This window comes from Callorhinus ursinus, unplaced genomic scaffold (assembly GCF_003265705.2).
Source record: "Callorhinus ursinus isolate GAN/ISIS: 27379988/994484 unplaced genomic scaffold, GSC_fseal_2.0 scaffold1, whole genome shotgun sequence".
Lineage (NCBI taxonomy): Eukaryota > Metazoa > Chordata > Mammalia > Carnivora > Otariidae > Callorhinus > Callorhinus ursinus.
The window spans coordinates 14,317,466-14,461,644 of record NW_027397063.1 but is presented as its reverse complement, the minus strand read 5'-3'; positions in this window follow the sequence as shown (position 1 = coordinate 14,461,644).

The window sequence follows — 144,179 nt, the reverse complement described above, 5'->3', positions numbered from 1 at the left end:
TTGCATTGAAGTATCTGCATTTAATCAGTGATGTTTTCCAATTGTCTTTCTTTCTCAAAAGACTGAGAGTGGTCTACACATTTTAAGAACTTCCTGATGTATTCCACAAAGTTCAACTAAAATAGAAAGTGGGCACTAGAAACAAGTGAAATGTGGAGAAAGTGAAATTTGACCCACTGCCCAAAGCTTGTTAATTACTTCTTTTATTTCAATTTTGATCATGAGAACTCAAGCAACTTACCCATCTCAATCAGCTCTTTACAACTGATATTTATATATGCCCTGGTCTTTCTCATCTTCTTTATCCCCTCATTTTTTTTTAAGTTTGCAGAAGATACTATTAATTGTTAGCAAATGTTGGAGATAGGGTTCCATGTTTGAGCCTCCCTAAGTCCTCCTTTTTTCCTTGTCTTTTATGACAACATCTCTCTTCTGGTTTTCCTCTCACGTCTCCATCTTATTTACCCAGTTTTATACATCTTCTACCTGGACTTTACAACTCGGTCCTTTAATATGTTAATTCTGCACATTTTCAAAGCAATTTTTCCATATTAACAGCTTTTTTTCCCCTTGTTCTACCTTCCAGCACTGCCTTCTCCTCAAATACCCATACTCCTATGTTCAGACACTTGCTTCATATCTCCATGTTATTTCCAGACACCTTTAATTCAATCCATTCAAAAGTGAACCCATGAACTCCCATCTGTAATTTTTTGTAGCCCAGATTTAAAGTGTCCTCATTGGCCTTCCCATGATCAAATTCAGAAGAGCTAGATTTTTCTAGCTGTCTTCTTTCTTACTCTCTTTATCTAATTGATGATCAAGTTCTATTTATTTTACTCAATAAATATCTTTATAATCTACTGTTTTCTAAATGTTTCACACCTTTTGGGGTTCAAGTTATTATCACTTCTTACCTAGATTATAACAGTAACCCAATAACTGGTTTCCTTCCTCCAAATTAATTTTTTTTGTCTGCATATGTAATTAATATTATACAACATGGTGCCAAAAGCAACGGACAGTCAGTAAAAGATGTAAGGTTATAGGGGGTGGGGGGATGGGTCAGCCTGGTGATGGGTATTAAAGAGGGCACGTTCTGCATGGAGCACTGGGTGTTATGCACAAACAATGAATCATGGAAACAATACATCAAAAACTAATGATGTGGGGTGCCTGGATGGCTCAGTCGTTAAGCATCTGCCTTCGGCTCGGGTCGTGAACCCAGGGTCCTGGGATCGAGCCCCGCATTGGGCTCCCTGCTCAGCGGGAAGCCTGCTTCTCCTTCTCCCACTCTCCCTGCTTGTGTTCCCTCTCTCTCTGTCAAATAAATAAAATCTTTAAAAAAAAAAAAACAAATGATGTAATGTATGGTGATTAACATAACAATAAAAAATAATAAAAAATATGTTAAATAATCATTTTAGAAAAAAAAAGATGTAAGGTTGAATGCTGTTATATCTCAGCTGGAAAACTATCTGGCACTAGTGAAGCATCTGGGTGAAGGAAGACTCTGGTTTGAGGGGTGATGAGCTAGTGTTAAGGGCCTGAAGCTAGTAAATAGTAATCAAAATGAAAAAGGGAGTTAGATAAGTAAATATTTTTCAGTGTGGTGTTTGTGGTTAATAGGATATGGTGGTGAGGAAGAGGCCTGGCAGTCTGAGCAAGTCAAAAGAACAGCTGTCCTTTGCTAAAAAACAAAACAAAACAAAATAAAACCTGATTGGATTTAATGCAATGTTCTTTAGCAGTGTCTAAGAAAATTACAGTATCCTCTTTGTCATCAAATACCACTGTTTGTGTGTTTAAGTATATGGGTGTATGATGGTACATGTGTATATATACATATGTACATGCATATTTATGCGCACACACATGTATGCAAACATGCATGTATGCATAGACATATACCCATGTATGCAAACGTACATGTACGCATAGACACATACCCATGTGTGCAAATGCACATGTATGCATAGACACACATAAATGTGTGCAAATGCACATGTATGCATAGACACACACCCATGTGTGCAAATGTACATGTATGCATATACATATACCCGTGTATGCAAATGTGCATGCATGCATAGACATATACCCATGTATGCAAATGTACATGTATGCATATACACATACCCATGCATGCAAACATATGTGCACATACACACATGCACACAATACGTATCTACATATGCCTAATATATATAGATTGTGACAAGAACATTTGTTTCTCTTGGTCTTCCTCAGTGATCTAGTGCTTTCTAAGATATACTAAATGTAAGGAATATGAATCAGAGACAAATTGGTCAATAATTTCTGAACAGATCAAATAGCATTAAACTAGAAATCATTTTCTTTCACAGGCTATGTGAAGTGCTAAACTTAACCGAGATTTATTAATTTCTTCATACCTTTTGTATTTGATGATAGCTGAAGTTACAGATGGTAAGTCAAAAATTGTGTTTATTTTCTAGGCTCAAAAATTACCAAATCATCTTTAGTAAGTTCTTTGGCCCAAATTAGATCTCTGAACATCCACATTTATATATATAAAAAAAATCTGGGTATCTAGCTCTAATGAAGCAAATTAAAACAAACCAGATCTATAATAGAGTAATTGTTAAGCTAAAGACGGAAAATTGTACAGACTTTGATGCTTCTGTTACCTTTCTTTTTATATTGTTACTGTCTTAGTCAGTTCCTGCTGCTCTAAAGAACTACCATGGCCTGGGTGGCTTTTAAATAATAGAAATTTAGTTTTTCATAGTTCTGAATACTGAAAGTTCAAGCTCAGTGTGCATGGTCAGGTACAGGGGAAGGTCCTTTTCCAGATTGCAGATTGCCATCTTCTTGAATCCTCGTATGGTGAAAAGAGGGTGAAAGAGCTCTCTGGGGAGTCCTTATTATAAAGGCAATAATCCCATTCATAAGGGCTCCACCCTCATGACCTAATCACCTCTGCAGTGTCCTACCTCCTAATATAATCACCAAGGATGTTAGGATTTCAACATATGAATTTGGTGGGGGAGAGACACATTCAGTCTTTTGCAGTTAGAATTTGTAATATTCCAAACTCAGTCTACGTGAATTCCTTTCAAATTTTCATCATTCATCAACAGGGTGAGTGATAAATTTAAACAATTAAATTTACATATCTCATTATATTGACATTTGTCTTCATAAAGCAATTTTGTGAAAAATAAGATCTTTGCAATATAATAAATATTTCATAGGAAGTGATAAAATTTCTCAGTTCCAATAATTATTTTGAATATTCTTTGAATAGTCTTAATATTCTGAATATCTTGAATATTTTGAATATTCCTAAATTTCAGTGAAAAATAGAACAGATTTCTTATTTATTTACTTATTTTATTTATTTATTTTTAAAGATTTTATTTATTTATTTGACAGAGACAGAGACAGCGAGAGCAGGAACACAAGCAGGGGGAGTGGGAGAGGGAGAAGCAGGCTTCCCGCCGAGGAGGGAGCCCGATGTGGGACTCGATCCCAGGACCTTGGGATCATGACCTAAGCTGAAAGCAGACGCTTTAAACAACTTAAACAACTTTAATTTGAAAATCAATTCCCTTAAACAACTTATCACTCAGGCGCCCTAGATTTCTTATTTAATATGTATAGTTTCACTAGTTTTTTACTCTAAATCTTTTCTTTATATAGTTCCTACTTGCTAGAGATACATGTAATTTATAGTCACATATAGAAACATATTAATATTATTTTTATTTAGAAAATAATTATTTTACAACATACCAAGGTACAAAGTAATTGAGCATAATAATCAATGAGACCATAGTTTTTCTTAAATGTATGGGAAAGTTATTGTAACATAGTGGAAGTGTGGCCAAATCTGGCTTTTAGTTGTATAACTATTCTATTATATATCACTGGTAAATAGAAATCAGATCAAATAAGATGGGCAGATTTTTTTTTTTCTATTTCATTATCTCAAAATTGAGAAATGCCAAGACATTAAAGACCAAAGGATAAGAATCCATGTATACTCCATGGTCGGAGTCCTTTGGTTTGAATTTCAACCCTTCCACTTGTAAGTACATGATCATGGAAAATTCCCTTCCTCATTCTAAATGTAATGTCTCTACCTCTAAACCAGAGATGAGTATAATGCTGTCACAGGCCTATTGAAAGTTTACATGAAATAATTCTTGGAAAATACTTGTTACTCAGTAATTTTTTAAAAGGTAGCATACTATAACAATCTATAAAATTTGTAACTTCTTTAAAGATTGCTGAAAGACAGTGTAAATAAGGATATTGAACCAATGAAATTCTACTTCATAATGGACAAATGGGTGTTTTCAGTTTTGACCTCTTCCTAGTGCTCATATTTCCAGAAGCATGTCTAAGCCACCCCAATCAATATTTAATCTGACTTCAGTTTACATAAGAATTTATATAAATGAAATACACTGGATATATTTTTAAGCAGACAGCTATGCTTTATATATTAGTTTTTAATAATTACAAAGAGTTTAATATCCAGCATAAGCAGAATATTGGCATTTTAAAATAAAGCAGGTACATCACTCCTTTAAACACTTCCAATGGAATCAAAATAATGATTTAATATCCACTATTATCTATTTTTGGGAATATATCTACATTGTTTTGTTTAACCATCAGAAATTTTACATTTTTTTTCTTCTAAAACCAGTATCATTCAACTCCCCACACTTAACTTTTATCATAAGGTGATATATTATATGCTAGGAAGAGTTTTATTGATTTAATTTATTTTTGTGGCCATAAGCTTCTCTAAATATTGAAAAATTCATTTAGGAGTATTATTATTGTAGTAATTATTATTGCTTATAGGTTATGATGATAATTATTAGTACATAATTGATATAGACAATATAAATGCATTCATATTTTCATAAATAACTTTTGCACATTAAAGTGATTTTTATGTAAAACATATCACTTTATGAAATATGTTGGACTTTTTTATTATATTAAACCTAATATCTATGAATGAATCACTTATTGTTGGAATGAGACAGAGTTTACCGTAAATTCCGTTCTCCTTATTTTTGGTTCATTTTTATACATGTAGGTATTGAAATACTTATTCACATAAATAGAGAGGATTAAGAGCACACCTACCATGATGAGCACTGAGTAATACAGAATTGTTGAATGACTATATTGTACACCTGAAACAAATATGACACTGTACTGGAATTAAAATAAAAAATAAAAAAAGAGAAAGAAAGAAAAGAAAAATTGCTATAAAAGAGTATCATTCTAGCAATCTCATTAAATTATTTGAACTCCTCTTAGATTGTATGAAAAAGTCTTGTTCTAATTCTTCAACAAATATCCTTTTTAAATGAGCTATCAGCTTACAATTCATGTAAATATTCCTTCAATTTGGTTTAAAAGAGTTAGTTGAAAACCATTGGCCTTCGAAATTTATTTATTTATTTATTTTTAAATATTTTATTTATTTATTTGTCAGAGAGAGAGAGAGAGGGAGAACGCACAAGCAGGGGGAGAGGCAGGCTCCCCACTAAGCAAGGAGCCCTATGTGGGACTGGATCCCAGGACCTGGGATCATGACCTGAGCTGAAGGCAGATGTTTAACCAACTGAGCCCCCAGGCATCCCAGCCAATTTTATTTTTATCTTGTCATTAGAATCCTTTATTTTCTCAAAATCAATAATAAATTCTAATATTCTGAACAATTATCATTATAAGTTTAGTGTTGGGAAGGAGGTATTTGATTTTTAAAGTTGGAGAATTTTAGTATAGTGTGGTGGAAAATTGGACCTAAAGTTCCATTGAAGACTCTTAGGAAAGATTTAATATAAAAGATGTAATTCTCTAATTTGAAAATCAATTCCCTTAAACTGTCTGTAGCCACATACCCTTCAGAGGCACCCCATAGCCAAGTGGTAGTCCATTTATCTGAGGAACACCGCCACACTGGTTAGCCAAACAACTTCACAAAGGATTTTCTGGCTGCTTCTTTTGGATTTCCATTCTTAGGCTCCCTTCTAAGTAGAAATTCTGGAGACTCACAAGGAAACTTAAAAAAAAAAAAAGTCTTTAAAAGCAGATGTATAACTTTTTTTTTTTTTTTTATCAAGGCTGGATATTCTCTTGGGGCATAGTCTCTTTTGTGTACAGAACAGTTTCTTATTTTAATTTCCTACATAATTTAAAACTTGATGAATTGATTTCATTAGCACATTAAATCTGCACAGCACTTACATTGCCCATTTCTCTTAACACAAACTAAAGTAAAAAAATAACCTCTGTTGTTGTTTGAGATTTCATTTGGGTAGATTGGGTTCTGACTGATTGCCTCATCACAAGTTGCATTGATTAAGATGAAAGTAGCTACACATCTTACATCTTCTCAACATCTTATTTAAAGCTTATTTCAAACTTTTATTCATTTTAGAAATTGTGTGTTATACATACTTGGAAATAGTTTCCAAAAATTCTTTAAGCCTTTAATGTATTCACAAGCTCTTGATTTTCACCTTGCCCACACTAACGCCTTTCATCTAGGGCAATTTTTAAACATCAGCTGCATTCTTTATCAAGTGAAAGTTGCATACAGCTGATAAAAGCAAAAATTCATGGTCCATTTCTAAAAGAAAGAGGTAGTTCCCTTGTCCCAAGACCTGTACTGTATTTGTGGACAGATTAGTTTTCATTCAATTGGATATCCATCAAAAGGGATAGGTAGTAGGTGAAATTCCACAGTCCAAGATCTCCTCTAAAAATAAAACTTAAAGTAGGGGCGCCTGGGTGGCTCAGTTGGTTGAGCGACTGCCTTCAGCTCGGTCATGATCCTGGAGTCCTGGGATCGAGTCCCATATCGGGCTCCCTTCTCGGCAGGGAGTCTGCTTCTCCCTCTGACCCTCTTCCCTCTCGTGCTTTCCATCTCTCATTCTCTCTCTCTCTCAAATAAATAAATAAAATCGTTAAAAAAATAAAATAAAAAAATAAAAATAAAACAAAGAGAACCTCACTGGTTTGAGGGACTAGATTCTGATACTTTGCACAAACATTATCTTTTAAATGTCTAAGGGGGTTGGAATTTTTATTATTGTTACTGAAAAGGGAAAATTTTAAGCAATCATATGTAGATTAAAATCCTGATATATTTAGGGGTGCCTGGGTGGCTCAGTTGTTTAAGTGTCTGACTCTTGGTTTCAGCTCAGGTCATGGTCTCAGGGCACTCAGCGGGGAGTCTGTTTGAGATTCTCTCTCTCCCTCTCCCCTTGCTCGTATTCTCTCTTTCTCTCTCTCAAAATACATAACATCTTAAAAAAAAAATCTTCAAGGGCTTTCTATTAAAAAAAAAATCCTGATTATATATCATGAAAAGATCGAAGTCATAATATCAGATCATAAAGAAAATAGCCATAACCGTGGCAATCTGAATAACTGCACTTTCGATTTTCTTTCTTTTTTTTTTAAGATTTTATTTATTTATTTGACACAGAAAGAGATAGCGACAGCAGGAACACAAGCAGGGGGAGTGGGAGAGGGAGAAGCAGGCTTCCTGCGGAGCAGGGAGCCTGATGCGGGGCTTGATCTCAGGACCCTGAGATCATGACCTGAGCCAAACGACTGAGCCACCCAGGCGCCCCTGCACTTTCGATTTTCAAGTGTATTGTGGAATAATGCTGAACAATATTTAGGATTAACCAAGCATTTATTATATTTTGGGCTCTAGACTAAGAATTTTAACTATGTTATACCATTTAATCATAGCAACTCCATGAAGCATGCATTTTTTAATTGGCACTTGACAAAGGTGTAAACTGAGGTTGACAAATGTAGATAAATCCAGTTTTAGACCTGCAACCTACATGACTCTGAGATCTGTACTCAAAAGCCTTTGGTATCTCTCTGAAAAGAAGACAAACTTTATTCTCTTTAGATGGCCTAATATTCAAAGAGAAGATAAATAGGATGAAATAGATAAAGGGGATTAAGCCATACAAACTTTCAGTTATAAAATAAATTATGTCACAGAGATGAAAATTACAGCATAGGGAATAAAGTCAATAATATTGTGATAATGATGTTTGGTGACACATGGTAACTGTACTTATCACGGTGAGCACTGAGTAAAGTACAGAATTGTTGAATCAATGTGGTGTATACCTGAATCTAATACAACATTGTATGTTAATTATATTTCCATTAAAAAGAGAAAAAGGAATTTAAATAAAAAGGAGAAGAGGTAAATAGTACAATTAAAATGAGTATGCTTATTTTTTTTCTTCCCATGTTTTATTGGTGGGGACAATAGCTCCTTCCTGAGCTGCTAACTTGATTTCAGTAGCAGAGCATAAGAGGTCTGGGTAACATTTGCTTCATCACAAATTCAGTGTTCTGGTGATTCAATAAGATGTTGCACTTCTGAAAGTTTGTATCAACCCTGATGAAAGAGAAAAACGAAAATACATTATCTTTGAAAGCAAAACTAACAATAGAGAGTAAATGTTGACTATATCTTTTCCTTGAGAACTCTACCCCCCATCATGATTTGTTGATTTACAGCAGTGACAATTCTTTTATTTTTTTATTTTTATTTTTTTTAAAGATTTTATTTATTTATTTGACAGAGAGAGACACAGCAAGAGAGGGAACACAAGCAGGGGGAGAGGGAGAGGGAGAAGCAGGCTTCTTTCAGAGCAGGGAGCCCGATGTGGGGCTCGATCCCAGGACTCTGGGATCATGACCTGAGCCGAAGGCAGACGCCCAATGACTGAGCCACCCAGGCGCCCCAGTGACAATTCTTTTAGATATTTTTCTTGAAGGTCAGTCAAATTTATCCACTCAGTTGGGTTAGGATTTGGGGCAGTTTCTTTTCTATTCATGAAGCTGTAATCTTACCTCGTTGGGATAAAGTTGATGAGTTTACAAGAAGAGTTTACAAGACTTTAACATGGGTATTATTTCTGTAATGAACAAGACTAACAGAGACAGACACTGTGGAAATTCATTAGTACTAAAAACACAATCAGTAAAGCACTGCGCCAGAACCCATTCCTCATCAAAAACATCTAACTCCATTTTAGTTCTTGACTTGGGACGGTCAATCACAAAACACTCACTAAGTATCACGCAAGGCAAAACTATAAGCAAAGCCTCTGCCCTCCTAAATGTGTAAACTACTTATCTTTTTACAAAGAAAGCTTTTACACACAGCTATTTTATTGTCCTTCAAAATATTTAAGACAACATTTTCTGCATAAAAATACTTAACACAAATGGTGGATTAGTGTTTCTAGTGAAAATATATCCAATGTTTCTTTCCCCAAACACCTTACTTTTTGTTTGTTACCCCATTTCAGAGATGATCTGATAAGAAAATACTAACAGCTGTTTCATTGTGAGCTTTGGTGCCAAAGATCAAGTCAAGTTCATATTTAATTCAAGACCAGACACAGTAGGGACTGTTGGTACCCAAATCAGACCATAATCATATATAGTTTAAAACCAGACTCAGTAAGACTCTGCCACTGGTTTTGAATGAATTAGCCAAGTTGCTTGAAGGGTAACTGACAGTTGTTATTCAGCAAATGAGGGTTTAGCAAGAAAGAAACATAAATTACACTGAAAACCTACCCTTCTGTCCACAATATAGGCAAATTATGATTTAACTCCACCCTAAACAGTTTAGTTCAAAGACCCTTAAGAAGTTATATAAAAGGCTAGCATTGATGGATCCCGTGATCATACACAAGTTTGACTTCAGAACCCTTTCTCTTCCATTGACCTATAATTTACTGCCTTATTAATTTATCTCTTGTAGAGAAATATGGGATAGTGGAAATATTGTTATGCAAGAATTCTCTCTGTATACAGACAACCAACAACATACATTTATGTAGGTTTGCTCCTACCTGGCTCCTATGCCCAATAGTTTCACCATGCAACCATTATATAAAATCTACATTCATTCATTTATCCCATCCTACAATTTTTTAAAAATGACCATGAATATATCAAGATATTATTGAAAAGGAAAAGAAAGACAAGTTATTTTAATTCAGATGCTGCATTAATGCCACGTGTTTTTATGTCCCCTATAATCCTTTTTTGTGCACACATATATCTTTTTTAAACTTTGAGAATTCCTTGAAGTTAAAGGGTGTTTCATGCAAGATGAGATAGATGGGTCTGTGGAGAAGTTAAAAATTAGGGTGATTATTAATTTTGGCCCAGAGTCTCACACTATATTTCTAGGAGAAACCTAAGCCAAGACCATAATTCTCATAAGGTTGAAGTTCAACCAGAGCAAGAAATTGATCATATACATGTTCAATCACTAAGCCTACGTCTTGACAGAATAATGATATAGATTTCACATTTCAAAAACGGTATTGCATACCAAGTATAAATTCTAAATTTATTCCAGAAACCTTGAGCTCAACAATTTAATAGTGGTGTTACCTAGTAATTGGAACTAAAAAGATTTAACATGCTGTCTTTTAGTTTTACTTATGCAGGGCAAATTATTTACATCACTTGTCTCCAATTATGTAGGCTGACTTTTAAGGGCAGGGTAGTTTTTCAGAGCTGCCTTTGGGGAAAGAGAATAAACTAAAAGATAAATTTGTTATGGAAACTCTATCAAAACTGATTTTAATAAATATTTTATGTTATTCTGAAAAACAAGGATTTTATAATATCAACACTTTTATTAAGACCTAAAACCCTTGTTTCATACTCCATTGTCATCTTGAACTTGTAGGAATCTGAAGATTAAGCATGTCTTACAGAGCTGTAAAACAAACAGAATACTTCAGGCTTGTTCTTCTACCCTTGAAGTCAGAGGCTGATTTTTCAAACAGTGGTGTGAAGAAATTAAACAAGACCTGAAGCAGGAGAGAACAATACTGTAGAGATAAACAAAATCCCTTCTGCTGTACCAATTTTGCTATGAGTGATTCAAAGGAGAAAAGTTATAGAGCAGAACATGGTTGCTATGAAATTGCAGATCTCTCCAGCAAGAGAGAAATGCTGTGGGTTTATAATCGTATTTGAAGAGACTTAACTTGATTTTTTTCCAGAATTTTTTTAACTGATGTCATTAAAACTTTACATAATTTAGATTAATGATAGTGTGATTTTTCCTTGAAAAAAATCCAGACATATTTGAGTTATTAAGCATTTACTAATTGTTTAAGAAATTTAGCTATTTAGTGATGATTTATTAAAGTATTTTTTTGCAGTTTTTATATGTTTATATAATTACCATTTTAGCCCGATTGGTATAGTTACTGATACAGTAAGCACAACTGGATCAAAAAAGAAATGAGAGGAAACAAATGTATTGGCATACTCAGATAAATGCTTTTTGGTTGAGATCATAAAAATAAAATGTGAAAAAAATTAAAAAAAATAAAATGTGATTATATGGAATTTGTGAAAAAATAATCCTTTTCAAACAGGTAACAAGTAGTTCTAAAATATCAGCTTTCCGGGCGATTGGGTGGCTCAGTTGGTTTAGCGTCTCACTCTTGGTTTCTACTCAGGTCATGATCTCAGGATCCTAGGATGGAGCCAGACATGCTCAGCACAGAGTCTGCTTGAGATTCTCTCCCTCTGCTCCTCCCCTACTCAAATGCATGTGCATGCATGGTCGCTCCCCCCCCTCTCTAAAATAAATAAAATCTTTAAAAAATATATCAGCTTTGTACAATGCATTTATTTTGCTCTAGATGTCCAATAAAGCTGAAATTAAAATCTCCCTAATAATTTTCTTCATCTATTGTTAGAACCATATAAAATATTTCATATAAAGATTCTTTATATAATTCTTAAATAGTTCCAAGACTTTCCTAAAGAATTTAGGATAAATTTGAAGCCACCACTCTATTCTCTTTGCTATTTCCTGTGTATATGTGTCAGGGAGAGATTTCTGATCCGGCTAAACCTTACTGGATAGTAGCAAAACTATGTTATATAAGAAAGTGGAGGTTGGAATTCCAAGACATTGACATCTAGGTAGAAATATTTTGATAGTGAATGTGTAGAATGAACAAGAATGGATAATGATGAAAACAATGTTGAAATGATGAAAGACTGGCGTAGGAAATAAGGAGACTATATAAGGCACGTAATGAATGCTCTGCTTTCATGCTCAGTTTCCCTTACTCGTTTATTTTAGTGTATGTCTGTCTTGTTTGGATTGGTTATGTGAAAATTCTCAGACCTGCCCTGTCAGTATTGGGTATGATAATAAGAATGCGAGGTCTGCATTTTCAATAATCTCTCTAGGTTTTACTGATAGGAAAATTAGGTAAACAAAGTCTATGGATGCTGGTAGATGTGATGGCTCCCTCCAGACCTAGTGATAACCAGAGCTGGGATGTAGAGTCATAAATCATATACTCACAGAACACACAGGCCAGGACAGGAGGGGGGAAAATTTGACAAAAAGGGGAGTTTATTGTACTATTAATTATGCTGGTCTTTCCATTTGTGGATATGCTTAAATATTTCTAGAATGCACAGATAACTTATAAAAGAGTATGGGAAGAATCTTAATTGAAAAAAACACAAGACAGAGGACTAAAAATATTATTCAAGTTCTATATCTCCAATTTCAATTTTATGGCCTTGTTTCAAATAAGCTAAAAAAGATGAAGGTTAGGAAATTAATGTGTAAATTTTGTTTTACATGTATTTGTCTCTAAGATAAAACATCCAACTTGGAGTAGTTGGGAATATGGAAGTGTTTTTTTGAGAAAGAGTGAAACAGATAAGGAATTGGCTGTAGGTAGCCAAAAAGTCAGAGATGAAGTCAAAATTTTGTGTTCTCTCCTGTATTGAGCATATAGAGAAATGAACAGAAGACCAAGAATTGAGCCTTAACTGAGGCCTTACCATGCATTTCTCTTACTTTATGCAAGTTTCCAAAGCCTACATTCTTCTCCACGTTTCACTAAATCAGTCTAACCTGGGCATTTAGTGATGGATTTTGACATTTGGTGAAGTAAGCCACTGAATGTAAACAGGAACCAGAACATTAAAGAAGTATACAGAAACACAAATAGAAGGGCTTTGGAGTTAAATTTTCACTTGTTCTAACAACTACAGCTTATCCAGCACCAAGTATTATGCTCGATATGAAGAGAAGCAGGCCTTGGATTTGATGCATTTGTGTTTTCAACATTTAGCTTCCATATTTTATATTATGGAATATATATATATATATATATGTATGTATGTATGTATACACTACAAAAAACACATTGAAAAATACTTCTCCTTAGGGAATCTATAATTCAGTTTGGAAGAGTAAGCATATGTGATTCTAAAAATATGAAACATACAGAAACAAGTAATTTTTACTAAGTTTAATAAGAATTATAGCATTCAGAGGATGTATTTAATTGTGTGTCAAAATAATTGAGGGAGGCTCTACAGAATAAAGTAGGCATTAAAGAATACATTCACAAAAAAATTCTGATGTAAATGAACAAATAAAGCATCAGAAACAAAGTTTCAGATTTCATGATAAGCTTGTGATTTGATCATGGAGTCAAATACTCACCTCCTGAAGTACCGAGAGAAGAAAATAAGGTCTATTCTACACTAACACCTTGTCATTGCCCATGGATCTGATCTCTCCTCTCCTTTCAGCCTCCCATTATGCTTCTCTTTCAAGTTTTGCCATTATAACTTACCATGGGTGTAGGTTTCCAGAATACTTTGCTGTTTCCAAGTTTGGAAATGATATCTATGTTGTGTTTCTAAGTGTTAAGGGGGCAGCTCATTGCTGGCTTGGTCTTTCGTAAATTTCCACTGCTATGACATTTCTACAGGCTCTTTCTCAGTCATTTTGTATCAGGTAGTTCAGTCCAAGGTTTCATGGAATATTTCTGGAATTAAAAAGCAGTTTGTAAACAGTTTTTTAATAGCAACACCAGCTAAGAAATACAAGGAAAGAGTCTATTTTAAATGAGTTCCTTTTAGCAATTATTAAAACTTGTCCTGAAAGTGATTACTGTCTCCACATAGTAACAAGTGAGAAATGCTATAGACCTTAAAATGGAAGCAAGGGAAGCAGGGTGAGAGAGATTAGCCACAGAGGTTCTTAACTGGAAGCAACGAATTGGTTTACTCTTCAACAGGTCTGTGATTATGGCATACTGGAAGGAAGGCAGCAGAAATACTAAACACCCACCTACCAGCATAGCCCTTTACATTTGGTTTGATATTAGAACTCTGAAAAGTGCCAACAGACTAAATATTAGAGAAAACAGTGGAGGTTATGATGGAATGTATTTAGATAAGATTGAACAGATAAGATAAAAACAATCTTTGCATTCAGTGATTTTTTCTTTATTTTTAAGATTTTATTTATTTATTTGAGAGGGAGAGTGAGAAAGAGAGATCATGAACAGGGGAGAAGGGTAGAGAGAGAAGCAGACTCCTCACTGAGCAGGGAGCTCGATGCAGGACTCGATCCTAGGACCCCGGATCATGACCTAAGCTGAAGGTAGACACTTAACTGACTGATCCACCCATGAGCCCATATTCCGTGATTTTCAAGTTTGAGGAATGTTATTTGAGGTTCCTGGTCAAGTCTTATCTTGTTTTGTTTTAATTCAATTCTTGCTGGAGTCCTCTTCCTGGAACTAATGGTGTGCCCTTTCTTGGAGGGCATAGTAAAAGCAAACAGGAGCTGGACATATGTGTTAAAGTTTTCCAGGCAGTTATGATATGACCTCATCTTTCACTAAGTGTCACTATAAAGTATCAAATTGTGGAATTCGGAGTCCAAATAAAGACATCAGCCATTTTTTTCATTTATTTCTAAATCCTCAGGTAGCTAAGTCAGGTGTTGATGGAAAGGATATATGGCTGGACACTCCAAAAATCTTGGGGATCAATTAAAGGCATTGTGTGTGGTATTAAGAACAGAGATATAAATTATACTCGGTGTCATCAACATTCTCCCTGGAGGCACAGGAGTTGTGACATTAAACCCAAAGTGTAATAAGTAAAATCCTTGTTCACCCTTTGCTCAGTTCTGACGAATATTGAGAGTCATAGGGAAAGGGAACGTTTTCTGTTGTATGCATTCTTTAGAACCATTTCATGGACACTGTCTGATAGACGTAACTATGGCTTTAGTACAGAGTATAAACCTTATCAATGTTAATGAGTTAGGAATGAGCATATAGCCAGCAAAGTGTGACAGCTATAACTAGGGGAAGGTCGTCACAGGGACGAATATGAACACAAATGTCTCCTTTTTAAAAAATGAGAATTCAAGAGGTACTGCCTGTGCTAGAGGGAACGAAATTGGGGTCAAAATATTGAGGGGCTAGAAATGGGGCAGTTGGGTACAGTGACATAAGCAGAGAGAAGGGTTATATACAGATGAGCAGTTGGACCACAGGGAGTGAGGGAAGGGGCCAACACCGACAATTTTTTGAGAACTTTTCTTCTCTGGGTCCAATCTTTTGGAAAGATTTCTTGGTTAAGATGCAGAGCAATGGTGTGCATAAAACATCAATCACTGTTTTACAGAAAAATAACCAAGGTTCAAGGAGATTAAGTAACCTGCCAAGTTTATGCAGCTGTAAAGAGTTATGACCTGGTTTTGAATGCATTTCTACTGCTTCCAAAGCTCCTATTCAATGCACTGTACCAAACTCCTTCTCCATAGGTCACTTCTTTAGTAAAAAGTGCTGGGGCATAAATCTAGACCTTTCAAAACTGGTTGACTTGCTGTTTCATAGTTCACACCCTGTTGTGTTTTGTGAGAGTAAAGGAAGAAAAGAATGAACAAGGATTAAAAAAAAAAAGTCCATGTTCCATGCTTTTTATCAAGACTAGGGTGTAGCCTGAAGAAATACCACTGCTGTTACAATGACAGGAAATTAAGAAAGCCAAATCCAACCATTAACTATAGTAAAAACCTGACCTATTTAATGAATTTCCCAAGCTTTAGGACAATGGAGAGATCAGATTAGTCTAGAGAAAGAAATGAGACAATATTTCCTTTTAAAAATGTATTGGCATTAATGCAGGTTTGTGAGATAAAAATTATACCTTTGTGTTTATTCGGAAAACTGTATGAAAAAACATATATTTTGTATTGACATCTGTGATTTCATGTATTTTCTCTTATTTGTGAAAATATATGGAAATGAATTTTTTTAGAGATTACTGATCTTATTGTTTTTAAGTGATCTCTTAGAAGTAAATGTTTAAAAACACTGCCTATTATTTCCATATTACAATATCAAGAAATAACTTAAAAAAACAATTGTTCATTCTGTGATACCTGGTATTACATAAATTGTGTCTAAACTCTATATGAGAACTTTCCATTAACATTTAAATGTCAGAATTTCTATTTTATTTCAACAAAGGAAATTAAGACATCCATATTTTTTTTAAAGTAAGTACCATTCAAAGGAGTTCATACGTTGGTTTGACTGTGGCTGCTGAGCTTCGAGTACTTTGAAATCTCTATATAAATCAGTTCTGGAATGCAGTTTGCTTTGTTAATAGTACTCTGTCAGTATCTCACCTGCAGGTGACAGATAAAATACAGTTTTGTAGAAATTTTTGTAGCATATCCAAATTCAGATTAAGAGTTTATGGGAGAGGGAGAAAAGCATGAGAGACTCTTAACTCTAGGAAATAAACTGAGGGTTGCTGGAGGGGAGAGGGTGAAGGGAGTGTGTGTGATGTGGGCATTAAGGAGTGTGTGTGATGTGATGAGCACTGGGTGTTATACGCAACTGATAAATTATTGAACATTACATCTGAAACTAAAGACATACTATCTATGTTGGCTAACTGAACTTAAAGAAATTTAAAAAAAAAGTTTATGGGGATAAAGAGCCAAAATACAATTAGTTTTATCATGCTAAATCATTGCAAAATAATATCTATGATGGTCATTTTAAATTTGTCATCTACTTTGCCTTTGAATATATAATAAAAATCAGTAAAAAGAGTGAATATTTTGATCACTTAATGTTTAACCTACAAAACTTCAATTTTATGTATACTCTAAATATTAAGAGACGAGGATTTTATATTAAAGTAAAGCTATGTGGAGATTTTCTTTTTCAAGCTGAAGTTTTATTTAAAATGTAAAAGAAACAATTCTTGAAAATGCTGATATATTAATAAAGCAAAAGGATAGAGTGCCCTCTTCTTCCTCCTCAGCCAGCCTATCCATGTATGGGGCGGTAGACAGTACTAATGTGCGTGCAGAATTTCACAGTAGTCCGTGTTATATTATCTGTGCCTACGTGATGATCAGATTCTCAGTGTGTAATCTGTTTGCCATTGGCCTGTGAAGTTGAACACTCTCTGGCTTGATGCCCAGCCTCTCACCCGGTCCCTGGCCATAACCGTAGCCTTTGCGCGCATACTTCTTTCCATGGCAGATCTTTTCACCATGTGTGGCTACTGTTGTGCTATCTAAATTTTTCCTGCAAACCATGCCCCAAAAGCAGCAGAGGTGGAAGCTTCTCCCATCCCACTGCACGTCTTCCGTGTGGTACACGGTTCTCCCACAGGCCCGACACTTTTTTCCACCTCCCCAGACTGGCATTTCCAGTGGGAGGCAGGATCACGCACCGCCCGCAGAGGTAGCAAGTCCAGACTGGAGGGAGCGTGCTGGATATTCTCAAATCTACATGGAGATTTTTTGGTGTTACATAAATTAGGCTGGATTTGGAGTGGACACTATGAATTTATTCTTATTACATTCTATCCAATTTTGAGCCCCAATTTGAATAAGAAGTTTTGAAACAGAAACTATTACTATGGGAAAATCAAAATGCCATTGAAGAGATTCAAAATATCACCTCTGGTTTAGCTTGCAGCTCAGAGCAGTGGACGGAGAACTATGGGAATGGCTCCTTGATAAAATATTTTTTAAAGGAGTGGAGTGATTTTGTGAGGACAGAGTTGGTTAATCAAGGGTGCTGTTTGGGACATTTGAGTTTGAAATTCCTGTGGGATCACCTTGTGGCAAAGTCTGTCTATTTCAGGCAAGGCGCTCAGGAGGAGGTACATAAAGAATCAGCTTTCCCCTGCATCTCAATGTGGTGGTAGGAAGGAACCCTGGAGGGCAATTAAGCACAAATTAGGGGAAAAGCCCTTTTCGTAAGCAATTTAGGCGGAAGAGGGAGTTCCAAGGTGAATATTTTGGATCCTATGTGTGTTCAGCTCCCTGATAATTTTCATTACCAACATCAAGCATACACATTTAAAAAACGATGAACAGAATATTTCCACTAAATAATTTAAGAATAGATTAATCACTACGTCATACAAGTACAAGTGATTAATCATTAAAAACAAAAAAAAGACAAACTCCATTTCACCCAGAAACTAAAAGGCAGAAATTATAAAAGCAAAGCTTAATAATTTGACTATATATAAATATAAAAGCTCTGTATAATGAAATTATACAGCAAAAATTCTTAAAAAATAAGTGCTGTATGGGGGCGCCTGGGTGGCTCAGTCAGTTAACGTCAGCCTTTGTGTCAGGTCATGATCCCAGGGTCCTGGGATGGAGCCCCACATCTGGCACCTTGCTCAATGGGAGCCTGCTTCTCCCTCTTCCTCTGCTTGCAGTTGCCCCTGCTTGTGATCTCTCTGTTAAATAAATAAATAAATAAATAAATAAATAAAATCTTTAAAAAAATAATTGCTGTATACATAAGATACAAAGAGCTAACAAACAAAACACTTAAAGATCTCTCATAAATCAACAAGTAATAGGCAAATTTTCTAGTGAAAAAACTGAGCCATGTTTAGGCCAGACAATACACAAAAGAAAAACTTATGAAGAGTATATCCAGTTTTTAAAAAAATCTGATTGGCGGCTCAAGAGCTACAAATAAAATAGCAATGAAATAAGACAACAAATCAAGTGTTTTGTGTGTTTAGAAAATATTCCCTTCAACTAGGGGTTCAAGTTTAAATGGGTATAAACTTTCTGATGGGCAGTTAGCTGAAAAAAGTTTATGTTGCATTGAACCAGCACATTGGAGATGTCTTAGAAAGCCTTGGCTGCCAGTTTAATAATCACAATGTTGAATACAATGACAAAAATTAGAAAGCAGTTAATGTCCAGCAGAAAGTGATTGATTAGATAATCTATTAAGTGGAATACTAATAAGTCATTAAATTAACATTTGTAACTGCTGGAATCACATCAATTTGACCTTTTTTTGGGTACTCATACTAATTAGCCTTTGTGAACTACCACCCCCTTTCCTTGCAACACACAGAATGGACATTCCTGATGAGAAATGTCAAGATGTCCTACACTCTCCTGGATCTTGAGTGGAGTGACACAGACACCCAGCACGTAGAGCTGATTAATCCTGACAGAGACACTTGGGATTGACTGTCTCTTGGTCTCTGTTAGTTATACCTTGAAGTTTATCCATTTTCTGTCCTATATATGATGTTTTTTTAGCTTCTCTGTAGATTCTATGAGCCAGTCCATATACTTGAGATTGTTGCTTGCTTAATGTACCGTAGATAGTTGCTGTTGCTTGCTACCAGATAACTTGAAATAAATTAGATATATTTACTGAGGAAATTGGTCACCAAATATTAGTGATTAGAGAAAGAAAACTCAACACAACATAGTCATGTGATTATATTTTTTTCCTTTTCAGTATATTTGCTCTCCAAATAAACAAGCATATTTTAATATTTAACTAATAAAATATAAGGAATATATTTAACTAATAAAATATAAATAATAACAATATATGCTTAATATATTTGGTTTAAAACATAATACATATTGGACATTATAGGTCCAATAATTATATTTGAATATATAATTATCTCAATAAAAGTTTCTATTAAAATACCTTATAAGTATATAAGAGATGTCCAAATTCATTTATAAATAGATAAATGCAAATTAAAATAGAAAGGGACCATATTATACGTAATAGATTGGCAAAATAATAAAGTTTGAAACCTAGAGTTGTAAGAGTGTGTTATTTTCTAGTGTGTGTGTACCAGTTTAATAGACAGGTCCTCTGCTCAGAGTTTCACAAGGCTACAACCAAAGTGTCATTAAGGCTGAATTCCTTTCTGGATCTTGGGATCTTTTTCCAAGTTCATGTGATTATTAGTAGAATTCATCTCCTTGTTACTGTATGAGTAGTATTGCTTTTCTTGCTATCTATTGGGAGCTGCTCTTAGCTCCCAGAGACCATCCAAAGTTTTCTGTCATGTGACTTTTCTCAAGGCCCTCTCATCATGGCAGTTTACTTCTTAAAGACTAGCAGATTCTGAATTTACTCTGCTAAGATGGGGTCTTATATAACATAACATAGTCACAGGAGTGACTATCCCATCATCTTTGCTATATTCTATTGGCACAATCAAGTCAGAATTTCCATCACACTCAAGGTGAGTGGATTTTCCAAGGGGGTAAACCATAGGGGGTCACTTTGTGTAAGTCCACCATGAGTTACTTTATAATTCCCTGCTTCAACATCTCACTAGTCCTGCTTTTAAAATAACCACATTGGGGGATGGGGTTAACAAAGTCCAATTTATTCATATTAGATTCAGTCTTGCAATTTGACCATGCTGATCACAATGAACAAATTAAATATTTTCAGGTCATTTGAACATGTCATTGTGGAAACATGCATGGAGAATCCAACTTAATATAAAATAATAAATTTAGAGTGTTCAAAAATGTGAACTGTCTTGATCTGAGGATATTAACTTAGCATGATCCTCTTTAAGGTGGGAAAAAAAAAACCCTCTTGATTGTTCAGAAAATCTTTGATTTGAGTGTATAATGAATAAATGTTCTTCAAAAAAAAAAGAAATTTTGAGTTATTTTTGGAAGTAGTTTGAAAAAAGACAAGATTCAATCAATCTTACTTGAAGCTAGAGAGAGATTTTGGTTAAAATAATACAGGATATTCATATCCATTCTATATTTATATTTCCCTGAGCTAAAAATCAATTTAGCCAAAAGGATCATGTTTATTTATACATGAAGAAGGATATGACATAAAGACAAATATAATTCCTAACCTCATGTTTCATTTTTTCAGAGTAAGCATAAAATATACAAATGGAACATAAATTTGAATAATAAGAAGTGTAACATAATAAGAAGTGTAACAATTTTTGAAGCAGATATTCTGCCTTAAGGACTTGTGTAAAATACAAAACTTAATAATTATTGTGATCTATCTGAGAATGTGATAAAGCAAGGATAGGATAAGGTATACTCAAAGAAAAATGGAGTTTGATATATTAATTTTAGTGCCTATAATTTCTCTAATCAAAGTTTTATTTGGTGGCTCTAGCAAAAATAACTTGACTTTCTAATTTTCTTTACTTAACTAGTGTCATTTTTAAATGGAAAAATTCTGACAGTACATCCTTTTAGAGCTTAGTTTTATATTTTTATTTTATTTAGATTTTACAACTCAAAGTCAGCAATTTGACATACTAATTATTTTTATGTATGACTTTTCCCCTGGATTTTACTTTAGTATGTAAACATGTAAACTTTTAAATCAATATATTTGTCATTTTTATGCTAAGGATGCATTTATCAAGCATCACTTGATATGCAGATATCCGGTAATTTTGCCTTAAAATATGTGTGTGTGTGAGTGTGTGTATTTTTTCCCTTGAAAAATCGACATTAAAGCCAAGTAATTTATTTGCCTCTTTGAATATGGGTTAGCAAAAAAAAGAAAAAAATTAAAGATTTTATTTATTTATTTGACAGAGAGAGCACAAGTAGGCAGAGCGGCAGACAAAGGGAGAGGGAGAAACAGGCTCCTCCTTGAGCAGAGAGCACGATGCGAGGCTCAACCCCAGGACCCTGGGATCATGACCTGAGCTGAAGGCAGACGCTTAACCGACTGAGCCACCCAGGCGCCCCTAGCCAAAAAATTTTAATATAAAATGTGAAGAATGATACTATTGGGAGTACTTATGGTATGCATAGCTGGAAATAGCTGCTTTTATAATATTGTGTTGTCCGTAATAGAAAATATTTTTTGAGGACAAATTAAATACAAATGGACAAGTATTCATATTTAAGATTAACTACAATGAGAGTTTAGTCACTAAGAATTGAAAAAGATAATACATTTATATAGTAGTATAGAGATATTCCATACATGTGTATACTAAGACCAAATATTGATTTTCTTTCAAATCATGTAAAAAGAATTCATGAAAGTATGACCCGGGATTCACTGTAATGTGAAAGATTATTGCTTCTTAACATAATTTTATGATTGAGATATTCTTTGTGGAAATGCCCAGCATGGTATAATTATAACATAGTCAAATTTCAGGAACACTTTTAACCTATAATGGCTGATAAAAAGTGTGTGAATGGCAATACTAAGCTCCCTGAAAGGACACCAATATATGGGTCAAAGTTTTAGTTCAGCTCCAGGCAGCTACACAAAAATGCTGGAAGATACAGAAGTTCAACATGCAGAGGACCATTTTCTAGGAAGACGGGGCAAGAATTCTTGAAATGGTTTTGAAAGAAATTTTTTGCACAGGAATTTGCAGGGAGTTTAAAAGTACAATTCCAAAAGCATCTTTTATATCTGCCATATGGCTGTAGCTTCATTTAGGAAGACTTCTGGGTTGACCAAATGTCTCTGTTGTCCAACACAAGGTCTTTCTCAGGACAAATGGTGGGCTCAAATCAGGAAAATCCATGGCCAGGGCGGGACTAACGGGGGTCACCCTAGTTTTGGTTCTGACTGTACAAACTATCTTGGAATTTTGCAAGAAAAATATACGCCCAAGCTCCTACTAACAGATTCTATTTAAACTTATCTGGGATGGGTCTCAAGTATTGTTTTGTTTGTTTATTACTTTTCTACTCCTGCCATAATAGACGACCATACATTTAGTGATTTAAAACAATACAAATCTATTACTTCACAGTTCTATAGGTCAGATGGGCAGGTACAGCATGACTTAGCTGGTCCCTCTGGTTAGAATTTCAAAAGACCAAAAGTAAGGTGTCAGCAGGTATGTGCTCATATCTGGAAGATTTGGGGTTGAATTCCTTGCTTGTCCAGATTGTTGGCAGAATTCAATTCCCTGCATAGGTAGGACTGAGTTCCTTGTGTCCTTGCTGGCTATAAACTGTGAACTATTATCAGATCCTAAAGTCCTCTAATGTTGCCTGGCTCATGACCCACTGAACTCCATCCTTGGATTGAGTCCTTTCATGTATCAAATCCCTCTAAGCAGCCCTCTGCCTCATCTCTCCTGCCTGTTCTTCCGCATCCATCTGACTCTTGTCATTCCTCTTCTCATCAGAAGGGCCATGTAATTATATTGAACCCACCTGGATAATTCAAGACCATCTCCTTATTTTAAGGTAAGCTAATAACCTTACTTTCCCCAGTCACATCCCTTCACAGCGGTACCTAGATTGGTGTTTGATTGAATAACCAAGGGATGAGAATTTGGTGGGAATATCTTTAGAATTCTGCCTGCTCCATTTTGTTTTAGGTTCTCTGAGTAATTCTATCGTGCAGTCAGAGTTGAAAAATATTGGTAGGGATGCATCCCTCCTACCCTCCTATCTGATCTCAAACACTTCTATCCCTCTACAAGAGCCAAGTGTACCCAGTATGGGGAGAAATTTAAAAATCTCTCTGGGACTTCTAGTTTAAGCTCTGACATATAAAGAGTTCAGAAGCTGTATTACATTCCCATTGCTGGTATAACAAGTTTTTACAAACATAGTGGCTTCCAATAGCACAAATTTATTATCTTACATTTCTGGAGGTCAGACGTCCAAAATTGGTCTCACTGAGCTAAAGGAAGTTGCATGATTTATCTATTTTGTCTACAAATTTTTTCCCATATATATAAAGCTGTAAATCAATAAACAATTTTACTTTTATTCAGGAAATTCTTACAAGCTCTTTTTTTCCAAGCAAAGAGTTAGTTCGCTTGGGCAAAGAAATTTCCCTCAGACAATCGGTTGTAACCTGGCCACACACCTTGCTTGTTACTTTCAAGACACTAACTCTCACTGTTTCCATTAGTCTTAAATTATTATGTCACAGTCTTTGCCCAAACCCAGTTAATTTTCCTCTTTGAAGAACGGAAATAATTTAAAGTAGTCTGAAATACCTACTTTATCTCAGACCCCAAAACTCTGATAATGTCCTCCTCTGACAATTCCCTCCTGAGACACTGAAGACTCTGCAATGAACAGAATATTCTGTTGCTTTTTGGATGGTATCAACAGTCGACGTTGTTTTATGGCTTGACGGCTTGCAGCCATTTTATACACCACAAATGTAGAAATGTTTTATTTTATCACTTAATGAAGAAATAGTCTCTGAGAAGGTAAGTGATTTGTACCATAATATAGAAGTCAGAGACATAAGGTCAGGTTCTAATCCCTGGTTTGACTCAAAGTTCTCCAATGTGTCCAGTCACTTCAACACTCTACTACTTTTTTCTCTATATAGTTAAGTATCTTGAGAAACCCACCCACTTCTATGCAATAGGATAATTCATCTTTATCTCTCATTTTCACCATTCTCTGAGCATCCATCCTACATTTTCAACTGCCGGCGGGACTTTTCCACTTGACTGCATTTCCATCATTTGACACCATTTAACTGACACCATTTAAACTAAACTCTTCTACACCGAAAATGTAATTCTCCAGACTTCATTATTATACAGAAATTTGACAGTGGTTTTAAAAATCTTAAGCATACATTTCTTGTCTCCCCATTAACATTGTAAATGTCCTGAGGAAAGGTTCTAAGATGATACTTCTCAATACTGTCCTCTCTGGTAAGCACAGCACAGTGTGTGAGGCATTCAGTGAAAGGGAGAGCAAAGCAGTATATCTAAATCGAACAGTGAAAAATGATTGAGCTATAAGTCATTTTAATTACTACGTTAAATTAAGTTCAGTGTGACATTTAAAATTACAATTCAGAGCGCCTGGGTGGCTCAGTTGGTTAAGCGACTGCCTTCGGCTCAGGTCATGATCCTGGAGTCCCGGGATCGAGTCCCACATCGGGCTCCCTGCTCAGCAGGGAGTCTGCTTCTCCCTCTGACCCTCCCCCCTCTCATGTGCTCTCTCTCTTAAATAAATAAATAAAATATTTAAAAAAAATAAAAAAATAAAATTACAATTCAATTTGATTCAATGGCCATGAGTTAGCATCACCAGGGGTGCTCAGAAAAATAAAGAAATAAAAACCAATAACCCAGTGGTACATAGAAAGGATAATTACAATACCTTCACCCCTAGGCAAGCTGCTCTCAGTTTTCTGGTACCACACAATGAGTTCCTGAGGTGATTCAAGGGAGGAGAGGAAAAAAGGAAACAGAAGGGTAGAAGCTTCTCTTTATTATTTTTGCTTTCTCTCAGCTGAAATTCTCTACAGAAGAGGGACATTTCAATTTTCAAGAATATTTGGAAAAAAAAGAACATTTTAAAGAGGGAAGAGAAAGTGGAATACTAGAACCGGCCGGAAAGATTAAGACCATCAGTGCAATCACAGGAAGAAGCCTCTAAAATTGCTGAGCTTTCTTCCCTAGAATCACCTCGGGTGACTTCCATGCTGATGATGTAAGCAAAGGCAGTTCTCCAATACCCTAAGCTTGCAGATCCCTCTCTAAGGATGATCAGCAACAAATACAACAAAATCATATACAAGGGAGTGCAACACTGTCAGACACCAGGGCTCTTTATCTAAGTCCCAGCATTAGTGGTGAAGGGAAATCAGGAAATCAAATGTAAAGATTTTCTCTTTGTGAAAGAATCCTAGAGAAGCTTGAGATATCATCTAATAGGTGAGGGATAAGTCTCATGATGCAGCATTCATTCGCATTCAGTTTTAGTCCACAAAATCTTAGTAAATGAAATATGCTAGATACTCTATTAATATTATGGGCATACAAAGGCAGTGAATACATGTCATATGTCCTCAGGGAAATGCATTTGTTTGTAGATATAAGCCTCTAGTGCTATATGGAAATTCTACATTTCTCTATTCTGTTCTCCGATCCATGTTCCTGGATGATTTCCTGGATACTTTGTCCCATCTTCTCAAACTTTCCAAAGCTCCTCCACCATCCTTACTCACAGAAGGTAATCTTGCTTCCTATTTCACTGAGAGAATATGAGAAAACTGAAAAGAAATTCCACATGTTGTGACACCAAATTCACCCACCTGCTCACAGGGTGAGTACACAAGGTTTAAATATCACCTGTTTACTGAGCACTCCCAAATACCTAACTCTGGCCCTAAACTTTCCCCTGAACTCCAGACTAATATATCTGGGAGCTTAGTCGCGATACCCACTTGGATGTCTAAAGAGGCATCCAAATTTTAGTGTGTCCTAAAAAGGGAGGAGTAGTTTTATTCTTCCAATTTCTTATGTTCCAAATCTTGCATTTATCCGTGGCCTCTCTTTTTATGGGAAGTCACCTATCTTTTTTTTTTTTTTTATTTGACAGAAAGAGAGCACAGGCAAGGGGGAGCAGGAGTGGGAGAAGCAGTCTCCCTGCTGAGCAGGGAGCCCAATGCGATGTGGGCCTCAATCCCAGGACCCTGGGATCACGCCCTGAGCTGGAGGCAAATGCTTAACCGACTGAGCCACCCAGGAACACCTGATGTCACCTATCTTGCCCACCAGTAAATCCTATCTAATCTACCTTCGAAACACACTCAGAATCTTACCAAGTCTCACTGTTCATCGATACAACCCAGGCCTATCACACCATCATCCCATGGGGATCATGCCGTAGATCCTAACTGGTTTCCCTATCGGGCTCTCTCTGTGTCGCTGTATTTTTGTGATAACACTAAGGAGTCCAAGAATTCTAAATGCAAATAGACTTCTCGGTTGTTTGAAAAATAAATTTGTCAATGTAGGAAGCTTCTCTGTGTTTTATTCGGAAGTTGGCTGTCTGACTTATTCATTTTATATATTGGGCATATTCTTGAGCCCCACTTGTATTCTTACTCTGGATCCCCTCGTGTCAGGTGCAAGTCTGCCCCTTCCCTTCTGACTCTTCCCCTTCCCTGCTCTGCTCTGCCTTGCTGGCCTCTCTGCTTTTTTCTCAAACATGCCAACTTTGTTCCTACTGAAGGATCTTTTTACCTGCATCTCTCTCAGCCTTGGACTAACTAGTGCGCACAGTTTTGAGACCTCCTCCAGGCTTAATTTCCACTCGATTCAAAAGGCCTCCTCTCACGCCCATATGCATCTCCATTCCCGAATTCCCTTTCCTCCTATGGTATTTTATTTTTGTTCTCTACAAAAATACCACCAGCTAACTTGTAGAGATGTAGCGTGTGTTTATTGTCTGTCTCATCCCACTTGAATGTGAGCTCTAGGCGAGCAGAGACTTGACCTAACTGATAATATTGGGCACTTGGAATTAGTGCCTGCCGCAGAGTGGAGCTGTGACTAATAAAGGTTTGTGAGTAATAAAATAAATGAAATTATATGGTAGGATGAAGCTCTCTAATGTTTTACATTAAAGACCTCTGATTTGATACTGTGTGGCTTTTTGTCTGAGAACCATGTGTAAGTGCACAAACACACCCAAACATCCAGAATATTATAAATACATCTACATATAAATACATAAATTCATTTATGTGACTTTTAAGTATGAGTGACCAATGTTTGCCACCTCACATGTTTCATTTTAATAGCCCACAATCCTGGGAGACTTACTCTTTTATTTATTTTGTTTTATTTTATTTAGACTTTATTTATATTCAAGTTAGTTCACATATATTATTAGTTTCAGAGGTAGAATTTAAAGATTCATCAGTTGCATATAATACCCAGTGCTTATTACTTCGAGTGCCCTCCTTAATGCCCATCACCCAATTACCCCATCCCCCACACCAAACTTCCCTCCAACAACCCTATTTGTTCCCTTGTTGAGAGTCTCTTATGGTTTGGCTCTCTCTCTGTTTTTACCTTACTTTATTTTTCCTTCCCTTCTCCTGTGTTCATCTGTTTTGTTTCTTAGATTCCACATATAAGTGAAGTCATATGGTATCTGTCTTTCTCTGACTGACTTATTTTGCTTAAGGTCATACACCCCAGTTCCATCCACATCACTGCAAATGGCAAGATTCCATTCTTTTTGATGACTGAGTAATATTCCAGTGTGTGTGTGTGTGTGTGTGTGTGTGTGTGTGTGTGTACCACCTCTTTTTTATCCATTCATCAGCCAATGACACATACTCTTAGCTTAAGTGTGAACATGAGCACACGGTAAAGAACCCTAAAACACAGTCCTACAAGTGTCTGTACTAACGTGACACTCATTCTGTCCCCTTCTTTTCATATGTATAACACCATGTGACTTTAAAAAAATTAAATTTATATTTAATGCATACTCTAAGTATTGATTTTCAGCCATTTTAAATGTAAACTATTATCTTTTGGTTCATATCACTGGTGGAATGAATCTATTTTAAAGTATGATAAACTAAGTCAATAAGTGCAAATCACTTCTCAAAAAACAGCATGTGTGATGAGATAGTATTTGGAGGTATTAACTAGTATTGTGTTACACATGTTGTTCCCTTTTTCCCAATCTTCATTCATTCAACAACTTTGTTAATTTCCTTGTGATTCTAAAATAGAGAATTTATCCTCATATATGCTATACATGTTTGAAGATTAAGCTTCCACTGTATAATAGGGAACAAATGTTTCTATAATATTATAATAGTGTTGTCATTTGTAGCTCTGCAAATTTGATTAACTTTTGGCATTTCTATAGTTATAGAAAACTACTTTATTCTTAGGAATGTAACAGAGTAATATTAATTTTAATTTTCCCAATGAATGCCTGATGTTCATTCCTCAGTGATGTGAATAGTGAACATATTTTCCAAGGTCCAGGGGGGTTGCAATGTTATTGACATACATACAGATTTTAATACACTTACCTTGTTTCATTTAGGTTGGCAGTTTCTTCAAATGGCAAGATATATACTTTTCAAGATACCTGATTTTTCTTCCTATTCTCACACTTAATAGGACTAAATCAGGTAATCTAGACTGTGACTTAATTGCACTGCTGAACTAAAGATCAATTTTGGTCATCCATCTAATCTTGCAGAATGCTGAATTACACCCAGTTAAGTTTAATAAACTCCTCATGTGTGTGTGTGTGTGTGTGTGTGCGTGTATCTAAACTCAATATATTTAATACAGTTTTTAGATTAAAAGGGTCATTTTGATAAAATCACTTTGTTATAATAAATATTTTTTTGCTCTGACCTGCCATGTGGAATACAAATTAAGCTTCTTTGTAAGTCTAGTATCTATAGTATCTGTAGGCTAGTATCTCTAGCATGACTGTCACATATGAAATATAGTATAATACCCTCTGTTAGTAGAGTACAGGCTTTGAATTTTTTCCCTTGGAAGTTGATGGTTGGTATGAAATCATTCATGTTATCTTGGTCTAGCTGCCAAGAAGCAACAAACACTTATTCTTAAAATGTCTGGTTGACATTAGTGTTGCAGTTGGGAGACAGGATCGAGTGATGCTAATTGACCCATATGAGAATTGGACCCAAGAACTTAGTTGCAGCAAGTGCCAAGTGTCACTTACTTGACTAACTATTCTCTTGATATTATCCAAAATCTGCATGCATTGCACATCACAACTCAAATGTTGCCTCATTCACCTTTGGCCTTCAGCAGGAACATGTCCTCAAAAGGTATTTTAGGCTGCTTTTATAATATGTACAATATAAATGTAAAATTATTAAAGTCTGTATATAAAATACTTTAAGTAAATAGCCCTAAGTATATTTTCTAAGGGTGACTTAAATGTTGAGAGCCCCAGCAGAAGCCCGATTTGTAGAATATATGATTTCACAAATGTCTGCATGGGTTTTGGTCCATTAAAATCATCAATGTGCTTGAGAGGATGATGAAACTCATGGGAAACATGTGACCAGACTTGTTGAGACTGTCAACTCTTAAGGCCTAGACTCTCAGAAAGACATGGACACTAAGGACCTTCTCTGGTACCCTGAGCAGTGTATTGAATTTGGAAGGAATCCCTTCTCTTCTTCCACCCCCAACCCCAGGATAAAGTATTAGAATGAGTAGTAGGATAGAGGCAGCTTATGAAGGCCAATGGAGGATTTTGAGTGCAACATTGAGGAATTTTGCTTGAATGATCTTTCAATCCAGCCTACCAAGATAACTTTTAACAAGTTCCTTAGGAGGGGGAATATGTAATGAACTGAACATGTAAATGAAATAAAATAAGTGCTATCTTAGTGGGTAATGTAAAAAATGACAAAGGACATAGTTTTCTGGATTTTACATCCAGAAAATTGTTTTTCATAAATAACTATCATCTTCATTGCTGACTCATTTTTATAGAAACATTGCCATAATTCTAGTTGCTCTTTCACATTAACCATCACAGAATGTAGGCAAATGAAAAAGCCTTTCTAATTATAAATGTGAATTTAAGAATGTAATGCATTTAATGTAACACTCTTTAATAACATATTGATTATAAGATATTCTTTAGTGTTGATCATGCTTAATTATATAAATGTAGTTACACACATATAGAAGTATTATTTGTAACAGACATTTAATAAATATAAATGAGCATGGATTATAAGCAAATAAATGTTATTAAAATGCATTATTAATAAAATTGATAAAGATTCCCCAGTCTAGGTAACCAGCTAGGTAAAACTGATTAAAATCAACATATTTACAATCTAGTTAATTAGTGCTATAATTTGCCTTTGCCTGTGGAAACCCAACTATAGACATTATAGCCAAATATTATTTTTTGTAAAAGATGTCATACTGAATAAAATTCAATCATATTTCTTTTTTGAATTTATGGATTAATTTAATGGTTATTTGAAATATTAATTTGTGTTAATAACTATGAACAACTTAGATTCTCCTATAAATATGTTTATTGATATGAATGTAAATTGCAGTTATAGAATCACAACATATTTTCTAAAGTGAAAGTTATGATTTATTTAACAACTAAATCTTGTCAGCTTCACTACTGTATCTATTGAATGTAGCAGTAATTCTTGTCTTTCTTCTCTCTTTTTATTTTAATTAACAGGAGATTGTTTTTGCTATATTATAATAGCTATGATATCAGTTTAGGTTTTACTTGACTCCTCTTCTGCAATGGTGTATAGTTGTCTGTATTGAATACACTGGTGCAGCCAATTTATCCCTGAAATGCTAGTTGACCTAGAAAGTGCTTCTTTCTGGTCAGCTATGGGGACCATGTTAAGTGAAGTGGATTAAGGGACCTACCAATGTTATAGATTTTTTTTTTCCTTGATGGATTACCAGTATCTATTTTTCTTTTCATGATGAAATAGTCAATGATAATCCAAACCTTTGAATTGCTCATAAACGCATCTTGATTAAAGAAGAGCTAGTTATAATCAGTAGTTAAGTAGGGGTTGGAGGCAGCTATTAAGTGTTCAAATTATTTACTGAAGTATAACAAACCATCTAGAACTTAATGGCTTAAATAACCTCCATTTACTGATGACTACTCATTTTCTACATCCTGAATTAGATCCGAAAGGGATGGCTTGTTTCTAATGGAAAGACTCCAATGACTGGGAAAAATTGAATATCTGGAGGCTCCATTACTCATATGTCTAATGCCTGAGTGGGAATGGCTCCAAGGCTGGGGTCAGCAAGGAGGAGAGACCTAAGCACCTACAGATGCCTGCCTTTGAGGCTTGAACTTCTCCCAGAATGGAGTTTGGATTATGAGAGGATACATCTCAAGAGTGACCATCCAGAGAGCAAGTGAAACAAGATAACTGGGTGGTAGTTCCATGACCTGTTATAAATGAGCCTCAGAAGTGCTATAGCACCACATCCTCCATACTTTCTTGGCTGAGGCTGGCACAAGCCACTGCAGATTTTAAGCAAAGGAGATAGAGATAATAGTCTTAATAGAATGAGTATCAAAGAATTTGGAGATATGTTTGAAAACTGTCATTGGCTCTGGTGAGAGTAGTGAGAGAATAAGCCAGAGGTATTGCCTTAAATCGAGCATGAGAGAGTCTGCAGTAGTGTCCCAGCTAGCATATTTAATCTAGATAGCCCGCATCTAGGAAAAAAGTTATCTGATAGGATTGAGATACAATAAAAGGATTTGTAAGAAAGAGGTAACAAAGGCAAATTCTTCATTTTTGGTTTTATTTAGACCCACGTAGCGTATTGGAAAAACACTAGAATTATTTATTTTACTATTTGTGAGAGCGTCATGGTGACCCTTTTTCACTCAAATATATATGTTCCTCTAGCAATTTGTTTAACGATTGTTTTTTATTCTGAAGTTTCCCAGGCAAATGCTAAGTGAAAAGGAAGTTAAAACACATTACCTATACATTTAATGTAAAAAATAAAATGATGAATGGATGAATACAGACAAACACACATACAAACATACATACATACATACAAAAGTACATAAGGTGGGTTTTTTTTTTTTCAGAAGGTAGGTCTTTCAAACTTTATTTTATGCTTTCAGAAAATATTTTTATTCTGAGTTAACTCAGGGGAAATTTTAGTTCCTTATTTCACTTGAAATAATTCATAATCATTATGAAAACATTTGAAATCAGTCATCATAGAAATACTATGAATGTAGTACTCCTGTATATACACTGGGAAAAGTGAAGATCTGTATCATAGGTATTAAGCAGTTAATATTGTAGAAAAAACAGATTCAAACATGCTGATAAATACTGAATTTTTAAAAGGAATAAGTTAATTTGCTGGTGTCACTTACAAATGGGTAGGAAATGAAAGTTATGGGCAATAAAAATCAAAGTTGATTTTTTTATCTAGTGATATGAAACACTTTTATCATTACACTTAAAGTCTGTAAGTGATAACTTTACTGCATATGAATACTTATTGGTGCAAAGAATTTCAGGAAAATTTTGAAGATGATATAGCTCACCAGTGAAATTGATTATGCTCAATTATTTTCTAAAAATGCAAAATTCAGGTTCATAAGCAAAAAAGATTAGTCCCAATGTATATAAGGGAGTGTTGTGCTTATTTGGGATGACTAAACTTTGTGAATAAAAAATACTCAGCACATAGTAGATGCTCAACAAACTTAACTGATTCATTACATGTCATTATTTAGGCTTAATGTAATTTATTTATAAGTTTCCTTAAATTTTTATTGTTCTTCCCATTTAAAAAATTTTGCTGTCAAAGCTTTAGCACTTGTAATTGACCTTAACTATCATTAATTCCGTCTTCAAGAATTTTGACTTACATTTTATGAAATTCAAATCAACATTATAATTCTTTGAAAAATTTGATTTTCTTGCTATCTTCCCTTTATGTTTACCCATAATTGATCTTTCTTTCTTGACAGCATTTTGGGGACATTGAGTGGCATGTGAAGGCAGTCATGACAGCATCTGTAGGAGATTTACAGCACTTAACCTGTCAGGGATTTGTCCTTAGAATTAAAGAGGAACAGGATATCTTTAGAGTTCAGGTCTCATGCTTAGTTACATTCAAAATATCTTGTAAAATTAGTTTCAATGTCAGCATACTAATGCCTATGTCAGCTTTTTAAAAAAGAGTGGCAATGATATACAGCCACCTAACTGACTGGAGACTATAAAATAGATGGAATGGTCAGATTTAATCCTAAGTAACCTTTTATCCAATGACAGTAATTACTTATTTGAACCTTTAATTCATTTAAATTTGCTTGAACTTTCAAGTGATTACCCCCATATTTTTCCTTTTGACAGATAAAATTAAATGACTAATTGTAGAACAACCTACCTAATGCTATGGTGTGATTGACAGTTAAAAAAATCATAAAGCACCTTTTACTTTTCCAACTTTGAACAGCTGAATCTTTAATAAGATCAATTTATATTTGTTACTTTATTACATTTGATTTCACAGAAACATTCTCTAAGCTAAAAATTCAGGATTAGAAAGGAGATTCCAAGAGATTCTGGAACGTATGAAAATTCCCTATATATATGCTCTTTGCTTGTGAAAAGTTCAAAATCTTCATCATATTTTCAAGTTTGTCTGTGACTTTGGTAAAGTATGGTCACTACTTTAAATGGCATTTAGAGCATTTGTGGAACAAATGACAAAATGACACTACCAAAAACACATTTTAAATGTATTATTCCAATGAAAGAATCCAATATAATGTTCTTCTCGTCTTCCCCCAAAGATACCATTCTCTAAATCACCTGTATCTCTTAAAATTGTTGGCTATGCTTACTGACATGAAATCCTTTGAAATAGTTTGCTTTAAGTGGGCTGCTAAGCAAAAGTACAAAAGTTTTTGTCTTAAATTTGTACTCATGTCATTTCTGCTTGAGGGAATAATAAGTCATCCCTTGATTGAACTCACTGTGGAGCATTTTGGAATATCCACATTGTCCTTAATATCTTCCCTTGAAATGTGGTGGGGCAACCATATTTCCCTTCACAGTCGATGCTAGGAAAGTTAGTGTGACTGCACTGTGTATGGAAACTTTGTATTAATTGATATGGGAGTGATTATAACATGTGACACTTCTTTTTGGTTCCACTGAAATACCTGAACACACCGCACGGCCACTGATGGGCTACTGTTGCCTAAAATCTAATTTTATATTACCCTGGAAATTTCTCATTAACTTCACTCCAGCAATATTACTGCTATATTCTTTCTTTCTTTTTTAAAGATTTTATTTATTTATTTGAGAGAGAGAATGAGAGAGAGAGAGAGCACATGAGAGGGGTAGGGTCAGAGGGAGAAGCAGACTCCCCGCTGAGCAGGGAGCCTGATGTGGGGCTCGATCCCAGGACTCCAGGATCATGACCTGAGCCGAAGGCAGTTGCTTAACCAACTGAGCCACCCAGGCGCCCTGCTATATTCTTTCTAAGGTTATCAATTCAGATTCCTATAACTTAGAGCCAGTGGTCTTCTAGATACAGAATAGAGGATTCAAGGCAGGTCCATGAAAAAACAAATTAAATCATACATGATGAAGTCTACAATTAGCCTGTTACTTTTATTTTGTCGTTATTACTGGCCACTATTTTTCCCTAATTCTAATTCTAGGTGGTTCTCTGATATCATCAGTTATAAGAGTAACTGGAGCAAGTTGTTATAAATGACAATTATTAGGATCCACCTCAAGTTTCTAATTCAATAGCTCTTTGGTGTAGCCCAGGAATTAGTATACTTAATAAGCTCCCCCTAATTACTCTGCTTCTAGTTTTTCAAAGATCTTGGTTTGAGAAAAATTAAGAATTTCAGTTGGGTCCTGTACATGAAAGATTATCTCTTTTCCCTATCCTCTATGTGAATTGCAATCAGCAGACATATTTAATAAAACTTATACAGTTATGAAGAAAAATGAAGGCATAGTTTTAAATCTGAAGATTCTTGCTTTTATATGTACACTTTAGTGAGCACAATGCCATCAGTTTATTTTGCATTTTCCCTACTCTTCATATTTTTCTCTCATGGGTATTCTGATTTAATTATTATTTAGAATCAGAGGATATTAGAACTTTATATTGGACATTATATTACTTTATACTGAAGTAAACAATTGCCCCACTTTACAAATGAAGAACCTGTTTGGAAAATATATGACTTTTACTTTAAAAGTAATGACATGTTTAAGATCATTTAAATAAAAAATTAGTTATATGTAATAATTGTTCTTGTATTAGAGCTAGTACTGACACTAATTTTTGTGTTATTTCTGACATCTTCTTAAAAGAAATTTCTTGCCAAATAAGAACTTTGCTCAATAATAATATTTAACTTTATTTTTCATTTTAAATACTATATGCTTGTTGCAGAAGTAAAAATAATACAAATATTCTCAATTAAGAACGAATAGTAAGTTAAATAATTTCTCCCATTTTCCAAATGTTAGTGCTCAGAGGTAAAAGGTATTTTCCAAGCTTATTAATGGAATATAGATTAAATATTTATGTATTCATTTTTATGTACATACATAATGTCCATATCTGTATGTATTTTGTATATATAAAATCATATGTATATATGATTGTCCTACAACTTGTTTTATGTAACAATATATCATTGATATTAAGCCAATATAAGGGTTCTAAAATTAAACTGTGTTTTTCAACAGCATCTGGCACATAAAAATCATTAATAAATATTATATTGAATATATTGAATAAATAAACCAATAGATGACTGTGTTATGTCTCTCAGTTCCTACACCCCTATAATACTTCATTTTTGCTGATGGCCATAAAATTTTTCAATCAATGTATATAAGTAGTAATATTTAAATAAAGTTGGATAGGGCAGATGGGTGGCCCAGTTGGTTAAGCATATGCCTTTGGCTCAGGTCACGATCCCAGGGTCCTGGGATTGAGCACCGCATCAGGTTCCCTGCTCAGCCAGGAGCCTGCTTCTCCCTTTCCCTCTGCTGCTTCCTCTGCTTGTGCTCTCTCACTCTTGCTCTCTCTCAAATAAATAAATAAATTTTTTAAGAAAATAAAGTTGGATAGAGAGTAACTAGAACAGATGTTCAGTGCACATTTTCCCTTAAGAAATAATACAGTCTTTTATTTTTCCTTATTAGAAAAAAGAATAGGAAATTATTTTATATCATCAGAGTATGTATCCATTATCACACTGCCTTCTAAATATCACAAGATGTAAAATAAGCTGCCATATATTTACCTCTTCTCCTTACATATGCACATATACGTAATAAATGGATACAACTAAAATAGTGAAAAGTCGTCAATGTACAAAGCTGGAGACATCATAGCATATTTATTTTCTCACCAAACATCTATTATATATATACATCAAGCATCTATTATGTGTGTGTGTGATATAATAATCTATAAGAAAACATGATTCCTACTTGAAAGCACAGATTGTTTAATAAGGTAGTCTTGAATGCTCATATAGATTTTGTCATTTTTTTTTTAAATTTTTTAAATTTTTTAGAAGATTTTACTTATTTATGTGAGAGAAAGAGGGATAGTACAAGTGGGGGGAGGGGCAGAGGGAGAGGGAGAAGCGGACTCCCCACTGAGCAGGGAGCCCGATGAGGACCTTGATCCCAGGACTCTGGGATCATTGACCAGAGCTGAAGCCAGACATTTACCAAGTGAGCCACCAAGGTGCCCAGATTTTGCCATTCTTTAATTGTATAACTTTGTATTTGTATAACCATCCAATAGTTTAGATATTCTCTGCAAAGCTCATAATGCCAGTTTACAGTCATGGCGACTAAACCACCCATTTTATTGATAAACCTAATCTTCAGAATGTACTTATCCCTAATTTATTTACCCTTAGGACATGTGCTTCTCAGAACTGGGAGTTCATTCATTTTTGCCTCATACCTATTCCCCAACAACTCAAATTCTTGCTTTTCTGTCCCTTTTCACATAACTTCCTAAATGTGTGTAATATATAAAATGTCTACTCATGGTCAGAAACTCGAAGTATTCTTATTTTCAGAATAATCTTCCTGCTAGCAGTAATTAAAACTTTCTTTTTTTTTCCTTCTCTTTTTTCCTTTGGTCTTATTCTAGAATACTGATAGAAACTTACTAAACCCTCCTAAAAGCTTAATCTTCCCTGTTTAAAAGTGTGGCGAAAACAATACTGAGAACTAATACAGCCTGCAGACACAGCATGTCTATTAGGACTAAGAATTAAAGCTGCCTACATTTTACTATTTGTTCCAGGAAACTCCTTCCCTGGAAGACGAGTCTGTAAATCAGTAAATAATTTCATTGTTTATATCTGGAACTTCTCAGAAATCAATTTATCTGAAGAATAACCTGGTCAAATAATTCCCTTTTCAGGGCAGAGCATTTGCTCTGGACCAAAAGCCCCCTTTAGAGGACAATAACTTGTTCAAACAGGCAAACCATTGAATTTTGGAACAAACCATTGTTTGTTGACACTTTTAAGACTCTCACTGAGTCCATTAATCTTAAAAAAATTATTTCATAAAACTGGCTCATTTCTTTTCTTTTTTTTTAAGATTTTATTTATTTATTTGTGAGAGAGTGAGAACTAGAGAAAGAGAGCACACATACAGAGGGAGAAGGGGAGAGAGAAGCAGACTCCCTGCAGAGCAGGGAGCCCAGTGCGGGGCTCAAATCCCAGGACCCCGGGATCATGACCTGATCCTAAGGCAGACGGTTAACGACTGAGCCACCCAAGTGCCCCAAAACTATTTCATTTCAATCAGATGTCCACATTGAAATGTACCTTAACCTCCCCACTCCCAGACACTGAACACCTATTGATATTTCCCCCATGGCCACACCGCGAAGATGCATTAATTAGATTGATGCCTTGTAGTTGCAGACAATAAACTCAACTCTTCATGATCAACTCTGGCCATCTTCTGGAGATCTATAGCCAGCAGTCATAGAAATCTGGCAAGTTAGAATTGAGTCCCTTTACCACTGCTGTTCAATTTCCTGTCATCTATTTCTCAAATTGTGAGTTTTTTTTTTTACTAGGAATAAGAAATGCCTTTCAATAATTCTTTAATTATTTAATAAGACTTGCACATTTTTATACTTGGTAAAAATATGTCCTATTAGTGATGACACTACTATTTGTCTCTATTTTCCCCTTTCTCAGGCAGTACTATTACTCTGTACAATTGATACTTTCCCTTAATACAGCAGGTTGTAAACTCAGCTTTGGTTGATAAACAAGCTATTCTGATGATCTTTGGGGGGAGTCAAAAGTCTAAGCTGTGGGTGCCTGGGTGGCTCAGTTGGTTAAGCGACTGCCTTTGGCTCAGGTCATGATCCTGGAGTCCCGGGATCGAATCCCACATCCGGCTCCCTGCTTGGCGGGGGGTCTGCTTCTCCCTCTGGCCCTCTTCCCTCTCATGCTCTCTGTCTCTCATTCTCTCTCTCAAATAAATAAATAAAATCTAAAAAAAAAAAAGTCCAAGCTGCTTGTGTCACAGTAAATGTGAAAAAAAATGTGTAAATATGAAAAAACACTAAACCTTTGTCAGTCAAATAATAAGTAGTCTTAAATTGAAATTTTCCCTAGTTGTGATCAAATCCTTCACTAGGCTATATGGTTTTCTTTTTTATTGTCTAGATTTTCTTCTTTTGGTCTCATTTTGCAATTCAATCTATTTTTAGCCAAATATTATTCACAGTAATCCACAATTGAATAAGATTTGTCTTTATCTGTGTTGAAACAGTAGTTAAAGAGAGTTTGTTCATGAATGTCATCTGGTTTCCAAATCTCACTTTACACACTGTCTTTTTCCCTCTATACAACATGGATTTAATTTTTTAAGTTTCAACTCTTAGGCTGTTAATTTCTAATTGTACAATCCACACAAATGGTTGAAGTTCAATTCCTCCCCCAAATGAATGCTGTCTTAAGGCTTTAACAAATGCAATTACTTTATCTGCCTGTCAATACCTTCCATGGCTTTTAACAAAAACTTATTTATTTTCTTTTAAAAGATTTTATTTATTTGTCAGAGAGAGCGCACAAGCAGGGGAAGCAGCAGGCAAGAGGCAGAAACAAGAGGTCTGAGGAGCAGGGAGCCCAATGAGGGACTTGATCCCAGGACCCTGGGATCATGACCAGAGCCAAAGGCAGACGCTTAACCAACTGAGCCACCCAGGCATCCGCATAAAAACTTATTTTTAAGCTATTGTTTGACTAAGCATAAGAAGGATCATCTGTAGGTTGATTAAAGTCTAATTGTGTTTAGGTAGACTTCAAGAGAGCCAAGAATCATCCTTGTTCCTGATATTCATTCCTGAGTTAAATCCTCCCCTTTAGTCATTTGTTTCCTACCAACAGTACACAGTAAAGTTGAGGGGATATCATTTCCCAGATTTTTTACAAAAGACTGTAACCTCTGTATTGTTACCACACTCTTCCAATTACCTTCTCAGTTTGTTCTTTGTTGAAGCAAACTGCCATGTGAGAGGGGCCCCACAAGGAACTTTGAGCCACCTCAGGTGAAGAGCCTGCAAGGAACTGACGCCCTCAATTCAACATCCCACAAATGACTGAAAAAGAAACACTAAGTGAACTTGTGAATGGTTTCATCCTGAATTGAGAATTCAGCTGAGACCAGGCACCCTGGTCCTGTGCCTTGAGTATCGCCTGCTGGGAGAAGCAGAGGGCTCAGCTGACCCACAGAAACTGTAATATGATAAGTGTGTGTTGTGTTCATTGCCAAATTTGGGGGTGATGTGTTATTCAGCCATTTAAAACTAATGTACATATTCTAAGATATCAATTAGAACTTTTTTATTTTGTGGTTACTTTTTGATGCCTTTCAATTTTATTCTTTGAGTGCAAGGATGATTTTAAAAATAGGCTTGTGTATCACAAAGGTTTTATGATTTAACCATTTAGAAGCCATAAAATATTTTATTTATTTATTTTTTGTAGCAGATATAACTCTTACTGCTTAAACACTAAGTAGAGAGAGAAGTTTTTATTTTTGTTTTGATAGTCTGTGGAATTGCTCAGGGAGGAGTCCAGAGAGCCAGGCTTGAAACGAAGCTTTCTTAAACACACAACAGGCTGTTGAAGAAACCACTCAAGCTCCTGCTGCCCCACTAAGCTCTAGAGAAAGGTTCCATAGTCACAGAAGCAGATGTAGGAAAGGACTCAAACTTATAATCACTAACACTTCTGAGAGTTGGACGTGTGCTTCTCTTTTCCAACTAGAGCTGACCCTGGAACCATGTAGATTTTAGGGGCACTGACGCCTATGCAATTGAAAATCCATGTATGCAACTTTTGACTCCCCCAAAATTTAATTATCAACAGCCAGCTATTGACAGAAAACCTTACCGATAAAAGTCAATTAATACATATTTTGTATCTTATGTGTATTATATACTGTATTCTTAAGATAAAGTAAGCTAGAGAAAGGGAAATGTTATTAAGAAAATCCCAAGGAAGAGAAAATACATTTATAGTACTATACTATATCTATCGAAAAATTTCACATGTAAGTGGAACCGCAGGGTTAAAATCCATGTTGTTCAAGGGTCAACTACAGTCCCTTCCAAATGAAGTCTCTCCTGAGTGTATGGGCAGTTTTCCTTCATTGCTAAGCAGTCAAAAACATAGTTGTCAAATATATATACTCGCATGCGATACAAAATATCCAAATCACATCTAGTTTTCTAACAGGTTTTAGAGAGGATTCTACCCTATATCTCCAAAGCTTGAGTAAGTGTTCCTTATCGAGTTCCAAATATCCATTTTAATTTTTATACTTAGCAAATTATATTACGAATTCCTGTGTACTTTTCTGGAATTTCATTTGAGTATAAATTACTTTAGGGCACAGAAAAGTCTCATTCATCCTTCCATCCATATTGGTTGCCCAAACCTGAAGCTAAAAATCATGGATGCTACAGAGCTTTCTGTGGGCAAAAGGGAGACTTGACATTTCACATACATTTATTTGACAGATTAAACCATGTCAATCTATGAGATAGGAATACTAAAACTTTTTTTTAAATTAGAAAGTCTAAGGGAGGAAAAATTAGTATTGAAGAAGTGATATTTTGAATGCTTTGCTTTTTAAGATGTTGATTAACATGATATTAAAATGGGAAGATGAACTTTAGTAATCAATTATTAAAATAGCTTCAAAGAAGGAAGATCAGTATTTGAAATTATTTGGTATGCATGATAAAGGGCCTATTTTTTCTTATTATGCCATAAAGAGTTTTGTCTTTTCTCTACATTTTGTCTGGAACTCTTTTTCTGTCACTTGGCAGTAAATTTTTTAGAACACTTTTTGCCTTAAAACAGTATTATTTTTACATATAAGTTATGGAACTATAATTCACATAGGACACCTCTCTCTCATAAATGCTGTCCTTAAAATGCAAAGACCCTTAATTAGCTCATTCATGGTAGTCAGTCTCTAATAAATATTGTAAAATATAGTTTAAAATATATAATGGTTATATTTATTAAAATTGTATTTCAGAGAGGATAAATATGTCCTGATCTATTCATTCACATATTTATTTAAAAACTTCAGCTGTGAGTATATGTCAATAGCCAGCTTCCAAAAGACGACACTAAAATCAAATTTGGGGCACCTGAATGGCTGAGTAGGTTAAGTGTTTGACTCTTGGTTTTGGCTGAGGTCATGATTTCAGGGTTATGAGATTAAGCCCTGCATGAGGTCCCATGCTAAATGCGGAGTCTGCTTGGGTTTCTCTCCCTCTCCTGTGCACACTCTTCCTCTCACTCTCTAAAATAAATAAATAAATAAAATATTAAAAAACATAAAATAAAATCACTCCATATGTATTGCTTACTACAGTAGGTCACACTATTACTACTATATTCTTGATAGTTTACAATGAGGAGGGGCCACGGTCATGATATTTACAAAAATTTTGGTTTAATTTAATTGGATTTTTAAAATTAGACTCCCAATTAGGATATGTGATGTAATAGTTTAAGTATAGTGCTAAGAATGAATCAAGAGTTTTGAAATATTTTTTTATTTTTTATTTATTTATTTATTTTTTTAAAGATTTTATTTATTTGAGAGAGAGAGAATGAGAGATAGAGAGCACGAGAGGGAAGAGGGTCAGAGGGAGAAGCTGACTCCCTGCTGAGCAGGGAGCCCGACGTGGGACTCAATCCTGGGACTCCAGGATCATGACCTGAGCCGAAGGCAGTCGCTCAACCAACTGAGCCACCCAGGCACCCTGAAATATTTTTTAAAATACAATAATCAATTGCTCTGAGAAAAGGACTATTACCTTGACTAGTGTTTGAATAAAGAAATATACAGGAAGCTACTTAAATAAACAATAATGTTATTTGCAACTCATTTTTCTGGTTGAGAAATGTCTTGGAATAGTAAAATTAATTTGACATAGGTTTTTTTAAAGATTTTATTAATTTGAAAGAGCAAGCATGAAGGGGGAATGGGCAAAGAGAGAGGGAGAAGCAGACTCCCCACTGAGCAGGGACCCTGATGCGGGGCTTGACCCCAGGACCTCCGGATCATGACCTGAGCCGAAGGCAGCTTCTTAACCAACTGAGCCACCCAGGTGTCCCTGACATAGGTTTTTAATTAGTAAAATCAACTTAATGTAAACAGTGAGCTTTGTGGCTGTAGATGTTTTCCTCTTGAACCTGCTATCTTAATATGTAACCTTATGGAGCCAAATGAAGTAGAAGATGAGACCTGTGACTAGATCTAAGTCACATAGAGAATACACAGGACCAGGGAAATATTTGCTGGGCCCTAACTATATATGGCCAATGTGAATTATAGTAACTCATCAATGAAGTTTTAAAATAATGAGTAGAGAAGAGGCACTGGCATATTTATTATTCAGTAAGTTCCTTTGAAGATTTGTCCAGTGTTCAAGCACATCTCTTCCTTTGTTGGTATGGGGATACCTATATGGGTGTGTGTGTGTGTGTGTGTGTGTGTGTGTGTGTGTGTGATCATCAAATGTAGAATTGTTGGTTAATATCTTGTCACCAACATTGAAAAAGGACAGCACAACATCATGGCTCTTTAGAATCTGTTTGTATTAAAATTATATAAATCTAAAAAAAACCCAAACTATATAAATCTTTCCTCACAGTTTCTTGACATAACTTATTTAATGCTATTTACATCACTGCTCATGGTGCTGCATCATCCATTGTGCCACTTGTTAGTACTGGCTTCTCATGACTCAGTGGTTATTACCATGCTTCCTTGATGATGAGGAGGAATCAAATCTTATTAACAGTATGAAAGAGGATGTACAAGGTCATTTGTTATCTACTCCGTTTTTCCTGGGACTAAGTGTGGTACTGAACCCAGTCATTTGAATACTACTATTATAGACCTTTGGAAGCTCAGTTTGAGTAAGGAATTTCTTCATCTTCATTGTCTTTGGAGCATTTTCCTTTTATTCTAGTCCACAGATTTTGTAGATATACCACTTGAAAATCAGATCAAATCAAATGTATTTTTTTTTTCGTTTCTTACATTCTTACAGGTTCCTTTAAACTGATATAAGGCTTGGGTAGAAATTGGAATCACCACCATCTTCCTGTTTAAGAGTGGAAAGAAATCTTGAAAGTACTAGTTTTGTTTCTTAATAGCTTTATGCTGTTACAGATTATGAACTTTCTTTCTTCTCTTCCTTTCTTCCTTTCTTTCTCCTCATGTGACTAATGCTATAACAAAACATGTCTACAAAATAAAAGACATTGCTTGAAGATGGCAGAATATGATTTGTGAAAAGAATACTGTGTTGAGAAAAATTACCTAAAATTTAGAAATAAAGCAAAATTGAATGTCCACTATAATGTTCTCTTTGTGTTACAATTGAGCATGTTTGGGGTTTTTTAGATTTATTTATTTATTTTTGGGGGGCAGAGGGAGAGGGACAGAAAGAATCTCTAGCAGACTCCCCAGTGAGCCAGGTGCCTGATAACATGGGGCTTGATCTCAGGACCCTGAGATTATGACCTGAGCCTAAATCAAGAGTCAGACGCTCAACCAACTGAGCCACCCAGGAACCCCTAATTGGGCATGTTTTAACAGGCCCTTCAAAGAACTATTTGGTTCTCAAAGTATGGTCTGGAGGTACTGAGGAGTCCCCAAAATCCTTTTAAACATCTATGAGACCTTAATTTTCCTACTACATAGCGGGGGAAGCTGAATTTTCTTAATAAACTTCAAGTTAAATAATATATTGCATCATATTTAATGCAAAGGCAGAAATAAAAATCCTGCAGCTTTATTTCTAATATTAAAAGATTTGCCATAAATCTCTAAACTATAAATGACTATAAAATAATGTCACATTTTCTTTTTGTTATAGAAATATATTTATTTTTCAGAATAATATGTTATTTATGTTAATGCTTATTGAATTTATTATTTTTTAAATGAAATAATAATCATTTTTAAAGATTTGCTAGGTTTAATTTCTAATATGGTAAATTTCAGTAGATCGAACTTAGAAAAACAAAACTCATTAGTGTCTTGAATTTTTCTTTTTGTACATTTTCGATAATTTTTAATATCATAAAGGATTACTGAGAAAAACATTTTAAGGACTCCAGCTGTAGGAGAATATAACTAGTATAATGTTGCTATTTGGATAGAAGCTATGGGATTACACACTAAGTTATATACTTCTCTCTGTAAGAAAAAGTAATTCAAAAGGTATGCTTTAATTGCCCACTAAGACACACATTAACCAATTTTGCATCTAAATTAGCATTATTAGCCTTTTTTTTTTGTTTATATATAATCAGTTCCTCAAGTGCTCTTAGAAGCAGCTTTACCATCTTACTGGCTCCCTCATTTATAAGTTTGTAAGTCTTTGATATGGTTAAGTCTATACCTGGATGAGAGTCACATTTCTAACTTTTTGAAAATTTACTTTGACAGCAGATTAACTGAATTTTATATTTTATGTGAGTGGGAAAGATCTTATAATACACACTCACAATACAACCTTAGTTTTGGCCCATAAAGGAAATTAAAATATGACATTTAACAAGAATGACTGGGTCTCTGGTAGCACACCAGGAAATATAGTTTCTTCTGAAATTCAGGTTTATTATAAGGTACAGTTTTTCAGGAAATGAAATAAATACTATCTTCACAAAATTCAACCCCAGAAATCTTGATTTCTATTTGAATTTACTAAATAACATCTTTGGAACAGGATTGGTTAAAAGTAGTAAAATGTATTCAAAGCTAAATGTATTTTCAAAAATTGTTAGTAGAACATGCAAATATATGAACATAGAATGGGGAAAGCTACAGATTTATTTTGTCACTCAGTAACATGCAGATAGTTTACATTTACACATAATACAACAAATGCTTTGAACATTTGAGAAATGAACACACAAAAACCCAGATTGATAAATGTGATCATCTCTAGAAATTACTATTGTAACAAGAAATCTTTAAAATTCTGATATTCTGGTAATTCTGATATTTGGTCAAATATTTTTGCCAGGTTGGGCAAAGTTTATTTATTATTGTTTATGCAACTACTACATATTATGGAAAAACCAATAAAAATAAAGAAAATCTGTGTAACAACAAAACATCATATTTTATTTAAATATACAATTAATTATGTAATGAGCATAGGCTATGAGCTAGGTACTAGAAGTACTGAATAAGATTATCAAAAAATATTCTTTAATTTCCAGAAACTAATATTATTTCCAGTACTTTTATATTCATAATTGGTCCAAGCATTAGTCTGCTTGGTTCAAATTGAATCTAGTGACATGTCTTTCTGAACATTATTCAGGTTTTGAAAATAATTAAATAGCTAAATAAACTTTAACAAACAGTGAGAAATATTTTCCTTAATTTTTGTATTATTAAATATTTAATGAGCATGGGAGGTTTTATCTTATGCAGTACACATGAACAAGGGAAAGAAGAATGGAATTTTTCTCTATTTTGAGAGATTTACTCTAGACCTGACATAGTATGATATATGAAAATTTTCAGTATGTTTTAAAACTGGAAGAAAAATTAAATATTAGTAACTCTACATTATTATTTCACAATTGAGAAAACTAAAGCCCAAAGTGTTTCAATGACTTCACCTAAAAGTAGACACAAGTTTATTCAGTGGCAGAACTGAGAGTATCACACAATTTTTATGACTCCAAGTCCAATTGGTTTACTACACAACATTGTCCTACAGAAAAAGAAAGCAATGGAAAACAGAAAAAGTGTGCTCAATATCAATGTCTTAGCAAAATGGATTATTGGCAATAACACTTAAGGAGAAATAATCTTCTGGAAGATTATTCTGAGAAATAATCTTATAATGGAAGTGATCTTCCATTATAAGTGATAGAGAGATTTATAAAAGCGATTAACAATCTTTTTAACCTCTCCTGGAAGGGGCTGCCATTCATTTGCCAATCATGGAAGCAAGAAGAGATGGCCAAGAGAATTAACATGTGGTGAACAAGAAAAGACAACTTGAAAGCAGATCAAGAAAATAATAATAACCTAAGTAAAATAGAAGAATATATACAGCATGAACCTGAGGGCGTTTTGTGTCTGAGATAAGAACACTCAGGAAATTAGAAACCAGATATACAACAGAGTGCTGGGTGGAAGGATCAGTGGGCATGGTGACCAACACAGATTTTGAAAGATTGACTGCATAAACTGGATGATGGCTGTGATGGTGATTAGTAATGATTATAATTAAAGTGAAAAATCTACAAAATGAGAGATGAAAATTGTGAGGTTACCAGAAATGCAATACGTTACTAAAACTCTTTTTTCCTCCTTGGTCTTTGTTTAAAAGAAGTAGCTGTTTTACAAACAGCCTTTGGAGTTCAAGTTGCTTTTGAAGGTGAACTATATGTGATTGAACTAGCTGAGTGAGGAATCTGGAGGATCTGGAGAGAATATCTTAGAGTAAGAGACCTCTTAATAAGCTCAATTGCTTCAGCAATATGTTCAGCTGAACAGTCATAGTTTATTTTTTTTATAATTTTGTAGCACAAGACAATTTTTTTTGACATTTTTTGGTGTAGATTTTGCAAGGAAATATTGAAGGTATTTTTTAAAGTTACTTGTAATGTACATTTTTATCATTCCGTGGAAAATATCTCTATGTCATATTTCACTTTTCCCCAAGGGTTAGCTTAGGATGGCAATGGTGAGAAGAGATTAATAATGCCTTTAACCCAAGAAACTAGCATATCGGAGATATTCAGGGTAAAGGACTATCACAGGTTTAATGGCAACATGAAACTACTGGGCACTGCAGAGAAATTAAGAAGAAGAGAAGCAAAAACTGAGAATTTACTCTTGAGACATTAGTGGGACATCTATAAAGAGACATCTGAGAGAGTTGGAAAGAAGATTAAAAACAAAACAAACAAAACAAAACAAAAACAGGTGAGAAGACAGGATTGAGGTACTGATTTCTTTATTCCATGAGTCTAAAGACCACTGTTGATATCATTGAGGGGGGAGGGTTGAAATGCGTGGGGAATGAATATAAATAGGCACGGAAAAAATGGACTAAAGTTAATCTTGAGCTGCTGAACACTAGGAGGTAAAAAGGGAATGAGAAATTAAGTGTTTATATATCTTTCAAAGCATTCACTTTTTACTAAGCCTGGATTTGGAGCTAGAGATTGTAGGTTAAATTTTTTCTTCACTCTCTCCAGCTGTTTTTTTGTTTTTGTTTTTGTTTTGAGCATGACTTACAACTCTTCTTAACTTGAGTTTCCTTATTTGTGAAGTATAAATAATAATACCCACACTTCTGTACTAAAAGTAATTTGAAAATTAGGGCTGCAGTTTATGTAAATTCTTAATTCAAGATTATACAAATATAGATTTTATGGAGTGATTTGACTACAAACTACATTTTCCACTGATCTTGCAACTTTTAAGGCAGTGTTGATAAGGTGCGTTGGGTCACCAATGAACTCCATGCATTTCCTCAATATTTTAGTAAAGACTAGAAGCTGAATCAGTGAAGACAATAGTCAATGTCTCTGTGTTCCTTGGGTGAGGCATAGTAAGGTTCCTATAAATAGGAATTTGGCCACCTACCACACATCTGGAAATAATGGCTAAGAAAGAAGGAGATGTCTCATTTAAAGATGAGGAGTAGAACATTCTGTTGACTGATAATTTTCAGCCTTAAAATAACAATCGGTCAGTTAAAAATCAAATCTCCATATCTAAAAAGTAAATTAACATGTTTTGAAAGGATCTCTAAACATCCTGAGTTTGGAAAAAATAATCTATCATCCCCCATTTATATGTAGGGCTTCCAGACAATGGAATGCAAGCCGTTAAAAGGGAAATTCAGATTAAAGTTTCATCTCTTATATACTAAATCTTTTATCCCAAAAATGAAAGTGTTGCGTTTTTCAATGAAATGTGGTTTTTTCGATATTTAGAATTCGGTACCTGGGAGAGCTGAATGAAAAGGAGCTTAATTGCTAGAAGGACAATGTGTAATAGGGAATGGAAAGGAATAAAATATTTGACTCATGCATTTTTCCTCAGTTTCAGTGGATCTCTTTTGTTATGATTATCTTTAAGCCTCAAGGTACATTTTTCCTTGTATATCATAAAATCTTTAATTAATCATTTGCTGGTGCAAATAAAAATGAAATGAATTAGATTTAGCTCTGAATTATCCATAGTAATGGAAGAGTTGCATATAATTTAACAATTATAATATGGAGGGAATTGGTAAATATTTTTTGCAATACAGTTAGATACAGACTCTGTTCAACATTCAATTGCCGACCCCATGCATACACTTTAAGCTAATCATTGCTTTGCTTTTGTATATAATAGCTTGAACTTCATTCTTTGGTTGGATTCCCAAAAATCAAAAGTTGGAAAAGCAGCTTATCTCAAAAGCAATAAGCTCATGGGATTTTGCAAAACATGATTCATCATCATCATCTATGCCATCCTTTGGTCCCTGTCTCAATAAGTTAATGCTTTGTGAAGATGGCTTACTAAATTAATTGTATATTTCTGTAACTAGATGATGTAATACTCAATAGAGGCCAATATTATCCATCAATATTATCTATCTTTAAATAGTTGCATTTCTTATGCCTTCAGTCTCTCTATCAAACATTTTACTCTCTCACACTATAGTGACCTTTGCTCACACATGCTCTTATCACAGCCAAGCAACACTCTAAACTATTGGTGAGAGTTTTCCTTTATTTTTAACTGATAAGTCCTTGTTCATATTCTTGAGCACTAAAATATAAATAAAAGAATATTCAGTTGAGAGAGAATTGATTTCCTAGGTGTTTCCTAGGTGTTTACTTTTAAAATATGTGGTCTAGTTGACAGGGTATTTGATTTTAAAACTCATATATATTATATATGTGCAAAGGATGGATCTATTTCTGACCTTTTCATAATGAGTTATAGGAATTCTAGCTCTCTCTCAGTGTGTGTAATATCATCTTGGGTTAAAGCAAACACGTTTAAAATTCCCAGATGTGCAATGTGACAATCATGATTTCTAGTAGGTTTGTTTCCAGACATTTTGGACATGTAAATTTTCTTTGGAGAAGGTAAGTCTAAACACCTGACAAAATTCTCTGATTGGAGCAAATGACACTCTACCTCAGCCATCAACACCTTTTCTCTTTTGTAAGTTTAAGAGAAGAGATGAATGGGAAAAAAATTTAAAACTAGTTCTTTGGTAATTACCCATGACTGGACCAATTCAAATTCACAACTTAATGGCAATTCTGAATTGGTTTACATTACTTAAAGCAAAATGTTCTCACTTGGATCTATCATCCATTAAATGAGACATATTAATAAATGCAATTTTAAAAAGCAAAGCTTAATTGAATACAAGATACTTATAGAAGATAGGTTCATCTTACTGAGGGCAATTTATACTGCCTGCAAGAAAAGGTGTATTCTCAAATTCAAAGGAAATGAGAGGATTTAGAAATGACACTTCAATTTCCAAGATGAAACAGATACAATGGCCATTTTTTTTTTCTCATCTCTAAATGACACGCAACTCTAACACATCTTTGTCCCCTTCTCTGAAAGATTGCTCTGGATTCAAATATATATCCCAATAAAAAATCTATAATATATAAAAACAATGTAACCTTCCCTTCATAAGGAGACAATAGTTTTTATCTTTGTGAAGTTCTTACTTCAGAAAGTATACAAAAGAAAATACAAAATATAAAAAATAGTTTCATACTCTTTCATTCTATGTGAAAATTTTTTTGGTTAAAATATTTCTAAATTTGAAAAAAGTCAAAACATTTCATGTTTATATATTATGAAGGGATTTATAGTATGGTTCAGTTCACCTAAGAAAGATGGAGTATACAAAAATATCTGCTTATAATAAGCAAAGCATGAAAAAATATAGAGTAAAATTAAAAATAAGGGTTACTACAATGAAAGAAAGAAAGTAGAGGGGACTTCTGAAAAATTAGGCTTCTTTAAATAGTCATTGTTTTGTAAATTTTATTTTGGAACTATGCAAATATTTCATATAATTATTAAACAAAATTAAATTAAAACTCCAAAATAATACAAACAATAAATACAAATAATACAAAATAAATACAAAAGTTAAAAGTAACAAATGCATATAAACATGCACAAAGTTGTTCATATCCACACAGATGGGAATTATGCCAAGTGGATTTAAAATACAGTAACTTGACTATAAATTTGTAGTAGAACCGAAATAACTATTGTGAAAGTATTAATATTTTGCAAAATGTATATTGTTTAATGTGGTGTTGATATTTCCATTCTGAGATAGTTGTATGTATCATAAAGTATATAAATTGAGTAATTATATAATTTTTTAATTCTATCACTCCTGATGTCCTAGAAAATTGACCTTCCCATCACAGGTAAAGGAGATACAATTTTTTTTTTTTTTTTTGCTTTCCCATACTTTGTTTTCTTACTTGGTACATTTATTTTATTTTTAATTTTTTTTAATAACATATAACATATTATTTGTTTCAGGGGTACAGGTCTGTGATTCATTAGTCTTACACAATTCACAGTGCTCACCATAGCACATATACCTTCCTCAGTGTCTATCATCCAGCCACCTCATCCCTCCCACCCCGGTCCACTCCAGCAACCCTCAATTTGTTTGCTGAGATTAAGAGTCCCTTATGTGTCTCCCTCTCTGGTTTCATTTTATTTCATTTTTCCCTCCCTTCCCCTATGATCCTCTGCCTTGTTTCTCAAATTCCTCATATCAGTGAGATCATATGATACTTGTCTTTCTCTGATTGACTTATTTTACTTAGCATAATACCCTCTAGTTCCATCCACGTTTTTGCAAATGGCAAGATTTCATTTTTTAATGGTTGCGTAATATTCCATTATGTATATATACACCACTTGTTCTTTATCTATACATCTGTTGTTGGACATCTAGGATCTTTCCATAGTTTGACTATCGTGGACGTTGCTGCTATAAACATAGGAGTGCATGTGCCCCTTTGGATCACTACATTTGTATCTTTGGGGTAAATACCCAGTAGGGCAATAGCTAGGTCATAGGGAAGCTCTATTTTCAACTTTTTGAGGAACCTCCATACTGTTTTCCAGAGTGGCTGCACCCAGCATACATTCCCACCCACAGTGTAGGAGGGTTTCCCTTTCTCTGCATCCTCGCCAACATCTGTCATTTCCTGACTTGTTAATTTTAGCATTCTGACTGGTGTAAGGTGGTATTTCATTGAGGTTTTGGTTTGGATTTCCCTGATGCCGAGTAATGTTCAACACTTTTTCATATGTCTGTTGGCCATTTGGATGTCTTTTTTGCAGAAATGTCTGTTTATGTCTTCTGCCTGTTTCTTCATTGGATTATTTGTTCTTGGGATGTTGATTTTGATAAGTTCTTTATAGATTTGGGATACTAGTCCTTTATTTGATATGTCATTTGCAAATATCTTCTCCCATTCTGTCGGTTGTCTTTCGGTTTTATTGACTCTTTCCTTTGCTGTGCAAAACTTTTTCATCTTGATGAAGTCCCAATAGTTCATATTTGCCCTTGCTTCCCTTGCCTTTGGTGTTGTTTCTAGGAAGAAGTTGCTGCACCTGAGGTTGAAGAGGTTGCTGCCTGTGGTCTCCTTAAGAATTTTGATGGATTCCTGTCTCACATTGAGGTCTTTCATCCATTTTGAGTCTATTTTTGTGTGTGCTGTAAGGAAATGGTCCAGTTTCATTCTTCTGCATGTGGCTGTCCAATTTTCTCAACACCATTTGTTGAAGAGACTGTCTTTTTTCCATTGGACATTCTTTCCTGCTTTGTCGAAGATTAGTTGACCATAGAGTTCAGGGTCCATTTTTGGGTTCTCTATTCCATTCCATTGATCTACATGTCTGTTTTTGTGTCAGTACCATACTGTCTCGATGATTACAACTTTGTAATAGAGCTTGAAGTCCGGAATTGTGGTGACACCGGCTTTGCTTTTCTTTTTCAACATTCCTCTGTCTATTCGGGGTCTTTTCTGGTTCCATACGAATTTTTGGATTATTTCTTCCATTTCTTTGAAAAAAGTTAATGGTATTTTGGTAGGGATTGAATTTTTAAATGTGTAGAATGCTCTAAGTAGCATAGACATTATGCTAATATTTGTTCTTCTAATCCATGAGCATGGGACATTTTTCCACATCATTGTGTCTTCTTCAATTTCTTTCATGAGTATTCTATAGTTTTCTCAGTACAGATTCATTGCCTCATTGGTATCTTGTGTTTTTGGGTGCAATTGTAAATGGGATTAACTCCTTAATTTCTCTTTCTTCTGTCTTGTTGTTGTATAGAAATGCAACTGGATTTCTGTGCATTGATTTTATATCCTGCCACTTTACAGAATTCCTGTATGAGTTCTAGCAGTTTTGGGGTGGGGTCTTTTGGGTTTTCCTCATAAAGTATCATATCATTTGCAAAAAGTGAGATTTTAAGTTCTTCTTTGCTGATTCAGAAGGCTTTTGTTTCTTTTTGTTGTCTGATTGCTGAGGCTAGGACTTTTAGTACTATGTTGAATAGTAGTGGTGATAGTGGACATCCTTCCCATGTTCCTGACCTTAGGGGGAAAGCTCTCAATTTTTCCCCATTGAGAATGATATTCACTGTGGGTTTTTCATAGATAGCTTTTATGATATTGAGGGATGTGCACTCTATCCCTACACTGTGAAGAGTTTTAATCAAGAAAGGATGCTGTACTTTGTCAAATACTTTTTCTGCATCTATTGAGAGGATCATATGGTTCTTGTTCTTTCTTTTATTAATGTATTGTATCAATTGATTGACTTGTGGATGTTGAACCAAACTTGCAGCCCAGGAATAAATCCCACCTGGTCATGGTGAATAATCCTTTTAATGTATTGTTGAATTCTATTGGCTAGTATTTTGGTGAGAATTTTTGCATCCATGTTCATCAAGGATATTGGTCTGTAATTCTACTTTTTAATGGGCTCTTTGGTTTTGGGATCAAGGTAATGCTGACCTCATAAAATCAGTTTGGAAGTTTTCCTTCCATTTCTATTTTTTTTTTTAACAGTTTCAGAGGAATAGGTATTAATTCTTCTTGAAATGTTTGGTAGAATTCCCCTGGGAAGTCATCTGGTCCTGGGCTCTTGTTTATTGGGAGATTTTTGATTACTGCTTCAATTTCCTTACTGGATATGGGTCTGTTCAGGTTTTCTATTTCTTCCTGGTTCAGTTTTGGTAGTTTATACATTTCGAGGAATGCATCCATTTCTTCCAGATTATATAATTTGCTGGCATATAGTTGCCCATAATATGTTCTTATAATTGTATTTTTTTTTTTTTGGTGTTGGTTTGTTATTCCTCCTCTTTCATTCATGATTTTATTTATTTGTGTCCTTTCTCTTGTTTTGGATATGTCTGGTCAGGCGTTTATCAATATTATTAATTCTTTCAAAGAACCAGCTCCTTGTTTTGTTGATCTGTTCTACTGTTCTTTTGGTTTCTATTTCATTGATTTTTGCTCTGATCTTTATTATATCTCTTCTCCTGCTGGGTTTAGGCTTTATTTGCTGCTCTTTCTCCAGCTCCTTTAGGTGTAGGATTAGGTTGGGGTGTATTTGAGACCTTTTTTGTTTCTTGAGAAAAGCTTGTATTGCTATATAATTTCCACTTAGGACCGCCTTTGCTGCATCCCAAAGATTTTGAACTGTTGTATTTTCATTTTCATTTGTTTCCATGAATTTTTTTAAATTTTTCTTCAATTTCTTGGTTGACCCATTCATTTGTTAGTAGGATGCTCTTTAGCCTCCATGTATTTGAGTTCTATCCAACTTTCCTCTTGTAATTGAGTTCTAGTTTCAAAGCATTGTGGTCTGAAAATATGCAGGGAATGATCCCAATCTTTTGGTACTGGTTGAGACCTCATTTGTGACCTAAGATGTGATTTATTCAGGAGAATGTTCCATGAGCACTAGAGAAGAATGTGTATTCTGTTGCTTTGGGATGGAATGTTCTCAATATATCCGTGAAGTCCATGTGGTCCAGTGTGTCATTTAAATCCTTTATTTCCTTGTTGATCTTTTGCTTATATGATTTGTCCATTTCACTGAGGGGGTGTTAAAAGTCCCCTACTATTATTGTATTGTTATCCATGTGTTTCTTTAATATTGTTATTATTTGGCTTACATATATTACAAATATTACATATTTGGCTGATCCCATGTTAGGGGCATAGATATTTACAATTGTTAGATCTTATTGTTGGATAGACCCTTTAAGTAGGATATAGTGTCCATCCTCATCTCTTATTATAATCTTTGGTTTAAAATCTAATTTGTCTGATATAAGGATTGCCACCCCAGTTTTCTTTTGATATCCTTTGGTGTGGTAAATGATTTTCCACCCCCTCACTTTCAATCTGGGGGTGACTTTGGGTCTAAAATGAGTCTCTTGCAGACAACATGTCGATGGGTCTTGTTTTTTTATCCAATCTGATACCCTGTGTCTTTTGACTGGGGCATTTAGCCCATCTACATTCAGGGTAACTATTGAAATATAACGAATTTAGTGCCATTGTATTGCCTATAAGGTGACTGTTACTGTATATTGTCTATGTTCCTTTCTGGTCTATGTTACTTTTAGGCTCTTTCTTTGCTTAGAGGACTCCTTTCAATATTTCTTGTAGGGATGGTTTGGTTGTTCGCAAATAGTCTTAGTTTTGTTTGTCCTGGAAGCTTTTTGTCTCTCCTTCTATTTTCAATGACAGCCTAGCTGGATACAGTATTCGTGGTTACATATTTTTCTCATTTAGTGCTCTGAATATATCATGCCAGTCCTTTCTGGCCTGCCACGTCTCTGTGGATAGGTTTGCTGCCAATCTAATGTTTCTACCATTGTAGGTTACAGATCTGTTATCTTGAGCTGCTTTCAGGATTTTCTCTTTGTCTGTGAGACTTGTGCGTTTTACTATTAGATGTCAGGGTGTTGGCCTATTTTTATTGATTTTGAGGGGGGTTTTCTGTGCCTCCTGGATTTTGATGCCTGCTTCCTTTCCCAAATTAGGGAAGTTCTCTGCTATAATTTGTTCCAATATACCTTCTGTCCCTCTCTCTCTTTCTTTTTCTTCTGGGGTCCCAATTATTCTAATATTGTTTCATCTTATGGTATCACTTAACTCTCGAAATCTGTCCTCATGATCCAGTAGTTGTTTATCTCTCTTTTTCTCAGCTTCTTTATTTTCCATCATTTGGTCTTCTATATCACTAATTCTCTCTTCTGCCTCATTTATCCTAGCAGTTAGAGCTTCCATTTTTGATTGTGCCTCCCTAATAGCCTTTTTTATTTTGACTTGGTTAGATTTTAGTTCTTTTATTTCTCCAGAAAGGGATTCTCTAGTATCTTCTATGCTTTTTTCAAGCCCAGCTAATATCTTTATGCTCATCATTCTGAACTCTAGTTCTGACTTCTTACTAATGTCCATATTGATTAGGTCCCTGGCAAGTGGTACTACCTCTTGTTCTTTTTTTTTGAGGTGAGCTTTTCCATCTTGTCATTTTGTCCAGAGAAGAATAGAAGAATGAGAGAACAAAATGCTAAAAGGGTAACAACGACCCCCCAAAAATATAAACATCCAGAATGTGGTCGCTTTTCTTTTCATAGAATTGCTGCTATTCTTTTCTTCATTCTACTGTTGAGTTTGTAAGTGTTCTGAATGGTGTGATAATTATCTAGCTGAATTCCTGCGACCAGACAAAATTTAGGTCTCCTACTCCTCCACAATCTTGCTCCTCCTCCAAGGAGATACAAATATAAAGAAAACCAGATTAAGTAGAATTCCTATAATTTGGCCTTTTATTTGTGTTTATTTATTCATTTTTATTTTTAATTAGGTTCCATGCCAGCATGTAGCCCAATGCAGGGCTTGAACCCAAGGACACTGAGATCAAGACATGAACTGAGATCTAAAGTTGGCCGCTTAACCACCTGAGCCACCCAGGTGCCCAAAATGGGAAATATTATCATGAACTCTTTATGTACTTTATCTTCAAAATCAGCAAACAACAACAAGAGTATTCTAGCACTTACTACGCAAAAGACCTAGGAAAAATGGGCTATCCCCTAGTAATAGCATTTGTAACTAGTGCCCAGATAGGTCTTCCACAAAAGTTGAGCCAGGATATGGAGGAGAAATATCTTACTCTAACTTTGGCTAATATCTATGGATAATATCTTTTTTTGAAGATTTTATTGATTCACTTGACAGAGAGAGAGTACAAGCAGGGATAGCAGCAGACTGAGGGAGAGGGAGAAGCAGACTCCCTGTTAAGCAGGGAGCCCTGCGTGAGACTTGATCTCAGGACCCTGGGATCATAACCTGAGCAGAAGACAGACACTTAATCGACTGAGCGAAATGGTCCCCTAACTATGAATAATATACACAAGATGAGTCTGCAACTTCCTAATATCAGATAACAAGGAAGCTCTTGAAGAATGCTAAGATCATGTCAAAAAAAAAAATGCAGGAACCTAAAAGAAGCTTCCACAGGCTAAAGGTGGCACATGCTTGACATCACCAAAAATAAATCCATCAAATGTATTTATACCCATAAGGTAATTAAGTTTTTTAAAAATTCATTTTTGAAGCTTGAGAAAGAATGTGTTGAAAGCTCTTAAAATCAAAAGAAAGAAAGAAGTATTTAGGTTTTTCTCTCAAAAATTGTACATGCTACATACTGGGTAATCAAGTAGGAAATAAAAGGAAACTACTTTTTATAGACATTTTCCAGGTAATACATAAAGAATGAACAATTGGATTAGAATTTTTATTTTTCAATCCTCAGTGAAATAATGGAACTATGCATTAATCACCAATAGCTGTTAACTCACATACACAAAAAAGACAAGCAGATCATATGTGTTGCCTGTAAAACTATGTGTCTCCTGGTGAAAAACAACAACTTAGATATAGTATTAATTTAATTTTGTTAAAAAAAATCCAACTTTAATCTAGATTCACCTACCAATGTATGGAGTATACCATGAACAGAGAAAGCAGTTTTATTACTTCTTAACAATACGGTCTGTAAGATTCAGAATGTGGAAAATGCTATAGGAAGGAAATATTTAAAAACAAAACAAAATGGAAATAACACAGAAACCAAAAACAGTCTAATCAACAAATGAATGAAAAGAAGAGAAAAAGAGGAAGGAGGAGAAAGAGAGAAAGAGAAAGAGAATGAAAGCCTGTAAAGGAAAAGAAACTTAAAAAAACAGAAATTTACATATATTTTAAAGTTCTGTTAAAAAATTGTGACACTTATAAAATGATTAGAATTTGAAAACTGACACTGAATATTAAAGTATTTGCATATATTTTAGGTGTATTAAAGATACTGTGGTTATATTTTTTAAAAGGCTTACTTTTTAAAGATACATACTTAACTCTGTGAATGAAATGTTATGATGTATTTAATTTGCTTTAAATAAAAATAGTGGTGGAAGTGGGTGGACATATGGATGACACATGAGTTGAGAAGAAATACCACCATAAGTGGATAACCCTGGCAGCAGAGTGATGCACACAAGGGATCTGTTATATTATCGAATTTCTTTTCTTTTCATTCTTCCTTTCTTTCTTTTTCTTTTTCTTTTTTTTTTTTTTGAATTTCCTTTTCAATTAGTTGGGAAGTTTTTCATTATAAAAGTTAAAAACAATGTTAACATTTAGAGAAAGTGAGAATGCTTGAACACTTAGCTTAATTAAGCAATTTTTTAATGCATTTATTTGGAGTAATTTAAGACACATTCTAAGGCACTGAGTTGGTTGAGTGGTCAACTCGATTTCAGCTCAGGTCATGATCTCAGGGTCCTAGGATTGAGCCAATCGGGCTCTGCACTCAGAGGGGAGTCTGCTTGAGATTCCCTCTCCCTCTGACACTCCTCCTGTTCATGTTCTCTCTCTGTTTCTCTCTCACTCTCAAATAAATAAGTAAATCTTAAAAAAAAAACAAAACACTTTATGCTTATGAGAACTGTCTTGTACAATATGGTAGCCACTAGTCACATGTGAATATTGAGCACTTGAAATGTGACTAATATAAATTGAGATGTAAATACACAATAAATTTCATATACAGTATAAAATGTATAATATCTCATTTATAATTTTTATATTGATTGCATGTTGAAATGATATTTTGAATATATGGGTTCGTGCAAAATCTTACTAGATAAATTTTCCTTGTTCTTTTAACTTTCTTAATGTGGCTACAAGAAAATTTAAAATTATGTATGTCACTTATGGTATGTTCCTATTGTACAGTGCTGTTCTAGATAATATAGGAAGACAAACTAAATAATGCTATTAAGGGCTCTTGAAAAATTAGCTTTAATGTAGAAATATACTTGATTTAAATATGCAGAAAAGTATAACTGGTTAAGGCATTTAAGCCATCAAGAAAAACAATAACAAACAACAAATTACTTATTCAGCAAGCAAGATGTACTATAGAAAAGTGAAAAAGTAAATAAATTCAAAGTCTAAAATAAAATACTCCCTGAGCATAATTTCCTGAATGTTATCATTTAATTGATTAAGTGTAGAACAATAAGAGATACTTTAGTTACATGTTATTTATAGAATGATTGATCATTATTGTGCATAATCACAATTTTAACTGGGAAAGTTTTATTATATCTTAGAGAAACATTAATAATTATAATATCCATGTCCTCCAGAATTATGTTTAAATATTTAGTATTGAATTATTAAAAATTTCTTTCTATGTTTAGTATTTTCTTACAAGTTTCACCTGACAGATGAAACTGCAACATTTAAGATGATTTTTTTTAAGATTATTTATTTATTTATTTGAGAGAGAGAGAGAGAGAAACAGCATGAGAGGGGAGAGTGTCAGAGGGAGAAGCAGGCTCCCTGCTGAGCTGGGAGCTCGATGCAGGACTCGATCCTGGGACTCCAGGACCATGACCTGAGCCGAAGGCAGTCACTTAACCAAATGAGCCACCCAGGCGTCCCTTAAGATGATTTTTTTAATCATTAAATTTTAGGGCGCCTGGGTGGCTCAGTTGGTTAAGCAACTGCCTTCAGCTCAGGTCATGATCCTGGAGTCCCGGGATCGAGTCCCGCATCGGGCTCCCTGCTCGGCAGGGAGTCTGCTTCTCCCTCTGACCCTCCCCGCTCTCTGTCTCTCTCATTCTCTCTCTTTCAAATAAATAAATAAATCTTTTAAAAAAATCATTAAATATTATTCTCATAAAAAACTCAAAGCTAATTTGGAAGAAGAATTAAGTAATGCAGGTTTAGATAGAGCAATGCCTTGACCATGTCAATTTATTTTATTTTTCAAAGAAAAGAACTTTTAGAACTATTACTATCGATAGTTATATAAGATAAATTTCTTGAATTGACTAAAACTTAGCACTTCATAATGAATCATGTATCATTACATATATCCACCTACATTTAAAAAAAGGTCTAACTCTTTTCTCTCAAAAATAATAAAATTCTTACTGCTTTTTATTACTCTCTTTCTCCCTGTCTACTTCTTTGTGCATGGAGGTCATATTGGATTTGGTCTTACCTGAGTATGAATCTTAATTCTATTATTATTTATCTGTTTTTTTTTTGTAAGTTTTCTTGACACTCTTACTTCTGAGTAGCTGTAAAATATTCAGATTATATTATCTATTGTGGTTTGTTGGGAATATGTGAATCTGAGAGACAGAATGTTTTACCAATGTGACATCCAACTCCACACAAAATTGAGATAATAGATATTGTAATAAAAGTTATGAGAATGTGGTTTCACTCTCTCAAAATATCTTTTTTTCTTTTAAGATTTTATTTATTTATTTGACAGGGAGAGACACAGCAAGAGAAGGAACACAAACAGGGGGAGTGGAAGAAGGAGAAGCAAGCTTCTTGCTGAACAGGGAACCCCTGGGATCATGATGTGAGCCGAAGTCAGATGCTTAATGACTGAGCCACCCAGGCACCCCATCTCAAAATATCTTATTGTACTGTACTCACCTTTCTCTCGTAATGATGTGAGATGATACATGTCCAACAGAATGAGATGAAATGAGGTGAATGGCATAGGCTTTATGACATAGCCCTGGGCTACTATTGACCTACTGAGGATACATCAGAAGAAGGATCATCTGCTTCCGGACTGTGGTCTACTGGGGATAACTGAAACCTTGGAAGGGGGACTACTGTAATCAGTATCCATTTGTTTGGGAAGTGCCTGAGTAGCTCAGTCCCTAAGCATCTGCCTTTGGCTCAGGTCATGATCCCAGGGTCCTGGGATCAAGCCCCACATCTGGCTCCCTGCTCTGCAGGAAGCTTGCTTCTCCCTCTCCTTCTGCCCCTGCTTGTGTTCCCTCTCTTGCTGTGTCTTTCTCCATCAAATAAATAAATAAAATCTTAAAAAATATATCCATTTGTTTGTCTAAAATTTTTCAAAGATAATTTACTAACGGGAAGGAGTGGTGTATTAGGCACTTCTGGTTTTACTACAACACAGATAGTATGATTCTCATGTTTTCCGTGTATTGATGAAAATCTTTACAGGTTAGAGGATGGATAGTATTATTGAAATCACATAGTAATGATGTATGGGGTCCTTGCCTTATGGAAGAATATCAGACAATAATAGATGACTGAATAAGGCATTTGTAAATGGAAAGAGAATATAAATGTGGACTTGTCTAATCCCCAATTATGTAAATAAAAGTAAATTTGAATATCTATCAGGATTGTGTTATAAAATGGAGGGGGATAAATTCTAGTGTTTAAACTACCTCAGAAGACAAATTGCCTCCCTTATATTTTATTATTTTTTGGACATGACTGCACTACTTAATAGAATGACTGAACCAGGGAATTTTGTGTAGGCTGCATGACTGAGTAGAAAAAGTGGGGTCACATTTTTTTATCCAGTGAGTACCAGCCTATTGTTCTACATAGTTCTTTGAATGGCTGTTTCAAAATTTTTCCATCAAGTATTTACCCCTGTGCATTGTTAAAGGACACAGGGAATATATTTATGGTGAATCTAATTTTTAATTCATTTTAAAAAGTCAAAATGATTACTATTATGTGATTCTTGTATTTTCTTAAGAAAATTCTTTTCCTAAGAAGTAATAAAACTAGAAAAAACATTTCAACTTCATTTATATCAGCTTCTCACATCATTCCCCTATGGCACAATCAGTGTAAACTAGTCTCAATCTATTTTGGTTTCCAGTGGCATAAAAAAAGGACTAGCAGTTCCTCTCTGGCAGCCAGCAAAAGAGGAAACACAGAAAATCAGTTCTTAAAATTTAAAGTGCTCTTTTCTTGGCAGTTTTAACTGTGACTCACAGTTCAGGAGCGTGGTGAAAATGTAGGTGTGACATTGTAAAGTTGCTTGCTTAAGAACATCAACAATTTCATGTACTCAAGCCTGCCTTAAAAAAAAAGAAAAGCAAACCTAAAGAAAGATCATTTCTTGTTCTAGATAGTTTCTCTAATTTCTTCAGGTATAATCCTAAGTAACAATACAGGATGTCTTTCCTAAAAAAAGAAAGGAGGAAGGGAGGAAGGGAGGATGGAAGGAAAGAAGGAGGAAGGAAGGAAGGAAGCATGGGAGAAAGGAAGGAGAAGGAGGAAAGAAAGAAGAAAGAAAGAAAGAAAGAAAAAGAAAGAAAGAAACAAAGAAAGAAACAAAGAAAGAAAGAAACAAAGAAAGAAACAAAGAGAAAGAGAGAAAGAGAGAAAGAAACTATATTAAATAAAATAACTTTTTTTCGGGGGAAAATGTTGCCTAGGAGTGCCTGCCTGCTATTTCAAGATTCAATACAATCTTCTGGATTTTAAATTACAAAGCATCAACTTGAGGAGGAACAAAAAGAAACTTCAGTGCCAAATCAGACCATTGAAATGAACATATCCTCCCAAGAATGATGATCTGTAATTAATGCCAATCATTGGAGAAAGATTAGAAACTATACACCAGCCCAAAGGAAAAGTATAGTGATTTCTACCCACTATTTTTATAGAGAGAAACTATGATTAGATTCAGTGGAAAAGCATATTGTGAGGTGGTAAGGATGATGATGATGTTGGTGGTGGTGGTGGTGATAGCAGTGGTAGAGAAGATGGAGACTTATAGCACTCCAGAACAGTTTAAGTAAAAATGGTAAAAACAATCAAAGACAATGAAACATTCATTTTAGTTTAAAAAATAATTTAAGGAGCACCTGGGTGGCTCAGTTGGTTAAGCATCTGCCTTCGGCTCAGGTCATGATTGCAAGGCCCTGGGATCGAGTCCCATGTCGGGATCCCTGCTCCATGGGGAGTCTGCTTCTCTCTCTGCTCCTCCCCCCCACTCATTCTCTCAATCTCTCTCTCTTTCAAATAAATAAAAATAATAAAAAATAATTTAAATAATTCTTTATTATGACCTTTTACTCTCTTGTATGACTTTCATTTTCTTGTACCTGTCCTGACTAAACACTCCTTAGATTATGAACAAGTATTTTTATTTGTGTTCAGTGCTCATACCTAGCTCATGATTATGTGTGGCTGAATTTACTCAACTGCACATAGAGTTTCCAAAATAAGTTCAGTTTCACAACTTATTTAAGCATTAAAAACACTTCTTCATAGCTCCTACTGTATTTTTCTGGTTAGCTCAGGCCAGAACTCTCCACAACAACATATTCTACATTCTTTTCCAATTAACTATTCCCATGTAACAAACACTCCCAAAACTTAGTGGTTTAAATCAATAATTTCTCATTAATATGTCTCATAGTTCTGCAAATTGCCTCTGCTCAACTGAGTAATCATTTCTTTTAGTTGCAGGCAGATAATGTCTAAGGTTAGATCAGTCTGAATTCTTAAGTGTGCTGGACATTCAAAGTGGGTACCTAACTCAGATGTTTGGTACTTTGGTGCTTCTTTCCCTATCTCTCCGTCCATCGTATTTCATTTCCTCCTCATGGCTTTGCTTTCTTAGAGCATGCTGGACTCAGGATTGTCAGCACTTCTTGTAAGAAGCTGGCTTCCAAGAACAGGAAGTAGAAGCTGAGTGCCCAATTAAAGGCTACATCAAGAACTGACACAGAATAATTTTGCCTTTATTTTATTGGTGAAAGCAGTCTGTAGGTCTGCTCAGATTCAGAAAAGTTAAGAAATAGATTTCCATTATTGATGGGAAAGTGGTAATGCCACAGTGCTGAGGAGCATATACGATGGGAAATACTGTTGTGTCTCTCTTTAGATAAGTATCTGCCATCTATTTATTATTTCTTCAAATATATGAACTTCATTCCTGCTTCTTTCCTCAACTGTACACCAAAAATTTTCTAAGTGCTCTCACTTTTACTTTACAGAGAATATTGAAAACATAAGGTGGGTGCAACCTCAAATTTCACCTTCCAGTTCTATAAGGATTTTTGTATCTGCCCTCATCTTTCTTTTTCTCTCCCATAACAACGGGGAAGGATCTGCTTGCAACAAAAACTTAACCCTCCACATCTGCTATGGATTTTATCCCTACATTCTTTCTTGGCACCTCATCATGCCACTTAATTTCTTCTCTTCGAGGTCTTCTATTTTTCTCTTTCTACTCTTTAATTCTCTGTTCATATAATATGGCTCAATGGTTCCCATTGTTACAACAAACAGGCACACATTGAAGAAAACAAAACAGAAGTTTGTGTTCAATGTTCTCATTCAATATCTATGAGGCTATCATCCTGCTTCTCTCTTGGTTTCACCACAAAATTTTTTGAAAGAGTCATTCCCTTCCTTTGTATATTCACTCTATTCTAAAGGAGCTTGTCAAATGTCAAAACAAATTCTCTAGTCTCTAAGTCCAAAGGGTCCTTTTTAGTATATCATATTAGAAATCTCAGCTGCCTTTCACAGAATAGACCATTTTTTCTGGCATAAGATATACTGAAGTTTTGCTGTTTCTGCCTCAATGTCTCACAACAATTTTAGGGAAATAGATCTTTCTGAATTTAGTTAAATTTGCCGTAGGGCCTCGAGAAGAACTTGAGGACAGAAGCAATGACCATTTCCTCCAATGGCTTAGTTAGGTCAGGGTCACTATGTCCAGCTTCCTTATCCTTTAAGATAAGTTTGTCCCAGAAGTTTCTTCACCATCTTAATAAAATTCTAGTGTCTATTCCCACCAGCCCATTGGACAATTTTGAATTGCAGTTTAAGCTAAGCTTGTACTAGTAATGTACTGGAAAAATAAAAAAAAATTTTTTCATAAAAATATTGGAAAAAGGAACAGTATAGTCATTTCTAATAAGATTTCAATTTCTTAGGAGAGAAAATAGTCCCTTTGTAACAAATGTATTTGGTCCCATAAAGGACAATACAAAATTAAATATCCAATACGTTGTCTTGAATGGGAAAATAAAAATTAAAAATCCATCAATAACTTGATCTTTTTTTCATGAGTTGTTTAAAAATTAGCTATGGGAATAAATCCACGAGCTTTTAAAGAATTCTAGAACTATGTTTATACATGGTTGATATCTTAAAGGTGGATTAAATCATTCTTTTCTTGTATAGTTAAACAAAAATTTAACTGTGGTAAGTTGAATCACTCTAACCTCTATCAACTCTTTGACTTAATGCTTTGTTACAATTTTAGCAGGTGGAAGTATAAACAAAAAATGAAATTTGGTACATTCTCTTCTCTGAAATAGACTGTGATTATAAAGGTTTTTTTTTATAGAATTTGGAATATAAGGGGGAAAAACGAGCTCAGTTGGCAGGCTATTCAGAAATATCAGAAAGATCAAATATTTAGAGTCCTGATTAAGATTCAGAATTTTGAATAAGTTCAGATCTTCACTGAATGAGCTTGGGCTGATAAAACACGTTTATGGGACCTGTGATGGTTAATTTTATGTGTCATCTTGATTGAAGCTCAGGATGCCCAGATATCTGGCTAAATAGTATTCCTGGGTTCCTCTATTGGGGTGTTTCTGGAAGAGACTAACATGTGAATGGTGAATTGACTAACACAAAGAACTCTCCCCAGTGTGAGTGGTCATCATACTATCCATTAAGGACATGAATAGAACAAAAATGTAGAGGAAGGTTGAATTCGCTCTCTGCCTGACTGAACTGGGACATTGGTTTTCTGCTGCACTCCATTCTCCTGGATCTCAGGCCTTCAGACATATACTGAAATCTGTATCATTAGCTCTCTGGCTCACGGGCCTTCAAATTACACCACCAGCTTTCCTGGGTCTCCAGTTTGTGGATGGCGATTGTGGGGCTTCTCAGGCTATATGAGCCAGTTATCTTATAATAAACCTCATTTTATTTATTGTTTATTTTTTTCACTTTTTAAAATTTTATTATGTTAATCACCATACATTACATCATTAGTTTTTGATGTAGTGTTCCATGATTCATTGTTTGCGTATAACACCCAGTACTCCATTCAATACGTGCCCTCTTTAATACCCATCACCAGGCTAACCCATCCCTGCACACCCCTCCCCTCTAGAACCCTCAGTTTGTTTCTCAGAGTCCATAGTCTCTCATGGTTCATCGCTCCCTCCAATTTTCCCACCCCTTTATTTGACATCTTGACTCTTTCCATAGTTTGGCTATTGTGGACATTGCTGCTATAAACATTGGGGTGTATGTGCTCGTTCGGATCACTACATTTGTCTTTGGGGTAAATACCCAGTAGTGCAATTGCTGGATGGTACAGTAGCTCTATTTTCAACTCTTTGAGGATCCTCCATACTGTTTTCTGGAGTGGCTGCACCAACTTGCATTTCCACCAACAGTGTAGGAGGTTTCCCCTTTCTTCGCATCCCCGCCAAAATCTGTCATTTCCTGACTTGTTAATTTTAGCCATTCTGACTGGTGTGAGGTGGTATCTCATTGAGGTTTTGATTTGGATTTCCCTGATGCCGAGTCATGTTGAACACTTTTTCATGTGTCTGTTGGCCATTTGGATGTCTTCTTTGGAAAAATATCTGTTCATGTTTTCTGCCCATTTCTTGATTGGATTATTTGTTCTTTGGGTGTTGAGTTGGATAAGTTCTTTATAGAATTTGGATACTAGCCCTTTATTTGATATGTCATTTGCAAATATCTTCTCCCATTCTGTCACTTGTCTTTTGGTTTTGTTGACTATTTCTTTTGTTGTGCAAAGGCTTTTTATCTTGATGAAGTCCCAATAGTTCATTTTTGCCCTTGCTTCCCTTGCCTTTGGCGATGTTTCTAGGAAGAAGTTGTTGCGTCTGAGGTTGAAAAGGTTGCTGCCTGTGTTCTCCTTTAGGATTTTGATGGACTCTTGTCTCACATTTAGGTCTTTCAACCATTTTGAGTAAAGACAGTCTCTTCAACAGATGGTGTTGGGAAAATTGGACAGCCACATGCAGAAGAATGAAACTGGACCATTTCCTTACACCACACACAAAAATAAACCTCATTTTATATTTATGTAAAATATGATCCCACCAGTTCCATTTCTCTGGAGAACACTAATACTAGACCTCAATGGCAAAAGATGCTACTATTTGGCTAATTATTACTTATATTCAAGGATCAGTGGTGATATTATAACATACAAATAACACTTCTAAAGTACTTTTTTTTTGTAATATATACCTCTAAGATATTGCATATACGAATCTTTAACAGGAATGAATCAAAAATTTTTAAACCCATCCAATTCTAGATCATTATTTGTGTGAACTATGCCATATCACTTACTCTATTTAAAATAGAATGCTCTGATGTATTGACAGAGTCCACATGTGCATGTGAACACAGGGTCTAAAGATAATCAAGAAATGAACAGCATAAAAACCTCATAAATGACAACAAAACTGTGACATATTTTTATGAACAGGATATTTGGGATATGAAGAAGACAATGCAAAATATGAAAAACACTAATTTATAGACAGTGTTTTGTGTTTTCACAATGCTTAAAGCTATTTCCTTTAGGAATATAATAACATCTATAAAATGTATGGCATACACTTACAATATATTCCAAAATATTACACATATGTATTTAGAGGTCTTCAAAAACTTAAATGTCTTCAAAAAGTGTGCAGACCTTGAAGATTTTTTCTAATATAAATTCCTTACTTTATATATATAATATATATAACATATATATTATATCTATATTAAGAAATTATAAATATAGAATCTTATATTATATATAATAAAACATATAATATATAATATAAATCAAGCTAAAGTTATTTTGTTTTTATGAATATCTAAATTTGTACTATGGCTAGCCTCAGGTCACATTTCTATAAGATACGATTTTAAAATCAATCATACATTGAACAGTAAATTGTTTCAACCCTCTGGTAATTTCTCTTAAGTTATATAATAAAGCATATAGAGAACAAAAAAATCAGATGGGAAATAATTGATTGGGTAGGAGAAGACAGATATAAGGCAAAATAAAGCTTTAGCTACCTAATTTATATTTAAATTTTGTATGGACCACTTATGTAGCGAGTAGGGAAGGTTAGGCTATAGGTAAGGGAAGTGACCTTCAGTTTCACCAAAGCCAATTCCTTCATCTGTGTCCTCAGTTCATTCCATGCCATCTTTGGTGATTTTGTTCCATTTTCCTTATTCTGCCCTGCTTCTCAAAACTTTCTCCATGTAATCATTTTTTTTATTATTTTTTCTTTCTCTAAATTTTTTATTGTTATGTTAATCACCATACATTACATCATTAGTTTTTGATGCAGTATTCCATGAGTCATTGTTTGTTCATAACACCCAGTGCTCCACACAGAATGTGCCCTCTTTAATACCCATCACCAGGCTAGCCTATCCCCCCAGCCCGCTCCCCTCTAGAACTCTCAGTTTGTTTTTCAGAGTCCATCGTCTCTCATGGTTCGTCTCCCCCTCTGATTTACTCCCCTTCATTCTTCCCCTCCTGCTATCTTCTTTTTAACTTCCTTTAACAAAATATCTCATGCTTTTCTAGTCTTCAAAATACTTTTCCTTTGCTACCACTACAATGTAATGTCTTCTCTTTGTCATTATTATTAATATCAAATTTCCCTACCAGTCCTTTAACTCTTTGCTGCATTTTGATCTCACTCCTCTTTTAACACTACAGCAATGACTCCATGATGGCAACTTTCATAGAATTTTCAATAATCTTTTCCTCCTCAATTACTCAGTAGCCTTTTGTAAAATGTTACACTTTTCTAGATCAATAGTCTCTTCTACATTGTGAATGCAAACTCTAGAGTCTAGATGTGCTCACCCTAGAATTCAAACATGGGTGGAGATACTTGGAGATCCAAAGAATCTAGGTCAGGACATTTGGGGAAATGCTACTGAGAGCCACTTTTCATAAGTTGCTTCCTGGGAAATAACAAACCCTGGGGAAAGAGAAAATTGAAGACCACACATTTCCAAAAAAAATGAAGATTCAGAGTTTAAACTGAAGATTATTCAAAGATATTACATGTCCCACCTGAGCCATTTGGCTCTAGGTCATGGTTCCATAGAAATCATTAAGAGATGACCAGAGCTTAAGAATAGAAAAGCAAAAAATATTTCACTGATATATTCGTGAAAAACTGAAACACAAAATTCTGTTGTTTTTTCAATAGCAAAGGAACAATGACTGACAGGAGATCTTTATACTTCACAAACATTTAGAACATTTGTTCTGTATAGAATTTATATAATTAATGTATTTGAGTCCTTCATGTTGTAGTTTAAAGTATAAGACTGTCCACACACATTTTTGGAATTTCTTCAGGGAACAATTACTCAAATAAAAAATATATGTGTCATTAAACTCAGCAATCTGACTCCTGAAATATATACAAAAGAAATAAAACTGACAGTGTATAAAGATATATGCATAAGAATATTCATCCCAGAATTATTTCTAAATAGCAAAAATTGGAAATGGAGTTCTTTTTTTTTTTTTAAAGATTTTATTTATTTATTTGACAGAGAAGAGACAGAGAGAGAGGGAACACAAGCAGAGGGAGCAGGAGAGGGAGAAGCAGGCTTCCTGCAGAGCAGGGAGCCCGATATGGGGCTCATACCTGGGACTCCGGGATCATGACCTGAGCCACCGAGTCACCCCGGAAATGGAGTTCTTATCATCATAAGAAAATAGGTAGACAAAAATGGTATATGTGTGCCATGGTAATACACATCATGGAAAATTACGTAGCCATTAAGGAGAAGAGATCTTCATCATTTCAGTTTAATTGAGAGAGCGTTCTCAAAGTTATTTTTAGATAGGAAGTCAAGGTGTAGAAAAAGTTGTATATCGTTTCAATATTTCAAAAAAGAGGAGGGATGAATACTAAGTGTGATGGTTAATTTTATGTGTCAACTAAGTCATGGATATTCAGACATTTGGTCAAACATTGTTATGGATGTGTCTGTGAGAGTGTTTCTGGAAGAGATTAACATTTGAATTGGTAGACTAAGTAAAGTAGATTGCCCCCTATCCCCACCTGTGTGAGTCAGCCTATCCAATCAGTTGAAGGCCTGAATAAAATAAAAAAAATGACTTTCTCATGAATGAGAGGGAACTCCTCTTTCCTGATTACACTGAACTGGGACATTGGTTCTTTCTTGCCTTCAGACTCAAACTGAAAACATTGGCCCTGTCTGGCGTCTTGCATTCTCACTGGAAATGCACCATCAACTCTCCTGGGTCGCTAGCTTGCTGACTACAGATCTTGAGACATTTTACCTTCCGTAATCATGTGAGACAATTCCTAAAAATAAATATATAGCCCATTAGTTCAGTTTCTCTGGAGAACCCTGAATAATACACCGTTGATGCAATAATGCAAAGCATCAGACTATGAAATCAGCTACACACAAATTAGAGTCTTTAACTAGAATTAGGTTTACTAATAGTTACCAGGATAAAAAAAAATCACAAGGCACAAACAATGCTGGGAGATGTCAGGGACAGCAACAGAGCTCACCAGGTGCTTTCTTGACATCGAATATGTTGTGGCCCTGATTAATATTTGAGGTTTCCAAGAAATGATACCAGCCACATAAATTATACCCAAAAAAGCCATTTCAATCATAAACCATCTCCATCATCCTTAGATGGTCACAAATTTACATGACATCTCCAGGGGAGCCATGTTTAGCAAATGCCATTAACTTGTTTGCCAGGAAGCTTATCATGACCAGTTTTATAAGAAGCATAGATCAATCACATCACCTGACTTTTATTTCCTGGGAATACCAATGCCTTTCCAGAATTGAGAATAGATGGCAGATCTGCTGTTTTCACCATTTACTTTCTGGATGCTGCTATGGATTATGTAGCATTTGAAGCAGAGGCGTGCAAAAGTAAATAAAGTTTCATGAAAAATAAAGATAATCTATTTAAGAAGTCTTCATTTATGTAAAATAGTTATGCATTGGATTACACATGTTTTAAGAAGTTTCTTCCCTCATAACACCTGTTATAGTGCCTTGCATACTGTAGGTACTCAATAAATATTTCTCAAAAGAATGCAGAAGTCTATTGTTCAAATAACTTATGTAATCAAAAATTTTCTTACATAATATATAATAATTTAATGTTATTTTAAAATTAAATGTTGCCCTCAATGCCCACATAAGTAATTCTGTTGAAAAATTTCAGTGGAATGTGTTAGACTGAGAAGAATAAATTTCACTAAAAGATTTTGGGCATCTGATTTGCCAGTGAAAACTGATGTGATACTAAAACAGACAAAACATTCTCAAACCTTACTTCATCAATTGCCTTGGAAATATGCTATGAATATTGAAATCATGAATGTTATCATTTTTCTCATTCTCTTAATGCACATGCAAATCCAATCTTTGATTCCCATTGTGGATAGTCATATTTTTCAACCTGATTGTCTCAAAAGGTAAATTTTAAATAAAGGTCCATGTTTATGACTAAAAGTGTTATAAGAAAATTGAAATGGGGGCACCTGGGTGGCTCAGTGAGTTAAGCATCTGCTTTCAACTCAGGTCATGATCTCAGGACCCTGGAATCGAGGCCTATGTTGGGCTTCCTGCTTGGTGGGGAGCCTGTTTCTCCCTCTCCCCTGTTTGTACTCTCTCTCTCACTCTCTCTAAAATAAATAAATAAAATCTTAAAAAAAGAAAAAGAAAAGAACTCAGCTGCCTTGATGTTGATACTTTGGCAAAGACAAAAAGCAATCTTAGCTTAACATTATCCTGACCTCCAAGATCCTGTAAGTTTTTTTTAACATATAAAAATTCCTTTGGAAACTTCCTTTATCTCTACCTCCCAAGATATATGTTAGCAATCATCCCCCAAGCATATGGCCCACTGATTTACATCTGAAGGATCTCATGACTAAGGTTTTATTAGACAGTAATAAATGACATTTTCATAAGAATAGCTAGCTCCTCAAGGTCCTGAAACCCTTGCTTCCAAAATTCCTTAGAGACTTACACTATCCCTAGCACTTTCCCAACTTGACAGTATATAATTGGCCACCTTTCACAACCCCAGTGCAGCTCTGCCCATGGGTCCTGTATCCATGCTTTAATAAAAATCATCTTTTTGCAACAAAGATGACCCAAGAATTCCTTCTTGATCACTTGCTCTGAACCCCATTTCCACATCAACATTGCCTGATATAAAAATAAGAGAAATTTATGCAAATGTTAAGTTACATGGAGCAATGTTACATAAGGCAATGCATTTCCTATAAAACAGAGTGTAGAAAGGAAGAGATAGTTTTCAAAATTAGTAGCAATACAGCGCAATGGTATTTGCTCATTTCCCCTTTACCTTCTTCTCCAATTCCCCCTCCTCTTCCTTCTCCTTCTTCTCCTCCATTTCCTACTGTTTTCCTCCTGCTTGTCATACTGCCCTTCTCTATGTTCTAGCCTTCACAATTTTCTGTGATTGGGTGAAAAAAATCCTGAGATTTGATGAAAAAGTAAAGGTAATGAAAATAAAAACTTAAAGAAATATTTTATATCAGTCAGAAAAACAGGAATACCAAATTAAGTATTTTGAAAGACATAATGTAATGTAGGGAAAATTGTTTCACAGTTGTTGGCAGGTTGGGAAGCCAAAAGGGGACTATTCAGATGCAGACAGACTAGGCTAGGGCCTGCAGTGCTCATGGAAACCTGGAAAATTGGAAAAGGGACCTCTTGAGGATGAGGCTGAGGTGTCTCAGGAAGAACCATTGCCTGGCTGTTGCTGGTACCTCTGGGAGGGAGGGTGCCTGATGCTGGCAACGGGGACTGAAGGATCTGGAACTGGAACCAATAGCTGCTGGGCTGCTGCCCGGCCAGATGTTCACGGTGGGGAGAAGCTGGTAGGAACAGCATGCAAATAAAACAGAATTAGGTCCTTTTTCCACACTCCTTTCTTTCTGCTCTCCATCTGCTTCCCCTGATGAGAAGAAATAGTAGGAAGCCAGAAAGAAAGGAAAGGGCTTGTTGAGGAACAGTCCTCATATCACAAACCAAAGCAAAAGAAAATATTCTATGTTTGGAGTTAAAAGACAGCAGATGAAAGAGCGGCACCATCTTTTGGTGGTTCAAATATTGAACCCTAAAACTCCATTACTCACATTAAAGGTAAACATATTTCTTCCAAGGGGAAGAATTCTTAAAGGCCCAGGAGAGAGTAAAGTGTGCATTGTATTTTTCTAAACATGTTTCCTTTGTCACATAAACTATGTATGAACTTAGATATGGTTTTTCCTCCCTTCACAACTATAAAGAAAAGACATTGGAAATATTTTTAAAGTGCGCTTTATCATTTGGTGTCTTTTCTAAATCTTTTAAGTTATGTTGCATGGTTGTTCATCTGGAGTAAATGTATATATTTCAATAGAAGCCATATTGATGGACCAGTTCTGATGTTCATGTTTAAGTATTCCCCATATTACTTCTGTATAAATCTTGATTCATAAGCATTGAGAAAATAAATATGAAGTTTCGAGTGATATTTTTAGCTTTAAGATGTATGTAATCTGTTGCAAAGCAAAGCTTATCTTATAGCTTATGTCCAAGTCAACAAATTTCCACCAATATAGACCATGATTGGACCAGTTTATTTTTTTTTCAAGAATTATTTATAGAAACAGAGAACTTCTAGAGAACAGTTTAGTTATGAAACTTTTGAGGACAATTTAAATGTAAAAAATTATGTTTACTTGATGAAGCAACTGAAGCATAGCAAATTACTCACCTGTGGATACCACACCTGGAGTGACAGAACCCCTCAGAATCCCAGATTTCACAGTGTCTAACTACTGTACTAAGTTCTTTGCAAAAATTATTTCTGGGCAACAGTATACTCAGGCCCTTGTATAAGGAGTCTGATTTATACCATGTCAGACTAAGGAATTAGCCTTTACAGATCATTTTTTTAACCTCACTATTAATTTAATTTTTTTCTGCTCTTATTTCATTTAATCTCTTCCAAAGTTTTCAATATATAAATTCTCCTTGCCTACCTGTCTGTTGAACAAGTATTTATCAGTTGGTGATGCCATTATTACTATCACCAGAACAATCAATATTCAAGTTTAATTCAAGGAGCCTGCATTCAATTGTCTTCAAACTATTGGCATGGGATGTGTTATATTTAAACACTTAATTTGATATACTATATGAAATAGCTAAAAATTAAATGGGACTGCAACCTATCAAATGTATTTTCATGACTTGCTCACTCACTGTACTTTATCAATGAATTCATTATCAATGAATAACACGAGATATATTAACTTTTATTTAGGAAAACAGGATTTCCCATGGCCTCACCAATCCTTGAATATTCACCAGGTTATACGTTTTGCATAATGTAAGACCAGGGAGCAGCTTCCCCATCAAAAAAAAAAAAAAATCTCTCCGACTGCAGTTTCTTATCTGTCCTGTTTCTCAATGTTTCCTCTTTGCCTGAAAAGTGCCTGACCATAGTTCTCTCTCAAACCTATATGCTGAATGAATGAAGAAATTAATGAATGAATGAACTATTGTTTTATATGAAACCTGCTCTGTGTGGAGGAATATAGGCATGCACTTGATAGTTGATCATTTGTAGAAATGGTATATTAGCACTTTATAATATATTATTGAGCATTGAGTTTACTGAGATTATGTTTCATTAACATGATTTATAAAATTAAAAAAAATATAATATTAAGCTAATCTCATGCAGGATATGCTTTTAAAACCCCGTATCCCATCACTGCTGCACCCCTTTGATTTCAGCACAGCCTTGATGACAATATCTGGTAGGCTGACTGTCCCACCTGAAAAGTCATGTTTCTCTGCTTTTCTACAAGAGGCTTTTTTCTAAAGCTGAACAGGGTCACTCAGTCTTCCTGAAGGTGCCACACAGAAGTTCAGGGACATTAAGACTACTGGGAACAAGGGCGCCTGGGTGGCTCAGTTGTTAAGTGTCTGCCTTCGGCTCAGGTCATGGTCTCAGGGTTCTGGGATTGAGTCCCACATCGGGCTCCCTGCTCCGCGGGAGGCCTGCTTCTCCCTCTCCCACTCCCCCTGCTTGTGTTCCTGCTTTCGCTGTCTCTGTCAAATAAATAAATAAAATCTTTAAGAAAAAAAAAAGACTACTGGGAACAAGCTTGTCTTCTGGGGATGGGAGTCAATGGAGAAATGTCCCAGCCTCCTGTCCTATGCAGGACAATTCTAACATTTGCTCTCTACAGTTCTTTAAGGGTCCCGGAGGGTTTCAACCCCAAATGCTCACAGCAATAACAACATCTCACCCACAATGGTGGAGGGAGGATGTGGTCAGCTCTACATGGGTCCTTTGGGTTGCTATGTATGACAGCATATGACAGACACCCAAAAAGGGCTGCCTGTTTCACACATATTTTATCCTCAGGGTGCCCATGCCTGTTTCTGAATCTCTTCCTTTGCTGCCCTTTCTAAACCTCTAAAACCCAGACATTTTGCCTCCATATATTGTTTTATTCCTTACTACTTATATCCCTTTGATATGATAAACACTTAGAATCATAGATTATGGACTTGGCTTCGCTCAAATTTTGTTTCAATTTTCCACTGCATGTTTATTGCTTCAGGCTACCTTGGATTTTTCCTCCTTCTTGATTTGACAAATTTCATAGGGCCATCTTAATCTGTTTCTGTCTGTCCCATGTGCTGCAGATTATGTTACTTCCTGGTTTACCTTGAACTTTTAGAAAATACTCAGATATAATCTATCACTCATTTGAGGCCAAAAAAATACTTTCAAAGTTCTTTCTAATTTTTCTCACTGCAACATATTGCTCATATGTGAATAGATTTAATACATTTAGGTGTATTTATCTCTAGAGATTATTTTTACTGTAGCATAATTATTAATAGCACAAAACCACTAATTCTGAGTCAAGATATTTCTGATTATAAACTTTGACAAGTCCAATTACTTTTTTAAATTATGTAACAGTATGATTAAACTAAAATTTGCCTAGCTTTCCAAGGGTGTTATGAATTTTTGGTGTGTGGAATTCAATTATTCTTCAAATTGGTAGTGAAAGTACAAATTAATCTACTACATCTTCAACTTTTTTGAAGACAGAGACTGCAACATTTTCAGAAATACAACACATGGACTAATTGTTGGCAACATTTCTTCTTACTCTACTCAGAACAAGATTGTGAAAGCTTAGGTCATCCTTTATTTCCTAAAGGCCATTATCCATTTTAACTACAGATGCATTTCTAAGACTAACAAGACTAAGAAAGAATTACCCAGGCATGGCACATTTCCATAAGTATCCTTTCTATAGTCCCACAAGGATCATTTCTCATTGTACTTAGTAGAATGTGACCCATCAATGGCTTTTATATTGGTGGTGCCCCCTTTTCAATGCTCATACCATGGAAGAGTTGGCAGTGTCTCTCCAATTTCTATTTAGTCCCAGAATTACTTTCCAAAATATACTCATAAACTTATCATTTGAATATTTAAAATGATGCACTTGAAAATTTTCATCCATCCATGTGTTTATTTATTCAAAAGCTATTTATTCAATCACTACTACATGTCGTGATTTGAAAATATTTGTACACTGACTGTTGGGCATTTTTCCTATATGTTTTATGGAAAACTATAGAACGCTCATAGAGGAAGAGGGTGGAAAATAAGAAGAAAAGAAAGTTAGAAATTAATTTATCCAATTTCCTTTTTTTCCTACTGTTGTAATAGATTATATCACCGAAGCCCATATTAGGTAACTTGTTGGAAGTTAGCAAAATTAATTACAAACCAAACAAACAAACAAAAGAAAACAGATCTCTTAATTGTTCATCCAGTGTTTTTTTTTTCTAATTATCAAACACTTTCTGAATTCAGGATGAGTTAAATTGATATCAATCCCATCATTTTAGTCGTTCATTCATATAACAAATATTTAGTGGGTGCCTATTGTATGACAAAAACTATCATATAAACTTGACGATACAGACAGAAATCCTTATGATTGTGACTATTAAATAAATAAATAATACAGTATATCAGAAGATTATACGTACTATGAAAAAGACATGCAACAGTTAAGGGGCATTTAGAGTGCAGAGAATGAATATAGAGATGGCTGAAACTTGAAAAGTCAATAACCTTCATTAAGAGGTGTCACTTTATTGGTTTTCTTTTCTTTTTTTTTTTTTTAAGAAAGGCAGACTGCCACCTGTAGCTCCTCATTTGGAAGTGTCTGGAGTCTTGGAAGCTTGACCAGCCTACCTACTCCTACAAATGGACCTTGAGAGCTTGTTTGGAAGTTCTAGCAGGGGAGCGCAGCTACTCTTATATCCTTGACTTAAGAACAGTCCTCCTCTATGGGGGTAGGTTGTCCTCTTAGATGGAGTGCGCAGCTTTGGGAAGGACACACAAGAGGTGAGGGAGGAAGGGGACACCCTCCTAGCCAGCCAGATCAGCATAATCCACGCTGGCAATCAATGCAGTGATAGATGTCACAGCCAGATTGCCTTCACAACCTAAGAGGTGACATTTCGGCCAAAAATTGAAGGGTGTGAGAAAGTTCACCAGGTGGACATTTGAGAAAACAACATGTTTAGCAGAGGAAATAGTCAGTGCAAAATTCGTAGGCTGTGTGAGAAAAATAGCTATGTAGAGGCCAATGTAGCTGGAGAGATTAAGAGAGTGTATCATAGAAAAGAAGGTTAGAGAAGCAGTGGGTGAGCCTGGACAGAAAGGGTCCTTTGGGTCATCAGAGGGAATTTGTATTTTACTCTGATGAAAATGAGAACCATGGCAAGGTTTTAATAAAACTAATGACATGACTTATACCAATAACTTTATTAAGAAAAGAATTTAAGGGCACAACCGTGGACAAAGGTTCACGAGTCTGAGGCCTCCTGAAGTAACCTTAGCTCAGGCTATGGTGGTCAGATCTGAATGCTGCATTTTATGCGGAGTTCTGACTGGGGAAGCAAGGAAATATTTTCTCCCAACAAAATTATTTCACAGTAGCTCATTTATACCACTATAGAGGAGCGGGTTCTGGTGACACCCCAGGTTCCAAATATGGATAATGAGACTGTCCAAAAAGTGAAATATTGAGTATAATGTCATCCAGATAGATGTGACCTCTAGGGAGGACTGTAGGAGATGTAGTTCCAAGGTCAGAGAGGTTTTCATAGCTCTGATCTTGCTACAGTGACCTCAGATTGGAGGAATATGAGGAAAACTTAAGACTCCTTTTATTTACTTACTCTAGAATATTATCCTTGCATCTTTTTTCCTTTTGAGGTATGATCAATGATTACAATTGTATATATTTAAGTTATACTACTTGATGATTTAATATGCATATATATTGTGAAATATCATCACAGTCAAGTTAATTAACATATTATCACTTTATATATTTACCATTTCCTCTTTTTTTAACTTTTAAATTTTTAATTTTTTAAGTAATCTCCAACATGGGGCTCAAACTTGCAACCCTGAGATCAAGAGTCATATGCTCCACCAACTGAGCCAGCCAGATGTCCATTCTCTTTCTTTCTGAGTATATAGTGAGACACTTAAGGTCTACCCTGAGCTAATTTTAAGTATACAACACAGTATTATTAACTATAATTACAATGATGATCTCTAAAACTTATTCATCTTGCAAAACTGAAATTTTGTACCCCTTGACCAACATCTCCCCATTGACCCCCACCCCAGTCTCTGGTAACTTAACATTTTACCTTCTGCTTCTCTACCTTTGACTATTTTAAATTCCACATATAAGTGAGATCATGTAATATTTGTCTTTCTGTGTCTGGCTTATCACTTAGCATACTGTCGTCCAGGTTTATCCATATTGTTACAAATGGCAGAATGTTCTTCATTTTAAAGGCTGAATAGTATGCCTCTGTGTGTATGTGTGTGTGTGTGTGTGTGCACGCATATATATGTACCACTTTTTCTGAATCAAGATGAAATTCAAAGCCTGAACAGACCAATAACAAATAATGAGGTTGAACTGATAATCAAAAACCCCCCACCGTAGCAAAGCCCAGGACCAGATGGCTCCATGGGTAAATTCCACCAAACATTAAAAATCAAAACAAAATAAAACAAAACAAAACCCGATCTTTTTTCAACTGCTCCAAAATAAGAGAAAACTCCTTTAAATTCACTTTATGAGGCCACTGATATCAAAACCCAAGACACTGAAAGAAAAGAAAATAACAGGTAAATATCCTTGGAACACAGGAACAATGATCCTCAATAAAATACTAGCAAACTGAATCCAGCAGCATATTAAAAGGACCATACATCATGACCAATTGTGATTTATCCCTGAGATACAAGGATAGTTCAACATATGCAGATCAACCAATGTCCTTAAATCTTTATACATACTATAATGTCTTTTCTGAAACCTATATCAGATATATTTTAGAACTTAGAATTTCAGAGATACTTGGGGCAGCACTATGTGCATATACTGTGTATCTAATAGTCCTGGTGGGGTCTGTCATCAAGCATAGTGTTATGTTCACAGAAAATCATATGAATATTCACACTAAGTGGGAAAGAAAAACTACAAATAACCTTGTCTTTTCACTTCCAAAGTGAATGCAGAGCAGGTCAAATGTTATTAGCCATTGAGTTATAAGAATACTTTCAGTTTTCAATGGTTTTTGGGTTTTGTAATCACAGATGAGTGATTATGCACCTGTATTTTATCATATCTTTATCTCAGTTGCTGCAAATATATAGTTATTTAATCTAAAAACAGCTCAATAAAAGAATTCAAATGTACTTTGTGGTGTATGGCCTTAAATTAATGCCCAATATTATGTGCTGTCTTGGCCATCTGATAAAACCAAGCGGCCATGTTGAATTAAAAAAAAATTAAAGATTTTTAGAATAGAAATACTTTTAGGAGCCTGGGGATTTAGAGGTCAAGTCTAAAATGAGACTATATATAAAAGCTTAAGTTGTTAAATTTTTATCTGATCTAAGTTTTAATATTGACAGAGTTGTGAAGAATATACTGACTATCCCTAAGATTCATCGGAGCACCAGTTGAATAATGAAATGTACATAAAATAGAAGATATGCTTAATCGAAACTTGTTCACATTTTTGTAGTTTACTGGAGGATGTGTTTCTGGCAGGATGAGAAACATAAAACACGTACAGACATTTTGATATATTTTTTCATTGATGTCCAGAGGATGACTTCACAACGTATTTTATGTTGCCATAATTTTATGGCATGGGAGACACTTGTTTTCCATCACTTTTCTGATGTATTATTCCAAAGCCTCTGAAACAGAGAAATTTCAGCTGCTTACACAAAAACATAATTCACTTGCCATTAGATTTACTGAGGGAAAGAAGTTGCCTATTACATGTATTCAATTTTTTACATTCTGGACTATATAGCTATTAAATTTAAATATGGGTAGGTAGACTCAAAACATGGTGTGATAAAGTATTTATTCTATTAATATTTCCACCAGTTTAATTCAGTAAATATTAAGAGTTATTTCAATTATTCTTACTTTTCAAATACAATATTTTTATTAATATTGTGAGCAGTGAAAACAGTTAACAAAAATGTTTTTCCCTTTACACATTTTTATAAAAAATACAAAAAATAGCATTTTCTTATACAACAGGAACTAATAATAGATTTATTTTCTTCCTGTTACATAAATTTATTTCCCAGAGCCCCTAGCAAGAAAAAGTTTCAGCAAGAGAAAGTCTCAATTTAATCATGTTTAAAACTCTTCCTAATATTCCTTAAGTCTCTGGGAAGAAAAAACAATGCAAAACTTTATCAAAGATATGTATTAGCATATATGTTAAGTCTATCTCTGCCTGTATTTGTCTCAAGGTCATTATATTATGCTAAATTTTCTTTATCCTTGACAGGTGTGCTCAATATTTCTCCCCACCCATTTTGGCTGCAAACATATTTACCAAGTGTTACTTATTTTTCCTCAGATTTTTCAACATTTTCTTCCATTTTTATGTAACCTTTTGCCCTCACCATTGATACTCGTCTTAGAAAACTCTGTGTGAGAATAACAAGAGCATTTTTACATGAGTTCTGCCAACTTCATTTTGTATGCTAGAAGTTACACATCTCATATTTAGAAGTGCTTGGAAACAGCTGATGCATCTTTTTTTTTTCAAGATGATGCTAAAAGTTCCATCTAATTTAATGGACAGAACAGTTCTTTACAAGTTATGTTGTAAAAATATTCATTAACATTGATGGAAAGTGCTACTCAAACAGCAAAAAATAAGTCTGTAAAAGCTTATTAAGATTCAGAGGCTCAAATAATGCAACTTAAGAGTTTGAAAAACCAGTGAAATTCAGCTACAAGGGTTCTATCAGATGCACATTTCAAAAATGGAATTTGCTACAATATGATGAGTTTCTGTGTAACCATTTGGTTGTTGTGGTTTTTAAAAAGTAAAAAAAAAAGGTTTTCACTTTGAAAATGATATTCACAAAATGGCACTTGATTTGCCTGGGCTATGTAGCTGACAGGAAATTAAATTGGTCTTGCTTTGCCCATAAGTGTAGCATAACATGCTATTTAAGATTATTTTACACTAAGATATTTTACTTGGGCTATAAAAATGAGATTTGGGTTTTATATTTTTCTAATATATTGGTAATGGAGTCTCTACGTAATCTTTCCTTTTAAAATGATATTTTGAAATATCTTTATTCTGAGACCATAATATACATTTTATTTTATTTTATTTTTTAAAGATTTTATTTATTTATTAATGAGAGATTTATTTGTAATTATTTATTTATTACTATTTATAAAAATATTAATAATAATATTATTACTATTAATAAATAAATTTATTTATTTATTTATTTACTAAGAGAGACAGAGAGAGAGAGAGGCAGAGATTTGTTTAACATCAGCAGAAGACAATATATCAAAAATAAAAACACAGAGGGAATTTAAGAACATTGTCCCTAACCTGGATTTAAGAAACCGAACAATGACAGTATGACAACAAATCTCTGTGTATTCTTTTAGCACAGGCAGAACTTGGAAATAGAAATATTAAGTTGTCAGAAACAAGTAATGTTCATAAAGAGTAGGAAGCTGTTGCCGTAAAGATGAAATGAGCCAGTTCAGCTAACGTTTTGCATCAAGGCATCTGGACTTCTTTACAAAAGCCACTCCAACTTCCTACAGCAACGCTCAGTAAGTCTGCAGATGGACCCCTTTTTGTAGAGTATAAAATTGTTAGTATGGGACATAGAAAGTATTTGGCTTCCAAGATTGAGGATGAAGAAGGGTTTTAGGTGTTGTTAAAATTTAAGAAAACAAAACTAACTTCATTGAGAATTGCTTGTGAGATGCCACACATACGTAAGTTTCTTCTGTCACCAGATTTGTACCTGAGTGCCTATGTAGATATTTTCTGTAAATAACCTACTTTTTTCTCCATTCCCTACAATTTGTTGAAAGAATAAAGTCTAAAGTCAAATCTGGTCTTGTGAACCCAGAAATTCTTCTGCCTTACTAGAAATAGTCTTAATGATTTTTTATAACAAAAGTGTTTGTCTCTAAATGCAGTTTTAAGAATTTTTCTTCAATTAGGGCTTTAACATTTTAGGAGAACACAGTTCAGTCCATTTATCATCCAGTCTAAAATCATAAAAGAACATGATCTTTACATTAATTTGTTAGCATCTTTTATCTTATCTCATTTTCCAAATATTTTCATTTATAATATTATTTCAACAAATATTTAAGTAAATACCATGTGCTTAACATTGGGGGTATTGAGGAAAAAAAAAAGGAAAAACTTGATTCTCCTTTTTTTTTTTTAGACTGATACTCTTGTATTATTAAAGCTTAAAAATATGTATTTTCATATCCAACAAACATGGATTTGGATATATACTCCAGGTACATGAGTGTGGGCAAGTCTCTTAGTCTAGTTAACTCTTTTTCTCCATTGTAAAATTGAGAATGCTGACAGTATTTATCTACAGAATCATCATCAGAATTCAATGTGACTAAGCACTGAATGTGATCAGCAGGGTTCCCAGCAGAGAAACCACCCACCAAATCACTGGTAACCTCATCATCGCCTTTTTCAAGATCACTGTGAGGTTGGCATTCATTCTACTGTGTCAAGTTTGCTTAAGGGTTAGTCACTCTCTTTCTTCACAACACTATCATTCTCTTCTCTGTATAAATATCTATACTGGAAAATATTGCTTTTTTAAAAAATCAGTCTGTCAGACCACTACTAAGAATGATAATATCAAAATGTTTATGATGGATAAGGGTGATTCAAAAAGGTATTTATTTCATCATTTTCTATTCAATGAAATTTTACTTAAATCATTCCAAGAAAATTATAATCAGTTCTAGTTTTTTTCTTTGTGGCATCTCATTCTGGTATTAAACAACAAAACAAAACACCTATTAGGGAATCATTCTCACCATCTAGTCCACTGTGTTACTGTTTGCTCTCACTGCCTTCCAAACTCTAAGGCTTGGGGGGAACTGGGCTGGACTCCATTGTTTGCAGAGCATAACTCTCAGTCACCCTCAGTATGGTCACTCTTAATTCCTTTTCCTTTTCTTTATTAATTAACCACTTAACATTATATTTCCCTCCTCTGAATCTGCTCTACGTTTTCGACAAAGCTCCTAATTCAGAGTGTTAAAAAAAAAAAAAAAAAGACAGCCCAAACACTGAAAATATAATTTGGGAATCACTGCATCATGTCTGAGTGCACTGTTTCTTTTTAGGATTCAGCACTATATTTGCTTTCCCTGGAGCTCCACCACTGATCATGGCTAGTTTGTTATCTACTATGACACTCAGCTATGTGTCTGCCACACTTGCTCATCTTACATTGTTGCATTTGGAAATATATTTTTCTCTCCAGTTATATTTCCCTCATCTTATCTTTAATGCATTTTGTTCTGTGTGTCTGTTTACTCCTAGAGGTCACTTTAAATTGTTATAATATTCTTTTAGTTTCAAGCTCTTTCATTTTCTGCTCTTGCTGTTTAATGTCATCTGAAGAGTTAATGAGCACAGTTGATATTCTATCATCTGGATTTCAGAGTTCCTTCTGTTAAATGATTCACAACTTAACACTGACCACACACATCTAGTAAGATTTTGGTTATGCAATTATCATTCTGGTTATCTTTAATTGATTAGAGTTTGGAACTTAAACTCAAGGTTTTGCTTGAATAATTCTTCCCCATTATCTAAATAATTAAATCCAATTTACCTTTCCTAATATTTGTCATTGTCAGTTATTCGATCCAAATATATATTTTCAGGTTATATTTCATTGCTTTTATAACCTGTGAAGACTGAACTGGAAAGGGGGGAAAACTGGAATAGATAGAATCAAGGATTTCTTTCATTCATGCATGCACTCATTTATCTGCTCAATATCAATATAGACGTACCATGGGCCAGACATTTTGTAGGTGCTGGAGACACAATAATGTAATGAGATTATGGTGCTTTATTTTGGATATAAATAATACAAATGCAATTTTGTTACAATGCAGAAATAGTGACCAGAAAAATCTGACTTGGGATATCAAATGGGAATAGAAGTAAATTGGAGACGAGTATAGGAGGATACAAAAAGAAGGAATGATATGGACAAAGCATTAGAGAAAAAGAGAAAATAGCCCCTTTGTATAACTCAAGGGAATTTTGAATGTATGATGAGGAATTTCATGAGTTTGTATAGGAAAGGTAGGTTCATGAATTGCTTTATGAATAAGAATTTTTTTCTGTCATGTTGAAGTCCAGAGGTTGGCAGTCCAAGAATGGAAGGTTTTGTCAGGGGTCCAGGACTCATGATACTTCTCTATTTTACTACCCATTGAACATGATGCCATTGCTTTGGACACTGTGATGCACTGTTAGACCTCCATCACTGAAGGATTTGTTTTCCCAGTTATTGATGAGCTGTCAGCACACTGTTGTCAACCACTTAAGGGGTCATTTCAGGAGCAAAGAGCTGCCTCTCCCCCAGGTCTCATGATTCCCAGGGTTACTGACAGCCGGTGACTGATCAATGCAGGAGTATAAAGCCCTAACCACTTCAAACCCACCTTGAGACTATTTCTGAAGGACAACTCTAGTTCCATAGACCTCCTGAGATTGCTGGAGGCTATTATTATGTGACCCCCATCTCAGTTCAATTTCTCCCTCTGTCCAATCCTGTTCCCTTGTCCTACGTTCTACTGTAGATGATCTAAAAGTCACTGTTAATAGTTATTTTGCATGCCAAACTCCATTTCAGTATCCACAACTCAACCTGTTAAAGACTCTATTTACAAGGATTTCTCATAGTCCATGATGGCCTCTCCAGCTGTAACCATTATGTACAAATTCCAAAGAGCACAAAGGAATAAAAAAAAAAGAGAGAGAGAGAGAAGTTTGACTCTTATTCATTTCAGTCATTGCAAAGGTTATGCATTTTTATATCCCAGTGTCCAGAACTTAGTTTGAAAACTATACCTATCTGAAACTACATTCGGAAATGTCATTTTTATTTTGGTTGGCTATGTGCCCAGATAGAATAGTCTCTGTAACATCTTCCCTCCTTCCTTCATTATGAGAAGTTATCTTAAGCCCTGGTTAGAAATCTGAGTGATCTCTATGAATTCAAGTCATGAGTCTAAAGGGTAGATGAAAAATGAGGAGGATACAGTCTTTAAATCGTGGCTGAGTGCTATTATTTTTCCACAGCAAAACGTGACAACATTTAATTTGCCTAAGAATTTCCTGATGTTGGGCACTAATTTTTTTTGCTTGTTTTGAAAATAAATTATTTGACTGGGTGTAGATTATTTTCTACAAATTACATTAATGAGTTCTATTCAATAGACTTCTACTGATTACGTTCTATGTATCAAGGGCTATGCTAGGAATTTCAATAGATGAAAAAGATTTGCTTGAGTGAATTTAGAATACAATTCACTTTGAACTCTTGGATTTGCTATTGTCAAAAGGGAAACGATATTTTTCTCAGAATATTCATTGCTATGAATGCTTATGTCTTATACCTAAGCTATGTTCTATCTCATGAGGACAAAACTTCTAGTTGAAGACACATTATATAAACACATGGAGCATTAACTATGAAAGATAACAGTACATAATAGCCCAATTAGTGGCACATAGACACTGTAACTCATGTCTTAATTAGGAACTGTGAAAAACTGAATTTGCATATTTGTCATGCCATGATAAGCCTATGCCAAAATGTGTCCAGGTTTCTGTTGGCCAAAGCCAAAACATGATTGTCTATTCTTATTTGAAATTAAAGTTAAGTTTATGCCAGCTGTCGTTACTGATTTGTGATTTGTGATTCTAACAAAATATTTTTTAAAATACATTTACATTTCTGATATTAATGTCTGACAAATAACATTAGGACAACATTAATCCAGACTGTCACAAAACACAAACTTGAAATATGATTAATTACCAATTTTGTCTATATATCTTGTCTCTATGTATGAAATATGATTAATGACCAATTTTGTCTATCTTTTTGCCAATTTCTCAGAATTTTTGATAACTTTTCCCCAACATTAATTTCATTGCATTTTGGAGCCTCTTGATTCTTGATTTTGTTTTGATCTCGTGATATTTTGCTTTCAATGTGATATTTCTATTATTTTGTTGATGGGCAAACACTAGCTATGTCATGTCCTTGACAGAAGGGCTGTGGGCTGGAGATGACCACTCAGTTATCAGTTCATAAAGATTTGTGGGAAAAGTAAGTGACAAGTCTTAGGGTGGGAGCTCAGGCTTTGTTTTTCATGGGTTTGTACAAGCATGCATTTCTGACACGATATGCTCCTTTCAGTATGCAAGTTCTCAACTATTAAACATTTTCCTCACAATTTCCTTTTAATACACCAAATAAAGAAAAAAACACATTAGATACCACAATATAGATTATGATGTGCCTTGCATGCTGTGGTAAGATGAATAATGGACCCCCAAAAGGTATCCACATCCTAATCCATGGAACCTGTGAATGTTACTTATATGGCAAAAGGAAATTTGCAAGTGAAATTAAGTTAGGATCTTGAGATAAGTAGATTAGTCTGAATTTTCTAGACGGGCCCTAAATGTCATCACATGCATCCTTATAAAGGAAACATTTGCCACAGACTATAGAAGAGGAAAGCCATGTGAAGGAATCAAGGTGAAACAGAGTCATAGAGAGAAAAAGATTTGACATTGACTTTGAAGCTGAAAGAAGTGTCCATGAGTCAAGGAATATAACTCTAGAAGCTGGAAAAGGTGAGGAAACGAATTCTCCTTTGGTGCCCCCTAAGAGAGAGTGGTCCAATGAACATCTTGGTTTCAGCCAAGTAAAACTAATTTTGGATGTTTGGCCTCCAGAACTGTAAGAGAGTAAATTTGTATGGTATCAAGCCATGAAGTTTGTGGTAATTTGTTATAGCAGGCATAAGAAACTATATAAAAACTGTATGTTTTATCTTAATTGACCACTGTGAACTTTGCTTTTGTAGGTCATAATATATTAAGATAATGAATTTTCATTTTGGTTATAAATGAAAACCAGTTTTCATTTGCTTTCTGTCTGTTTCCTTACTTTTTCACCTAAACTTTTGATAAAGAATTCTCATACATACTCGATGTTTTTTCAGTATATAGGATAATTCTACACTGAAGTAATAATGAAAATAATCATTATTGCACAAGGATATTATATATCTGTGAAATTAGGTGTCGTTCCCTTCATCTCCTCCCTTTAATTCTTGTACATAATTTGTATCTAACTGTTCTTAGAACTCCTTAGGAGATTCAATAAACATATGTTTTGCTAAAGCACTACAGTTAATCTAGATTCATTTGAGAATTTAAAAATCTCAGGCTTACATTTTCCTAGTACTTTTGTGGAATCCACAAATTATAAAGAAATTAGGTATTACAAGGAGCAAAATTCAGTTATTATTTTTTCTCTTTATTAAATGATTTTTGTATTTTTTGTTCCCACAAGAACTATGCAGCATATTTTGGACACTCAAACAGGTGGAAAGTAGCTTCACAAATTAAAAATGAAAATAGAGCTAAAATAAATAGAAAAATGAGTTTTAAGAGTTAATTTGTTACACATATAACTTTCAGTATGAGATAGAGTAACAGTGAGGTCTTTATGGACACTGCAATATTAATTGATGATAAATCATTTAGTGATTGACTTTATTGTCTTCTCTGAGCTCCAGTTTAGATTGTGGTAATTATTATTAAAAATCTCCATTATTTCCATTTAACATTTCCATTTAACATTTTATGATAACAGAAATCCTTTACTGGCCCATTTGAGAATCCATTCAGTCTTTCTTAGATTTTATGATTGGCTGCCTACTTAGCACAACTATTAAAGGAATATCTAATAATTTTATTATTTCAGTGAAATATGACCCTTAGTTTTTAATTTTAAAAGATTGAAGTGATTAAGAACTATATTCTTACTAAAAGTGCTTTAGACAGAAAGCTGACCCATACTTGCCACTATCTTTACTGAAAATGGTTTTCTTCTTGACATTGTAATACACTTCTTTACAAGTCTATGGCATTTTTTCTTCTCAATATTCTCCCCTCAGTCCTCATTCCATATTTGCAACAGATTAATTTATCAGCTATCTTTCTGAAGCCAGCCAGCTCAAAAACTTTTAGATTCCTACCCCATATTTCCTACTGAACCTTCCCTTATCTACCAGTTTGCCCATAATCTCTACTGGGAAGGGAAGATGGGGTGTTCAGATCTCATTCACTCATGTCTCAAGAAACATTTTAACATATTTTCCCCACTTATATGTTTTAATTCATCTTTCTTTATTAGTTCTTTCTCCCTGTTTCCAAATATGTTCCAGTTTGTTCTACCCGGAGTTATTATTTTCTTCAGTGCTGATCAACTCTTTAATTTCTCAATCTTTTTCTTTTCTTTCTCTGCAAACCTCTTGAAAATGTAGAGAACTTGTCCATTTCACTAGCTCATCATCCACTCATAACTCAAACCCTTGAAATCTGGTTTATATTTGGGTCATTTCTCATTTCTACAACCATTTCTTATTCCTGACTGACTGTTTCCTGAGTTGTCCTGGCATTCTTCTCTGTTCCATACACAGCTTTATTTCTGAGATTAAGTTAAATAATATATGAGGTTAAATAAGATTACATGTGACAAGAACTCTACCTGTAAACTACAAAATAAATATAAAAGGAATGAATTATTGTAGTATATATTATATTTGCAATAACAATGATTATTGTTAATAGTATTATTATTTCCATTTTCTCAGTTTAAATTCCCCACTAGTAAATGAATTACAAATGTCTAATCTGATTCCTGTGCTAAGATTTAGTCTCATATTATTTTTCTTCAGATGTTATTTTTATTTGGATAACATACATTTTGATAACTCAAACATAACATATGTAAAAACGTTTACTTACCTTCATTTCTTAGGGAGAAAATTGAGACAACATTTGTTTCTCTGCCTTCTCTATTTCTACCAATAGCTCTCCCAGTCACAAAACTGACAGTTGGAATTTCCTTGGACTTAGAAGCAAGAACTCTGGACCCAAACCACATGAGCTTACTAGTTATTAGTTTTGTGACCACGCAAAATTTATTTATTCTTTTTGTTTCTTCATTTCTTCATCTCAAAAGTGGGGTTAATAATAAAAACTTATCTCACATGGTTGTTCTGTGGATTAAACACATTGAAATATATAACACTTAGGGAAGTGCATAGCACAGAGTAGGCATTATATATAAGTTCATTATTATTATTTGCTCTCTTCCCTTATTTAACCACTCACATTCCTGGTAATTTTCATTAGTAGGCTTTATGTCTCTACAAAAATAAAACTGAATTTAATGAGAAGATTGGAAGCTAGTCCCAATCCCAATACTTTCTGGATTTTTTGGCAAGTCGCCTAACTTTAAAGAAAGTTTTATTATGTAAAAATGGCAAAACAAAAATGAGTATGCTTATCTCAACATTCTCTTTTAAGTTTCAAACATAATTTTTTGTTAAAATGTGTAGACATTTTAATATTATATCTTGCATGTGTCTCTTTTTACTAATATTGTTCTTAAGCTATTTTCAAAGCTTATTATTTCATGATTTGGGACAAGAGGTGATGGAATAACACCGTCTGGTTTAGGCAGACAGTTTTGGCTTCACCACCCAAGATTAAGCAATTACAGAGGAATTATTCAATTTACCTGAGCTTCATTTTCCCCTCTATGAAATCATGCCAGTATTGATAACTCCCTGTGCGGATGTCGGGAAGATTGATTAGGTAGTCAAACACAACAGTTTCAGGCATATAGTAGATATGCATTTTTATTCTGATTACTATCATTCACCCACTTCCATGTTCTTTTTTGTTTTAAGATTTTATTTATTTATTTACTTAACAAAAGAACACAGGTATATGAGTAGGGGGAGGGGAAGAGGGAGAGGATACATGAGAGAATACTCCATGTTGAATGCATAGCCCAACTGGAGGCTCTATCTCATGACCCTGAGATTATGAGCTAAGCCAAAATCAAGAGTGGGTTGCCCAACCAACTGAGCCACCAGGTGCCCCTCCACGTTCCTTCTAATTCATTTTCAGTATATGTTAAATAGAAGTTTATTAAATCAATAAATATGTGCCATATGGATATCAAACAGGGCTGGATCGAATTTCTACTTTTCCTCTTTTTTTCTTTAACCAATTTGAAGATCACCTATATTATCTCGTTTTATATTTTAATGTATACAACACTTTCAGTAAATTTTCTAATGAGCTCAGAGTTTTTGTAAAAAATATGAAATAAATGCATGCATTTAATTTTTAGAGTCAAAACATATGTTTGAATAACTTCAATGTTTTTAAGAGTCCTTCTTTTAAAAGGGAAGAAAAAGCTTGGAAATAATGTAGACAACTCTCATAATAAATCATTATTTTTAATATAAATGGAAAGTCAGTTGCTTCAATATAAATGAAAATTGTTTTACCATCATTTCATAGCAACCAAGTAATTTATTGCTTATATAGTATTTTTTTTCTGGGTTTAGGAAAAATATTACATGAGTTATTGATAGTTCAAGATGCTGGAAATATGTGATCTGCTTGACATAAAAGATAGAAGAGATCACATTTAAATTGAAAAATTATTTTAATGAATTGTTCAAATTTTAATTGATTTCTTTTTTTTTTTTTTTTAAAGATTTTATTTATTTATTCATGAGAGACAGAGGAGGAGAGAGAGAGAGAGAGAGAAGCAGAGGGAGAAGCAGACTCCCAAGGAGCAGGGAGCCTGATGCGGGACTCGATCCCAGGACCCCGGGATCATGACCTGAGCCGAAGGCAGACGCTTAACCATCTGAGCCACCCAGGCGCCCCCAAATTTTAATTGATTTCTAAACTTGTCTGTAAATCATGCTGTTTTTCTTTTCTTTTACAAGCCTATTAAGTGGTATATATTATTTAAATTATATCTCATTTATCATGCATCATTTAGAATACCAAAAAAAATATTGTTGACATCTTCCTGCATCATTCCCATACAGAGTAATGAAATAATTAAACTTAATTATTTTCTAATCTGTGCTAGGTGTGAGGAAGTCCTTCCTTTTTCTTTACTTATTTAGTCCAAAAATTTTCATAGCTTCCAACAAATATTGTCTCTGCCTGCAGTAGTTAAAAATTTACATAAATTATTTTCCTTATTTTCCTGCATTTTTTCTCCCATACCCAGAAATATGAAAAAAAAGGCATTGTTGTTTTTATTTACTATATTACAAAAGGGAAGTCCCTGTCAAGAAAACATCTGATTTAACATAATTTTGTCTCTTGCAAGTCTTAACTATTTTGTTTTATCAATTTAGTCCATGAAAACTCATGGGTACTTACATATGCAAAAAAAAGAACAGATACCAATATGGTTCAATAAACTAGTGACTGTTTATAAAATTGTTAAGTAATTTAGAGGTATATATGATATTGTTACTGATTATTTGGTTACTGCAGAATTTTAATGTTAAGATTACTACTGTTTTTAATACACTTTTCCTTAACAAATATTCCCAGCAAGGTAGAAAATGTTATTTCAGTTTTCTCTGCATTAAAAGCAAAATAATAATATGTTCCAGTAAAAGGCACCAATGTTCCTTGGCGAAATGGCTGGTTCCATATTTAGGTGAAGCAAGGTGGAAGATGAGCATGGACTATGTTGTTCCAAAAAGCAAGGGAGTGTTCAAATTCTAACGTGAATATGTGAAAAGGGCAAAAATCTGGTTCAAAGGTGTTTTTATGGGACAAATTTAGGACAGACTGTGTATTTTAAGAAAAAAAAAGCACAGAAAGAAAGAAGAAAATGATTGATGTTAATGGATTTTAAAAATTTGAATAACAAAAGTTTCCATGGATCCACAATGATATTTTAACAAAGAAAGGGGGAGGGTAAAGAGAAAGTTCTTGGTAACAGAACAATGAAAGCTAATATGCAGAGAAAGAATGGTAGAAGATACCTTGCCCCATCAATGTAATAATCATCAATGGAGCTAACATTGGATAAAACACTATTGAAGAACAAGATATTTATAAGATATTTAAAACATCTCAAAGTAACACCTTACAAATTGCTTATTGATTGCAAAGAGAAAAAAAATCCTTTATAATGGAGAAATCTGTTGAACTCTTATCCAAGTTTTTCAACTTGACAAATAAATATTGGGACACACAGACTTTATATACCCACCTACATAAGATATGCAACAGAAATATACATCATGGTAATGCTATCTGCAATAAGGTACAATGTAGTTGTAATCATGAGGACATATCACACATATCAAGATTGTGCGATATTCCACGTGAGAGACTGAATACATAAATGGACAATGTCTAGATCATGCATAAAAATAGAATTTTGTACCACAATCTGGAACAACATGTCCAGGAGGTTAACCCATTATCTACAGTAACCAGTCCAGGAAGTCAACCTACCTTCTCTCTACAAGACTTGTAGTATATCAGAACATTTCTTTAGCAACCAGTCTGGGAAGTAAAACAATAACCCTTGTAAAAATTGGCCCCAAATGGCCAGGACTTAATTAGTAACTGACAGCTTCCCTAAGTTTTGCTTCCACTTTTAACTCAGGGTTAACAGGAAAAAGCCAAATATGTACCTTTAATGAATCACACGTGTTACCTCACTTCTAGTTAGCCCAGCTAACAGCTTCCCCATGTAAATGCCACCAATCAAGGCATACTTGAAGCCTTCTCTTTTTTTTCCACTATAATGCTTCCCCACTCATCTGCCTGCCTTTGAATGTGCCAAAACACAAATGATGGCGATTGACTCCCTTGTACAGCAAGCTCTGAATAATAATGCTCATTCTCATTTGCGTGGTCTACTTATTTCTACATATAAGGCATCTGACCTGAACTCTTTAAATATAACTGTATCTTAAAAGAAGAAGAAAATATGGGTTTTATTTTATAGTAGATAGGTATTCAGTAATAAATTGTGTAGGTTACTTTTTAATATTTCAGCATGTGTGTTATTGTGTGTGTGTAAACATTATGTGTGTGATTGTGTATATGCATTTAGGTAGAAGGAGCTAAATATTGCAAAAAATTAAAAATTAATGGATTTAGATAGGTGAACAAATGGTATATATTCACGTTATAGGTTTTAAATATTTACAAGTAAAGCCATATGAGGGAAGGAAAATGTAATGCTTGACACATCATATATAATCTATAATTCTAACTATTAAGGGACTGAAGAAAATAAGAAATGTATGTTCATAAATGAGGTTAACTGTTTTTATTCATCCAGGCCCTTTCTTTGATTCTAGATGAGGTGTGATCCTATGTTAGCTTAAGTCAAGCCATTAGGTTTTAATAAAAATTGTTCATACACTACCAGAAGGTCAAGTGATCAATGTCACAAAAATTTTTGAAAATTAAGTGTGTTTATTTACTTGTATATAATAGTTTTAATAAGCACAGGTGACTACAAATAATTAAAACTGAACACATGACCAACAAATGTGATGTAGGAAAGATGTTAGGGTTTGAAGCTGATGGCCAGAAAGAATTCTTGAGACGTCTTTGTTGCAAAAAGGTGGTTTTACTAAAGCATGGGGACATGACCCGTGGGCAGAAAGAGCTGCACCGGGGTCATGAGGAGTGGCCTATTATAGACTTTCAAATTGGGAGAGGGTTAGGGAAAGCTTAAGTCTGTAAGGAATTTTGGAAGCAAGGTTTCCAGGACCTTGAGGGGGCTAGCTCTTGTTGGGAAAATGTCATTTATTACCATCTAATAAAACCTTAGTCATGAGACCCTTCAGATGTATATTGGTGGGCCATATGCTTGGGGTATGATTGTCAACATGTGTCTTGGGAGGTTAGAGATAAAGGAAATTTCTAGAGGAATTTTTATATGTTAAAGTAGACTTACAGGATCCTGGAGGTTGGGCTAAGGTTGCCTTTTGCCCTTAGCATAGTATCAACATTGAGACAGTTGAGTCCCTAGAGGAATGTCATGCTGCCTGTTTCAAGGAGTTGTCAATGGGCTGTAGGTAGTAAAGAAATTTAATAATTTTTCTTCTGCATTTGTTCCCCACATCATTTTATAATAGTGATTCCTTGTTTATTTACAAAATCTCAGATGATGAGATATTACCTGTCCAGTAAAATGCTTGTTGATATTTTCTTATTTGATGTAGAAATAATTTATAGGTTATGATATTTTATAATTTTTAAATTGTTTTCATACAGCACCATGTGGTCTACACTGTGCTAGGCTCTAGCCATCAGAAAAAGGAAATACCATCCTAGTTCTCGCCCAAAATATAAAATCACAACCCAATCCAAAAGACGAATCTATATCCAAAAACCATCTAAATCTCAGTCTGTCTGAGCCGAGAGCAGTCTGAGATTAAACCACCCAGTTCAGTGTGCCAATTATTGTAAAATTTAGGTGTTATTCTTTTCAGGTTTGGTGAGGACAAGTGACCAGCAGAGACTTGTCACTGAAAAGGTAATTTGTTAACCACATTTCCCAAAATGACCGGGGAGTGGGGGAGGGACATGCCTTGCCCATGGAGAAGCACCAGGATCATAAATGAGAAGGCAGAAGGAATGGAAGGAAAACCTGGACCTTTGTTGTGGTTTCCATGAGAAAGAATGGGTGAGGTAGGATCAGCAGGTTTAGGATTGGCTAGTTTGAGTAGTTGAAGTCTGTTGGGTGTATGGGCTGTACTGAGTTGTCTCATTACTGGCCTAAGGGTGATTAAGACAGGGAATATTAACCTGAAGTGTAAAAGCCAGATGGAGAATGTGAGGCTAGGGAGATTATGGGCTCTGGATTACTTTGCGTGTGAATGGCACACTCCTAGAAAGTTATTTGTCATTTCTAGGGAATGACTAACCCAGAGATGGACAGTCCCTCTCTTGGTCAGTGCCAGGCCCAGATTCCAGAGCATCAGGAATATACAAAATGAAAAATATAGTCAGTAGATGAGACCCATAACCAGAAGGTAAAGTTGATTACAAAGCACAGTTGACACAGAAATCTTTTAAACTAAGTATAATTATGATTAACAGTTCCTTTAGAAATTACCACTTGAAATACAAATGCTTTAGATTCCACTTGCATTCAGATTGCAGTTTAACTGCTAAAAACTCTATTTTATAACTCTTGCACATTTTAGTTTGGAAATAAATTTCAAGTCAGATACATTCTCTTAGGTATTGCCTATGCCATTTAATATTATATGATTGAAAGGTGAAGGAAAATAATGGAATTCTTATCTTAATCAAATAAAAAAGTCATTGAGAAACCTACTCTGTAATTCTTAATCTTTTAGGAAAAATACATCATAAATATGTTCTCTGAAAATTTAAAAATCTTGGTAAGGGGATAAGAAAACGAATGCATGATGAGTTAATAAAAGAGTTAATAGAACAGTTAAACAAAAGATTAGATATTTGTAAATTGTGCAGTAAAATGTGTTTGTTTTTATGTTAGTTTTCATTAATTTGAAAATTAAAAGAACCAATTGGAGAACAAATTAATATTGGAATCAGATTATTTGAAAGAACTTTTGAAGAATTTTGATTGAGAGAATGATTTTAATAAGTATATTCAGCGAAAAAGAATGTTGCTGAAGAAATGGTTGAAGTGTTCAAGCATCCAAGGCATGATAGAGGAGGGCAAAACAGTATATAAAATGTTTAATATTTCTTTGTGACAATGAATGGAAATATGTTGAGTGCTGAAAATTTTGTTCTCTTAAATATCTGTTTCATAATATTTGAAGTTTGTTTAGTGAAATCTCTTTTTGGAGTGGAGTTTGAATAATAATAATTTAGGTAAATGTTATTTTAAAGATTTAACAGATGTTAAGCATCTTAAATTTTCTCAGATTATCTATTGTGCCTTTTCACTTTATATATTACATGGTCTGATTTCTTGAGGTAGTCTGGTTATATTTGTAGTTAGAGCTCTGAAGCTACATAATAGTAGGACAACATAGATGGATGCATTTTATAGACCTGTTTTCACATTGGATTTACACAAACACATGAATACCTTCATAGGAAAAAGTCATACCTTATGCACAGATGGCACTATATTCAGGAGAACATTTTACTCTTTTCCCCCCTTTGTGCACAGAACACATATTCTAGTACCTGACAATATTTTTAACAGACAAGCTCTGGATTTTTTTTCTGTAAACTAAATATTTGCTAGTTGTGTATTAGTTTTATGTTGCCTTGCAATCCAACTATTTTAATGCACTTTGTTATATTTTTTTAAGATTTTATTTATTTATATGAGAGAGTTTTCCAGCAGGTGGGAAGGGTAGAGGGAGAATCAGATTCCCTGCTGAGCCGGGAACCCAAAGTGGGACTTGATCCCAGGACCCCGGGATCATGACTTGAGCCAAAGGCAGACGTTTAAACGACTGAGTCACCCAGGTTCCCAGTACACTTTGTTATCTTATAATCTTGCTTTAGACATATCAATTCAACATATACTGAGACTAAATACATAGATAGGAGTATCACAAATCTTTAAAGACTTGAAACAACTAGAAACAATATTGTGGAAAGTTACTGAAATAATTAGTGTGCAAAACAGAAGTAAAAGAAAAGTCAGAAATCAAGATGTAAATCAAAAGACTAAGAAGAGCCTTAAAATTATATTAACTGTTACTTTTCACAAGATGATGAAGTCAATACAAAAAATCAGAACCATTTATTAGGAACTGATGGCAAGTCTGCACAGTGTGGGGTTATTAACAGAATTTGAGAGTGAGACAGAGATGGGTTTAGACATTCCTAAGCTCCATTTTCCTTTCCATAAAATGGGGTTATGAGTATGAAATGCCATAATATATGTAAATCATTAATATTATGTCCAATTTTTCAGAAAATATTGGTTATTTTCAAATACTAATGATAGTGGTCATTAGTATTGTAGCCAAACTTGAAATACCATTTATTATGTCTTAGTATTGTTCAAAGAACTTTACATGCATCAACTCATTTACTCTTTACAATATAACTAACAGGGCAATACGGTAATTATCTCCTTTTGACGTACAAAAGTCCACCAAAAACAAAAAAAGAACTGAGACCCAGAGTTGCTAAGTAATGTATTCAAGAGATTAAGTGCTGAAGACAAAAGGTGTACACTTTCGTCTGGTTTAACTATGCCGTAATGCTTGTTTGTCAAACCTGTTAGCTACTGTTACCTACAACAAGGAGGTGATCGAAATCCTCCAGGAAATATTACCTACAAACACTGAACACTACAGGGCACGTGCTGGTTAGGTGTGCTGACGGTAGCTATGGTCAGGGTCTACCTGAGCTGGAGCTTATCATGCACTGAGCTGGCTCAGAAAACTTGCATAGGAGTGGGGGTTGATGAGCTTTAGATAAGAAGTAACATTCATAGGGGTGCCTGGGTGGCTCAGTCATTAAGCGTCTGCCTTCCGCTCAGGTCATAATCCTAGCGTCCTGGGATGGAGCCCCACATTGGGCTCCCTGCTCCGCGGGAAGCCTGCTTCTCCCTCTCCCACTCCCCCTGCTTGTGTTCCCTCTCTTGCTGTGTCTCTCTCTGTCAAATAAATAAATAAAATCTTAAAAAAAATAAAGGAAGTAACATTCATAAAGTGAAAGTGAGAGAAAGGGCTCTCAGGATATTCACATTAGGAAACCCCAGAAACAAAGATGGCAAAGAAGGAATATGAAAGTAGTATTTAGGGGCCAACTTACATAAGAGATAGATTTTTTTTTTTATGTCTAGGAATTGTGGGAGACTGATTTAGACATGAAGTTGAAGAACAGATTGTGAAATGCTTAAGGGTACACATTTGGATTTGATATTGCAGAAAATGGAGAAACTGTTGAAAGAATTAACAACAAACCAGTAGTATTGAGGGAAATTAATCTGATAGTTTTTTTTAAAGATTTTATTTATTTATTCATGAGAGACAGAGGGAGAGAGAGGGAGAGAGAGAGAGAGAGAAGCAGAGGGAGAAGCAGGCTCCCAAGGAGCAGGGAGCCCGATGTGGGACTCGATCCCAGGACCCTGGGATCATGACCTGAGCCGAAGGCAGACGCTTAATGACTGAGCCACCCAGGGGCCCCAATCTGATAGTTTTCAGGTGCCGTTTGGGTAGGTACGTCTATAGGTAGTCTAATGCCTGGGGATCATTAAAGTGGTGAATATAATGATCTAAATGTGGTAGAAGCAAACATTGAAAAGAAACATGGATCCTTTAGAAGAACATATTACTAGTTCATGGGTAGCTTTTGAAATCTGTGTCAAAGAAAAGTGAGTTTTTAGAAATGGCTTCTGGGGTTAAACTAAATGAGAGAATACGGTACTACTGAAATAAACAGAATTCTATGAAAAAAATGTTAAATGAAAACTTGGCGGATATCATAGTACAAAGTTATGTTTAAGTTGAAGGAAGAAATAACTGAACATAATAGAACAGTATCAAAGAGGAGTTTTGAATGTTTATCTCCCCGGAGCGTCTGAAAATTCTTCACTTCCATTCCTTTCTTTCTCCCTTTCTTCCCTCTCTCCACTCCCTTTCTTTATTTCCAGTTTTCCTCCTTCTCTCCTTCTCCTACCCTCCCTCTTTTCAAATTTATTCATTTTTTTAAGATAAATACTCATTAAGCACCTATTCTGCGAATATTTTTGTTTTCTTTCTGGGTCACTAGTAATCTTATGACTTAGCTTAACACTGGGATTAGATATGTGAGTTTCAAATCATGAAGTTAGCTTGTTCTGTCTGATAAACTACGTAGATGATGAAAATATCAATTTAATTATTAAGATAAATTTGAAACAAGTGTATGAATTATTTGCTGCAATAAATAAACCTGTACTCCATGGCCTAAAGGTTATTATAATCATATATCAAAAGTAAAGTTTGTGTGCATGAGTGTGTGTATATGTAGGTGTGTTTGATGAGTGTGCAGGGACCCAATGCCGATTATGGTATTACAAATCAATTCTTCCCAACAGCTGAGACTTAAGCTTGCTGGCATTTTGAACTTCTTTCTGCCATTGGAAATAAGTTTATCAATTTGAACTCACATTTTCTTTTTAAGCCTGTTTTCTCCCCTAACTCCCCACTAATATATGAATCATTATTAATATTCTCCTTTTTTCCACGTTGCAGGAGTGTTTAGTGCTTTTTTTTCCTATACTTCTTGAGATTTAATTACTAACATTTGAATACCATATGTTTCTCCTCATCTTCCTCCAGGGTAAAAATTTGAATGTCGGTGCTGGTGCGTGTATAAACTTTTCTCATTGTTGCCAAACACAGTATACGTATTAGAATTGTGTGTGTCTCCTGTTCCAGTGAACTGAATTAGTTTATCATCTGAATGGTTACTTATTCATTTGTTTTGTGAGGGAAAGCTAAAAGGCTTAGGTAACTGCAGACTGAAGGTGAATTTAGAAGGACATATGACTTAAGGCTTGTAATATTATAGAAAAGATGCTATGTTTGTAAATGTGACTGATTTGTGTGTGTGTGATAAATATTAATATATATATTTGTCCTCTCAATAGCTCATTCTCTATCACACAGAGTATTTAGGCTATTTTATATGTATCTGGGAATGGATGTTTTCAGCATTAAGCAGATAAGGGTCACAGATAACTTTCCAAGGATTTCCATCCCCAGGGTGACAAAGAAGCCAGAGAAGATGCCCATGACTTTAGGATTGGTATGAAAATAGCAACAAAACAATAGAATCTGAATAAAGTCAACAGTTAGGAGAGGGGAATGTTTCAGTGACAACTGGAATGGATCCCTGACTGAACACCAGAGGGATGAAGAAAATCTCAGGATTCTCATGTTGGGAGATTATTTCAAGGGTTAAATAATCAGAACATCTGGGCACTGAGTAAGAACTCCAGATGGAGCGACTTAAAGTCTTCAACTCCAGTGATATGGGCACTCAAAATAGAAAATAAGTTGAATACTTGGGAAAAATACATCATTTCTTTTACACACTTGAGTTTGAGTTGACATTCATAACTACAAATAAATCTCAAAAGAAAAATATCAATAGGCCCATAAGGACTGTATATTTATTTTCATCTTTTAACCATGCTTCCAGTTTGACATACTGAGTTACTACTCTACAAAAAAGATACTATCCTTGCATTATTTAATAGTATCTGTAGTTTTCATCAAATGACTGAACTTCCTTTTCATTTAGTAACTAATCATTTCTTTAAGTATTTTGATTCTCTTGAAACATAAGTTATTTAAGTAGTAATATTTACTCTGAAAATTGTATTCACTGGTATATCAAACTGACTTCTAGTTTAATCTTAGTTTCACTTTGTAATCTCTATGATTCTATTAATCTACCTCTTCTGGCCTGTTTCCATCTACCTAATATAAGAATAAATAAACTAATAGATACTTTTTTAGTTTTATTGTAAAACTAACAGTAATGACAGTAGTGATATTAAACAGAGTTGTATAGCAATAACAGTAGAAATAGCAAAGTATTAAAAAACAAAAACAAAAACAAAACAAAACTCCTAAATTGTTTCAGCAGACATTGTCCTAAGCAATTTCTCCACAAATTGTATTAGGCATTTTCTATTGATTAACTTATTTAATATTCACAGCAACTCCTGAGGTAGGCAACATTTTAGTCCATTATACAAATAAGGAAACTTAGGTTTAAAAGATTAAGCCACTTCCTCATGCTATGGAGACGATGCATGTTGGTTATAATTCCCATGCAGAGCTGGCTCTTGCAGTCACCATATGATGTAAAGGCAAAAAGTTAGTCAGGTAACAAATGTTAGCTCGTTCCCTGACCTTAACAGTTGTTCTCAAATTTGGGGACAACGGAAATATCTGGGGAACTCTTTGAAATGTGGATTGCTGCTTCCTTCCACTGAGCTTCTGGTTAATTAGGACTTGAAGGGAGGCCCAAGAATTTCTATTTCTAACCAAGTCCCAAGTGGCAATAATGCTGCGAGTCCCAGGAAAACATTTTGAGAACCACTTTTCTAGATCAGATCTGTGGAGAAACGCATCAAGGTTATAAAGTGGCCTTAGTGAAGGAAGTGTAGGTCTACATATGCGTGGATAAAGCCAGTCTACAACCTAATTGGAGGATACCATTCATGAAACATTTCATCTCTTCTGAAATTTCATCATTAGAAAACCATTATATTCCACCATTATATTTTCTCTTGTTAAATTAAATTAATATTTTGGAAGGGATAGTGTCTATTCATCCAGTTATGACCATTTTGGTGGACACAAACACAATACAAAGATGAATAATGCATGGTCCCTGGCTTTAGGAGCCTTACTGTCTATAGAACGAAACTAAACCTATAAGCAAATAATGCAACAAAGCATAAAGATCTTATGCAAATTGGCAAAAAGTTCATTTATGGCACAAAAGCAGAGGATAACAATTCAACTCGAGTTGGAGTATGCAGTTGGGGGAGTTAAAAATGTGAAAAGAAGAAAAGTGGATAGATGAGTTGATTTTTCGGCTAAGAAGTGTTGAAATCCAAGAAGGTTTCCACTAGTCAGGGCATAGGGTTTTGTTGGTGAAGTCTGGGCTACAGGAAGAGTAGATCTGAAGAACGAGGCTGGTACCAGATTAAGTATAGTGTTATGTCTCTAATAGAGAATTTGGACTTCATGCCAAACACAATCGTGAATTTTCACATGTGTTTTAAGCAGGTGTGAAATATTTCCTTTGTGACATTAAAGAGTAGTCTGATGACAACTTGCAGTGTTTACTGACCAACAGGCAGATCAAGGTTAGTAAAATTAATTTTGTTAATGAAATAGTCCTGAGAAAAGAAGAGTTCCTCAAATAAAGAGTTGGTAGTGTGGATGGATAGATAGATAGATAGATAGATAGATAGATAGATAGATAGATAGATAGATAGATATAGATGGAATGAATTTGATATAGTCAAAGATGAGATTGACAGAAATTTTGTTGTTTATTGCATGAAGTTGGTATCACTTCACTCATGAAGTCTGATCACTAAAGGATCAGAATCAGGCTCTGGCTAAGAAATTATATAGATCAGTGGTTCTCAAACTTCTGCGTATTAGAATATCTGGGAACAACTTTGAAGAATCCTGATACACAGGCCACACCCCTTACGATTAATTCAGAAGCTGTGGTAGCAGCAGTAATCTCTGAGTCCAAGTTCAGCCCAGTTGGACATCCATAGATATTATAGATAATAGTGCTATTTCCTAGATAGGGAACAGACATGTAATGTGGATAAAATGTGTCAAAAAGAATGTGAAGAGGGCGTCTGGGTGGCTCAGTTGGTTAAGCGACTGCCTTTGGCTCAGGTCATGATCCTGGAGTCCCAGGATCGAGTCCCACATCGGGTTCCCTGCTCAGCAGGGAGTCTTCTTCTCCCTCTGACTCTCTTCCCTCTCGTGCTCTCTACCTCTCATTCTCTCTCTCAAATAAATAAATAAAATCTTTAAAAAAATGTGAAGAGAAATAGGATCTGAAAATATAAGAGATGGTCTAACAATAGAATAAATGGCCCTGGAGGTGATGAGAGGATGTAGGAGGCAGAGTAGAGGTGGAGATACTAAACCTCATATTGAACAATAGGTGCTGCAGTTTCTGAAACTAAGGTAAAAGGGGGTAACACATGACCTAGATATAAATAGAGTCTCCACCAAAACAGCAAGAAGCTGGAATGTTCATGCCCAATAGACTCACATCCCTCTGGTAAGGAGTCGCTATGCCATCCCCAGTGACAAAGGGGAAGGAGAAAATTGGGGTACAGGGCTTGGAAAAATCACTTTCAGCTATGGAACTGCATAGCAGGGAATGCTTGGTAGTGGGGGCCTGGTAAAGATCAGGAATATCTCAGGGGGAGAAATCCTTTAGAAACAGAGCAAAGATCACAGGAAAGTGAGTATTTGCTGTTGTTTGCTGTGAACATGAACATTTTTCTTACTTCTGGAAACATCTTTTTAAGCACTGCATTCAAAAATATAGTCTGTAAGAGAGCTCTCATATACTAATATGCCTTGCTTTTATGGTCAAGTGGTGTGATCCAGAATAAGTACCTGACCTCATGGACCAATTAAAGTCCCTCCCCAAGACTTCTGTAATTTGAAATAAGAATAAGAACAAGCCATTCTTTCTCAAATGTGAGGAACTACCTATCAAATATGAGATTTGGTCTCTGTTAGACCACTGTCTTCACCACGTAAGACTGATGGTCTGCAGTCAGAGCAGAAGAAAGGAGCCAAGGAAATAAAAGCAGAAAAGAGAAATAGCAATAGAAGGAGAGTTACGAAGGTTCTCCAGCTCCAGCCCTGAACTTCCTGTGCTGTGGTTGTTCAATCTTTCCTCTAAGTTGGAAGTGCACTGTGGTATCCCAGTGTCTTTTGAGAAATTGTTCCTTTTGTTGCTGATTTTAAAAAAGATAGTTGTCTAACAAAAAATGTACGAACCCTGGGGTGCCTGGGTGGCTCAGTCGGTTGAGCATCTGACTCTTGATCTCAGCTCAGGTACTGATCTCAGGGTTGTGAGTTCAATCGCACATTGGGCTCCATGCTAGGCATGGAGCCTACTTGAAAAAAAATGTAAGAACCCTATAAACTTGTTATGTGAACAGTACATTTCCTGATCCATGCCCAGTAGAATGTGACTGGAAATATTGTGTGTTATTTCCAGGCCAAATGAATTAGGAAGCATGAATGCTTTTTCCATTCTCTCTTTTTCTTTAAGCCTGGATAAAGACTGATCTGAGGTCTTAGGAAAATGCAGAAGAAAATAGCCTAAATCCTGAATTTTTAAGTGTAAGAAAACAGTTCTATGAGAGCAACACACAGTAGATTTTTATGTTATACAAAAATATTTCCAATCATGTTAAGCTACCAAAATTGTAGAATTTCTTTGTTGTAGCAGCTAGTGTTATTCTAACTCCCTAAATAATAAACTAGGAAAATCTGATTTGGACCTTTATACATTGTAACAAAGAATGCAAGTGTGATAGTCATTGTTTTATTCACTAAATATTAACAGTCTTTAGGAAACATCATAAACAAACTGGTCCTCTTGAGAGACCATGTGACAAGATCTGGCCAAGGGTTTTCAGCAGAACTAGTGTATATTATATCCCTGTAAGAGCTTTAATTTGCAGTGTAAAATGTAATTGACCTTTTTAATTTTTTTCCCTAGTCCTCCCTTCCTTCGGCGACTCTAATTACATTATGTATTTGATCCCAAAGAGTAAGTTGTTAGCCATCTTTCGCTCTCTCTCTCTCTTTTTTTTTTTGTAAGTAGACACCAGACACCCCGGCCATCTCCAATTTTCTATTACTATTTTTTTTATTTCAGTGTTTTGTTTTAAAGTTTCTTTTGCTATGTCTTCAAATTTACTAATCTTCTGCAATGTCCATTTGGGTGTAAATCCCATCCAATGTATTTTTTATCTTGAACATTGTAGTTTTCAGCCCTTACAGCTTGATTTGTGTCTTTCTTATATCTTCCATGTCCCTCTAAATATGTTCATTCTTTCCTCTAGTTGCTTAAATATCTGAAATTTAATGTCCTTACCTAGTAACTATAGTATATATATATATATATATATGTATATTTTATGTAAATTTCAAATCACAGATTATTCTTCTCATTATGGATAAAATTTTTCTACCTCTTTGTGTTGGATGCCAGACACTGTGAGGTTTATTTTCCTGGATGCTGCATTGTGTGTGTGTGTGTGTGTGTCTGTGTGTGTGTGTGTGTGTGTGTATACTCCTATAGATAATTTTGTACTTTGTTCTAAAGTACATCGAAGTTACTTGGAATCAGTCTGATCCTTTAGGGATTTGCTTTTAAATTTTGTTAGCTTGGACCAGAGCAGCATTTATCTCAAGATTAAACCCAGTGCCTCATGAATGAGGATGATTTCCACTCTGGCAAGTGAGAACGGTCCCTATTCTCAGCCAGGTCTCAGATTACTGTTTCCTCTAATCGTTTCAGGTTTTTCTTCCCAAGCCTCTTGTACTTTTTGTTACATGTCTGCTAAATACTCAAAGGCCATTATCTGCAGTTTCCTGAAATTCTCCATCTGTGTAGTCCTCTCCATTCTGGTATTCTGCCTTGTCAATTCCAGCTGCTTCTGCCTCCCTGCACTCCCAGTTCCATCTTTTCCACTCAGGGAATCCACTAGCTAGGATCCCCCACTTTGCGCGGTGATGTAGGTGATGTAGAAAGTCTCAAAACCTGAACCATTAACATAATTTGCAGGCCCGGTGCTGATGGAAAATGCAAAAACTCTTGTTCAAATATTATTAAGAATTGCAAGCTAGTGACAGCAAGGATTGCACCAAATGTTCAACACTGTGTAACTGCACAATTTTCGTGACCATGAAGCCAGCGTGCTCAAGGCAAGAATTTAATACAATAGCAGTGTTCATCCAATTTGTTTCCTATCTCATGGATTGCTATCCTTCATTGCTCAGTGTCTGATGTTTTATTTTTTATTTTTTTTAAAGATTTTATTTATTTATCTTACAGAGAGAGATAGCGAGAGCAGGAACACAAGCAGCAGGAGTGGGAGAGGGAGATGCAGGATTCCCGCTGAGGAGGGAGCCCGATGTGGGACTCGATCCCAGGATCCTGGGATCATGACCTGAGCTGAAGGCAGACGCTTAACGACTGAGCCACCCAGGTGCCCTCAATGTCCGATGTTTTTAAAAAATACCTTTTCTTCTATTCTGTTCTGATTTTTAGGTGTCTCAGATGACAGAGCAAATCCTCTCTTTGTTACTCTCTCTTGGCCAGAAGTGAGTTTCCCTTACTAATCAGCTGACTAGGAACTTCTCAATTATGTAGGGGCTTTTCTATTGAGATGGCTTTAGTATATCAACTATTTTTCTTGAATTTTATCAATTCAGTTTTTCAAGTAATGCTAGATGGTAAATGATATAATTTTATTTAGTGTTCCTTTAAAATCTGACGCATATATAGGCATACCTGTATGCTTTGAAGATACTGTATTGCTTACAAATTGAAGGTTCAAGATTTCAGTGGCAGAAGTAGCAGCAGATGTGGTAGAAATAGCAAGAGAGCTAGCATGAGAAGTGGAGACTGAAGATGGGACTGGATTGCTGCCGTCTGATGATAAAACCTGAATGGATGAGGAGTTTCTTCTTATGGATGAGCAAGGAAAGTGGTTTTTTGAGATGGAATCTACTCCTTGTAAAGATGCTCTGAAGATTGTTGAAATGACAACAAAGGATTTAGAATATTACAAAACTTAGTCAAAAAGCAATGACAGGGTTTGAGAGAATTATCCTCAATTTTGAGAGAAGTTCTACTGTGGGTAAAGTGCTATCAAACAGCATTGTGTGCTACAGAGAGATCGTTTGTGAAAAGAAGAATCAATTGATGCAGCAAACTTCAATGTCATCTTGTTTAAGAAATTGCCACAGCCACCCCATCCTTCAACAACCGCCAGTCTGATCAGTCAGTAGCCTTCAGCACTGAGGCAAGTATTGCTCATAAGCTTACTGAACACTCAAATAATGGTTAGTATCTTTAAATTCAGATATATTCATTGATTTTTTTAGACATAATGCTATTGCATATTTAATAGACTATAGTATAGTGTAAACATAACTTCTATGTGCACTGGGAAACCAAAAAATTCATTTGACTTGCTTTGTAGTGGTAGTCTGGAACCAAATATACAATTTCTCTGAGATATTCCTGTGCCTGAATTATTATTTCTGGCACACTTACGAGAATTTTTTATTAATTGGATTTGTGTTTGGTTGTGATATATTTTGAGATTTCTTGATGAATTACAGTATTCAATGTTATTCAAGTATCTAGAAAAAAAAACAGATTTTCTCTTCATATGAGTAGATATTGTGGATGTTTAGTCTTGGATACTACCTCTAATTCTAGAGCACAAATTGCAAATTTCATTTTCTGCAGGAATTTGATAGGTGACACAAGGAAGTATTGGGGATTAGTAACAGATACTAGTTGCAGATGAGTCTCTGGGTGATTGAAGGATGGGCGTGCAAAGAATGTGTAAAGGAACATTCTTTTTTTTTTTAAGAACCTACAAATGTAGCTGTTCATGTGAAAAATAATAATAAAAATATTGTACAGTCCCCAAATATATGATATCCATTTTTTTTCTGTTGATAGTTTTATGATCACTATTTTATGATCACTACCTTAAAGCATTGTTATTTGAGATTATTTTTAATGTATTTTATCAAGGAGAGTTTCTTCAAAAAGAATGACATAAAAATATACAATAGCCTATGAGAATAAACTAGGATGACTCTAGTTGAAGCTGTAAAACTGTGGAAAGAGGTGAGTACTCACAACCACTCTTACCTCCACCACAGAGTGTTGACAGTCATTGGCTAGGAGTACATCACAATTTTTTCTAAGAAACCAAGTGGGTAGATCTTTGCCTTTGATGAATGATTAGGTTTTTCTTTTTTTTTTTAAGCCAAGGATGGCAAAAGCATTAAATTTATAATTCTTCTTTCTAATATGGTAACCACTAACCACATGTGGTTATTAAGCCCTTGAAATGTGGTTAGTACAAAATACAATCTGCACACCATATTTTACAAACATACTAAAAAGAAAAGGTAAAAGGTGTTAATGATAATTTTGAATATCTATTACACATTGAAAAATACTCTTTGGATATATTGGATTAAATGAAATATATTATTAGTATTAATTTAATCTTTTTTAATCTTTTTAGTGTAGCTACTAAAATTTTATTCATTATTTATTTTAAAAAAATTATTTATTCATTTTTAGAGAGAGAGAGTGGGAGGAGGGGCAGAGGAAGAGGAAGAGAATCTCAAGTAGACTCCTTGCTGAGAGCAGAGCCCAATGTGGGGCTTGATCTTACGACTCTGAGATGATAAACTGAGCTGAAATCCAAAATCGGATGCTCAACTGACTGAGCCATCCAGGTGCCTCCAAAATTTAAAAGTAAATATGTTTTTCTCATTTTATTTTAATGGTCAATGCTGATCTCAAAGCACTTGGGCATTAAAAAGCATCAAAGAATAACAATGCATACCAAGTGGGATTTATTCCTGGGCTGCAAGTTTAGTTCAACATCCGCAAATCAATCAATGTGATACAATACATTAATAAAAAAAAAGAACAAGAACCATATGATCCTCTCAATAGATGCAGAAAACGCATTTGACAAACTATAGCATCCTTTCTTGATTAAAACTTCACAGTGTAGGGATAGAGGGTACATACCTCAATATAAAAGCCATCTATGAAAAACCCACAGCAAATATCATTCTTAATGGGGAAAAACAGATATTTTCCCCTAAGGTCAGGAACATAGCATGGATGTCCACTATTACCACTGCTTTTCAACATAGTACTAGAAGTCTTAACCTCGGCAATCAGACAACAAAAATAAATAAAAGGCATCTGTTGGCCTTTTATTAAAGGCCTTTTATTAAAGAGTGAGAAGTCAAACTCTCACTCTTTGCAGATGATATGATACTTTACATGGAAAACCCAAAAGACTCCACCCCAAAACTGCTAGAACTCATATAGGAATTCAGTAAAGTGGGAGGATATAAAATCAATGCACAGAAATCAGTTGCATTTCTATAGAACAACAATAAGATAGAAGAAAGAGAAATTAAAGAGTCAATCCCATTTACAATTGCACCCAAAAACACAAGATACCTAGAATAAATCTAACCAAAGAGGCATTGAATCTGTACTCAGAAAACTATAGAATGCTCATGAAAGAAATTGAGGAAGACACAAAGAAATGGAAAAACGTTCCATGATCATGGATTAGAAGAACAAATAATCTGAATTGTGTAAAACTGATGAATCACAGACCTGTACCCCTGAAACAAATAATACATGTGTCATTAAAAACAAAAAACAAAAAACAAAAAAACAAGAAAAAAAAAACACAATGTATAGAGCATGGTGGCAATTAGTTGTTTGCAAACTCTCAATTTTGTATCGATTGAACCAAAAGTTTCTTTACAAAGGGGAATGCTTTAAAGCTATTGCTACTATTAATCTTTTCAAAATTTTTATAAATTATTAATACAAAAGACAGATTTTTCTTTTATTTCTGCTTCTCTTCAGTAGCTTTGTTATTTTTAATAAAGTCTTGTTTTCCCATATGTATGTTATTTCAGATATTTTTTCTTTATCTAATATTTATCTTCATAATAACTCTGCATGATAAGACAGAAATTACCTCTATTTTATCTTTATATTTCCTTTTCTCCTTTGCCTGTATCTAGGGAACAGGGAAGCTTAGAGAAACTAAACTCCTAGGTCAGTCATTCAATCAACATTCACAATCAAGAAATCGTTTCTTATTTTCACAAAATTGATAAACTTTTGAAAAATTGGCTGTCCTCAATATCATTCTCTTAGAGTCCAACAGGCTACTTCTCCATTTACATGAACTTGCTGTACTTCTCAAGCTCTCATTTCACTTTGAATATTGCTTCTGTTTTGGAGACAATGGCACTGCCAAGCAACTTCCTAGGAAATCTGAAGACAAGAATTACAGCCCATGATAGGCTAGGAAGGAAAACAATATTATGAAGTCCAAAATCTCTCTTTCCTTAATTAATGCCTCACATCTCAAATAACTTGGTGACAGGTCTAAACCAGGGTCTGCTTCATGGGAATAAGATGAAGTTCCAACTGTGAATAGTCACTAACTGAACCATTGAAGGTGCGTTCACAATTGCCTGCTGATGGTAAGGTGTCAGTGGTGTGAGCAAACCCTGTTCATGTCCTAGATGACCTTATTTAAACTGTGTAGGGGAATGGAAGTTCTAGCTGGAACAAATAAGTTGCCCACTTTGGGTTATCAGTATTGCAGAATATGGGAAAAACACTGTTAAAATCTATCCTGTGTTTCTTTCTCTTGGATTTGTAAATTCATGTCTATGCCTCCATATCATAATTACTTTGAAAACCTCTGTATTTGTTTCCTAATAATGTTATAATAAAATTACCACAGACTTGGTGGTTTAAACAATACACATTTATTATCTTGCATTTCTGTATGTTAAATGTCTGATGTGGGCCTCACTGGGCTAAAATCAAGGTATTGGCACATACTATATTATATTTTGGAGGCTCATAAGAGAACCTGTTCCTTTATTCTATGGCTTCTAGAGGCTGCCCACATTCCTTGGCTCATGGTTAGCTTATTTTATCTTCAAAGACAGTGCCTTAACGTTTGTCTAACTTTTCTCCCCTAATTACATTTCCCTCTGATCACAAATGGAAAGGTTCTCACCTTTGATTTTAATCATTCATGTGATTATATTGGGCCCAGGCTAATCTACACATCTCAAAAGCCTTAACTTAATCATGTTTGCAACATCCCTTTTACCATAGATGGTAACATATTAGTGGATTTTAGTAATTAGAATGTGGACACCTTTTTTTGGTGGGGGGCATTACTCTGCCTACCACAACTTCTGTTGCTCTGAGTCTTTCCACAGGACTTACATCGTTCCAAGCAATATTTTTTTCCTTTCACATAGGTATTCTTCAAAAGAAAACATTGCAATGGCATAAAAAATATCCCTGCCCATATAACAACCAAAAACCTTTTTGAAAGCAGTTTATCTCATTTTATATCTTTAAGTCATCTAATCTTCCATCCAAAACAACCAAGACTTGGATTTATATATTAAGATGCCTACATAAAGAAAGTTGTTAAGTAGCAAGATTTACGTTGTTTTTTATATTTTTCCTCTTTTAGCTACAGCAGATTTTATAAATGTGACATTTTTACTTTGCTATTACTGACAAAATTATTTTTTAAAAAAATTCCAAAGGATAAATCTTATTTAAGATTCAAAATCTTATTTAAGATTCAAAATAAAGGAATTACATCTCCTGTTGAATTGATGATTTTTAAAACTGGATAAATATTAAGCTGTCAATAATTAAAATTTGTTCACTGTATTAGAGTTCTCCCAAGAAATGGAACCATTGAACTATTAAGAAATATCTGTATATCTATCATCTATCTATCCATCTATCATCTATCATCTATCTATCATCTATCTATCATCTATCATCTATCTATCTATCTATCTATCTATCTATCTATCTATCTATCATCTATCATCTATCTATCATCTATTATTTATCATCTATCTATCTATCATCTATCTATCTATCATCTATCATCCATCAATCATCTATCTAAAGAAAGATTTGTTTTAAGCAATTGGCTCACACAATTAAGGGGATTATTTTGTATGTCCAAAATGTGTAGCATTATCTAGCAGGTTAGAAATGCAGGTAAGAGTTGATGCTCCAGTCTTGAGTTCAAAATCTATAGATGAATCAGTAGGCTGGGAACTCAGGGCTTATATGTTGAAGTCTTGAGGAAGAATTTCTTCCTCAGGAAACTTGCCTTTTTTTTTTTTTAATGTTCTTCAACTGATTGGATGAGGCATACTCACTTTGTGACGAGTAATCTGCTTTACTTTAAGTCAACTGAGTGTAAATGTTAATAACATCCACAACTATATTTACAGCAAAATCTAGACTAGTGTATTGCTAAACAACTGGACACTAACCAAATTGACAGATAAAGTTAACCATTGTCACATTTGTGTAAATTATTGTGGAATAAAAGCTTCATCTGAAGGACTCATTATTTTTGTGAAGGCATTTAAATTAAATATTTTCTTACATCTTTTGATTCAGTAGATCTCTATTGAGTGCCTACTACATAGATGTTTACAATATAACATTTTAGGTGTGCCTGGCTGGCTCATTTGGAAGAGCATGTGACTCTATTTTTGTTGTTGTTGTTGTTGTTGTTGTTGTTGTTGTTAGAGAGAGAGAAAGAATCTTAAGCAGGCTCCATGCTCAACATGGAGCATGAGACGAGGTTTGATCTCAGGACCCTGAGATCATGACCTGAGCCAAAATCAAGAGTCAAACTCTTAACTGACGAGCCACCCAGGTGTTCTAGAAAAGCAAAAGACTCTTGATCTCTAGGTTGTGAGTTTGAGCCCCATGTTAGGTATAGAGATTGACTAAATAGATAAAACTTTTTAAAAAAGAACACTTTTTATATCAATATATAGATATCTACTAAGCACTGAAACATAAAGCATAAGCACATAAAGATGAATGAGATGAACTCGAGAAAATTGTTTTCAATGAAAAAGATAAATATATGTACAAATCATCACAGCACAACATTCTTGGCACTAAAAGAAGAATGAATTCAGTAGCATGATTGCAGTGTGAATGGAGTGTTCATTACCATAGCCTAAGGAGTCATGCTTTAAGAAACTAAAGAAACTGGCTAGTGGAAAAAGTAAGAAAGGGCATTACAGGCAGATCATAGACCAAATGGCATGGTATTGTGTTGCTGTTCACAGAGCTGAACATGTTGGTATATCTTAAATTCTGGCTAATGTTAGGAGGGGAAGTGGAGTTTTATACTGTGAACAGCCTTGAATGTCAGACCACATTTCATCTTGCAGGAACTAGGGTGACATTAAAATATTAGTTGTTAATTGGGAGAACACATCAGATTTGTCTTTACAGTCCTTAAAAAGGCTACTTCTATTTGAGGAAAGGCACTAGCTACTTGTTCCCTCCCCAGTGTTTCCAAAGAAAGAGAATGTGGAGATACTCATTCAGTCATCCAAATTTTAAAGGGTTGTGAATCAGTTTTAATTATTATCATGACTTACTAATAACATGAAAAGATGATTCAGATTTACAAGGCTGCTTTAGAACCATAGCAATTAAAGATGGTAAATGAGGGGAGAAAAATACCTCCTTTGCTTTGTCTATGTTGGTACTTATTCTAATGGATCTAGGCCACAAACTATAGAAATAAAATAATTCCTTGTTAAATATATATCTCTATAAAATGTTAAATGATATTTAAAGATGAAAGTTGTTTTTTAAATCATGGCTGATTTCATAAGGTTCAGATATACTGAAGAGTACTGTTAAGCATCAGGCGCATGAATATATAAGTGCATCGATTTCTATGGTGCATAACTAATTATCACAAATTAATATAAAGCAAATTTTATGTCATATTAAAATAATAAAGATTTAGCATCTCAGTTTCTATTAACCAGAAATCCTGCTACAGATGAACTAGATTCTCTGGGTCTCACCAGGCTAAACCCCAGGTTCTGGCCATGTCTACATTTTCATTAAACGTTCTACTAGGACAAGACACATTTCAAATTTCTCTCAGGTCATTGGCAGAATTTATCTCCTGTTTCAGTAGCATAGGCTTTCTTGGTTTTCAGCTGCCTACCAGCAAGGGACTGGTCTCAGCTCTTAGATACTATCTGTAATTTCTTGCCACATGGCCCTCTCTATAGACCCTTTCACATAAGATAGCTTAACTTCTTTTTTTTAAGATTTTATTTATTTATTTGAGAGAGAGAGAGCACAAAAGAGGGAGCATGAAAGAGAGAGGGAGAAGAAGATTCTCCACTGAGCAGGCAGCCCAAAGCGGGTCTCAATCTCAGGACCCTGGGATCATGACCTGTGCAGAAGGCAGATGCTTAACTGACTGAGCCACCCAGGTGTCCTGGTAGCTTACTTTCACATCCAGGAAGGGAGAATCTTTCATTTAAGGCTGCTAAAAATATGAAAGAGATATCCTATCATCTTCGTCATCTTATGTAACTTAATCAGAGGAGTAACATTACATTACCTTTGCCATATTCTATGTGTTAGAAGCAACTCACAGGTCTCACCTGCACACAAGGAGAGGAGAGTACACAAAGGTGTGAACATCAGGAAGTGGGAATTATTAGGGATCTTCCAGGATGATCTTCCACATATGATATGCAAAAAAGTCATGTCTAAATCTTTTGGAAGCCTCCAGAAGCTTTTGAAGCACTTTGGATCAACATGTAAGAATTATCTCTGGAATGCACAAATAGGGCAATGTGTTAAAAAATGCCTCAAATATTACATTCATCAAATTGTTAGGAAAAGGATGAAAAAGCAACTTTTTAGTATAAAGAACCTTAATAAGGATTAGTAATCAAGGAGGATTTTTAACAACAATCAACACAGATAACCATTGTTTTTCCAGAGTCATATTTAGGCTATTTCACATTAGATAGCTTTTATAATATATGCATAAATTAAATGCATAGCTTGAAAGTTATCTAATGTAAAATAGCATATATATATATATATATGCTATCTTTAAAAATACACATATATATATTCTTCATGCCTGGAAGTGCTGAAATGAAAGTCTTACCTTGTTGGTAATTAAGTAATTTCATGTTGAATCACTGACAATCATAGACTTGCATTGAACACATGAGAATTCAAAGTGAAGTATATAATGATCCCACACATGGCTACAGTGAGTTTAATAAATCAATCTCAAAGTCCCTATAGGAAGACAAGATCTTCCACCTGTTCAAGTCCTTTCAGGGATGACTTAATTTCAATAGAATGATCACCTTCCACAGGCATACTTGGCAGCCAACAGTTCACGTGCTGTAGCCCTGAAGCACAATGTATCACACCGTAATGAGAAAAGGTCCACAACAGATGAAAAAATGCCCTGTCAGGCTTCAAAAGGGACTGTAGTTAAACCAGAATTAGAGGATTGTGGGACTTAGGAGTGTTTTGCATCAACAGAAATATTGTGTTGCTAAAGTTAACCCTCATTGGAGGGGCAATATTTGCAGAAATATAACTGACAAGTTAAAGCTGTTCATGTCTCCTCCTGGAAATACATCTTTTATGTTATTTCTACAGTTATAATATGTGGATCAAAATTTCCGTCTTGTGTCTAGCACCCAATAGTCTACATCCTAATTTTGGACCGCATTTTTTTTTATTATGTTATGTTAATCACCATACATTACATCATTAGTTTTTGATGTAGTGTTCCATGATTCATTGTTTGCATATAACACCCAGTGCTCCATGCAGAACGTGCCATCTTTAATACCCATCACCAGGCTAACCCATCCCCCCAACCCCCTCCCCTCTAGAACCCTCAGTTTGTTTTTCAGAGTCCATAGTCTCTCATGGTTCGTCTCCCCTTCCGATTTCCTCCCCTTCATTCTTCCCCTCCTACTAACTTCTTTTTTTTTTAAACATATAATGTATATTTGTTTCAGAGGTACAGGTGGACCGCATTTTAATCTTTATATGAGGCATCAACCTGAATTATTTATCTGTTATTACAATTCGTATTTAGTGGTCCTTTTTATTCTACTTAGAGAACGCTATTAAGTGAAAACAGAGAAAAAATATATAAGGTATTTGTGCATCATTTTGTCAGCAAACTTTTTTGTTATTTCTTTGTATTCTGATGTTATTTCCCCTTTCAGGACCTAGCTACACAAAATAAATACTCCTACCTTATTCATATCTTTTTGTCTTGATCAGCTTCTGTCACCCTGCCTTTCTCACTCTTCTGTGCCCATCTTCAAATATAACAAAGATAACCTTGTAATGTTTTAAAATGTAGAGTATACACCTGAATTGAACAGAATATTTCTAAAACCTGATTTACTGGCTCCTATGTCAGTCTTTCAATGTTTTATACAGGAGAATTCATGTTATCAATTCATAAACATGCACTTAAGTGAAAAGTATTGTGTCTGGTTCCTGATTAGGTGTTAAGCTTGAAATATTTTCCTTTAATAGGTAGGTTAAAGCACACATATTTTCTGATAATATGTTTAATAGCAAAAATTTAAATAATTGATTAACGAAGCATACAAGCAAACTGCTTCACACATTATTTCTTTTCCATTGTGTAGAAAGTGCCTGACTTGGTCCTTGAAAATTGTCTGACTTTTATCATATACAGCATGGTTTCACATTATTCTAAATAAGACTTGACATGAACTCTATTGACAATAATCTCCCAGTGCCATAGTGGCCATAATAAAAACAATAACCTGTTGGTTCCTTTATTCTGTCATTAATTAATGCACATAGCATTAGTGGAGTATTACTGTGTGCCACACACATTACACAGAGTATGAATCAGACATATACCCTGAATGCAAAACAGATGCAACATAATAAGAAACCATGTATTGAAAATACAAGTTCCATTGTCATTCTGGATATGTTAATATTTATGTCTGCTTGCTCACATGTTTTTGTGATGGAACTTGCCTATTCTTGCTTCATCCCCACTCTGTATCCCTCTAGTTCTATCTGCCTCAGTGGTTAAGCTTCATACTATTGGACCCAGACCTTCCATTTCATGGTCATGGTGATTTGATCAAGAAGATGATACAACATGAAAGCATTCAATGTTCAGGCACCTAGAGTTATGCAAATGGGCTTAAAAGATGATAATATCCAAGGACAATTTCTGACACAGAAATTCAAGCTAAGCCTATGTAAAGACTTTGAGTGATGTATAAGATTCTGAAAGATCATTAGATTGAGTTAAGCTGAAGCTATTATGGGCCATGTTTACCTGTAAGAGTGAATTACTTCTTATCACTACCTGAGTTACATTGGACATTTGAGAACTATGATAGGTAAATAAGGATTAGTCAGCCTGGACCAAATCTGTTTAGCAAGAGAATCCTCACTGATGTCATTATTTCCAAGTAAACAGAGTTGGGAAGACTTTATAATCCTGGTGAATGTGGGCTGACTTTGGGGAGAAGTGGAATTACCAAAATATTCCAGGCCTGTTGATCATCATTTTGCATGGGTTTCATAAAAGGAATAAACTGAGACTCTTCCCACCATGTCATTTCTAAGCATGAGTATAAATGGGAAAACACATGAGGAAAAATACTATTTACCATGTTGTTAAAGAGTTGATCAAACTTATTACCACTAAGAACTTGCTGGTTGCTTTAGAATGAGAGCCAGAAATTTCAGTGATGTATTTTAGAGTGTGGGGTATTGAGTTTTCCAATGATGAGTACAATAATACCTCCATTCCATGTGTTCTTTCTACAGTGTGGCTTATAATAGGATCTGTCTCCTCTCCCCTTGAAATTGAATGGCTTTTTGTGACTGCCTTCGCATAAGAATGCCATGCCCATCCACCATGGTCTTTTGAGATGTTTGCTCCTGAAAAAGCAGAGAGAGTCCATGGAAAGGATGTGTGCATGAGTTTTGGCTAACAGTTTAGATGAGATTACAGCTGATAGCTCATCCTAAATCACCACTGTGAGTTAACCATCTGAATGTAGATCTTCCAGCTCTAGTTGAATCGTTTCAGTTGAACCTCTTGAATTAAAGACAAGGTACCTGCTGAAGCCCATCTAAGCCCTTCCAAAAATACAGATACGTGAACAAAATGACAAGTAAATAACTGTCGTCCTCTTAGTCCACAAAGTTTTATGATTTTTCTCCATACCAATGGATAAATGGTACAACCAGCAACTAATATATTGTGCTGTCCTTGATCTTTCTAAAAATTCTTTGTATAAATGGGACTTATTATTACAGTTTCTGATCTAATCCTAATACTGTACTTAAACAGTGCCACTGGTGGTTGTATTAACTGTTAATTTCATATGATTCACAAGAACTATAAATAATATCAGAATGGGGTTGTGAGTGATGTAGGAAAATAAGGAACACTACTTGGAAATCCTAGACTCTAAGATTGGCAAACACCTTTAAAGAGGCTTTGTCTCCTTCCCTCTGTACTTAGTAACAAGTTGTATTTCTGATCAGACTCTTCATGAGGTGAGTATGAAGGTGGTTATGGTGGTTGTATATGATGGTTAGACCACATTTAGCAAACACCATTTTTATAGGTGATGTCATGAGTGTCAGACAAATGAAAACATGCATAATAGAGGATGACATATTTTGGGTTGATGCTCATTTCAGCCATATTTCCTTATCTTGGAAACTTTTTGATTCATAGCCCATTTTACCCATTTTACCCATAAGCCTTGTTTTATATCACATATGGATGCAGAGTAAAAAATGTAGAGCAAGGAATCCAAAAGTTTCTCTGTGACCTATACAGATTTTGTGACACATTTCCTAGGAAGATTAGCTGGATTATTCTGATTATATTTCCAAAAATTGAACTAAAAACATATGATTTACACAAGGATATTGGAACTAGAGAAGGACATATTGAGTTTTATGTATATCAAAGTAATGGGGGTTTTATAAAGACAAGAAAGAGATACTTTGAGCAAACCGAGGGATAGTAAGATGTCTTTAGTTTCAGGTGTACAACACAGCGATTCATCAAGTTTTTACATTATACTATGCTCCCCACAAGTATAGCTACCATCTGCCTATACTCTATACTCAAATAAATTTTTTTAATAAAGTAAAATTACTTTCAGATTTAAAAAAAAACCCTTTCATTCTGAAATAAAATTACATTTAATCTAAAAAGTACTAAAATATATGTTTTTTTTCCAAAAGAAAAAAAAAGTGATTGTTAGAATATGAATAGGTCATACAGAGCAAGGGAGAATAAATAGTAATTCATGTTGTTAAAGTTGTCACAGTGACCTTGAATCCAAACGAGTTATAAAGCTAATCTTGAAGGTTGGCTATCTGTGAATCATGTTTTTAAATCCCCATGAAAAAACTGCCTCTTCCTTATTGTACCATCCATATTCTTATAAACTCGTCTCTGTCACCAATGAGCACTATTTCTTGCAATCAAAAAAGCTAAAGAGAAACAAGAGTATACAATGGCAAATGGGTTCACAAAAGACACTAAGATCAATAAGGGGCAGGTGAACCTCATTAGGATATGCCCTTGAACTGAGTCTTCAAAGGTGAATAAATGTCCAATGGTGGAGGAAGAAATACATTCAAGGGAAAAATAGCATAGATAAAATTATGAAACATTCAGATTTAAAGGTCCACAACTACTTAGAATAGCTGAAGTGGGAAGTCCTAGATAGGATATAGTAAAAGAGAGGTTGGAGGTAGAAGCAAAAGCCTTTTGAGGGAGGCACATATATATCTCATCCTGCAAAGTTTAGATTTTATATTGAAGGTAATAAAAAGTTACAAAAAACCTTATTCAGGACATGGCATAGCTGTATTTACATTTTAGAAAGAACATTTCCAGGAGAGAAGGATTAAAAGCAGGGAGGTCAGTGTATATGTAGCTGATAATATTAACACAGGTTAATACATGACTCTGATACAGAGAGCAGGTACAAAAAACATTAAGATCTTATAATCAGTTTATTACTGATTAGATATGAAGAGTGTAGACAATAACGTCTAAAAATACTTGAAGTGAATTATTTTCCTGGTAATGGACCAAAAGATTAAAATTGGGAGGGCAATAATAGATTCAGTCTTTGTCTGGATTACACCTGGTCACGTTGCACCTCTTCATCTAGATCCTCACACCAAGCATCTTGGGCACATTCTCAATTTTTCTTTCTCTGTTACAAGAATTCTACAGAGTAGAAGATATGGTGATTATATGCCAAATCTAACCACCTTTTCACCTTTATTGTCATATCTTAGTCTTCAAAAATACTGACTGCAAACCGATGAATTGACATGTCTGTTAAGGGTTCTACCTTTGAAGAGCAAGTCAGTGTGAGTGAGCAGATTGATGGAAGATGTTAGGCAGAGTCAGGATGTAGGCTGATGTGGCTTGGCAGGTATAGTAAGTCTGAATCATGCAGGGTGGCAGGGAGAGAAATAGAAAATTATTCCTGTAATGTAAATTAAAACTGGTTGAATTTTTTTTCTTTGTTGAATCTAACTTGTCCCTAGTCTCAAGGCATAATCTTCGCATTTCCTTTACATGAAAGGTCTTGCCCTCAGATTTTCATAGGACGTATCAATAAGGTCACAGGACCAGCCTACCTCATCAAGGACTCCCTCCTTCAACACCTTACTCAAGTAGCTTGGCTTCTTGTCATTCATCGACCAAGAATTCTGTTGTGGTTATGAAATTACATTCTTTGCTTTTTTTTTTTTTACATTATGTATTCCCCCATTAGAATGTGAGGCCCATGTGAACAAGAAAATTATTTTTCTTTTTGACACTGTCTTTTCCATGTTCACCATAACACTTAGAGTGATATATGTATAAATTGAAAGCTTCTGGGTAGATTTACAAATGAAAGAAAAATAAGATATAATTTTAATTTTGTGAGATATTTGCTTAGAGACAAGAACTGAATGAGATGCTCCAAAAATAATTGTATCAACCCTAAGATAAGGAGGGGGGCTATTTACACGTACTGGCAATTTGTGGATTGAGAGTAAATACTTTTTTTAAAGATTGTAGAAAGTAAATCATTAACTTAAAATTGTTGTATAAAGAAATTGAAAGAAATAAGTTTCTATTGGGTACCAGGCACTGTGTTAGGTACTTAATGTATTTAAACTCATAATTTTCCAAGAACCATGACATGTTTTTCTAATTAATTCAGAATTATACGTGTTATGTATAAATATAAAGCATGAAGAGTTAAATTGTTAAAATTGATGTACTTACAGAAGAGTGAAAAAAATCACATATAAAACAGGAAGCATTTACTAAACTCAATGTTGACAAATATTTATATCTCTTTTGTCTTGAAAATACAAAAGTTATTTGCATTTGGAAAAAATATTTTTGAAAATATTGGCCACTAAACTATGAAGTAACATGTCTGTTTTTTTATACTCATATGCCATCCATAAACCTAGATTTGACTAACAATAAAAATTTCCACTGTTAAAATGCCTGCAGAAGCATTGTTCATGTTAAGTTATAACCAAATACTCATACTTACATTGCTAGGCTATCAATAAAACAATTCAAAGTTTATAGCACAGTAGTACATTGTATCTAGTGTTTTTATTGTGACATATTATGCTACCTTGTACTATATCATACTGTAATTCAGACATTAACTTATGTGACTACTATTCTTTATCTAGAAAAAAAGAGTATTCTCATTTCCTCCAAAAGCTGTAATTTGCATATTTCAGACTATAAAATATATCTATTTTCACAGTACTAGTTTCAATTATTTATTGGGATTCTTCATAATATACTGGTAAACATATTTTAAATTAACTTGTGAAAATAAGCCAATACATAAATAAAATAAGTAAAGAGCTGCAAGTTAATAAAGTTCTGGGATATGGAATATGCTATTTTAATAAAGCACTGCCTATAAAATAGTGTTCCAATTCTTCATCTATGTTTCTCAGGCATGGTGTGGTGGTGGTTCACAATAGTATAAGTATGAAAAACAGTTTTGCTTTTTCTCCTCAAACTTTAAAAAAAATATTCCTTAAAGACAAATTATGAGGCAAAATAAATGGGATAATAAGAAGTTGTGGGAAGTAAAAGTCATTGTTTTATGAGTCAAAATTATCATTCCTATATGTCAGGTTTGAAGATAGACACATGGCACCATCACCATCTACCACACACACACACACACACCCCACATGCACATACATCACACACACAACACACCACACACGCACACACACAGTGCACAGACACACCCTAAATCTTAAAGACATTAAATTCTTATAGAAAATAAAATCGATACTTTAGAAAACATAAAAAGTTCAAATGCAGTCCGCCTATAAATATATTCCCAAATGATTGTTTTTTAAAATAAATTCTCTGGAGGGTTAGTGGTATGGGGGAAAGGTAAAGTGAGATAATGAGGTGCAGACTTACCAACTCACAATTAAATGGTGGGATGTTTGATTTTATTTACTCAATTTTTTGGTCATCAAGGATCCCCTGTGAATAAGGAATTTCATGGCTAAGTACCACTGAGAAACACTGAAGTGAGTTATTTGTGGAATTCAACACTAACATGTAAATCTGGGGTAAAAAGCCAATGTAGAATGTATACGAATGATAAATGAATCATCACCAGTCTTGTGTCTTCATTTGGTATAAATGAGTAGCCTTGAGAAAGGATGGTAATATATATTACAAATGATACACTAAGTTTTAATGAGGAAATACAATTTTCAGGATGAATGTCAGGAATTTAAACCTATTATAATTAATTAATTAATGTATTTAGTTTAAAAACTTTAATCTCTGTATTAATATCTCCATTTTAAGAATGAGTTGGGGATTCATAGAAGTAAAATAAAACACTCACTGTTACACACTGAATTGTGAGAAAGAGGATTGCAAAGCAGTTTAAAAATGGTTCATAGACTGTTCTCTTTATACTGCACTGCTACGAAATTTCATAAAAATCTCAAAAATTTGTATTAAAACACTTTTGAGTATTGCATTAAATTATATCAATACTTTTTTCATGTGTTTTCAACTGCAGAGCGACTGAAGTAATTGCAAAAATGACATATATACAGAATTAGAGAACAAAGAAAAGAAAATGCTCCCTGAACTGCATATTTTATTAGATTATTTACATACCTTCTATTTTTGGTTATTGGATACAAAAATGCATGGAAAATACTTTGAAGGTTTTCAGAAGAGAGCAAATACAACAATAATGGAAAGTATGATGTGCAAAGAAAGAGAAGAATCAGATGTATCTTTCCTGAAAGGCCTACACAGTTTTAATGACTGTCCTCAAACCCAGGGAAGGGTATGCTTGAGAATGGCTTCCAAACAGCTTTACAGATGAAAGCAACAGCAAATAACAGCTTTGAGAGTTTAAAGAACAGGATGCAGCATCCTATGCCGCTTAGGATAACTATAACTAAATCATTAGAGCTGAAATGCTTTCCTGTTTCTAGAATTTTTCAGAGAATAGTAAAGATGCTGAAAATAATATATGGAAGAGAATAAAGGACTGTAGATGAGAAAACATAGGTTCTGGTTTTAGTTTACTACTACCTACATGATTTTGTATAAGACATTTCATTGTTCTCAATTTCAGATGCCTCATTAAAAAAGGATAAAGATGGACTACAATGGCAGCTTTTGATCTTTTTGGGTCATGAACATTTTGCAAATTTTATGAAAATCATGTCTCCTCTCTCCAGAAAAATGTCTTGCAGTCCCAATGTTACTTTTAATTTCAGGAATATGGTAATAGCTTGCAGCTTATTTATGGATCATCTCTAGAGATTCCTACTAGTAAATAATTTCATACTCAAAACGTACAATTGCATGAAATTCTAGAATCAACCTTTGTTTCTTTTTTTATTTTAATTCTCTCTCTCTTTTTTTTTTTTTTTTTTTAGGGAGAGAGAGAGAGAGAGTGAGCAGGGGAGGAGCAGAGGAAGAGGGAGATAGAGAATCCCAAGCCGACTCCATACTCAGCACAGAGCCTGAATCAGGGCTCCATGTCATTACCCTGAGACCATGACCTGAGCTGAAATCAAGAGTCAGATGCTTAACTGACTGAGCCACCCAGGCACTCCCACCTTTTTGTTTATATGTTATCTCTATCTGAGGTTTACATGCATATTTGAAGCTATCTCTTTTATCTAATAATAATACAAGCAAAGCTTCCATCATCTTATGTAAAGAAGAATAGTGAAATAATTGCTAATAATTTCCTTGGAACAAAAGGGCAGAAACACTGTCTACTTTTACTTGCATTGACTCCCTTAGTGTCTGGCATAGAGTTTGGTATAAAACAAACAAATCCTTCAAAAATATTTGTTGCTCAAAATTTCATGGTATCTTATTCTGATTAAAACACTATGTTTTTAAGAGTTATATGACACAATTTTAATAATTTATCTTCCTTTATCAATTAATCCACATCTCTCTTAAACTAAGAACACTGAAAAAATTATTTTCTGTCATTAGTGAATTTTAAATAAATTGAATGTAAAATTTTGACATCTCCATCATGTAAATATTTAATCAATGTTTCCCTGGATCTCATTTATTCAGTTTAATGCTTCAATTTGAAAACCTCTATTCTGCTATTTTTAATGACATTATGTTATTATATTTTCTTCCATAATCAGATTACTTTTGTCCATTATAGATAGTTATCCTCCTTTGTTTCCTAATTTTGTTATTTTCCAAGGCTCTATTTTAGACCAGTATTTGTTTTGAACTTTTCCTTTTTCATAGAGAGTTTGTGCATTTCCTTTTTTTTTTTTTTGCAACATTCTACATTTATATTCCCAGCCTTGTCTTTTTTCACTTTAGCTCTGGAACTATGAACTCCACATACTGCTAAAATAAGTAACTAAAGGCATAACACAACAAATGCATATGTCCTGCTCTTTACAACTTGAAATCTTGCTCCTGATTCTTGATTTTTCCATAAGTCGTTCCCATGCTCTTCAGGAAGATGTTGTTCTCCATAGGATCATCCTCATCTGCCCAGCCCTCAGTAGGAGAGAGGGAGTAACGAAAATTTAAACAAGAGACCTGGAAGAAAGCTAAATGTTTTCAGTCCACATTCTATTGACCAAAACCTGATCACATTGTCTCACCTTCCTAGAAGGTACAGAGAAGAGCATGGATAATTTAGCTTTGTATTCAGGAAGAAAAGAATGGTTTGGTGAACACTTAAGAGACTCTTCATAGCATTTCCCCTTCATCCTTTAATTAATCCATGTCCTTCCAATATTTGTTGACTTCTAGGTTTATTGAAGGTCTTGGTGAAGGACCATTTGATACCTTCTTCAAAGTGAAATGTGCTTTGATTAAAAAAAGTATTAAATAAAAAATATATAAGACTATAAATTTTTGGTAATTAGGGCCAATATTAACAACTGAGACCTTTTGAAGTATATAAGGCATTTACTTCCAAGAAATTCAGAGGTAACTACCAAATTGAGATTGTTTCATTTCTTGGTTTCCCATTGTAATGCCAGCCTACTTACCAAGGTAGCCTTATCATTTCCCTCTACTATATTAAAACATGGACCAAGGCTTCTTCCTGACTCTAGGTTACTGACCTTTTTTTTCTTAGAACATTTATTTTAGAAAATTTGTAATTGAAAATTTTTTTCTCTACCCTTCTGAAATGTAAATCTTTTTAAAAAAGTCTCCTACTAGATTTACAACCAAAGACTATGGGAGCTGGGAACCATCTTTTTGAAAGGTAATCATTAAGGAAGATGAAGTTTCTACCTTCCAGTCTAACTCCAAGTTGTAAAACTCCTTGTCATGAAGATAGATGAAAATTTACTTCTTCTTCTTCTTCTTCTTCTTCTTCTTTTTTTTTTTTTTTGGTAGGTAAAGCCAATTAGCAATAGAAATAGCCTACTATTTTCTACCCCACATCTTAAAACCTTTCTCATTTATTTTTCCAACAGATTGGAGTTCAGACTGCACTTTTCCTTTTCACTATTATGAGAGTCTTTAAAAAGCTTCCTTATCTGTTCAACTTTTCAGCTTTAATTTTTGCTTGATACTGCCTGGGAACATTCCTAAGTCTTGCCTCAAACCTTGGCCCTATTGCTTACTTTACTTGCTGTTCAGACTTTTACTGGTTTTAATTGTTCATATGATCTTGAACTTTATTTTTGATCAATTCTAAAGCTGTTTATATCTACTAATCTTGCTAAGTCTACTTTAGTGGTCCACTAAGCCAACCAATCTTTTATATAACCAAGCTTGTGGTGCTGCTAGTTTTATCAAGACTTGTATTATCAAGACTTTCTCTGTCTCATACCAGCTCATATCTGAGCCAGCCATGAAATCTGCCTGTTTATGACTCCAGAATTCCTGCCCCCACCTCTGCAGAATTGATCTGGGCTTATTCCTTCTACCTCTTCAAACTCAGAGCAGTTCTTGAATAATTACATATACATAAATTTTCTTACTCTGTTTTCATGCTTTTCTATGGTTTTTGGCCTTGTAAGACTCAACTGATTGCTTTAATTCAACATATTTTCTATTTTGGATTAGCTGCCCTGCCTGATCTGATGCTTACATGGGTGAGGGTTGAGATACGTGGATTCAGCTTTCTCATTATAGCATACTCACATTCTTTTCCCAGTTCCAAAGCCACACTAGCTGCAAACATTTCCCTAACTTTTTTTGGGGGGGGCAATTTACTTTCTTTATATTAGTGAGACTTCACTTAATCTTTTCATGAACCAGAAATAGAAATGGAATGTACAAATCAACAAGAGGAGATCCTGGTTTATAAAAAGTGATAAACTGAGGCCACTAATATTATTTGTAAGGTATTACTACATTGAGTTGGATTCTTCTCTTATTCCCACTGAGTTTGTCACTGAATCTGGCCTAGTAAATAAACATAATTCCCTTTATGCATTACTACAAGGGCCCTCTCCATCTTCTACTTTTTGTGATATCTTTACTCTAGACCTTGGGTCTTTGAGGCAAGTACAAGAAAATAACACTTTTTTTTTTTTCTCAGTCATGCTAGCGTCAGCTTCTTCTCAGAAAATATAATGCTAGGGCGCCTGGGTGGCTCAGTTGGTTGGGCGACTGCCTTCGGCTCAGGTCATGATCCTGGAGTCCTGGGATTGAGTCCCGCATCGTCTCCCTGCACGGTGGGGAGTCTCCCTCTGACTCTCCCCCGCCTCATGTGCTCTCTTTCTATCTCATTCTCTCTCTCAAATAAATAAATAAAATCTTAAAAAAAAAGAAAATATCATGCTATAATGTGCCAGTCCAGGTCCACACATCAAGATGAACACATCTTTGATTATTTTTATTATGAAAAATTCCAATTGTTCAACAGGTAGGAAGACTAGGATATTAACCCCCCAAACATACATCATTCAGATTAAAAATGATCAAAATTTTTCTGAGCTTGTTTTATCTCTTACTAAGTTTTTCCTTCTTCCCTTATTTTCCTTTATTTTTCTAAGCAAATTTTAGAACCTCATAGCCTTTCACTCATTGTATGACTAAAAAATTGGGTGGGGTGGCTGGATGGCTCAGTCAGTTAAGTGTCCTTGGTTTTGGCTCAGGTCATGATCTCAGCGTTCTTGGATGGAACCCCTCATCTGCATCTGGGCTCCACACTCAGTGGGGAGTCTGCTTGAGGTTCTCTCTCCATCTCCCCATACCTCTCCCCTTACTCAAACTCTCTATCTCAAATAAGTAAATAAATCTTAAAAAAATAGGGTTATTTTCTTATGTAATTGTGTCATTATCATACCTAACAAAATTTATAATAACTCTTTAGTATCCTTAGTATCTGATCTCTATGATGAATTCTTGATAGAACTTATTTAAATTTTCCTAGAGGTTGTCACAAGGTGAACTTTAAAATGAATTCTTTGGAGGTCTAATGAAGGTAGTGGCATGCCTGGCTTATTTGACAGCTGGAGTGGATCATTTTTTAACATCCACTTTATCTACATGACACAGTTTTTTTTCAGGAATTATAATAAGGTGAAACAAGTGGCAATAATGGCCAGAGAAATGCAGAATGAGAATTTTATTTTATGGAACTTCATATGTATGAAATAATGACAGAAAAATAAATAAATATATATATGTATAATAAAGAGGAGACTAATGGATTAGTACTTTTTAATTGCACTATTTTTTAAAAACAATCATGCCTATGCATTCATCTGTTGCACTGATAAATGATATTATAATTTTTGTTTTTGAGCCTTACCTTATACAAGTTTGTCAATGACTTCTTTAAAATTGAGCTTCTTCACATCTAATAGATATTATCAATCTTTTTTTCTCCTTGTTGCTCAAGGAAAGCTTATTAATTTTAATTTTGAAAACATTTTATTTACAAAAGGATTATTTCACACAAAATAACATTTGCAAGTTAAGAAAAGTCTTAAATATAAGTTTTGCAGAAATTCATAAAAATCTATTTGGGAATCTATTATACTGTTTTAATTTTATTTTCATAATTTTTCCATAAAATATCTGAAACAAAAAATAAACATTAAAATTTCAATTATATTTCTTAAAAACTTCTGAAGTTAGTTTTCTTCTATAATAATTATTTTAAAATGGCTGAATGATAGTGAATACTGACTGATTCATTAATTTAGAATATCAGTTCTTGAAGAAAATAATCAAGGTAATACAATATTTCTTTTGATGTCTTTGACAGTATAAGATGAGCACCTTTTGTCAGTTCTCTGAGCATTCTTCTTTGAAATTTGATTCTACTATTCTTTGGAAGGTTCCATTTTCTTACTTTTGCACTTGCATAATTAATGGCATACTCCACAATTTCCATGAACGGATTTTCAAAGAATGATTTCAAAGCTTAGTGTTTCACTGTACATGCTTTAAGGCTGATTCTGGCTGTTTATGAATATATTTTGTTTCTGTTTAACCTCATTTAAAACTTCACATTGGGGGGAAAAGATAACTCATAAAAGAAAAAATTGCATACATCTCCTGCAGAAATAAAAAATATATATATATATATATATATATAATACTTTGAGTTTGGAGACACAAAAGGCACTGAAAGAAGGTCAAACAGTTTCAAACAGTTACGAATTCTTAGGAACCTAATCTCGGAGCGCCTGGGTGGCTCAGTCATTAAGCGTTTGCCTTCGGCTCAGGTCATGATCCCAGGACCTGGGATTGAGCCCCACATCGGGCTCCCTGCTCTGCAGGAAGCCTGCTTCTCCCTCTCCCACTCCCCCTGCTTGTGTTCCCTCTCTCGCTGTGTCTGTCTCTGTCAAATAAATAAATAAAATCTTTAAAAAAAAAAAGGAACTTATTCTAAAGACGAACATGCATAGTTGAGTCTCAAAGCACTGGAAGATGTCTGTTACAACTATAGAAATTCTCTGTATTAACTTCCACATAGAAATATTCTGTATTGATATTTATTAAGGGATAAGTATTACAAATGTAATAAGTTAGGGCTTACAGAGATATTACTGAAACTAAACATTAACAGCAGCAATTGTTTAGAACTTAGGATAATGAGAGAGATTTTCTGCTATTATTTAACATTGTTGGCTCAGGACATTAATAAAAAGAAAACTGACTTTGTCAGTGTTATTATTGTTTTCAATTTTTCTACAATGTACCCATCTGCTTATTGCCTTTCCCCAAAGTAAACTGTTCCCACTACCCTACTCTTGACATATAACTGAATGAAGATACATAAGTCTTCAGGTGTTTTTTACTGTGGGAAGTTGAAAAGGTTGAATTAGGGTAGTCAGCATCTCTCTCATTTAGCCTTTGCAAAAATCCCTGTTGCTGCCTTGTGTCTCTTCTGCACTGAGTCTATTTCTTGCACTGAATCCAGACTTTGTAGAAACAAATCTGTCTACAAATCCTCCAGTTGCTTTCTTTTGCTTATAGAGTAATGCTTTTAATTCATTAACCTGGTGCAGCTTTTCTTCCTGATTACCCGCCCCCCCACACCCCACAATCCTCATTTACCCACTCTCAGAGAGCAGTCTCCCTCTGCCTTTGGTGCACCAGATTCTTTCTATGAACACTGCTATGAGCCCTTGTACATGTTGCTCCCTTTTTTCTTTAAAGTTCTTAGTGATTTTGAGTGGAGAGGTTAAGATAATTATTTTTTTAAAATTTAAGACCCCGAAAAATACCTGTTTATCTGAGAATGTTCCTGACATCTCTTATGCAAAATGCATTTTTCTGGGTCCACAATTTTAGGACGATTTATTTCCCTTTAAAATCTCTAGTGTGAGAAATATGTCCACCATATGTTCAGGTAATGCTTTTTGTTAAAAAAGAAAAACAAAAAAAGTATAAAATGGGATTCTATTAGAGCAAAACACATTTAAATCTGTTATGAAAATTGTTAGAGATGATTTAAACACAAAAATTAGTAACTATATCCAATTCTAGAGAACTTATCATAATGTAAAAGATTACATTTTTCAAAAGATAAAAAAATTAAAAAAAATGTTAAAACTTCATTCTAGTTCCCAGGGCTTTGACAAACAACAGTGAAATTTTGTGAACATGGGCAGGTAAGATTTTGTTTTCCCTCCTATTGAACATTGTCATTTCTATGAGGTTAAAGGAGATTGTGTATTTTATTTATCTCTCAAATCTCTTCTGAAGGTATTGATGTGGGAAAAGATGTAAAAGGTAAATTGGAATGATTATTTTCAGTTAGCTCTAGTTTATTTTCTTACCTCACAATTAGAATAGTGGTTAGAATGAGTGTTCAATTGCATACAACGTCTATGATTTAAAAATTCGAAGTTTCATCACCTATGAAATATAATGGACAAGTGCACTATATTACAACAGCATTTTTTATACTTTTATAAGTATAAGAAAGAATTCATAATTATGGAAAAGATAAAATGCAAGCAAGAACATAAAATGTTACTCATAAGCCAAAATATATATTATGTATATATGTGTGTGTGTGTGTGTATATATATATTTCTTTTGCATGCAATATGTATTTGTTTTTTTCTGAAAACTTCTAACACATTTTATGCAACGAGCTTTGGGCTACAGATACACAGTGTTTTGTTTTCACTTTAATATTAAACCAATATCCAGTGCTCACTTTCAATGTTTTGAGTGTAAACTAAGTAAAATATGCCACATTTTTATTTTTAGCAAATTGGTTCTTATAATTATCATTTAAATTAAAAAAGTATGCTTTCTTGTTATCTTGTACCTCTTAATAATTTAAAGATCATGATATCTTCTGAGATTCTATTGAAAACTATTGATCCTTTTCTCACCAATTACAGAAATGCACATAGATATATTCTTTACAAGCATTATCAAGATATCCATGCACACATTGAAATAAATCCATTAATGACTCCCTGAAAATCCTTGGAAATGAAGGTAACAAAAGACCCTTATAGCATAGTCCAAAATATCTCTAAATTAACTCCAGAAAAATTGTATTAATTATGTAATTTATAAGCAATATCTTTTCTTTGTTGCTAGTTTGTTATTTTCGGGAGATAGGTAATAGTATTTAAATAATATTCATCAATTCTTAATTGTTTCTGAAGGTACCCCAAGGCAGGCATTGTTACATAATATTTCCCATGTTCCAGTAGATATAAATTATCATCATATTCTACATCCATATGTGTATATGTATAGACATGAAAATAAACACAAACACTCTCTATGCCATCTTAAGTTCAGTGATGATGATTATCCTCCCATTTAAAGTTCTTATGGCCTCCATTCTTGGTAACAGATGTTAACAGGAAACAGTGGAATTTTCCTGATGAGATAGTTTGGTTTTAGAAGTGTTTTAGAAAACAAGTAAAGTGCAAAGTTTCACTAAGCCCCTCAAATAAAAATGATGTAAACCCACAGATGACAGTTTAATGGGTTTAGGCAGGAGGATGGGGCTCTATAATATCAAGATAAATGGTGTTGAATCTCATGGATAGATTCGGTTACTGACTCTACAGATCAATAATGGCAATCATGATGATGATTTACTGTTAGGGAAACATATTTTGGTGGTATCTAGGGCTTGTCTGACAATGCATATTCAAAAGACATATTGAATGCCCTGAAATGTTAGCCTTGTCACTCATGATTTTAGTATTTTTTTGAAATACACTAAAAAAAGACATTTTTTAAATTATTGGATTGAATAAAAATACTTAGTTTTTATAATTATAACTGGAGATTTAACATGTTTCAAAATATGACACTTAAGTTAAATTGCATTTCAACCAGGAGGTTTAATATTAATCTTTGTTATTTTAAATGCAAACTCACTATAGATGAGGAAATAAAATAATTTCACCTCTATTTACTACACTACAAAGAGAAAAAGTGACTGAAGGATTTTCATTATAGTAAAATTGCAAAATGATACATTGTGTTCTATTTGGGAGGGACTCAAGATTGCATGAATCTGGGCACCGTTGCAACTATTATGAGAACAATCATTAACATCTTTGCTATTAAGAAAAATGGCACTTTTGCTATGGAGATTGGCAAAAAATGCAATTAATCAAATGTCAGTTTCAAGGTATTTGAGAGCTCCTCCTTCTCCTGCCAAAATAATAAAGGAAAGGATATTCAGAATTTTATCCCTTCAAGTTGACAATTTTCTAACTATCCGTTAATTTTTGTATGTCTCTCTCTATAATAGAACATTTACATAAAATGATGCAAATCATAGCTTAATTTTTAAAAGGATTTTATTTATTTATTTGAGAAAGAGAGAGTGAGAGAGAGAGCACGAACAAGGGGAGGGGCAGAGGGAGAAGGAGAAGGGCATTTCCCACTGAGCTGGGAGCCTGACCCTGGGCTCGATTCCAGGACCCCGGGACCATGACCCCAGCCAAAGGCAAATGCTTAACCAAATGAGCCACCCAGGTGCCCCACAAAGAATAATTTAAATAATCTGCATAGTAGAATGCCTGTCATTTGACATTGCAGCTCATTTTTCCTATGTCTGTTGCTCTTCTCACAGAATGGAATGAAGAGACGTGACTGAACATGTTTAAAAGGGAGGAATTGTGTTCTTTTTTGGAAGGTAGTAACGGAAGTTGATCTCTGAGCTTAAGCCCTGGAACTTCTGTCTATCAGCTAGCCATTTCTTACCTGTGCTTTTATTTCCTATCTGCAAAATGTCAGACAATATAAGTAAGGTAAACAAATGCAAACTTCCAATGTTATCTCAATGAAGGAGGTTAAATTGTGAATAAAATACTAAATCATTTACATCATTTGTTGGAATATAGTATGACATGATTAAAATGATTTTATTTTGGGGTGCCTGGGTGGCTCAGTCAGTTAAGCATCTGACACTTGGATTCATCTCCGGTCACAATCTCAGGGTCCTAAGACTGACCGCCGTGTCAGTTCAGTGAGGAGTCTGCTTGGGATTCTCTCTCTCTCTTCCTCTGCCTTGACCCCTGCTTGATCCCTCTCTCTCCCAAATAAATAAATCTTAAAAAAAAGAATTTTTCTAATAAAAATACTCAATAATTTACTTAAGATATTATTTTATTATTGCTTTATGTTTTTATAGAAATGCCAACAATTTTTACCTTTTCTTGATAAGAATCTTTATTGTGTTATATATTACCAATATCCGTAATAATCTTCATTTCATGTAAATATCTGGGTTTACAGTAAATGTATCCCCTCTTATTCCCTCATTTAAATCATTTTTTGACTCACCAAACATACATTTCATTGATCCTACATACTATTTTTTTTCAACCATTCTTCACCACTTTGATGGATTCTTTCTCTTGCCTACTAGGTTTAATGCTATAATCAGTCACAATAATCATCCCTTGCCTATGTGCCCCAATCACTTCCCTTTCTTGGTTTTACATACTCATTTTGAAAAATCGGATTAAATTCACCTTCCAGACTTTTCCATGCCTATACTGAATGCAGCTAAATGTGGCTGGAAAGTAGTTTGCAAAAAAGTATCCCCATTCCCCCTTATCTACCCATTCTCTCTCTCTCTCTCTTTCTCTCTCTCTTTAGTATTCTCAAAGCACTTACTTGTTTTCAACAAACTATGTAATTTTCATATTGTGACTACTATTTATTTATAACAAAACCATCAAAAATCGAGTAATTGAAGGCTCCCTCTTTTCCTAGAACATATGTCTTTACAAGCATTGGGATCTTCAATATTTTGTTCAAAGATATATATCAAACCTATATTAGATATATGTTTAATATAGTAACCCTCAAAGATATTTGTTGAAATAATATATACTATATGTTCTTTAAAACAGAACTCCTCATCTTCAGATTCTCTATACTCTATGGGTTTTATAGAAATATGTTTTATTTTGGGCCCACTGAGATTGCCCAAATCACATCTATTTTCATGTGTGTGTGTTTTGCAGATAAAATGTTGATTAACTTTTATTTTCTCATTCATATTATCTATCCTGGATGAGTATATTGTTATTGAAAACCCTCACAGAATAATTATAAAGGGCCCTTTTGATTCTACCTTGTTTCTATGGCACATTCTTTTCCAGAGATGCCTGGTGTCTAGGAGAGATAAGAGTTGTTTAAAGTGCATGAGGGCAAATACTGAGTTGCAATTTTAACCTTTTGCTATAGAATGCTGTTCAATTAAATTTCAACTTTCAGTGTCTATCAATCTATTATTGTAATTCCTTCAACCCCATTAAATTGCTAAATCCCACTAAATTCTTTTATTACTTAAAATTTGATTAATTTCTGGACTCATAAAACCCTTGGTTACTAATATAGTGAGAGGATGGTTTGGTTCATAACTCTTGTGTCAAGGATGAGGAAACTGAGGCGTTAAAATTTAGGAAACTAGCTCAGGGTCACAAATATGATGTACTTTACACTTTGAAATGGTTCCTGAGACTTTTATTTTCAGAAGCTTAATATAAGACATTTCATGCATGCAGGAAATTATACCTTCATATCTCTTTTGGGAAAGGAAAAATTACAATTGAAAATATTTCTTATTCAGATAGCCTTGATTCTATTTGACATTTTAACTGTACTATCTTTAACCCATATAATGAATGGATTAGGTAATTACATTACTCTATGGATTCTATTAGCATAGGCAGACATTAGAATTTGGGAAACCAATTTGGCTGGTAAATTAGAAGAAGAAGTTAGTTGGAATAGCCTAAGGAAAATGAAAAATAGAATTTCTTTCACGTTAAGTCACAGGTTACAAAATTAGAAGTCTACATTGTTCTTTGTTAAAAAACCTATCTCATTCACATTATAATACACACTAATCCATTTTATACAAATTCACTGTAGAATATCATATTTTTCCTTCTTGTTACCTGATATAATTCTCTCCTTTTAATATAGTTAATAAAATGGTTGAGATTCCATAGTTCTTTCTCATGTTCCTTTTTATTATAATACACCGTCACTTAAGAATGGAAACTAGATGAACTCCACCTTTTGGATTTTTTTTCACCTGAATATGCACATCATATGGTAATAGACTAGCCCGCTGTCTGTTGACTCTGTGGCCACAGCTGTGATGATCAGAAGCACCATATGTTTGTAAGAGATACTGATTATTTGATAAGTATTCATTTGTAAAATGAAAACCAAAGCAAACAAAGGGTTTTTTTAGATGTTTTAAAATAACTGAATAGTTCTAAATGAATCTTATACTTCAAGTAATAGATATTCATCATGCCTGTAGAAAACTTGATGCCATAACTTATGTGAGATTCTCTTCTGTCCTTGCGAAAATCTTTACAACTCCATTATTTTGATTTCTTAACACAACAGATGCAAGGCATATAGTTCACCAAATGTAAGCTCAGGTATGGTTTGACACACATACAATGACAGAGCTAGAAGGGCCCACATTTAAAAACATATATATATATATTTAGCTACTTGGAAGTATATAAAGATTATAACTAAGAACAAACTTCTAGCCTCTCATAATAGCTACTATTCAGTAAGCATTAACTAAACATTTCACTAATAACTCATTTTGTCCTCCAACTGTCTATATTAGGAAACTGAAACTTAGAGAAGCTTAATATTTTGACGTGGCTTAAATATATAACCAGGAAGTCTGAATTCAGAACCCATTTCCTAATGGCTTGTGTTGATTGGATTTAGACTAGGAATTGTAAAAGGGGCTAAATAATTAATATTGCAAGCTCAATAAGCATTTTCATAATTACTTCAATGTCTGTTTTTACTCAATCGTTTGTCTGAGTTTCACACGTTTAAGACAATTCCAGAAATAAAATGATGCTTAACGTCAATTGTTCATAGTTTTTGAATGCACATATTTATTTTTAATTGATAAAAAAAGCATAAATAATTATATTAGCAGTGTCTGCTGATTAGCAACATTCTTCAGCAGTGCCTTGACTAACAGTATTTTACTAGTCAAGAATATAATATTGCACATGAATTAACAGAAATGGAAAAACACCTCAGTGTGTAAAATACTTTAAAAAGTTCATTTTTGCCTGGAAATTATGCATAAATTCATTTTAAAATAATGAACACTTGGTAATCTCAATACATCAATTAACCTGATTAAGAAAGCAAATATTTGTTTAACTACATTAGGGGTAACTTTAGATGTGGGCTTGTTCAGAACAAGTTTATGAATGAAATCTGTTTCTAAAATATGAAGTCCATGGTAATAATCCAAGGACAGGTCTTGAAGCTAACCAGGTAGGCTGAGAATAAGAACTCTCATATTAGCTAAACAGAATTATTCAGAGGTAATCAACAGTATCCGAAATTTTCACTTCCTTAGAACAGCAGCAATATGATATTACTTTCAGATGTCCGGTTCAATTCCAGAAGGATCCATGACGTATCTCTATTCTGTGGTCATTGCATTCTTGACACTTTTGTAACATTTTTGTTGGGGCACGGGATTGTTCTACCTTAAAGGAGAGAATATAATTGGATTATTTATACAGCCTATGGACAACTTTAAGTATATACGTAATTGTTAGTGGATTAGTTGTGTCATCTAATCTTTTTTACATAGTTCCTCTTAAATTCATTTTACATTGTTTCCTTTTTAATGCATCTCGTTTTATTATTTATTTATTCATGCATTTACTTAAAATGCATAAGAATCAGATTCTTTTTCCTTCATCCTTGTGATTCTCACTAAGTAGTTCTGGGATGTGAGTCAGGAGTTTGCATTCCTAACAAGTCCCAGGTGATGCAAGTGAATTAGGTATTGTACTTGGAGAAACACTAACATATCATATTTCACGTGGCTGAATTGATTGATGACTTAGCAGTCTGTACTTTGTCTTAGCCAAAAGGCTGAGAAGTGATGACTTAGCAGTCTGTTCAGAAAAATTCCTTAACTTGACAATGATTTTCACCTTTGATATGTACATATAGGTTAAGAATTACATATTTGGTGATTTGCATCCTAATACTGTTTACAAAGACTGAGGGGGTAAAGAGAGTCTCTTTTGCCTCTGGGCTGAGGAAGGAAGGGAAAAGCTACAGGGAAAATGGAAGAGTTAAACAAGGAAGCTTGTCCCTAAACTGAGCTTTATCCATGGGGTTGAGGCTAAGGGGAACAACTGAAACTCAGAAACTTGTAGGAAAATGTACCTCAGGACAGACTTATGCCCAAGGTAATGGCATGATCCCAGATATTTTGCATGTACAACCATGACTCAAGATAATAGAATGGAAATTTTTATTGAGTTTCCATAAAGTGGGGGGATCTTAGATAATTCCACAGATTTTCTGTACACCCCAGCAGGATAACTACATAGGGAGTAGAATAATTTTCTATGTAAAACAAAGTAAGACTGAGAGAGTATAAGGCCTAAGACAGCCCCATTGAACTTTCTAATTTTCTGTAATCCTAAAGTGCTTCACAGGTAGGAGAAAGAGGAAAAAGAGAAAGAGAGAGTTAATGGCAGATGTTGAAGGATTCTTCTGAGATGCACTGATTTATATACAAAGATCAGATAGAAAAAGGGACTTCTCAGATGATGCTTGAAGGATAGAAGATGAAGAACAGGTAGAAAATATCCCACCTTTCTAATAACTTATACTGCCAAAATTCCTTTAGTATTTTTCTTTTATTATTGAAGTATAGTTGACATACAATGCTATATTCATTTCAGGTATACAATAAATATAGTGATATGACAATTCTACACGACTTAATGTTCACCAATGTTAAGTATAGTCACCATCTGTCACTACATGATCTTATTACAATATTATTGATTATTTTTCCTATGTTGTACCTTTTTATCTTCATGACTTACTAACTTTATAACTGGAAGTTTGTACCTTTCAATCCTTTTTACCTACTTTGCCTATTCTCCCATGGCCCTAAAATACCTTTAGTTTTATTCAAAATTCAGGGGCCCAAGATACCATAAACTTAAAGAAATGCAGGGTTCACTACTTGGGGGAGTAGGGCTTTGAAACAAAAAGAAATTAATCTATAGAAGAATAAAGATAATATTTATTGAATGCCCGCAATTGTGTCTTGCAAGGACTCAAAATTGTATCTGAGAAAATTCATAAAGAATGAGTGAACATATCAAAGAATGACATGGACAGTGTATTTATGATTACAAATACACTCTTTTCCTTCTTCATTCTTTCAAATATATTCATTGAATTCCTGCTAATTATCAAAAAACTGCTCTGGGAGATATAAGTGAAAAAATCCAATATGATCATGCTCTCTTAGAGATTACAATATAGTGGGAGAAATGCAAACAGAAAAAATTTAAAAATTGGATGGTCACCAATGTTATGCAAATAACTTTAAGTGGGATAATATGTTAGACTATTGAAAATTCTATTCTAGTAGGATGGTAAGAAAAGCCTGACATAATGTTAGCTTTTGCTCCATAATAAAGCATCTCCAAACTTACTGAATTAAAACCACAACCATCTCTTTAATCTCTCAAACTATGATATGTCTATCTATCTTATTTTTGGTCTAAGCTTTCCCATGTGTCTGTAGTCAGCTGGAGAGTTGGCTGGGGGTGGATTATCTTGAAAGCTCTTTCTCACATGGAAGGAGGTTAGTAGGCTGTTGGCCAATGGAACAAGAAATACTAGCCACATGCCTCTCATCATCCATAAGCTACTCTGATCTTGTTTACATGCCATAGAATAATCACAATGATTCCAACTGTCACTAAAGAGAAAGTTGCAGAGTGCAATTGGAAAGCTTTGCTTGTAGCACATTTGTTATTATGCCATTGGTTAAAGAAAGTCTCATGGCCAGTTCCACCATCAGTGGGGGAAGGCACTACCAAAAAAAAAAAAAAAGAGAGGGGGAGTTTTGTTTTGTTTTGGGCATGGGTCAAGATGGCAGGATAAGAGGCTCTTGACTTTCCCTCTTCCTACAGATGCACTGAATATACAACTACAAACATCAGTTCCCTCTGAGAGAAATCCAGGAACCATTTGAATGTATCTTATACCTCAGGTGACTGAGAAGATATCCACACTAAAACAAAGGTAAGAAAGACTGAAATCCACTATAATCATAAACCCCATCCCTAGTACAACACCATACAATGGAGAGGAAACCCCAAACTCCCAGTTTCTGTGTGAGGAGTAAAGAGTTGGGACCACACAGAACCTAAACTTTTAAGGCTCATCACTTTCTTCAACCAGTCACTCCAGGCTTCTCATAGGAGGAGCAGGCAAAAATGTCCACCTCCTAGTCTTTCCCTGGAAGAAAATTGACTACAATTTTAAAAACACCTACCTCAGGGCGCCAGGATGGCTCAGTTGGTTAAGCCTCCAAGTCTTGGTTTGGCTCAGATCATGATCTTAGAGTCTTCAGATGGAGCCCCACATTCTGGCTCCGTACTCAGCAGGGAGTCTACTTTAGATTTTTTCTCTGCCTCTGTACCTCCCCCTGCTCACGTGCTGTCTCTCTCTTTCTGTCTCTAAAATAAATAAATAAAATCTTTAAGAAATAAAAAATAAAAAACAAGAAAATAAAAAATTGAAAATTCACAAAGTAAATAGAGATTAAACAGCATGCTCCTAAACAACCAATGGTTCAAAGAATAATCAAAAGGGAAAGCAAAGATATCTTTAAAGAGATAAAAATAGAAACACAACATACTAAATTTATGGGATGCAACAAAAGCAATTTCTTAAAAGGGAAGTATACAACAATAAACATACTCAGAAATTTCTCAAAAAATTTAACTTTACATCTCAAGGAACTATAAAAAGAAGAACAAACTAAGCCCAAAGTAAGTAGAAGGAACGAAATGATAGAGATTCGAGTGGATACAAGTGAAATAAAGACCAGAAAGACAATAAAATATGTCAATGAAACTAAGAGTTAGGTTTTTTTTAAAGATATACAACATTTACAAGTCTTTAGCTAGACTAACAAAGGAAAAGAAAGAGAAAATCCAGATAAATAATATCAGAAATGAAAGGTGAGACATTCCAAGTGACTATATACACAAATACTAAGAATCATAAGACATTATTATAAACAATTATATACCAACAAATTTGATAACTGAAAATAATTGAATATGTTCCTGGAAATATACAACCTAACAAATCTGAATCATGAAGAAATAGAAAATCTCAAAAGACCTATTATAAGTAAGGAAATTGAATCAGTAACCAAAAGCTTCCCAACAAAGAGAAGTCCAGGGCCGAATAGCTTCACTGGTGAATTCTACAAAATATTTTAAGAAAATTTAATACCAATCTTTCTCAAAATCTTCCAAAAAGTTGAAGAGGAGGGAACCCCTCAAATACATTTTACAAGGTCAGCATTTCCCTGATACCAAAGCCAGATAAGGAGACTACAAACAAAGAAAACTATAGGCCAATACTCCTGATGAACAAACTTACAAAAAATTCTCAAATAAAGAATTAGCAAGCTGAATTCATCAGCACATTAAAAGTTTTGTACACCATTACCAAATGGGATTCATTCCTGGGATTCAAGGATGGTTCAGCATGTGCAAATCAATAACTGTGATACACCATATTAACAAAATGAAAAATAAAAATCATATGATCATCTTAGTAGATACAGAAAACGCACTTGACAAAGTTCATTATCTCATGGTAAAACTCTCGACATAGTGGGTTTGGAAGGAACATATATTAACATAATAAAGACCATATATGACAAGTCCACAGCTAACATGATACTCAACAGTAAAAAGCTGAAAGTTTTTCTTCTGAGATCAGGAACATGACAAAGATGCCCATTCTTGCCGCTTCTATTCTACATAACTGGAAGTTCTAGTTAGTGTAATTAGGCAAGAAAAAGAAATAAAAGTCATTTATATCTGAAAGCAAGAAAACTGTTTCTGTTCACAGATGACATGATTTTTATATAGAAAACCCTAAAGACTCCATGAGAAAAAGTTAGAAATAATGAAGAATTTAGTAATGTATGATACAAAATCAATATACACATATCAGCTGTGTTTCCATATACTAACAACAAACTATTAGAAAAAGAAATGAAGAAAATAAACCCATTTGCCAATAGGAATGCAAACTCCTGACTCACATCCCAGACTACTTAGTGAGAATCACAAGGATGAAGAAAACAGAATCTGATTCTTATGCATTTTAAGTAAATGCATGAATAAATAAATAATAAAATGAAATGCATTAAAAAGGAAACAATGTAAAATGACATAAGAGCAAGTATGTAAAAAAGATTAGATGACACAACTAAACACTAACAATTATGCATATACTTAAAGTTGTCCATAGGTTGTATAAATAATCTAATTATATTCTCTCCTTTAAAGTAGAACAATCCCATGCCCTAACAAAATGTTACAAAAGTGTCAAGAATGCAATGACCACAGAATAGTTATGTCAATAGTATTGAAAACAATAAAATACATAGGAATAAATAAACCAAAGAGATGAATATTCTCTACACTGAAAACCATAAAACATGGATAACAGAAATTGAGAAGATACAAATAAATGGAAAGATATTTAAGTTTACGAATTGGAAGAATTAATATTGAGTTTATGGATTGAAAGAATTAATACTGTTGAAATGTCTGTACTACCTAAAGTGATCTATAGATCTAATATAATGCCTATCAAACTTCCTACAATATATTCCACAGATGTAGGAAAAAAATCCTAAAATTTGTATGAAACCACAGAAGACCTCAAATAGCTTAAGCAATCTTTTTTTTTTTTTTAAGATTTTAATTTATTTGACAGAGAGAGACACAGAGAGAGACAGGGAACACAAGCAGGGGGAGTGGGAGAGGGAGAAGCAGGCTCCCCACCGAGCAGGGAGCCAGATGCGGGGCTTAATCCCAGGACTCCAGAATCACGACCTGAGCCGAAGGTAGACGCTTAATGACTGAGCCACTCAGGCGCCCCTAGCTTAAGCAATCTTGAGCAAGAAGAGCAAGGCTGGAGGCATCACACTTCCTGAGTTCAAACAATATAACAAAGCCACAGTAATCAAAGAGTATGGTGTTGAAATAGAAAGACACACAGATCAATGGAACAGAATCAAGAGCTTGGAAATAAACTCACACGATTAACATTAAACGAGGTTCCCAGAATACACAGTGAGGAAAGGATGGTCTTTTCAATAAACAGTGTTGATAAAACTGAATATCCACACTCAAAAGAAAGAAATTGAACTATCTTAACACTATGCATAAAACTTACTTAAAATGGACTAAAGACTTGAACATAATATTAAACTCTAAAACTCCTGAAAGAATACCCAAGGGATAAACTCCTTGACATTGGTCTTAGCAATGTTCTTTTTTGTTGTTGTTTGGTTCTTTTGTTTTGTTTTTTTCTTTTACACCAAAAGCAAAGGAAATTAGAGCATTAATAAACTAGTGGGACTATCTGAAAATAAAAACTTCTTCATGGCAAAGAAAACCACCAACAGAATGAAAAGGCAACCTATGGAATGGGAGAAAAATGTGTACAAACCATATATCTAATAGAGGTTAAATATCAAACATATATAAGAAATTCATACAACTGAATAGCAAATGAAGAAACAAAACCTGAAAGGCAAAGGACCTGGACAGACATTGTTTTCAAAGAAGATATTCAAATGGCCCAAAGGCATATTAATGCTCAACTTCAGGGACACACAAATCAAAATCACAATGAGCTGTTTACATCACTCCTATTATTATATCAGTCATCAAAAAGACAAGAGATAACAAGTGTTGGTGAGGATGTGGAGTAAAGGGAACCCTTGCACACTGTTGGTGGGAAGGTAAACTGGTAGAATCACTATAGAAAACAAGATGAAGATTCCTCAAAAAATTTTAAAAAGATCTATCATATGATTCAGCAATCCCACTTCTACATATATATCTGAAAGAAATTAAATCACTATACTGAAGAGCTATTTTCAGTCCCATGTCCATTGCGGCATTATTTACAATAGCCAAGATAAGAAAAGAATCCATGTGCTCATCAAAGATGAATGACAAAGAAAATGCAATATTTATAATATGGATTATCTTCAGCCTTAAAAAAAAAAAAGAAATCCTTCCTCTTCAGACAACATGAATGAAC